Below are 122386 nucleotides of genomic sequence, written 5' to 3' on the forward strand. Positions count from 1 at the left end.
TTTTTCAATTTTTTTTCTTACAGCAACCATCAAACATCCGATCACAGAGCTTCAGATCCAGCAAACATCCAATCACAGAGCTTCAGATCCAGCAAACATCCAATCACAGAGCTTCAGATCCAGTCGTGTGCACATGGTCCTGAGTCGTGTGGCGTTCAGGAGCTCGATGGAAAACACGAGGAGAAACGCTTCAGCTCCGTCTTCTGAACTGATTCTTCATCAGTGAGAGCGGCTGACATTTCAGTCTCTGGTTATTTCTTCACCACATGTTCACGTAAACACACACGGCCTCAGAGGTCAGAGGTCAGAGGTCAGTCTACTGGTTGACTACTGTGACGTCTCTATGGTAACCAGGTCCCGGCGGGGTCACAGGTCAGCCGCTGATGGCTGCTCCACTCATCGGTCTCCTCTCGACGTCACCCCCTAATGGCAAGTCTATGTAAGTGCAGATTTGACTTCATTTTGATTGGCATCAGGTCCCTGTCCTCTGATTGGCCAGCCAACAGGGCACCTCTCCACACCTGGAAACAGTGAAGACCAGTTTGTTAATCTCTCTCTTTATTTGTTCGAGTGTCACATTTGTTATTTATCATCTAATGATTAGTAAGGTTTTGATACATAAATAAACAGGCAAATATTTAAACTGTTGAAACTGAGTAAAATACGTAATAAAAATATCATAGAAAGGCCAAAAAGTCATAAAATTAAAAAAAAAATACCAGGGTAGAACAAGTCATTGGAAATGTGTCACTATACGGTTTATGTCTATTTACTGTGTTGCTCTCTAGCCAATGTGGACCTCAGGTCTGGATCCTCCCACCTCGTGTGATTGGTTGGTGCAGCTGAGCCCCTGCAACCAATCAGCCCAGCAGGTTAGTCCACCTGAGTGTGTGATAGGTGTGTTTGACTTTGTGTGTCTGCACAGCGCTGACGTGACGTGATGCATGATGGGTAGGAACACAGCGGGAGCACTTGGAACCTCGGCTCTGATTGGCTGAAGGCTTCACCGACTCACACGACCTGTTATTAGTTTGATTCTAATTCAGATCTATTTATTTCTCTGCAGAGAGGACGAGATGTTCCTCCTCTTGTCAGTTCCATATTCATTTACACACTTTACACTGGAGATGTAATTTAGTTTAGTTCAGGAGTTTGTTCCTGAATCCGCAGGTTCACAAACTACAGATTTTATTTATATGATTAAATAAAATTTGTGTCAGTTCAGGATACTTTGCTCCCTCGTTCATACAGACGGTAAATATCACTGAACGTGTCACTATGACTGAGTCTAGCACGTTGTCTATGTGACAGTAAACGTTTAAATCAAATGTCTTAATATTCTAAATGATGAAGTGACAGATTGAACTTGATAACGCGTGTGTACCTTTCCCTGGGCGTCGGCTGGCTGCTCAGGAAACTGAGCTGCTGCTCCAGACGACAGACCCTGAAGGCCAGGTAGCAGGAGGACAGGACCAGCAGGAAGACACTGAGACACACAGGGAGGACACAGAGGTCAGAGGTCACAGAGGTCAGAGGACACTCCACCACAGAAAGTCACGTTACAGCAATATTGGAAAGAGAAGATGTCATATTAGGAGAACAAACGTTTCTTTGTGTTATTTATCTTCTATCTCATTGTTTCCTTTACAGATATTTAACAATCAGATTCAATTTTAAACGTATTTTTACTTGTTTGTATTATAAATATTTTTCAATTTTTCAGATAATATTCCGCTGCTGAAGCTTCGAACACTTAGGAATCTTCTGCTGAAGTACTGATGTACTTTCACTTTGAGTGAGGTATTTCAAGTTGTTGTATTAAATTGTATTGTCACATACTGAAGTAAAGAATCTGAACATTTCCACCACTGGAGTTTCTGCACCTGCATAAAAGTGAAACTGGTTTTCCACACTGATCTCTTTCCTCCGGCGCTGATCATCCGAACCTGGATAAAAAACCTTTGAGTGTCGAGAGGGAACAGAACGTGTTGAGATGAGTTTAGAGGCTGTGTGGACCTGCTGCAACCTGAACAACGACCTGCAGGGGGCAGCACTGACCAACAACACAATAAATAATAAACTGGAGTGACTCTGACTCGTAGCTCAGCGAACACTGACGTTCTGATTCAGGATCTGATCAGGACCGGTTGGATTCAGAGTGCGTGTCTGTGCCTCTACACATGAAGTGATATTGTGGGGCCGTGTTGTGTGTCTTCTGGAGGATCGTGGTGCGTTCAGGGACTCACAGCAGGATGAAGAGTTTGAGCAGCTGGTACTCCATGTGACCCAGTTCAGGTACCGGCTCTGTCAGCAGGATCTTCTCGGTCTCCAGGCTGCTGTCTACACAAACCAGAAGACAACACATCTCACTGTCTGCAACCCCTTCTGATTGACAGGTGGGCGGGCCTACCTACCGGTCAGCGTGTGCGTGCTGAAGGGCGTGTCGGCGGCGAGGCTGGGGGAGGAGCTTCCCAGCAGGTCTGGGAGGGACGAGGAGACGACGGGCAGCGACGGCTTCCTCCTCCACTTCAACACCTCTGGAAACTCGTCCTGACAGAGACACACACACTGACTCTCACTCACACATCATATGAGACGGCTGATCAGTGTGTGGGCGTCTCTAAAGAAGTGAAACGAGTCTGGACCAAAGAAATCGGTTCAAATTAAAGAGAAATGAAAAAACAAACAAATATTACTTTGCATTATATTATTTTGAAATGTAAATATTTATTCATCTTAATTAACAATTATGTTAAAGTCATTAAGTTAAAGTTACTTTTTAAATTCTTTCCCTCCTGCAGGTCTCCAGCTCTAGTTTGGGAACAGCTGGTTTCATGGATTGTTTCTGTGATGAAAGTTTATTAAATAATCTTTTATTATCTTCATTTCTAATTTCTAACGGTTTTGTGACTTTCTCAAATCTCAACTTTATCTGTAACTCATCACAGAACTCATTTGAGCTTAAAAAAGACTTGGTTAAAGCTGCTTCAAAATAAGTGATCAAATGTGTTTATGAATGAATATTGTTACCATTGATAGAGAAATGGGTTCCTCCAGGAACAGTTTCACACTCAGACTCTTCCCGTTCACCTGCAGACACACAAACACACAAAGAAACCAACACACACACACACAGAAAGAGACCAACACACCGTCAACAGTCATCAAACTGGAGTCATGAGGATGTTATGTAAATCATACATTAATAAAGAACACTGTGTGTACTGTGACGTAAGTCTGTACTGTGACGTAAGTCTGTACTGTGACGTAAGTCTGTAATGTGACATCTGTCTGTACCTTGATGTCTCTCTGTCTGTGTCTGTCTGTACTGAAAGTTTGATCCTTACTAACCTGCAGATGAGTGCAGATCCTCCGCAAGACGTCATACACACTGTCTCTGGACAGCAGGGACACAAACACATACTGTAGACAGACAGACAGACAGACAGAAGGACAGACAGACAGACAGACAGACAGACAACATGCAGGTCAGTGTACAGTTACTTTCTTACATTTATAAAATCAATCCTCAAACTTTAAAATCATAATCTCATCTCTGAGCCTCTTAATTCTATATCGAGAAGTTTTTCCATGCTTGTAATTCTTGGTTCTATCTAAACACTTTGTCTCATTTAGTATTCGCTGATATATAAATATGTAAATGAGCTCCTCTTGTGGCTCCACCCCCTCAGCTCTGGTAACGTTAGTTAATAACTCGTTTAGATCCTCTGACTCTTCGTGGGCGTGGCTCCTGTTACCTTCTGTCCAGTGTCCATGGTGATGGCCAGGCCGTTCGGCACCAGGCCGGCGGTCCTGTGTTTCTTCACCAGACGAACCAACACCACGGGGATACACACCTGAGGGAGCAGAGCACAACCCACTCTGACCCACTGACCTTTAACCTTTAACCTGAGTCCACAGGACGACTGAGTCAACAAATATCTGGACACACACGTACACACATGTACATGAACAGGACTCCTCTCAGTCCTGTATGTACAGGGATCACGTGTGTACGTGTGTGTACGTGTCCTGGTCAGTTACCCTCCCCTCTGGACTCATGATCTCAGAGCTGATAACTACTCGACTCGGACTTAAGGACGCGATCACATGAGACTTCATGAACCTGCTCAATAATTCAGCCAACACGGTTTCTACAGGAAATGTTTTTGTTCTTCTCTTCAGACGCTCTGATTGAATGTTTCCATGTTAGGTTTAGTTTTTGATAGTAAAAGTTTCTTTGTGTGATAAGTCTGTGATAAGAGCGACACATTTATCTGTTACACGTGTGTGTAGGTGGAACCCTTCTGAGGGTTGACCAATCACAAGAGAGAAGCTCATCTGACTGCGTGAGGACGAAGGACGAGAGACGAACTGAAATGTCTTCACTCACTTTGATGTCTTTACCAAACAGGTTCGCATAGAAACACAACCAGTTCCTGGAGATGTACAGACGGCCCTGCAACAGGATGTCCCTCAACAACGCACACGAGTACACTGCAGGAGGAGGAGGAGGAGGAGGAGGGGGAGGAGGAGGAGGAGGAGGAGGAGGTGGGGGAGGGGGAGGAGGGGGAGGAAGGGGAGGAGAAGGAGAAGGAGACAGGTTAGCTGGACTGAATCTTGATCAAGATGTTTTCATGGAGATCTGGAGACAGTTTGGACCTTTCATCAGGATCTCCTCTTGAGGAACAGTCTGGAACAGTTTGTGGTACTGAGAGTTGTATTTGCTGACCGTCTGTGGAATCAAACACAATCAATCATTTATGTTTCTGTAATCATGTGAGAACATGTGTAATAACATGTGTAATAACATGTATAATAACATGTGTAATAACATGTATAATAACATGAATCCAGACGTGTAGCACTTCTTGGTCTGTTACTGTTTTCATTACACTTCATTGTAATTTCAGTTTTATTTGTCCCAGCAGCCGAAGCAGCTCCAGACCTTTTGTTATTGTTTTCATTATTATTATTATTAACTGAGTTCATTCATCTATAAAAATAGTAACAGGTAAACTTTGACAGAATATTGATTTCCATTTTTTCCAACGCTGACACACTTCAGGACATTTACTTGCCTAAACAATGAAAACAGCTTATTTGTGATTAGGCCAATTAAAGCACATTAATCTAGTGATGTACTGATGGGAGTTGTATTCTTCTTCATGAGTTTGCTGACATGGTCGAGCAGTGTTTGACCGGCACAGGACGTCTCCGAGATGAGCCAAATGAAAATAATAACACACTGACAATAATAATAAGTAGAAAATTGCTTCTGCCTGCTTCTAGTATTTTATAATTATTGCTTCTTCACAATAAACTATAGAGCAGATCAGTCAGTGAATCAATGAATCAATTCAGAACTTTCTTCTGTTTCATTCAAGAGGTTTCATGTCACCTGAGCTCTGGAAAACTCTGACCAGCAGTTTGACAGTTTTCCTGGTTTTTAACACAAATCTAAGAAAAAAGATCTGATCCAGTAACAGCTGAAATCAAACTACGCAGCTTCTTCCTGAAGTTACATCATGAAACAAACTGTGCTACTGCACGTCTGCTCTCTGAGAACAGACGCTGACTTCCTGTTTCCTGTCTGAAGGAACAAAGACTCAACAGCAAGATATCAAAGAGATAAAGCTCATGAATGAATAATCCTATAATAATAAATAATGAAGGATAATAAAGTCATTTTAGTTTGACAGATGTGAACTAAAGCAGATTTTAAAAGACAATTACATGTTTTAATGAACTAAAATTGTCACATAAACAAAAGGTTTCCTCTAATGTTCCAAAGTTATTCTTAGAGACCGAAAGTAAACTGTCAATCACTCTGGTACTGATGGATTTACTGTTCTGTCTTAAACCTGGATTTGTTGTAGTCTATAACACACACACACACACACACACACACATATACACAGGTCACAGACAGGGAGACGTGTGTGACCTGTGTGTGTTAGTGTGACCTGTGTGTGTGTGTGTGTGTGTGTGTGTGTGACCTGTGTGACTCACTGATCCTCTGTAGCACTTCTTCACGTCTTCATACGTCAGGTCATCGATCAGCTGCAGCCTGTGGGACACATGACATCATCCTCAGCTGTACGTTGGTGTCATCAGGAGTCATGTGACAGGAAGTGACCACATGTCTTACACTGGAGCTGCAGCTTCACAGTCACTAACTAATGTTTGAGTTTTGAGTTGTTAATCAAAAGTTTAAATGTTGTAACAAGTTCATTTAAACTTTCATTAACTTTTGGACAATTTACAGCAACAAGGTGTTAATCCACTTCTAACGGGGTTTGAGATATTTGGTTTAACAAATCAAGTATACACACACACACAGACACACACACACAGACACACACACACACACACTCATGTAAATGGAGTCACGAGAGCAGGAGGCAAATCAACATGAAGTTCATGCAAAAATAAAAACAGCCGACAAATTCAGAAAGATTTACGATCAGTGACTGTATATAAAGATGATCAGTGACTGTATATAAAGAGGATCAGTGACTGTATATAAAGATGATCAGTGACTGTATATAAAGATGATCACTGACTGTATATAAAGAGGATCAGTGACTGTATATAAAGATGATCAGTGACTGTATATAAAGAGGATCAGTGACTGTATATAAAGATGATCAGTGACTGTATATAAAGATGATCAGTGACTGTATATAAAGAGGATCAGTGACTGTATATAAAGAGAAGTGACTGTATATAAAGATCCTCAGTGACTGTATATAAAGATGATCAGTGACGGTATATAAAGATGATCTGTATATAAAGATGATCAGTGACTGTATATGAAGATGATCACTGACTGTATATAAAGATGATCAGTGACTGTATATAAAGATGATCACTGACTGTATATAAAGATGATCAGTGACTGTATATAAAGATGATCACTGACTGTATATGAAGATGATCAGTGACTGTATATAAAGATGATCACTGACTGTATATAAAGATGATCACTGACTGTATATAAAGATGATCAGTGACTGTATATAAAGATGATCACTGACTGTATATGAAGATGATCAGTGACTGTATATAAAGATGATCACTGACTGTATATAAAGATGATCAGTGACTGTATATAAAGATGATCAGTGACTGTATATAAAGATGATCAGTGCCTGTATATAGAGATGATCAGTGACTGTATATAAAGATGATCACTGACTGTATATAAAGAGGATCAGTGACAGTATATAAAGATGATCTGTATATACAGATGATCAGTGACTGTATATAAAGATGATCAGTGACTGTATATAAAGATGATCAGTGACTTTATATAAAGATGATCACTGACTGTATATAAAGAGGATCAGTGACTGTATATAAAGATGATCTGTATATAAAGATGATCACTGACTGTATATAAAGATGATCAGTGACTGTATATAAAGATGATCAGTGACTGTATATAAAGATGATCACTGACTGTATATAAAGAGGATCAGTGATTAATAATATTTAAGTTTCCCCGACACAAAGTTGTGAAGTTATAGATGATGTTTGTCGTTGTATAAACAGTGAACGTTCCCACAGACACTGATTCAGTTTGGTTCACTGCATCATGGAGCTCAGGGAGTGTGTGAAAGGAGCGATTGTCTACAAGAGTGACACACACACACACACACACACACACACACACACACACACACACACACAATAAAGGACTAATTATTCAGTGTGAATAGGGAAAGTGGAGCAGAGCAACAAGCTGCGTTCACACATGAGTAAACTCTGGTGAGTCAGAGTTGAGGGTGAAATCAAATCAAAGTTTTACAAATACATTTTATTAAAAATAAATGGTCCACTGCTGCACTGCTCTACAAATGTTACTCTATTCATTTTAATGCAAGTTGTTTTTGATGTTGGACACTTTTCTGAGCTTTTATGAAACTCAGTCAAACTTAACTGTGAACTCCAGTCTGTGTGTGTCTGTGTGTCTGTATGTGTTTGTGCCTGTGTGTGTCTGTGTGATTCTGTGTGTGTCTGTGTGTCTGTATGTGTTTGTGCCTGTGTGTGTCTGTGTGATTCTGTGTGTGTCTGTGTGTCTGTATGTGTTTGTGCCTGTGTGCGTCTGTGTGTGTCTGTGTGATTCTGTGTGTGTGTCACAATTCTCTGTCAGGAAAAATGAATTTAGGCTTTAAACACACACACACACACGTTGTCCTTCTCACCAGCCTCTCTCTCTGAGCTCTGCTGCTTGGGAACGTGAGCAGAATGCACATGCTGCACACACAAACACACACACACACACACACACACACACACACACACAGACACACACACACAGCCTCTGATCCTCCAGCTTGGTTTGTACGTGACAGGAATAACAGAGCAGAGAGAGACACTGAGGCTTTTCCCTCTTTATGTATTGTCTCTGCTGCACGTGTCCTTTCATCTGCTGCCACACACTCACACACACACACACACACACACAAACACACACACACAGTAATGAGCAGCTGATCAGGAGGAGGTGGGATGTGGGGACCTGTCTCTGGTGGAAACAACAAAATTAATAACTCTTAAATCCTCTTTCTTTTCAGATGAGGATTTTAACGTCTGGACTTTATGTAAGAAAATACTGAAAAATACACAACAATCTAAACAACTGCTACACAACACACTGTTCAGGATAAAACAGCAACTTCGATAATTTGTATTTATTTATTTTTCTATGTTTCCATTTTGAAACTCAACGGAGACGAATCGCCTCAGTCGGATTCTTTAACCTTAAAGATGCAGTTACTCACCTGAAGGGCAGGGGGCAGTGTCCGTCCTCCTCCCGGGGGGGCTCCAGCTCATGGGGGGGGAGGACGTCTTCGCTCTGATCCAAGTTGTCCGACATCATCATCATCATCGGCCTGAAGAAACAAAGAGAAGGAAGAAACAAACCTGTCACCCCTAAAAAAATGGAATGGTTCATTCCATCAGCCTATCGAGTCGAGTCATGGAGGCGGGGACACCTGCTAAATACAACAAGTACTAGATTTGATACTTAAGTGTGTACTAGAATGAGTACTAGATACTAGAGTGTGTAGTACAGGGAGTTTGTAGATTTAAAACTGTGGGTCTGGTCTCTAGTACTCATTGAAGTGAATACTGTCCCACTGTACTGGTATTAGTGTAGTACTGGTATTAGTGTAGTTCTGGTATTAGTGTAGTACTGGAGGTATTTAGTGTCTTCTGTTACCACGGCAACGGTATGGAGAAGTGAAGACGGATCAGAGGCGTCGTCATGTGACCTGAGATCTGTCCTATGATTGGATCAATGTCCAGAGGGAGGCGGCTGTCTGTTCTATTTTTAGCGTCTTTATCATTTTTAATATTTATAGCATGTTATGATTATTGTGTTAGAAACTGAGACGTGTGCGTCTGCAGGTTCCGTGTGCGCAGACACGTGAGAGGAGTGAAACCCAGTTGCCATGGCGACAGGCATGATCCTCCCACACGTGTGCTCCAGTCCTACTGGTTTCCATGGCACCGAGAATCTCAGCCCACTGATTAAATCAAGAGACGCCTCAGGGACACACACACACACACACACTAACACACACATACACACACACACACACAGCTGAGGAGCACAGTGTGGAACCTTCTGCCACCAGGGGGCGCTCTCTGTCATGTGGTCATGTCCCTTCAGAAGAGCGCCCTCTGGAGGGGAGAGCTCTCTGCCGTTTGTCAGAAGAAGTAAATAAACGTTGATATTCATCTGCTTATTCCCCCCCGGCCGTTACGTCTCTCATGTGTTTACGCTACTCACGTGCTAGCGCGCTAAGTATTAGCTTCTGTGGCGTCACATGATCCAACGACTCCGAGTTTCAGTTTCACGTTTTCTTCACACAGCTGAAGATCGATCAGGGAATTATGATCATTCAGAGTCAAACCGACCATAAAGCACCGGATGTGTGTGTGTGGGGGGGGGGGGGGGGGGGGTACCACCGTGTGATTGATAGCTAATAGTGTCCAATGGGAGGAGGTGGGCGTGTCATTGAGCTCTCAGTCAGGCTCCACCTCTGCATCATCATCATCCAGAAGGAGCTGAACACGTGGAGAAGCTTCAGAGGAGCAGCTCACCGACCACCAGGGGGCGTCCTTCAGGACCGCTGAGCTGCACGTCGTCCATCTTGTTTCCCTCATTGGATAAAAAGTAACTTTTGACTTTGAGGGTGTGACGCCACCAACAGGCGACTGAACAGAACGCAGCTTCACCTTGATCTAAACTACAGATTTCTGTTGGATTGGAAAATATAAACTCAGATGATTTTAATGAGCTATTGAAGTAAAGTAACAGATTACTCCTAAAGGTACAGTAATCAAATAAATGTACTTAGTTACTGTCTTCGTACGAGCAGCATCTACTGTAAACTAGTAAATTAGCGGCATACACGTGTTTAGTACTGGGTTCGCTTCAGTTAAAACACAGTGCAGTAAAAGTGCAGTAGATGTATATATTACTATTACCCTATGTATTTTACATGTAAATATCATGAGAACTGATATGTGTTTTATGTCAGTTAAATGTACTGCAGTAAAAGTAAGAGGTATAATGAAGTACCTCAGTACTGCAGTAAATTCTTTCCTCTACTGATAATTATTGATACTATTACTATATTATACTATTATACTGAATTAGTACAACAGTGCTAATACCAATACTACTCATGCAAGTACCATTACTACCACCATCATCATCACACCCCCACACACTCACACTCACGCTCACACACACACAAACACACACTCTCTCTCTCTCACGCACACACACACTCTCTCTCCCTCTCACACACACACACACGCTCCCTCACACACACACACTCTCTCTCCCTCTCAAACACACACGCACACGCACACGCACACACACTCTCTCTCCCTCAAACACACACACACACACATACACGTACACACTCTCTCTCTCCCTCTCAAACACACACACACGCACACGCACACACACTCTCTCTCCCTCAAACACACACACACACACATACACATACACACTCTCTCTCTCCCTCTCAAACACACACACACGCACACTCACACATACTCTCTCTCCCTCACACACACACCCACCAACACTCTCCCTCACACACACACACACTCTCTCCCTCACACACACACACACACACACACACACACACTCTCCCCGACACACACACACACACACACACACACACACACACACACACACAGACACACACACACACACTCTCCCTCACACACACACACACACATACACATACACACACTCTCTCTCCCTCTCAAACACACACACACGCACACGCACACACACTCTCTCTCCCTCACACACACACACACACACACACAGACACACACACACACACTCTCCCTCACCCACACACACACACATACACACACTCTCTCTCCCTCACACACACACCCACCAACACTCTCCCTCACACACACGCACACACACACTCTTTCCCTCACACACACACACACACACACACACGCCCTCACACAGACACACTCACCTGTACGGGTCCTGCAGTCTTCTATCAGGTCCGCTCGGTGTGGCGCTGTCGTCAGTTCTGGAGCCGCAGAGTGAAGTTCACATTATTCCAACGACACAGTGGAGCGGAAACCGGAAGTGAGCTTCAAAGTAAAACCCTTATGCGAGTGGAAAGTTTCTTGTTGAGACGAAAATAAAAAGTCTCACATGTAAGAAAAATAAAAATATGAATGTTTTTAGTAGTTTCAAGAAATGACAAAACGTTTTCACTTCAGTAAAACAGATTTTTATTTGACAGTTTATGGCTAGTGATGGTTAGTTCTGGTTTTTGATGGTTAGTGATGGTTATTTCTTTTTAGTGACGGTTACTTCTTTTTAGTGACGTTAGTTGTGGTTAGTGATGGTTAGTGGTGGTTAGTGGTGGTTAGTGATGGTTTGTCAGATACTGAAGCAGTAACTAGGAGGATATCAGAGACATTTAATAAGAACTTGGTGTAAATGACCTCGAGTGAATATGAACGTGGGGCTTGTGGACACTTGATGACATCACAGGAGCAGGATGGATGATGCGATTCTTTTCTGTTGTTCTATGAAGTCAAACACTCCGCCCCCCCCCCTCCCTCCCTCATGGTGCTGAGGAGACATGAGGGAATGTCCATTTGAGGGAACTGTCCTTTTAACATGAAGAGATTGAAGCTCAGTGGGGAGAGGTGGTGGTCTAGTGGCAGAAACTATGGGCAGAGAAGGTCTCTGGTTCGTCTCTGGTTCGACTCCACGGAGAAAAAGCAAAAGACGAACCTGGATTGATCTGTCCAAAAATCCAAGAGTCTCCCTACCCTGTCTAGTGCCCCTGAGCAAGGCACCTTACTCCCCCAACATCTGCTCCCCGAGCGCCGTACATGGTCACTCACTGCTCTGTGTGTCCTGCACCAGATGGGTTAAAAGCAGAGGTTACATTTCCCTACCTGCATGAGTGTGCCTTTGCATGTCTGTGCATGTGTTTGGGACGAATAAATGGATCTTAATCTGGATCTTAATCAGTGAGAACTGATCCTCTGGTTCAGCAGCACTGCAGCGCCGCTCTGTGGTGGATCATCCACACTGCAGGCTCTGAGGAGATGCAGCAGGAGAACCTCACAACGAATCTGATCTCAAAGTTATTATTCTTGTTATGAAGCTTATCCCACAGCGGCCCCTGAATATAATATAAAATAATCCTACTGATGTTTACTCGTGCTCTAATCTAAATTGTAAGAATTGTTTTGTTTACTTTATATCTTAATACTTTATATTCACATCAGGAGCAGGTTCTCTCTTCTTTACAGTAGTACAACCTGAACAAGCTTAACCTTCTGAGTTTCTATGGAAACTGAAGCTGCCACAGGTTCTCGTTCATGATTGGAGAGGGGGGAGGGGGGGGGGCTATTCAGCTGCAACAAGCAACTTCACCACTAGATATCACTACAAAGTCCTACACACTCTAAGGGAGGAAATAAAATCTGAGATTTATAGAGCCCTCATAATGTAACAAATAAAATATGACAAGAATAAAAACTTATGGGAATTAAGTTGAAATATTGTGAAAATAAAGTTGAAGTATGACCCTTATACTCTGCCCCGTGTCTGTGATGTCAGTGGTTTTTAAGAGAAGATGTGATCAAGTTGTGGCCTCAGTCTCTGACTCTTGATTCTCTGTTTACTATTTGTCTTCTTCCGAAGGTTGAGTTGGATTCTTCAAGCATCAAAACGTTCAATCGTTGAGCACTTGGTCATTTTCTTTTTCCAACCCCCCCGGATGAGATGTGTCTTCAGGTGACATCCCACTTCTTACCTCCAGTCAACAGGTCCCAGATGTTTGATCGTTTGTGAAAGTTAAATCGTTAAACACACAAATTCACTCAAGTTAAAACTCAGATCATTGTTTTTTTTTTTAAGGAACCTGAAAACATCTTGTTTGTTTTCTCACAACAACCTTCTCCCAGAACCCCCCCCCGCTCTGTGTTCATTAAATATGTGCCAATGAATGAGGACGTGAGGTCGAGGGCGGTTCCACCAGCTACAGGTTTAATATCAGATCAACAACAGTAGAAAAACAGAGGATACAGACAAAAAGAAGAGTAGGAAACAGCATCAACAGGCTCTTTAAAATAATTCCTCTGTACAGTATTTACACACACACACACGCACACACACACACACAGAGTACAGTACAGCTACACACTGAGGAGGGGGGGGGGCAACTCCCCGTGAGTCTGAGGCTGCAGCTTCAGTCCAAATGCTGCTCTCTGATTGGTCCGTCCTCCTCCATCCACAGTGCTTTTGTGTTTTGTTTTTTAATTTTCGGGGGAGGTGGAGACACTTCCAGATGAAGGTGTGGCCACATCATGTGGGTGTGGCCACGCCCTGTGGGGTCCATGAGCTGAGAGGTCAGAGGTCACGCAGATAAAGACCGAGGGTCAGAAATATGAGGAGGATATAAAAACCTGCGAGTCGACTCGAAGGCTCAGCTCCCGCAGGACGCCATCGAGACTCTGAACTCCGCCCAGAACTGTGAGACCCCGCCTCCTTAACCAGATCAACTGCTCCTCTGTACGTCCCACACGACCTGCCGCACCATGTGTCTCCCCCCCACTGCGTCCACTCTGTCCTCAGTCTGAGTCCAATCCTCTGCTGCCCGAGCACCAATCACACCGTCTGAAACCAGCAGGACCAGTAGAACCATGGAACCTCTGGTCCAGGTCCAGTGAGGGGCAGAGCCACGGCTGGACGTCCAGCCAGAGAAATCAAACCAACGCTAACACCATTGAACTGATGTGTTTCCTCATGTGATCCAGTCACATGACTCCGGGCAGGGTGGAGGTCAGCCAATCAGGTGTGCCTGTTGAAGGTGAGAGGACATCATTGGTGAAAAGGACACACACAGACTCACAAGCCTATAGAGTGTGAGCACCCCCGATCTAAACGATGAGCAAAGGAGCTTCACTGCTTCCTAACTTAGCTCCTTCAGCAGAGGAAACACTGGACCATCCTATATGAAAGGAATTCATTGAATTATATTTAATTGAAAGCAACTAAATACAGAAGTAAAAATAAATATCATCATCACATCTAATTACTAAAATAAAAGTCCGTCAATCCCCTGATAGTAGAATAATCAAAATAATCTCCACTTAAATACATAAAGAGGTAAAAGCATTATGACAGAAGCTTCAATTAGTTGATGTCTGAATATTCAGACTCTGGGTGTTGATCTTTGTTTTTTTTATAAACATTTTTATTGCTCAACTTAATCTCTTATTCTCTCCATTCTCAGCCACTCAACCCCCACTGATGTAAACTGTTCACTGCAGGTCAGACCACTAGAGGGCAGTAGAGACTGCAACACGACAGGAATCCAGACGGGCTGAGGGTTCTACAGAGAAAGTGTAGGAACATGGAGTCTCTTACCGTTCTCACCTCCGTGCGGGGGGGTACATGGACGGGGCGGACGCCTGCTGACTGGCGACGATGGCAGAGGAGGAGAGACCTGGGAGAGAGAGGCACAGATCCACATGGTGGTCGTCACATGATCACAAGAGAATAACGCTCTGAAGTTTGAGTTTGAGAGACGTAGAGATCCCGCTGCATTGTGGGTAACGGACGACCCAGGGTTTGTGGAGTCAGGACGTTTAATTTAAAGAGTCCAAAAGAAAATATCTATATTTGAGTTTAATGTTTAAAGTCTCACCTGAGGCGTAGGACAGGTCGTACTGTCCCGACAGCAGAGGGTATCCCAGGTGATGGTGCGAGGGCAGGATGCGCTGGGACGGTGAAGATCGCGGTCGGTCGCCTTCTCTGTCTCGCTCTCTGTCTCTGTCTCGCTCTCTGTCTCTGTCTCGCTCTCTGTCTCTGTCTCGCTCTCTGTCTCGCTCTCTGTCTCGCTCTCTGTCTCGCTCTCGCTCGTGTGGCGTCTTGTTGTCCTGGATGGACGGCGATTTGCTCTTGTAATGGCTGGCGTGCTGCTGCAACAGGTCCAGAGCTTTGGCCTCACCGGACGGCTTCACCGTGGGACTGGACCTGGAGGGTTTCTCACCCTCTTCCCCCGCCCCCACCTTCCCCCCGTACGAGAAGGCGTAGCCGGCCGGCAGGTAGGAGCCTGAGGAGGAAGGTGTCCAAGAGTTAAGGTTCATTCACACATAGTCAGCAGGACCTCAGTAACAGAAGCTCCTGAATAAAAGTATTAACTATGAAACACCAGATTTGGAAGTGAGTCATTGTTCATGAGCTCAAACATGAGAAGAACTGAAACATGAACTGATCTACTGGTGATGGAGAAGAAGTCAGGTGGACCTGCTGTACGCTTAATAAACAAATACATGACCGTTCAAAGAGTTTTCTAAATTCTCCCTGTTCCACAAGTTCTCTATTCTCTAGTTGTTCCCTGTGTTCTCTCGCTGTTCCCTGTGTGTTCTCTTGTTGTTCCCTGTGTGTTCTCTCGTTGTTCCCTGTGTGTTCTCTTGTTGTTCCCTGTGTTCTCTTGTTGTTCCCTGTATGATCTCTCGTTGTTCCCTGTGTGTTCTCTTGTTGTTCCCTGTATGATCTCTCGTTGTTCCCTGTGTGTTCCCTGTGTATTCTCTCGTTGTTCCCTGTGTGTTCCCTGTGTGTTCTCTCGTTGTTCCCTGTGTGTTCCCTGTGTGTTCTCTCACTGTTCCCTGTGTGTTCTCTTGTTGTTCCCTGTGTGTTCCCTGTGTATTCTCTCGTTGTTCCCTGTATGATCTCTCGTTGTTCCCTGTGTGTTCTCTTGTTGTTCCCTGTATGATCTCTCGTTGTTCCCTGTGTGTTCCCTGTGTATTCTCTCGTTGTTCCCTGTGTGTTCCCTGTGTGTTCTCTCACTGTTCCCTGTGTGTTCTCTTGTTGTTCCCTGTGTTCTCTTGTTGTTCCCTGTATGATCTCTCGTTGTTCCCTGTGTGTTCTCTTGTTGTTCCCTGTATGATCTCTCGTTGTTCCCTGTGTGTTCTCTCGCTGTTCCCTGTGTGTTCTCTCGCTGTTCCCTGTGTGTTCCCTGTGTGTTCTCTTGTTGTTCCCTGTGTGTTCTCTCGCTGTTCCCTGTGTGTTCCCTGTGTATTCTCTCGTTGTTCCCTGTGTGTTCTCTTGTTGTTCCCTGTGTTCTCTTGTTGTTCCCTGTATGATCTCTCGTTGTTCCCTGTGTGTTCTCTTGTTGTTCCCTGTATGATCTCTCGTTGTTCCCTGTGTGTTCCCTGTGTATTCTCTCGTTGTTCCCTGTGTGTTCCCTGTGTGTTCTCTCACTGTTCCCTGTGTGTTCTCTTGTTGTTCCCTGTGTTCTCTTGTTGTTCCCTGTATGATCTCTCGTTGTTCCCTGTGTGTTCTCTCGTTGTTCCCTGTATGATCTCTCGTTGTTCCCTGTGTGTTCCCTGTGGGTTCTCTCACTGTTCCCTGTGTGTTCTCTTGTTGTTCCCTGTATGATCTCTCGTTGTTCCCTGTGTGTTCCCTGTGTATTCTCTCGTTGTTCCCTGTGTGTTCCCTGTGTGTTCTCTCACTGTTCCCTGTGTGTTCTCTTGTTGTTCCCTGTGTTCTCTTGTTGTTCCCTGTATGATCTCTCGTTGTTCCCTGTGTGTTCTCTCGTTGTTCCCTGTGTATTCTCTCGCTGTTCCCTGTGTGTTCTCTCGTTGTTCCCTGTGTGTTCTCTCGTTGTTCCCTGTGTATTCTCTTGTTGTTCCCTGTGTTCTCTCGTTGTTCCCTGTATGATCTCTCGTTGTTCCCTGTGTGTTCCCTGTGTTCTCTCGTTGTTCCCTGTGTATTCTCTTGTTGTTCCCTGTGTGTTCCCTGTGTGTTCCCTGTGTTCTCTTGTTGTTCCCTGTGTTCTCACCGGGGTAGTTCTGCATCATGACGGAGGGCATGCCTCTGTAGCCGGGGTGGCTGGGCTCGTAGCCCTGGCTGTAGGCGTAGGGTCCGTGCATGTAGGGCATGTAGCCCTGGTGCTGGGCCAGGGGGGAGGAGAACTGCATGTGTGGGGGGTGCTGTTCCTTCCCTCCCCCTCTGTGCTCCTCTGGAGGCAGCTGCGTCCTGCCCTCCGCCCCCTCCTTCACCTCCTCCTTTTGAAGGCCCTCCTTCGGCCGAGGCCTCTCCTCCTTCACCTTCCTGTCTCGCTCCCTCTCCCTCTCGTCCTTCCACCGGTCCTCCTCCTGTGGCTTGGGGGCCTCGGAGTACTTGTTGGGGTAGACGTAGGGCCACAGGCGGGAGTCTGGCTCCTGAGGACAACAGTTAGTTCAGTCACATGGAGATCTACAACAACTGAACAGTCATATACATCGTGCTACAAAACCACTGTGTGCGATGAAGGAAGTTAGTGTGTAGCACTTGTGTGATACACTTTTGTGATTGTGTGTGTTTGAAACAACCACTTGTGTGTGTGAACTGTGATCTGAGGGTTTGTGTATCTCATGGTAATGTCCCACACGGTGTTTTAGAGCTGCTCACTCATCTCTCAGGAAGCTGCTCTACAGATGGAGTTTGTCCTCTTACCTGTCTGTACCACATGGCGGGCTCTACGCCTGTCGGCCTGCCTGACTCCACCCCCGGCTTAGCTTCCTCCTTCCCATGATGCCCTGCTTCACTTAGCTTCATCTTCAGACCCTCAGGCTGGGCGGAGGGGGCTTTGGCGTCCTCTCCCTTCGCCATGATGACGGACTTGGCCTGTTCTGAAGTTGGGAGGGGCTCTTTAGACTTGGCCGGGTTCGGCCCCCCCTTGGCGCCCAGGTCAGTGAGGCTGGGGGCCCTGGACAGCGTGGGGGGCACAGAGGCCTTCTGCTTCCACTCGTCTTTCCCAGCAGCCTCCCGCTCTTTGCCCTCAGCCTTCTTGTCGACCTGCCGATGCCTCTCCTCGTACTGCTGGCGGTAGGCGGGGTTAGAGGCCAGCAGGTGGGCGTGGTAGGCCTGGTCGGCTGAGTAAGAGTAGGGGGGGACGTAGTACTGGTTGTAGTACAGAGGCTGGGTGTACATGTTGGGGCGCTGCTGGATGACTGAGGGCTGCTGGGGCCCTGGCTCCACCTTCCTCTCCTCCTGAGGCTCCACCTTCAGTTCGATCTCCTCCTCCACCTCTGGCTCCTCCTCCTTCTCCTTCTTCACCTTCACCTGAGCTCCCTCCACGTGAGGTGTTGCTGCCGGTGCTGCCCCTGGGCTGGGGTTGGGGTAAGTGGGTGAGTAGTAGGAGTCGTAGTTAGGGTAGTAGGGTGATTCCTTACTGGGCGGCTGGGGGGGGAACAGCGCCTTCTTGGCCCCTTCGCGAGGCCCCTGTTCAGGCTCTGACTTGACCTTCACCCCCTCCGCCCTCCCCTCCCCGTCGTCCCCTGCATCAGAGATGTCGGAGTAGGCGGGGCTGCTGGTTTTGACGGATGTGTTGTCGGCTCCGTTCTGGTTGAGGTGGGGGGGCGCGAGGCCGGCCTCCATCCGGCTGCTCACCCCGATGGACGGGCTGGGCGCGTTGTCCGAGAAGCTGTACACCTTGTCGGCTGCGGCCTTGATGCTGGCCAACCGGCTCTGCTGAGCTTCTGTGGAGCCGTTGAGCAAACAGTCATCAGAGTATGGGCTCTTCCCCTCCTCAGGCCTCCCCCCCTTACACATCGCTTTTGGACTGTCCCCCTCCTTCCCCCCCTCCCGCTTCTTCTTGTCCTTCTTCTTCTTGTCCTTGGTGGGGGCGGGGCTGGAGGCGGGGTCAACCGGTGGAGGTTTGGGTTGGATGTTCTTCAGTTGTGGGCTCTTGGGAACGGACTGTACCACAGAGCCCAGAGAGGGGGAGGACTCCTGCTGGGCATAGGGACAAGGGGCCCCAGGGGCAGCGGGGGCCCCAGGGCGGCCGGGCTTTGAGCCTTTCTGAGTCCCTCTATCAGGCGGTCTCTGCGTCTTCTTGGCCTTTCGGTCGTCCATCCCGTCGTTGCTGGCCTCGTCGGTCAAACAAGCCGCCTCCTCTCCACCGTCGGTCACCTCGGGCTCCGCCTCCCCGGCTTTCTTCTTTCCCTTTGACGTTAGCTTCCCTGGCGACGGGGAGGAGGCGTCAAAGCCTCGTCCTTTAGGTGTGGTGGAGCGGGCGGGGGAAGTGGCGGCCCCGTTGCAGGAGGCGAGGTCAGGATGGAGGGCCGGGTCGTCCCCGTACTCACTGTCCACGTCCTGGTCCAGACGGACGTCGGGGTCATTGTGGGCTCGAGCCTGGTGGTACCTCAACCCGTTTATGTGCTTGTACTTCTTGTTACAGTTGGGGTGGGGGCAGTCAATGAGCATAGGGGAGGGGCAGGTGCGGTCCAGCTGTGGGGGGGGCAGGGGATCCGTTGTACCTCCAGGGAGGGGGGGCGCAGCACCGGTGGAGTCTGTTCTGATGCGTTTGGAAGCCTTCGTGTCCTCGGAGCTGGAGGTGGGCTCCATGTCAGAGGCAGGTTTGGTCTTCCTCTTGGCGGAGGACGGGCTGGCCTTGGCGTCCTCGGTGGCGCCGCTGGTCTGGCTGCCCCGTCGCCCTTTGCTGCTCGCAGCAGCTCCACGAGTCTTACTGCTGCCGCTGCCTCTGTTGTCGGAGGAGTTGCTGTTGTCATTCAGCAGCGTGTTGCTGCTGGGACGCATCCGCTTCCCCCGACCACGACCGCTCCGCATCTCCACGTCACTGCTGGGCGACTCACAGAACCTGAAGCACCACAGCATGGGTTAGCAACGACCCGAGGAGAATCAGATCAGAATCAGATCAGAATCAGAATCAGATCAGAATCAGAATCAGAATCAGATCAGAATCAGATCAGAATCAGAATCAGAATCAGATCAGAATCAGATCAGAATCAGAATCAGATCAGAATCAGAAGTATTTTATTGCCAAGTAGGTTTACACCTACAAGGAATTTGCTCTGGTTATTGGTGCATACAATGAACATAGAAACATAAAACGCAATAAATACAACATACATAGGAAAAGCAATAAAAAAACAGTATATATTTACTCACTGTATACTTCTTATTTACTCACTTTTTTCCAATATTTATACAAAGTAGCATTTATTTTGACATAAACATTTCTGAATAAAAATATATGAAAGATAAAAGTTATAAGTAAAAGGTTTTTTTACTTCACTTCACAGGAGGGGAGGGGGGGGGCTGGATTAGCTCGATAGAAAAATGTATAAATAAAAAGTGAAATCTCTCTAAACCGAAATACTAACCGGTACTAAATCCACTCTACTCAAAGTTGACAGTTTTTCCCTCTCAATTGACAGCTCCATAGTTTCCCCCTCCCCCCAGGTAAAGAGTCTGGGTGTCATCGTCGACGGCTCACTCTCCTTCAAATCTCATATCAACATCACCACCCGCACCGCCTACTTCCATCTCCGTAACATCAATCGCCTCCGTCCCTCCCTCACCCCCCATACCACCTCTATTCTTGTACATAGCCTTGTCACCTCCCGTATCGACTACTGTAATTCTCTCCTCTTTGGTCTCCCCCAGAAATCCCTCCATAAGCTCCAACTGGTCCAGAACTCAGCTGCCCGTATCATCTCCCTCACCCCCTCTTTCCACCACATCACCCCCATCCTACAGCAACTCCACTGGCTTCCAATTCACTTCCGTATCAACTTTAAAATTCTTCTTCATACTTTTAAAGCCATCCACAACCTTGCCCCTCCTTACCTGTCTGACCTCCTTCACACTGCCACCTCCACCCGCTCCCTCAGATCCTCCTCTTCCATCCATCTAACTGTCCCCTCTGCCCGGCTTACCACCATGGAGAGCAGAGCTTTCAGCCGCTCTGCTCCCAAACTCTGGAACTCACTCCCACCTGACATCCGAAACATTGACTACGTCCCTCAGTTCAAATCCTCTCTCAAAACCAACTTTTTCAGGATTGCATTCACACTGTAGTTGCCATGCTGTTTTTACTTGCACTTTTAATTTTAATTGTTTTGTTATTTGTTTGCTCCTGTTTTAAATTGTAAAGCGTCCTTGAGTGACATGAAAGGCGCTGTGAAATAAAATGTATTATTATTATTATTATTATTAAGTCTCTCAAGAAGCATTCATCTAATCGGCTTCACAACCTTCTCAACTGATTAAGTGATGATCAAAGTTGTTGTTAGAGTTGTGCAGCCTGTGTGTACCTCGGTGGGGCCCAGTCATGTCTGGTGCAGTCCAGCAGAGTCCCCACATACGTCTTGTTCCTCCAGGTGACGTTCACAACCAGCATGCCTACACACACACACACACACACACACACACACACACACACACACACACACACACACACACACACACACACACACACACACACACACACACACACACACACACACACACACACACACACACACACACACACACACACACACACACACACACACACACACAATCAAAAAAACATAAAAAATGTATCATAAAAGACAGTCTTTGTAATTTGTGTGAATTCTCCTTCGTCAGGATGTTGATGTCTCAGATGTTGTCTCCCTTCTCTCTGTCTTCTATTTTCTTTAAGACATGTTTATTGCTGCTGTTTAGTAATTTTTTGTATCCACATAGAAAATATCTGAAACCAAACATGATAATTCCAGTGGGTTTGGAGAGAATATTAGTGGACCTGAGATCTCCACAGTTTGATTATCATTATGTAAATATAAATCTAGAAGAAACAAACAGAGCCTCTGTTCTGCGCCCTCAGCTGTGAGATGCTGTCAGATGATTGATCCTGGGTCTGTTTGAAGAGCGCTGGTCTCACCGTCCTCCGTCTCCTGCCACACGATCCCCTCCAGGTTCACACTGGTGCCCGGCTCACAGGGGCCCAGGCACTCGGGCTCTGTGGCCAGCGCGGCGTCCGCTGTGTTCACCGCCACGGAGCGCGTGCGGACCATGATCTGCTCACAGGGAGACGAGATGTCGCTGCTGGGGACGGGAGCGAGGAGGTGGAGAGGAGGAGGCGCAGGGGTGGAGACTGGAGACTCCATCTGGAGGAGGAGACAGAGGAAGTTTAGGTTAACACGCACAGAGGTGACGTACAGAGGCGACCACACAGGCGGAGGTTTGAACGACCCAGTTCTCATCACTGGTTTCCCACCAGCACAGTGGAGCCAGGTGCGATCGACAGGTTCTCACACTGTGACGCTCCAGCAGCAGGTGGAGGAGCCAGAGCTCCACATCAGGAGCTGCCATACACACACTTGCAGCTTCGCATCACTTGATCTGATACATTAACAAAGAATCGTTCACTCAAGCAAAAGCATAAAGTGATAAATAAAAGAAATGAAGACGAGTCATCAGGAGCAGATCAGGTGTCGGAGTGAATCCTTCACATTCACACGTTCACAGGGACCTCTCTCTTTCTGCTGCTTGTTTCGTCACGTTTTGAGGATTCAACAAATACTAAACCTTCATAGTTCAAATAAAACCTGTCTTCTTTGACTGAGGCTGCTTTCAGACACTGGGGAACATTTTCTGGAAGTCTTCCTGCCAGCCCCCTGGTAGAAGGTCTGGGAAAGAAAACGCTTCCTTCTTGAAGAAAATGTTACTTTCTTGATTCTTGTAGTTCTGGTTTGTTCCCTCATGGTTTGATTCACTTATTGTGAGTCACTTTGGATAAAAGGGTCGGCTCCATGAAATGTAATTTAAAAAACTTCAGTAACTTACTACAATATCGTTAAATAAGCCCATAATTCATTGATTTATAATTGAATAAAGTAGAATTGTAGATGTAACCGTAGAATTCTCACAGAGCTCCAGGAAACAGTTTCAGACCAACTATCCCAAACCACAGAATATTGAGTTTGATGTGTGAAATCCCCACATTTGATTTGATTGATCCATTACCTCATTGATTATGAAGTGAAAACTGAAAGTCTGATCTATTTCGTAACCTGCTTTTCTTATCGTCCGATTTCAGAGTTCATGATATAAATGAATCAAGCTCCTTTCAGACTAACACGTAATGGACGTATAACTGGAAGAACACAAACACCTCAAGATGAAGAAGAGGAGCCGGACCCGTAGAAGACGAAGACGTCAACTTGGAATCACAAGGAGATTCCAGATCTTCTGGTGATGAGGGCCGACTCTGGTGTGGACGAGCTGTAAACAACAACACTGATCTTTCCACAGCAGAGTTTATACGTCATGTCCGGCCTCCTGCTGCTCTACAGGCTCCGGCTCTGCTGCTCTACAGGCTCCGGCCCTCACCTGGATGTTCCCACATGTTCCTACGGGTCTAACCCAAACAATCTCCTGCTTCGTTCTTCGTGTGAAAGGAAAAACATGAACTCCAGAAAATTGGTTTCCAGACTTCATGTCAGAAACCAGCTCACTACAATGGAAAAACTGAATTTTTCCATTTTTCCAATATCAAAGGTTGCACTTCACTACCTGATTAACAAAACAGACCAACAACAGCCACAGAAACAAATCACACTCTCTCTCTCAAACCTCAGAACACCAGAAACCGTAGTCACTCCTCCTCCTCCTCCTCCTCCTCCTCCTCCTCCTCCTCGACACACAGAAACTTCTATAGCTCTATTAAAAGCTCATCTATGATTGTCTGGTCATTAAACTCCTAACTGAGCAAACACACCAGGAGGAAGTGAGCTGCAGCTTTTGTTACCTGAACGGACGTGTCATCATCTGAACCCTTCCTCCTGATCTGCAATGGAACAAAGAGAGAGGTTGGGGGGTGCAGAGAGACAGATCCCAGGGGGAGGGGTAACCAGGTAACAGCCAACAGCCGACACCTGATGCAGCCGTGTCCTGGGAGTTTGAACCCGTTTGCTTCAGCAACATACAGGCTGTCAATCACGTCAACCAGCCAATCAGCTGCCAGGCTGCTGCTGCTCTCAGTGTTCGAGGAACATGACGACTTCTCTGCTGATCAAACACTCAAATGAAACAGGACACTTGCAGGTTGTGCTGAAGTAAGAACAAGTTCTTTCTGAACTACAGTGTTGCATTATGGGTTGTCGGTAGCCCAATTGCCTTTCAGAGATAATCAGTGTTCAGTCCAGTTTGACCTGCAAGATTCTCTTGAGCTCTATAACGTCTCCTGATTCGTCAATGAAGAAACGAAGCAGAGCGCAAACAGACAAACAGTCAGTCGGTCGAAGATGATGAGGAACTCAGAGGAACTTAGAGAAAATACTACAGGTGTCACGTGTTCCTCACACAGACCTCAGGAACATGTCTCTGAGGTTCAGACACCTGTTCCTCACACAGACCTGAGGAACATGTCTCTGAGGTTCAGACACCTGTTCCTCACACAGACCTGAGGAACATGTCTCTGAGGTTCAGACACCTGTTCCTCACACAGACCTGAGGAACATGTCTCTGAGGTTCAGACACCTGTTCCTCGGACAGACCTGAGGAACACGTCTCTGGACCTCAGAGACATGTTCCTCACACAGACCTGAGGAACATGTCTCTGAGGTTCAGACACCTGTTCCTCGGACAGACCTGAGGAACATGTCTCTGAGGTTCAGACACCTGTTCCTCACACAGACCTGAGGAACATGTCTCTGAGGTTCAGACACCTGTTCCTCGGACAGACCTGAGGAACACGTCTCTGGACCTCAGAGACATGTTCCTCACACAGACCTGAGGAACATGTCTCTGAGGTTCAGACACCTGTTCCTCACACAGACCTGAGGAACATGTCTCTGGACCTCAGAGACATGTTCCTCACACAGACCTGAGGAACATGTCTCTGAGGTTCAGACACCTGTTCCTCGGACAGACCTGAGGAACATGTCTCTGAGGTTCAGACACCTGTTCCTCACACAGACCTGAGGAACATGTCTCTGAGGTTCAGACACCTGTTCCTCACACAGACCTGAGGAACATGTCTCTGGACCTCAGAGACATGTTCCTCACACAGACCTGAGGAACATGTCTCTGAGGTTCAGACACCTGTTCCTCGGACAGACCTGAGGAACACGTCTCTGGACCTCAGAGACATGTTCCTCACACAGACCTGAGGAACACGTCTCTGGATCTCAGAGACATGTTCCTCACACAGACCTGAGGAACATGTCTCTGGACCTCATCTACCTGCTGGTGCAGAGGGTTGTCTTGGTTACAGAAGAAACCAACCATCCAGCCAATCACTCGCCTCTTTCAGAATAAAGAAAACATGGCTGCCTGGAATGCTGGGAACCCCCCCCAAAGAGCAGAAAACCCACCAACCAGCTCTCGGACACACTTCCCCCCCCCACACACACACTATTGGCTGCCGAGTTCACACCAACAACACAGCCACAGCTCCGCCCGGCTCCTCCCCTCCATTCAGTCAGAGAAGCATTCATTACAACACGCCACATTCCTTTCAAGGTCGCTCGCTGGGAGAGATGAGAGACACTGGTCAGAACTTCACAAACACTGAGACGCCGACCAAGTGGATGTGATTCCCCAGGAAGCATCAGTCCACCTGCTGACACTCAGCTTCCAGATAAGAGTCCTCCTGGTTTATTCTTCTCTAACAAACTGGGGATAAAGGAAGATACACTGTCATAACTTCAGGAGGCGTCAACTACATGTCCCACAATGCACCCCAGTTAGAGGCTCCGTCCAAAGACGTGTTTTCCTTTCAAAACCAAAACCAACACCTGAAGACACCCGACCGTGCACGTACCCTGGTGATGTGGGGAACACAGGAAGTAGATGGTCTACTCTGCAGTAGGTTGCTCAAGCTGCTTTCAGATGAGCACTGAGCTCCACCTGGTCTCATGGTACCAGGCCTGGCCTCATGGTACCAGGCCTGGCCTCATGGTACCAGGTCTGTAGAGTCAAGAGCAGTGTGACCACAGCACAGGATCCTCCCCTGATTCACTGGGAGTGAGTGGGGGGGTGAAGAGCTTCTAACACGGGACACAAACATGAAGAAACTAAAAGAAAACAAAAATCTCCTGCTGGAAAAGTGGTGTCATAAAAGAAGAAGACACCAACGACGCTGTGAAGAGAGTTCGTGGTGAAACCATGTGTGTGTTCAAGAAGATCACATCTGTCTCCGTCTGCTGCACCCGGCTGGAAACCTGCTGCTGTGTTGTTCAGCTGCGAAACACAAACTCTGGAGGAACTCTTCAATTCTCTGGATTTGACCAACAGCTCATGTCTGAACCTACAGAGTGAAGACACAGGATCTGATCTTCAGTGACATGTGACAGAAATCCCAAATACTCCCTGACAGTGCAACAAAGACCTGAGGATGTTCTCCACAAGGCTCCACCGGTCAAATCAATTCAATCGTTCTTCTTGATGTCTCCTTGTTCTGAAGAAACCCAGTGGACGATACATGATCAAGTCCCAAGTCTTCAGTGTGCTCCTGGTTGAACTGGGTTCTCTTCTGAGCAGGAGGCCCTCGCTGCTCTCACACACACTCAGAATGTCAGAGATGAACCAACAGGTCCACAGTTATTTCTCCACCGGGTGTTTAAACATCATCTGGGTTAGAGGGAGACCGCCCACTCTCTCTGGACGGGGGCCCAGGAATCCTCTGGTTCTGAGAATGAAGGTGCCACGTGAGGACTTTATTGTTTAACACATTTTAAAGGACCTGAATTTAATCCCAAACTGCAGAGGTGAATTCTGCCTGTCCCGAGCGAGGACCCACCTCCTGCTGAGGAGTCCTGAGTGACGAGGAGCTGTCGCAGCGCTCCGACATGTGACCTGCTCCTCGTTTCCAGGAACCCCGGCTGCTGAGAGGAGGTGTCAGGGGCCCGTTGGCTTCTCAGGATGCTTCACTTTAATTTAACTTTTTCAGCCAAAGCTCTTTCCCTGCAGCCTGACTCCAGGTCTCATGCGTCGGTTTCCCTGAAAGCCGCTCTCTGCTGTGAGTTGTGGTCGAGAGCAGCCCTGGTCAGGAGCCACTTCTTCATACCTTCACACCTGAGGCTGTGGTCCTCAGTTGAAGGAAAGTGAAACAGCAATATAAATATATGAGGAGCTATGAAAAACAACAGGACTGAATTAAATCACGTGCACAGGCTCAGAACTACATGGCCAATATGTTCATATATTCCTATATTGGGTTTGGTGTCCACAGAAGAAACCCTTCACTCCAACAGTTGAGTTAAAGCTCAGTCAGGATGAACTGATAGTTTGCGTGAATGTAAGTCAACACAGTTTTTCAGACCCTGAAGGTGCAGCCGGTCTGAACCCTGAACATCTACTGAAGGTGCAGCCAGGTTCAATGAGATCTCTTTGTGAATGGCTCATTCACAGACGATGGTATTTTTAGCTGCACAGCGAAACTCATTTGTACGGCGGCGGTGTGCAGCCTGTGGCTTGTGACTGGTTGAATTCAAACGAGTCGCCTCAGTGTGACTGACAGTTACTGACGGGTCAAACACAGAGAGATCATCAGCCTGAGGACAGTTCTCCCCGGACAGTTGACCCTCACAAGTGCAAGGTGTCGTATGCAACTTAAAAAGACACACTACACAAAAGACTAAATATCCTGGGAACCATTGGGAGACTTGAGTTTGCTGTGAAGGGATTGGGTCATAAGGGCTCCGAGCCCATCGCATCCCTTCCAGAAGGTTTGAATGATTTACTTTTGGAGACAAATCCAAAACTCTATACAATATTGTGATCATTTCTCCATTTCTTCATGTTGAACAGTTACTGTTGTTGTTATGATTGTTTTTTGTTTCCCACTGTTAACCAACCAGAGGCTGTGTTCCTGACTTGTCGACCATTCAGAGGCTGTGTTTCTGACTGGGCATGTGTGAGGAAGCTCTGATCCAAACACACAGTGCAATTGAATAACATAATGAGATTGAACCCATCCTGGTAGACTAGTTGTGACGTGGCCGTCTCATTGCAGAGGAGCTGCTTTGTTTGATTTAATAAAATGTGAGTTGGTTAGAAGTTCCCTTTCCCTCCTGATCACCCAGACTTCGGGGAACAATTTTCAAAAGCCAAAAACTTTGTTCATTATTGTAGATTTTTGTGAGACCCAATTTCCATTTGATTTATTCTTCTGTCTTTATGGTGATATAACTATTTATAAATGCATTGGATGTCACTGCAGTAAGCATATGCTTTCTGGGGTTGAGGTCGTACAGGCATTATTACACCAGGTGACCAAAAACAGGAGAAGTGGCTTCGACTGCAGAGGTTGAAGTCTCCATGATATGAATGAGTCATGGTCCAGGTTGGATCCTGTGTCTCTGTCTTAAGTCTTCATGTCTCTCTTATTATAAAACTAACATCCAGGTATTGTGACATCTAAATCTGTCTTTTCTCTTCCTGTGAAACACCGTACGCTGCTTGATGACTCCTCCTTCACTCAGGGACCTTTACTCATTCTGCGTCCAATCAGAACGCTTGGCAGACTTTTGACTTACTGACTTCCTGTGACTATAAATACTGACACTTAGCAACCTGTGCTGCCCATCACTGGTTCAATCTGAAGTCCAAGCTGTGTGAAGTCATTCAGCCGGAGTCCTCCAGAGACAGGGTCACAGAGGGGCAGGGTTCACCACATCTACTGCAGCTAGCCAGCAGGGGCAATCCCTTCAGGCTTCATTAACATGTTTGTGTTTGGGACTAATAAATGCATCTTAATCTTATTCTTAATGTTTACACTTATGTATTTACTCAGACAAGCGCAGAGGAGATTTCAACCGAAACATTCAAGTGCAGACAACTGATGACTCCATTCACAATCTTCAATTCAAAATCTGCAGGAAACATAAAGCCTGGGAGCACGAGGTAGAAAGACGGGGGGGGGGGGCAGTCAAACTGGTCACATTACGGCTGAGCTGAAGTTTGAACAGGTCCTTCTCCTCAGACGTCTTCATGACCCGTCTCTAACAGAGGACCAGAGGGAGATCACAGAGACGGCTGATGAAGACAACATTCTGCAGGAAACTATGAAAACCCTGATGACCAGTGTGTCAAGGCAAAGAAGGAAACAAGCTGGTGACACTGAAGACTCTGTATGCATTCTGGTTTCTTTCCCTCTTTCAGTTGGTTGTATTGTTCTCATTGGTGACACCCCTGGTTTGGAGAAGTTGGGTCGACACATGCAATCACCATCAGGATGAATCCACAGACAGAAGACGGCTCAGTTCCCAGAGGGATAAGTCTTTGACACCGACATCAGTTTATTTAAAGCCCTGGTTGAAAAGGCAGCTCAGCCAGTACGTTCTATAACCAGCTGCTTTTCAAACAACAAACCTTTTATTAAGACAGAAGATAAACGCTCTGCTCCTCTTACCTTCTCACCACCTACGACTTTCTTCAGACTTCGGCATTCAACGCTGTCCAGCTCCTCCTGCTCGGCTGGCATGGCGTCGGGCTGACCCATCCCTAACGAGTCCAGGCCCATGTTCCCCAGCTGCTCGGCTGCAGCCAACTCGGGGATCTGTTGGCCCTCGAATGGGCCGCTGCGAGGGGCCCCCAATGGCACGATGGGGGCCAGGGTTTCCTTCTCAGTGTTAACCACTCCTGTGGCTACAACCTCCATTTTCTCCTTCTTGGTTTTCCCAGATATCCCATCCTTGTCCTTTTTCACCGCAGGGAGGGTTGTTCGGGAGAGTTTACTAGATTTGTCAGTTCCCTTGGGAGGGGTAGAGTTGGGGTTCTGTGCTGGGGGGTCCCCGGGGGCCCGGCCCTGAATCTCCTTCTTGGCTCCGTCCGAGACTGGGGCCTTAATACCGTCCTTAGAGTTTTTACTGCGCTTGGATTTTGATTTGGTGTCTTTGCCCTGCGTGGCGGCCACAGGACTAACGAACTTGATATTGTCAGGTAAAGCAGCCACAGAGCTGGGGGGGGCAGCCAAGCCCCCTCCCTCCTTACTGCTCGACATCTCTAGTTTATCCTTCTCCAGGTCAGCGTCCAGGTCGATTATCAGATTGCCAACACCAATGTCCCACTCGTCCCCACTGTCGTACGTGTCCACGGCGTTGGAGTCCACACCTTTCCCGCCTGCAGGGCCGCTGCTGAGGGACATCTTAGTAGGAGCGTCCCGGAGCGCCGCAGGAGGGCCACAGGGGGGCCGTGCTCCTCCCAGCCACAGGACGCCTCCTCAGGGCTGGTCCCCGCGCCTCCTCCCTGCTCCCCACATCGTCTCCTGCACAGAACACAGAGAACAGGTCAGAGAGAAGACAACCACACATAATGAAACCATCATAACCATCAATACTGTTGAATAATCACATCTGTATCGATGATGCTACACGATGTAGAAGACACAGACGAAGGTGTCAGGAGAGTTTGTTGTGATAAGACGATTGTGTTGTTGTGCTGTAAACACATCAACAGCATTTGTGAAAGGCAAACTGCAGATTAAGCCCGGACCCAATTCTCCAAAACCTTTTCCCCAAGTCATGTCTGGAAAGTCCTTTACAGATGTTCTGATACCATTTGTAACTTCGAAGGAAAGTGACAGCTGTATGCTACTAACCCTGTATGGAAGTGATGAGTGCTGCTACTGACACTTTGCAATAACCACTGATAGTAAAGTCATGTGACTGATAAGAACCAATCGGGGAGAGAACATGGTCTGTGTCATTGTTCATATCTCACATATAACACAACAAGGCCAGAAGCGTTTCCACAAGTCTCTGATTTAGAGGCTGGAGAAACGTGTCGAGTCGACAGCAGCAACAGAAATGAGATTTACAACTAACTCCATATTTACATCACATAAAAGGAAAACACGCTTAGTGGCACCATCACACTGACTCCAATCAAAATTCACCTTTTCTACAAACTAAACCACACAGCCCGATATTTCCACATTTGAGTTTCATGGTGTTATTCATGGTGTGATGGTGTGAAGCCCTGCTCTCATGTTTCACTCTATATTCAGACTGAGCTCCAAATATGTGAATTGAAAGTATCCTGGAAGCTTTCAGGGCTCAGAGAGCAGGTCCATCACTTCCTGGTGAAGTGGAAGGAGGAGCTTTATTGCGTGGACATAAAGGTCGTATTGACCAGAGATCACAGCCATTCACTGAGAAGCCATTTCCCGCCGGCACTCTGTGACAAGCTGCATGAGGGAGCAGACACATCCCTGCTCAGAGGCCTCCTTCACGACACTGATCATATGAAAGGACGCTGTGACCCCTGACCTCCTATGACGAGGCACGGCCATTGACATTAACAGCCTGACTGACTCAAAACTCTGGTTAACTCCACATCAAGCAAAGAGACGACAAGAAAAGTTCTAATTGAGAATGAACGCCAACCAAGAGCTTTCATCTGAGGCCGAGAAACCTTCAGCAGGCCCATCTGTAACGAAGGGGGGGGTGCAGGTCGCTCTAGGCCTGTCCCGATTATCATCTCATCGACTTCTCGTGCACTATATGGATATGAAAACCTGGATATTGCCTGTTTACTGTAGCGACCAGTGTTGGATCACGTCCCTGCCCAACGATCCCAGAGTTCACTCAGTCACACCCACAATCAGCCAATGATCCAATCACAGAGGAGGAAACATTCTCTACACAGATTGAACTCTGATCACTTCCACTGTCGGGCACGAAAAACTCTTAATATGACATCGCTATTATTTCTGTGTCAATATATCATTCAACTAAAAATATAATAAACAATATGGTGACAGGCCTAGATAGTGTCTATCAAGATTAAGACTATTTACATTCATATATTAGATGGAATCGAATGGAAACGTCATAACGATGACACCACGTCAGGACGAGAAGACACGTGTCTCTGTCCTCGTTCCAAACCCTCAGCTCCTGTCCAGACTCAAACAAGAGCAGAGGGTTCAAAGGTCAAGTCTCTGTTCAGGGCTGGAAATCTCAAACGATCATCTGAAGATGAATAAATCACGTTCTGTTACAGTTCTCTGTGGAGCCTCTTTCACACGCGCTCAGTGTTGATGCTCCCTTTGTGAGTCGCTCTGGATAAAAGCGTCAGCTCAATGAAATGTAAAGATCCAGAAGATCGTCTGAACATATCGTTACCTTGAGCTGAAATGAATTTGACAAGGGCACATTTGCTAGATTTTGAAGATTTAGATGGTTTCATATTTTTGTAGACCTATAGGCTGACCTTTGACCCCGTGTGGCAGGAGCGTCTCTTACTGCTCAGTGCACCCGACCAGACGCTGAAGTCTTCTCTACCTGCACCCAAGTAGCTGAGAAGACAGATGGTCAGCAGGAGGAGGGGGTCATTGCTAATCCTGCTCCTAATAACACAACATCTGAGGCTCCAACAAAACACACAGCAAACACACAACGTGTAGCAAACACTGAAAACCACACAGGAGGCTCCACCGAGACACAACCAGGTCCGATGAGAGAACACGCTTGAAAGGATGTGAATCTAATAATTAAACCTTCAGCAGTTTTCACTGATCGCCTCACAAACTGTCCAAAGAACTTATCTGGTAGATCCACCAGCTCATGGATCTGCAGTGAAACACTGAAGATCTGATCTAATGAGAAACCTTTTCTATCCTGATTTAATTATCAAGCTGTTTTCAGGCCTGCACTGATGTCCTGACATGTTCCTGACGTGTTCCTGACATGTCAGTGACAGTGATAGTGGTTCCAGATCTTCTGGTAATGAGGGCCGACGCCGGTGTGGACGAGCTGTAAACAACAACACTGATCTTTCCACAGAAGAGTTTACACGTCATGTCCCGCCCCCTGCTGCTCTACAGGCTCCGCCCCTCACCTGGATGTTCCCACATGTTCATGTATGAATGAGTCGGACACGACAACCTGCTGTTACAGATACTACTGTATTTCCCATTTTCTGTAGTTCATGTCTGCAAACCGCTTATATTTAGTAATTTTATTTATTCTATGCATTGTAAATTTCAAACAAACAGATGTCTGGTCAAAATTATTAGAGAATTATTTTCATGATCAGTTATTTTTCTGATTAATCATTTTCAGTAGAGAAGGACTAAGTAGAAAAATGCCCCAACATCTTTAACATCCTTAAAAGCAAAAAATAACATTAATGTATTCAAACATTCCAGAACCCAAATATTTTTCGTTTATTACAGAGACAGCCAACAAAGAGCAGCAAGCTCCCGTTGAAGGAGCTGGAGAATGATGTTTAGAAAGAGGAGGAGTTGGTGTCCATCACGGAGGAGGATCTCTAAATGGAAACGAGCCTGAGACTGTGCGGCCCCTCCGAGTGGAGGTGAGCTTCTACAAATGCAATAATCAGACTGAGTGACCCAGCAGGATACACAGTGTTTCTCCTGCTGGACATCTCTTCCAGCCGCTGTCAGGTTTCCAGTGAGCAGAGCCGTAGAAGATCCTAAACAGCTGGAGTGCTTTTCATCTAGGAGCTCCAACGGAAAGTAAAGAGGAGGATGAAGAGCGGCTTCAAATGTCTGCGGCGACAGAACTTTAAAAATGACTCCAGGGAGAGTGGAACATTTATCAGGAAACGTTGGTGATTTTCTGGTTCTCTGTGTTGCTGTGAATCAGACGCTCAGGTTGTTACCTCATGTTTGATGGTTTATTATACAAATAGACATTTTCAAGAGGAGTGAGCTTGACTCGGTTCCACCATCTCCAACAAGCTGTCACTTCAAAACTGGGTTTTAGCCCCGAGTTAGAAATAATCTCAATCCTTAATAAGAAATACAACTCCACCCTGATGGACAACACTTGTTGCTTTGTGGTGTGTGTCCTGAGAGGTAACTGTGACTGGCTGTTGTCGATATGACATCATGCTAGCCTCAGGCACGCCCACCATCAAGTGTTACAGCTGTGTGAAAAGAGCTTTTTTGTGTGTTCGTGGGTCAGTTCTCGACACTGGATATTAACTTAAAGAAAAGGTCCAGAACATTGGTCTGGACCTTAACAAGACTTTCCCACATGAAGAAACACAGCAGGAGAATCTCCAGAACCTTCAGTGGTTGTGTTCCTCTACCAGGGTCATCCAGGTGAAGTGTGGGATGATGTCATCCAGACGAGGGCACAGGGAGTGTGGTCAGACACAGACTGACACAACTCTGCTGTTCCACACTGAAGACGAGGACTGGTTACAACAATAAGAGCACAGAGAAGACGCTGCATCTTCCCATGAACTGAGCAGTTTGTGGTTGATGGATTTAAAGCTGCAGGACACAGTGAGGATCACTTATTTAAATGTTTCCCAACACGCAAACTACAAAAAAACACAGAAAGTAAAGAGGAACAGGGCTGGAGTAAAAATCAAAAAAAGAATAGCAACTTATTAATTATTGCATTATTCTTAAATCCCAGTAAAACTGTATTTGGTTGAATCTGTGTAGATCAACTGGTAACCATTGAGTTAAAATGCAGATGCTGTTTCCACCTTGGTGTTAGTGTCCCATAGAAGACGTTCTGAGAGGAAGACTTTCTAACACGTTCCTCCACCTCTTCATCATTCAGACTCAAGTCTTTCAGATGGAAGGTGTGTTTGAAACACTACTCGCACCATGACGCTTATCAAACAGCACCAGGTCACTCTGTCAGTCGTACTTCACACTCACCCGGTGAAGAGGCTGGTGATAACTTGACTCCATGGTTTAATATTCAAGGAAAGTTCTGCTCACTGTTTGAACGTGGAAGAACTTAAAGTTTCCAGGAAGAATAAGAGAAACACTCGGCACAGCGTTGGTATGTTTATCAGATTTAACACGATCACGTCGTAGTGAACTGAAACAACATTCAGCCCTAATAAGGAAGAAGCACTAAAGCCCCCCCCCCCAACCCTCAGCCCAACATGAACAGGAGATGAGCACATACTGCAACCGTAGAGCAGGATGTCAGTGGAGGTGCTGTGAAATCTGGATTATGTGTAATCGGACTAAAATTAACACAAAACAGAACTTTGTCTATAATAATGTTGTAGAATAACTTCCAGTTGTAGATTTGAGGCAGAGCAGCTCCAGTCTCTGACAGGTGCAACCCACAAAGTCCAGCAGCATCATAAGAACCTTTACAAAGGTCACAGTGACCTTTAACCTCCAAGTTCTGATGAGTTCATCCTAAAGTGCAACTGAACATTTGTTCCACATTTGAAGAACTTCCTCATCGTGTTCTCCCGAGCCCTCAGTAACATCACGACACGGGAGCGGTTCGATTCCATTGTAATCCTTTTTCATATGAAGTTTTAAATTGTTGCTCATCATATTGATTAATCTGTGACACCTCCAATGTTTTCAGCCGTGTCCGTTTGTCTGTAAAAATAATTTAAAAGAACGACTGGACTGATACGCGCTTCAGAGAGAAGTGGACATGACTCAGGAAACAAAGTAATTCAGCTGCAGATCGAGGAGGTTTTTCATCTTTCTTTAAACATTCTGAGATAGATTGACATTTTCACAGATATGTCATTGAATCAAAGGATGTGGAGCATCAAGCTCTCCGTCCATTACTGCTCCACAGTCATGAATTCTCCTCCATCTCCACACGGTGTCTAACATATGTTTGTGTATGTGCGTCTGTTTGTCTACATATCAGCGAGAGAGAGAAAGAGAGCGAGTGGCAGACTCGGTGTGTGAGTGTGTGTGTGCTATCAAGCTACAAGCTACACAATGCTTTTATCATAATCAACTGCTTATGGCGATGTATCTGGCCTGGGACCAACGTGATCACTATAAGCAGATTATTACAGATATTTGTATTAAGTTCCACGTCTGTTCCATGAAGGACACACTCCATCCGGCCCATTGGCTCGCGGTGAATCTCCTGCTGTGTTCACATTCTATTTGTTAACAAGGGCTCTGGGAGGAGAAAGTCCAGATCCTGACTCAGACGATTGAGGTCTCACATCCAGAACCTGGAGGTCTGATGCATGTCACAAACAACTTGAAAAATTATATATATAAATCAATTGACGTCAGTAGATTCATAATCAATATCAAGCAGGAGGAATGTATGTTATATATTCATTTTTTGTATGTCCTTGTCAGTCTGAGTATATCCTCAGAATACAAATGAGCGACTGACAGGAAACCTCCTCCTCTTCTGTAGTTTGCAGTTTCTTTGTATTTCCTCTCAGCTCCTGTCTTCTCATGCATTCCCACACTTACCCCCGACACTGGATGTATAGAAGAGGAGACACACGCTCTAACCCATTCAAGGACATTTCCAAAACCCAAGCTCATCATCATGTTCAGTCACTGTCAAGGCCACAAAGCAGTGATGCACAATATTTACAGACTCTGGCAGAAGTCCTCCAGCGGGGGTCACACCGGGTCAGCAGCCAGCGTCCTGCATCTCCACTGTCGGTCCTGGAGGAGGACACCCGCTGCATGTTTCAGACTCAACTTCCTCTTTGACAAAGCTTATAGGTAGAGCTGGTTCAGGTGCATCTTGGACCAGCTCTTAGTTCTGCTGTTCTGTCTCCTCATCACATCAACGTCTCAACGCAGGATACTGACTCGACTGTTTGCAGATCCACAATCCTGGTTGTATGAATACATGAAGTGCTACAAGGTGTTTGGTTTTATGAGCTTCTCTAGTCCTGATGTCCACTCAAAGCTCTCCACACAGCAGATACTCCAACACCTCTTCTATCACACAGGGATTCATGTTCGTTTCCTGTTAGAGATCAGAGGCACAGCTGTGATCTTCATGTGAACACAGAGGAAGACGTCAGAGACATGTAGGATAAAAACAGGGGGGGGGGGGGGGGCTTCTGGACACTGGGAGGACATCACAAGAGACGGACGGAGGATTCATCATGCTGGTAGAATCGTCTCCAGGTAGTTCAGCTGTATCAATGAGGGAACGTTCACTTTCCAGTGAACCATCTCAACAGTGCAATACTGGAATGTTAATGATGAAGTTCATCCACAGGAGAACAGCCACAGTGTCAGTGAACCAGCAGCAGGTTCAGAGGAGGCTGCACCTGGTGAAGATCTGTGAGAACAACTGACAGAGACCATGGACTCAGCAGATCACTGACCACAGGAGGTCTCCTGAGGTCAGAGGGCATCACAGGCTTCAGTCACTTTACCAACAGGAGTTCTGTCGTCACAGTAGTTAAGCTAGCACCTCACCGACATACTACACTAACTATGTTTTACTGACGGAGTGTCCCAGCTCCAGCATGTAGTTAGCATGTTAGCTCCGTCCCTCCCATCTGGGGACACAACCCGCTGCTAGGTGCTGATGGAGGACAGCTGGATCATCACACGCGTCATGTGCAGACAGTGAAGAGTGCTACCGACACAGCACAGACACGGAGCTAGCCTAGCTAGCCTGGCTAGCGTTAGCTGAATGAATCGGGGGTGAGGGGAGCAGCTAGCCGTTAGCCGTGGATCCCACTAACATCGCCCTCCACGCACTTCAGGTGGACGGTGACCGCTCCACACGGACACACAACGTCCGAACCCGGAGGCACAGCCCGGAGGACGTGCGGGGCCCGAGCTCCGTGAGCGCGGCGGGTCCGAGGCCCGCATCGGGGCTAGCGAGATCCATTATCGGACGCGTTGCTGCTTGTCTGGGGGAGCTGAGAGGTTCTCCGTGAAATCACCGACGGACGGCTCCACCGTAACCACCCCCGCGTCCACAGCCGGGGTCAAGCGGCTCAGCACAGACCCGAGCCCCGGCCCACAGACGCTTTCTGTGACCGTTGATCCAGCGTCCTATCCGCCGACTGGCGGACAATCGCCGATGCAGCGCTTTCAACCTCACTCGAGGTGCATCCATTATCGGACAGCCCTTGCACTGCTGCCTGCAGTTTGAGCTGGAACTTGCTCACACTGGGGTCCACAGCCCCAGTCCCAGTGGACAACCCAGACTCCCACATGGATCCACTGGTTCAGTCCCAGTGGACAACCCAGACTCCCACTGGGATCCACTGGTTCAGTCCCAGTGGACAACCCAGACTCCCACTGGGATCCACTGGGTCGACCTGACACCTGGCTGTACTGTCGCTGATAGGAGACATGAGCGAGCGTCACAGAGAAACATCATAAGTACATTTAATAAGAACAGTTAATGAAGTGTTGATGAACATGTGAGCGACGGGACTCGATGCGGAGGAGCGGGGTCCCACATGGAGCGGGTCAGGCGGGGACGTGTCCGACGATTGGCGCATATCCTTTAGCTCCCCGGTCTCTCCAGACAAAGACGGCAGCTAGCCTGCTGAGCTAACTCCGGAGCAGCTAGCAGGCTATCCCGCGTTTTACCCGAATAACAGGGTCCAGGTCCCCGCATGAGGAGCGACCCCACCACGTCCACTTACCCCGGTAGGAATCCTATCCGAGCCGGTTCATGTACACTCCATGGGGCCCGACACTCCCGGAGAAACAGCTACAAGATCCGGACCCGGAGGAGCGAGGAGGCGACCCCAGTCAACGTGCTCCCGGCTCAGCGCACCGCCACTCGGTCACATCCCGGAGAGAGGAGGCCTCCAGCGGAACACCGTCACATGAAGGAGCCGCGGCTCGGGGCTGGAGGAAATCAAACTGATCCCAGGTATTCCACGAGAGGAGGAAACACACAAACACAAACACACACAAACACACACAACAACCAGGGCCTCCAGGCTGCTAGCTACCACACAACCAAACCCCGGAGCCCCGGATCCAGCGACCCGGATCCCCGCATCACATCCAACCACGGACTGGATCCATGGATCTGGACTCATGACCGGAAGTGACTTCAATTGGATTCGACCTGTACATACAAAATATTCAAGATTCAAGAGTTTACAGTCATATACACAACAATAACATTAAGCAGTCGCTTGCAATGAAATGCTTGGGTCACTAATGGCAATGCTCAGAATATTAAAAAGAGACAAAAAAATAAAATAAGATAAAATAGAATATACAAATGGAAATAAATATATACATATCTAAAACATATATACACCTCACATGAAGGTGTTATATATAAATATATAAACACAACAACTGACTGTATATTAACATTCACCATATGATAAAAATCAGTGAATATAAACACAATCAAGGTCTGTATATATATATGATTATGTTTAACATGTTGCAGTGTTTGTACAGTAGCCCAGAATCATTAAGTTGTGTTTGTATGTAGGCCACCGTAGATTATCCTACATGATTGGAGGGGGGGGTTGTTCACACACGCACACACACACACACACACACACACACACATTCTATTTATGTCTCTGTGAGGACTTTAAAAAAAACATGATTCTACTCTGAACCTTAAAACCAGGTGTAAGCTGACAGGATGTCCTCACTTAGATAGTCATACAAGATCACACAAACACACAATGTAGGGATTCCAGGATGGTTACCCAGGCAACAAGGATATGATAATTTTGGCATGCCCCCCCCCCCTCCCCCCCACACACACACACACACACACTCACACACACACTAGTGTTACCTGTAGTGTGTGTGTTTTCCATCTGGTTGCACCTTTAATCCTTGTGTTCGTTAGAGGGAATGAGGCGAGAGGTGATTATAAGTGATGAAGAGATAATAAGGATCTAATGAGGAGTCATGTGACACATGTGCAGATTCTGTTCTTACATAAGAAGAAATCCCTGATAAGAAAACGTTGCTCAATATCAGAATCTTCGTTAAAGCGACATGAGTGGGTTTCTCCTGAGGAAGCTTCACTGAGGCTACGACTAACTGTGAAGTACATGACTGAGGTTTTAGCTTCACACCAGATGAACCTGCCAAGAAACACAACCCCCCCCCCCCCCCCGTCACGTTCACTGGAGCTGAGGGCCTCATAAAGCCAAGGAGCTGTTTGTCTGTGAGCTTGTCTGACGTCAGTATTTCCAGCTGTGGCCCCCAGGGGGCACCGTGTGGAGGAATCCCTTTGCACTCACCTCCTCAGATATCTGAGGTTCAGTTCTGGTCACATTTCATCTCACACACTTCATTTATCAAGGAGGCCAGGACACTTAGCGGCTGTCAGCCACTCAGGCTTGTTCCTGTGGGTCCGGGGGAGAACCTGCGGGGACATAAAGAAACAGGACATGTTGGACAGGATCGAGTTTGACAGAATAAAGACCTTGTTCTCACTGGAGCTGCTTCTGACATGAACTCAGATTTAAGATAAATAACTCACAAAGAAGCCCAGTCATCTGACTGAGCTCAGCGTTCGGTTTCTTTTATCACTCAAGTCTCACAAACACAAAGCAATACTGTTTTATATTTTTATGTCTGGACTCCAGATGACAGGTTGTTTAATCTCTATTAACAGCTATCTCTATATAAACGTTGATACATTACATTTCTGTCAATATGCTCTCCACCATATCTATATTTAACGATCAAAAAGATGTCAATGATGCATGTTCAGAGCTGCAAAATACATGGATTTAAGGTGTGTGTGCGTGTGTGTGTGTGTGTGTGTGTTAATGTGTGTGTGTGTGTCCTCACCATGGTTAAAAAGACCAGCTCAGCAATAATTAATAGGAACCTAATCTGTCTGTCATGATATAAAGAGGGGTACGTCTCCATGGTTACAACATCCTGACCTGCAAACACACACTCACCTCGTTCAGACCGACAAACATGCACCGGTCGTACCACATGTTCAAACCCGTCACCAACCGATACCTGCAGCAGCGATGGGACCAGAGCGACTACGACCACCACCGCAGGAAGGTAGGAGGACTGACACTGTATATAAAGAGGATCAGTGAGTGTATATAAAGAGAATAACTGACTGTATATAAAGAGAATCAGTGACTGTATATAAAGATGATCAGTGAGTGTATATAAAGATGATCAGTGACTGTATATAAAGAGAATCAGTGACTGTATATAAAGATGATCAGTGACTGTATATAAAGATGATCAGTGAGTGTATATAAAGAGGATCAGTGACTGTATATAAAGAGGATCAGTGACTGTATATAAAGAGGATCAGTGACTGTATATAAAGAGGATCAGTGACTGTATATAAAGATGATCAGTGACTGTATATAAAGATGATCAGTGACTGTATATAAAGAGGATCAGTGACTGTATATAAAGAGAATCAGTGACTGTATATAAAGAGAATCAGTGACTGTATATAAAGAGGATCAGTGAGTGTATATAAAGAGAATAACTGACTGTATATAAAGATAATCAGTGACTGTATATAAAGATGATCAGTGAGTGTATATAAAGATGATCAGTGACTGTATATAAAGAGAATCAGTGACTGTATATAAAGATGATCAGTGAGTGTATATAAAGAGGATCAGTGAGTGTATATAAAGAGGATCAGTGACTGTATATAAAGAGGATCAGTGACTGTATATAAAGATGATCAGTGACTGTATATAAAGATGATCAGTGACTGTATATAAAGATGATCAGTGAGTGTATATAAAGAGGATCAGTGAGTGTATATAAAGAGGATCAGTGACTGTATATAAAGAGGATCAGTGAGTGTATATAAAGATGATCAGTGAGTGTATATAAAGAGGATCAGTGAGTGTATATAAAGAGGATCAGTGACTGTATATAAAGAGGATCAGTGACTGTATATAAAGAGGATCAGGTTCTGGCCTCACTGAACTCACCTGTTTCTCGTAGGTAAGCTCCGCCCTCCCTCTAGTGGCCACCAGGGGCACCAGGACACCAGCTCACATCACACTCAAGCTGAAGAAGCTGCAGGTCAGAGGTCACACAAACAGAACTTTAGATCTTTAACTGCAGCTTTGAGACGATGTCCTGCTGGTTTCTGTGGTTCAGCTGCAGGACGAGCGTCTGTCCACCATCGACAGAGACAACCGCCTCCTGTCCTCCAGACTGGCCGACATCGTCTGCTCTAAAGGTCTCGTGGACCATCACAACCAGTACCACCTGAGGAGGTAATGTGACCAGTACTTGTAATAGAGTATTTCTACTGAGGTTTGGTTGTGGATAGGGTGAAGAACCAGTCAATTATTAATATATCTATCAAAGTTGCTTTTTATCAGGCGTCTTTTGGACCTGTCAATCATCCTCTCGGTCACAGAGCTCACATCAGACAGATTATTGTTTTCACCTCGTCTCCTTCAGTCTTAATGCTGACAAGAGGAGGGAGGAGCTTCTGCTGGTTAGTCGCCAGAATCAGGCCATCTACCAGCGAATCACGTCCCGCCAGTCGGAGTATCGCCGCCAGCTGTGGTTGGACGACTGGGAGAGGGCGGCGTGCCGGCACCAAAACATTTCCCAGTTCCCAAGAGGCCTCACAGAAAAACAGGTAGAAGAAAAAACGACATGTGTGTGATTGGTCCTGTGTGTGATTGGTCCTGTGTGTGATTGGTCCTGTGTGTGATTGGTCCTGTGTGTGATTGGTCCTGTGTGTGATTGGTCCTGTGTGTGATTGGTCCTGTGTGTGATTGGTCCTGTGTGTAATTGGTCCTGTGTGTGATTGTTCCTGTGTGTGATTGGTCCTGTGTATGATTGGTCCTGTGTGTGATTGGTCCTGTGTGTGATTGGTCTTGTGTGTGATTGGTCCCGTGTGTGATTGGTCCCGTGTGTGATTGGTCCCGTGTGTGATTGGTCCCGTGTGTGATTGGTCCTGTGTGTGATTGGTCTTGTGTGTGATTGGTCCCGTGTGTGATTGGTCCCGTGTGTGATTGGTCCCGTGTGTGATTGGTCCTGTGTGTAATTGGTCCTGTGTGTGATTGTTCCTGTGTGTGATTGGTCCTGTGTGTGATTGGTCCTGTGTGTGATTGGTCCTGTGTGTGATTGGTCCTGTGTGTGATTGTTCCTGTGTGTGATTGGTCCTGTGTATGATTGGTCCTGTGTGTGATTGGTCCCGTGTGTGATTGGTCCTGTGTGTGATTGGTCCTGTGTGTGATTGGTCTTGTGTGTGATTGGTCCCGTGTGTGATTGGTCCTGTGTGTGATTGGTCCTGTGTGTGATTGGTCTTGTGTGTGATTGGTCCCGTGTGTGATTGGTCCTGTGTGTGATTGGTCCTGTGTGTTTGTGATTCAGCAGAGGTCAAACAGAAAGGTCACGTTCACGGCCGTGCAGGACGGAGGACGATCAGCGGGCTGCAGCAAGGCCGACGCCCAGGAGCCTGAGGGAGGAGCCTGAAAGACAAACAAACTTGAGCAGACACACACACACACACACACACACACAGACACACACACACACACACACACACACACACACACACACACACACACATATCTGCATCAGAGCTTCACACCACGACCTTTCTGTTGAGTGATGATTTTAACGAGTTTAATCCAAAAGTCAAATCTTCTGATTCATTGATCATGAAACTGAACAGAGACGTCATCACATGTTTTATCTTCACACTGAGCAGATCAGCATGAGGTGAAACATGAGAGTACAGTGTTGTCCACTGGGGGGCAGTAAAGACATGTCTCACTGAGGGGCGGCAGCATTGACTCATCGGATGATTATTTCTTGTTTAATTCATTTCTCTTTTTTGAATTAATTGCTAAATAAAAGAAAGGGAGGAATCATACATTTTGTTTTCAGTAAAGTTGATGTTTTCAAATCGTTTACAAATATATGAACAGAAAAGAATCTTTGATTATCAAAATAAAGTTTGGGTTTTAATACGTTTGCAGAAATGATCAAAGGTGTGTTTTCACATTCTCATGGTGGATTATTAAAAGTAGAAAAATTTGACTTTGTGAAGCTGCTGTAGTTGTTGATTGATTTTCCGATCGATTGGTTGATAACATCTGGATTTGTTGCACATTTGCAGGTTTAGTATAATATTCAACAAATATATTAAACATTAGGTGAAGAAGCAGGAAACAAAGGAGGTTGGAATGAGTTGTGGAGATGGAGAACCATTTCAAAGACGAATCACGTTATCCTGGACAATGGAAAATTATATTTGTATAGTGACCCATGACCCCTACCACCTTTTCAAGCTAAGTGCGCTAAGCTAGCATTAAGTCTTTATAATTTCAAGAATTATCTATTTGTGAAGAGTTTTTAACAGTTTGATGAAAACCAGGAGACGACATTTATTATGAGAAGCAAAGTGAAGACAGGGCGTTGGACACTACACAGTTTTATTGAAGCTTTTTAGATGAAATGAAAGTTATTTGTGTTCACAATTATTTTCCATCATCCAGTAGAACAGGAAATGAAACTGTTCAGACTGTCTGTCCCCCAGTCCGTCCTCCAGTCCGTCCTCCAGTCCATCCTCCAGTCTGTTCTCCAGTCCTTCCTCCAACCTGTCCTCCAGTCCGTCCTCCAGTCCGTCCTCCAGTCCATCCTCCAGTCTGTTCTCCAGTCCTTCCTCCAGTCTGTCCTCCAGTCCGTCCTCAAGTCTGTCTGTCGGGACAGCAACAGGGTGTCTTGTTCCTTCAGTCTGTCCTCCAGTCTGTCCTCCAGTCTGTCTGTCCCTCAGCAGATATGTGGGACAGTAACAGGGTGTCTTGTTCCTTCAGTCTGTCCCTCGGGTTAATTTAATGGTTGATGTCTGTTTCACTTTAACTGGAGTTCTTTGACTCAGAGTTTCCTCTTGTTATTTCCAGCAGCGCTGAGAGAACGTGTTTTGATGATGTGTAATCAAACGTCTCCATGTTGTTGAGATGACGTCATTTAAAGTTGATATGATCGAACGTGATCGAACTTGTAACATCAAAGATTGGCGACTTCCTGTTATTTTTTGCGTTACTGTTGTTGTACTGTGCCTTGAGAAAAAAAAATGAAAAAAAATAATACTATATATATATAAACTACCATTCAAAAGTTTGGGGTCACTTAGAAATGTCCTTATTTTTCAAAAAAAAGTTCTGTTTTTCTCAATGAAAATAACATTAAATTAATCAGAAATACACTCTAGACATTGTTAATATGGTAAATGACTATTCTAGGTGGAAACGTCTGGTCTTTAATGAAATATCTACATAGGTGTGTAGAGGCCCATTTCCAGCAACTATCACTCCAGTGTTCTAATGGTACATTGTGTTTGCTAATCGCCGTAGAAGACTAATGGATGATTAGAAAACCCTTGAAAACCCTTGTGCAATTATGTTAGCACAGCTGAAGACTGTTTAGCTGGTGAGAGAAGCTATAAAACTTCCTTTGAGCTAGTTGAGTATCTGGAGCATCACATGTGTGGGTTCCATTATATACTCAAAATGGCCAGAAAAACAGAACTTTCATGTGAAACTCGCCATCCTCAAATATTAATATTATATAACATGAATAACATTCACGATCACTGAAGGACACCACGACGGTGATTTAAACAGCACGCTGTGGCCTGGTCTTCCGGATGGCAGCGTCATAGCAACCCTCATAGCAACGATAAAAACATTCGTGATAACTATTGAAATATTTATCATAAGCACGAACTGGCTGAAGACTGTGGAAGCAAAGAGCACATTTCTCGCTAGAAATGGTGTCAGAATGTATTTTTATGCCCAAACTAAGTTACAAAACTATATTTTTATCTGAGAAAACAAGGAATATCCGCCATGTTTTCCTCTCCGCAGACGGGAGCTTGTGATTCACGTGACGTGAGAACACGCCAATGCAAAACAATGGGTTGACAAAATGTTACCATCTCACACTCTGAGAGGCCAGATTGTGAGATGGTAACGTCGCTCCAAGTGGACCAACGTTGCCACTGAACGTTTTCTGATGAGACTGGGTTGCAATGAGAGAAATTGTGAAGAAACTGAAAATTTCCTACAGCGGTGTGAACTACTCCCTTCAGAGAACAGCACAGACAGGCTCTAACCAGAGTAGAAAGAGAAGTGGGAGGCCCCGGTTCACAACTCAGCAAGAAGACAACTATATTAGAGTCTCTAGTTTGAGAAATGACTCCTCACAGGTCCTCAACTGGCAGCTTCTTTAACTGGTACCTGCAAAACGCCAGTGTTAACGTCTACAGTGAAGAGGCGACTCCAGGATGCTGGCTTTCTAGGCAGAGTGGCAAAGAAAAATTCATATCTGAGACTGGCCAATAAAAAGAAAAGATTGATATGAGCAAAAGAACACAGACATTGGACAGAGGAAGATTGAAACAAAGTGTTATGGACAGACAAATCAAAGTTTGAGGTGTTTGGATCAAACAGAAGAACAGGTGAGACACAGAACAGGTGTAAAGATGCTGGAAGAGTCCTGACGCCATCTGTCCAGCATGGTGGAGGTCATGTGATGGTCTGTGGCTGCTTTAGTGCTGGTAATGTGGGAGATTTGTACAAGGTAAAAGGGATTTTAAATAAGGAAGGTTATCACTCCACTTTGCAACACCATGCCATACCCTGTGGACAGAGCTTGATTGGAGCCAATCTCCTCCTACAACAGGACAATGACCCAAAGCACACCTCCACATTATTAAAGGACTATTGAGGGAAGAAGCAGGCAGCTGATGAGCTGTCTGTAATGGAGTGGCCAGCGCAGTCACCAGATCTCAACCCCATTGATCTGTTGTGGGAGGAGCTTGACCGTATGGTACGCAAGAAGTGCCCATCAAGCCAATCCAACTGGTGGGAGGGGCTTCAGGAAGCGTGGGGTGAAATTTCTACAGATTACCTCAACAAATGAACAGCTAGAATGACAAAGGTCTGCAATGCTGTGATTACTGCAAATGGAGCATTCTTTGACGAAAGTAAAGTTTGAAGAACAAAATTAATATTTCAAATAAAAATCATTATTTCTAACCTTGTCAATGTCTTGACTATATTTTCTACTCATTTAGCAACTCATTCGATATATAAAAGTGTGACTTTTCATGGACAACACGAAATTGTCTGGGTGACCCCAAGCGTTTGAACGGTAGTGTATATATATTAAATACAATTATAGTAATTGATAATTCATAGATTGATTGCTCCTTCATTTCCCACTTTTGTCCACAGGGTGACAGTATTGTACCGCTCAGCTTGAGCTGATGTTGTGATCTGACCAGAATATTATTATTATGATGATGATGATGATGATGATGATGATTATTATAACCATGATTACCATTATTTGTATCTTATATAACTGTCACTCACTCTATCTATCTATCTATCTATCTTCCTAAATTGTTATCATGGTTCGGAGAAAAGATTAATTACAATTTTTACATATATGTATATTTGTCTTCGTTTCCAATATGTCATAAGATGGCATATATATTAAATATTTCAAGCAATTCTGCAGCTATAAACTAAGGCTACATTGAGTCAAATTTACAACTTGGATGCAATAATGTCTATTATCAAAAGCCAGGTTAAAGAGATTTATACTCAGGAACCTTCTCCTCAGGATTAATGGACAGATGTTCACATCTGGTCTTCAGTGCCACAGACACTAATGGAGGCATTTCCTGTTTGTGCACCGACTGAGACATTAAAGCTCCTGTTTTCCAGAGAGAAGGTGAAGTTAAAAGCTGAGTGTGTGTGTGTGTGTGTGTGTGTGTGTGTGTGTGTGTGTGTGTGTGTGTGTGTGTGAGAGGAGGAGGTGTGTTTGCCGTGCTCCTCCTCTCTCTCTCTCTCTCTCTCTCTCTCTCTCTCTCTCTCTCTCTCCTTCACACATCTGAGCCTGCAGGTTTCAGAATCAAACCTCCAACAATAACAACACACTCACCCTCTCTGCTCCACTGCCTCCTCTCCACACACTGACTCATGGATCATCACGTCCTCCTGCTGCTGTGGACCTGCAGCCTCCTGCCAGGTGAGTGAGCTCCATCCAACCAGAGAGACAGAGCAGAGGATGAGTGTTCATGTCTGACACACAGGTGGTGCACGCTGCTCCTGATGGACTCACTTCTTCATGTGAGTTTAATGTGTGTCAATCAGAGGTTCCACCTGATGGACCTGCAGGGATCCAAATCAAAATGTGCTGAGTCGTGGATATCTCTGTCAGAGAAGATTGATTCTTGAACCTCAGGCTGCAGAATACAACACAGCTTTAAACACACAAACTCCTCAGTTATGTTGGACTCTTTTCAAATGGTGTGAATATTGTTGTTTTGTTGATGTGCTCTGTTACACTCCCTCTCTCTGGTGGAGGGTTGAGAGGAGGCTGCACTTTGTTGAGATCTCTGGGTCAAACTGATATGTGATCAGATTGATTGACAGGTTGGATTGTGTTGAGTTGACAGCTTCACTAACAAGCCTTTGTTTGCAGACAGTGATGAGTCTGACCTCTGACATGTGGCTCTGCTCAAAGCAAACCTCAGGATTTATGAGTCTTCCAGTCTTTGTAGGAGGAGTTTCCAGTCTTTGTAGGAGGAGTTTATGGTCTTTGTAGGAGGAGTTTACAGTCTTTGTAGGAGGAGTTAACAGAACTCCGACCCAAGTCTTTGTCCCGACGCTGGAGGAGTCGGTGTCGCCTGCAGAGCGTGAGGTAAAGGTCACCAGGGGTCAGCACTCGGAATCTTTGGAATGAAATGTTTGGTGGATTGTTTCTTGGTGAACAGATGAACCGACCGACACCTCCCTCCTCCCAGTGGACGATCTCAGATCAGTTTCCTGTTTCCCTCCCAGTGGATTGTGTGTCTGTACATGGAGGCTGGAGTGTTGTGATCCCGCCGGCCTCTGAATTGAATCTGGGTGGAGTTTGGTGTGAGGGCTGGAGGTTGGGCCTGCCGGGCGGTGAGCTCCCGCTCCGAGGGGATGAGGGTGAAATGGTTTCTACAGCACGTTGTGGCTTTTAGGCCGATCGTTAAACCCACACAGCCTCTCATCAGTCACCATGTTGTTGTTGTTGTTGCTTGTCAGTTTGTGGTCAGTAACGCCACACAGGAAGGTGTCAGTTCCCTCCCATCATTGATCTGTGTAATCATAAATAAGTTTTAACAAACTTTTACGTCACTGAAACCATATGAACCTAAACGTGTACAGGTCCTGAAGGTCTCTTCAAACTGACACAATCTGGTAAATCAAATGACACCTGCTTGATGTAGGAGACAATACGTCATTACTGTTGTTAGATATTATCTGCACATGCTTTTAAAAAGGGTTCCAGCATTATAGACAACATGATGATGATATTCACGTGTTTGTGAGTGAACATGGCTTGTTAAAAGTGTCACTCAAAGAGGGGGGGGGGGGCTCCAATGTGTCGTGTCTCTTTCAACTATACCTTGAATAGATACAAAAAAAAAAAGCGTCAGCTAAATGATTCTACAAGTCTCTGATCTCATATTTGTCATACATTAATTAAAGAGACTGAATGGGTTCTCTCCGTTCACACACCACCTCCTTCCACCTCCTTGGTGCAGGAGCTAGAACGACTCAGAAGACCTCATACCTCCAAGGCCCTCTGTTCCAATCAAGCCACACGACTCACACTCATAGAGATCAGTTCTATCAACATGTCTGAGTTTCTTCATCAAGATCCTCGTCTTGTTCTCTGAATATCAGTGGAAATGAAAACACGTCTCTAAAAGGATTCCTGGACTTTCCCTTTAGTTCAGATCTGTGACAACATTTAATGGTTTCTCTCTGGTTCCATTACAGACACAACACCCCGGGGCCTTCATCATCATCACAGGTGACTTTAACCATGCTTCCCTCTCATCCACACTCCCAACCTTCTTCCAGTTTGTCAAATATGCCACCCGGGAAAATAAGACTTTGGACCTGCTGTATGCAAATGTTAAGGATGCATACAGCTCCACTGCCCTGCCACCACTGGGCAGGTCAGACCACAACCTAGTCCTGCTCTCACCATCATAAAAGCCTGTGATTCAGCAGCACCCAGTCACAGTGAGGACAGTGAGGAAATGGTCTCATGAGGCCATGGAAACACTGCGTGGGGCGCTGGAGGCCACAGACTGGGATGCTCTGTATGAGCCACATGGTGAGGACATTGATGGCCTGACTGACTGTGTCTCTGAGTACATTGGGTTCTGCATCGATAACACCATCCCCACTAAAGAGGTCCGCTGTCACCCAAATAACAAGCCGTGGGTAACAAGCGACTTGAAGGCCCTTCTCAACGAGAAGAAGAGGGTCTTCAGATCACGGGACAGAGCAGAACTCAAACGGGTTCAAAGGGAGCTCAAGCGCAGCATCAGGGAGAGCAAGGACAACTTCAGAAGAAAACTGGAGCACGTCTGGAGTGGGATGAAGGAGATCACTGGTTTCAAGAGGAGAGATGGGGGAGCAGCTGGGGATGAACGACACGTTCTTCAATAGGTTCAACTCCAACCCCCCCCACCCCAGCGGACCCTCCACTGCCTCTACGACCACCTCTACTGCTTCTCTGAGCAACAACCCCCCCCCTCCCCATCACCCCCTGCCCCCCACTACCCCCGTCACCACCTCCCCCCCCCCCCCCCCCCCCCCCCTGCTGGCTTTCACCACAGACCTTTTCACACCTCCCGGCCCCAGGACATCTTCACATGACCCACAGCCCCCCACCACCTCCTGCAACACACACATCTCTGCACCACCCTCATCACCTCCACCCTCAAACCCACCACTGACACCCCCCACCTCCCAGTCTGGACTCTACATCACAGCCGCCAGGTGAGGAGAGAGCTGGAGAGGCTCAAACCGAGGAAAGCTGCGGGGCCGGACCGCATCAGCCCTCGTGTGCTGAAAGCCTGTGCCAGCCAGCTCTGTGGAGTTCTCCAGCACCTCTTCAACCTGAGCCTACACCTTCAGAGAGTGCCAGTGCTCTGGAAAACATCCTGCCTGGTCCCAGTGCCCAAAAAAGGACATCCTGCTGCACTGGAGGACTACAGGCCGGTGGCACTGACCTCTCACATCATGAAGGTCATGGAAAGACTGGTCCTGGCCCACCTCAGACCGCTGGTGTGCCCATCACAAGACCCCCTGCAGTTTGCATATCTGCCCCATGTTGGGGTTGATGATGCAATCATCTACCTGCTGCAGAAGGCTTACTCCTCCCTGGACAGACCCAACACCTCAGTCCGGATCATGTTTTTCGACTTCTCCAGCGCCTTCAACACCATCCAGCCCAGACTGCTGAAGGCCAAACTGGAGGGCACGCAGGTGAGTGCTCCCCTCATCGCTTGGGTCGATGACTATCTGACGGGCAGACCGCAGTTTGTGAGATTACAGAACTGTGTGTCTGATCGTCTGATCAGTAACATCGGGGCCCCCCAGGGAACTGTGCTGTCCCCCTTCCTCTTCACCACATACACTGCTGACTTTAAGCACTGCACAGAGACGTGTCATCTGCAGAAGTTCTCTGATGACACGGCCATTGTGGGGTTTGTTGAGGGCGGAGGGGAGGCTGAGTACAGGGACCTGGTTGACAGCTTTGTGAAGTGGTGTGGGGAGAACCGCAAGCAGCTCAACGTGGCGAAGACGAGGGAGATGGTGGTGGATTTCAGGAGGAACAAGCCCCTTCCCTCTCCTGTCTGCATCGGTGGGACGGCTGTGGAGGTGGTCCCTGCATACAAGTACCTGGGTGTCACACTGGACAATAAACTGGACTGGTCCACCAACACAGAGGCCGTCTACAAGAAGGGCCTGAGCCGGCTTTATTTCCTGAGGAGGCTCAGGTCCTCTAACGTCTGCAACAAGATGCTGTAGATGTTCTATAAGTCTGTGGTGGCGAGCACCATCTTCTTTGCTGTGGTGTCCTGGGGTGCAGGCATCAAGGCTAAGGACGCCAACAAACTGAAAAAACTGATTAGGAAGGCAGAGTCTGTGGTTGGCTCTAAGCTTGTCACCCTGGAGGAGGTGGTGGAGGACAGGATGCTGGCAAAACTGCTGGCAATCATGGCCACGCCCTCTCCCCCCCTCCACAGAACACTGGACAAGCTAAGGAGCAGCTTCAGCCACAGACTCATTCAACCTGCTGCTCTAAGGAACGATACAGGAAGTCGTTCCTCCCAACCGCAATAAGACTGAACAACTCCTCTACCTCTGTCAGAGCCACCATCACACAACTGACCTAAACACACCTGTCTCCTTCACTGTGTACCCTGTACAACACTCCGCTCCATATACTGGAACACTTACTACACATCATATGTGACATGTGTTAATATAAACCATATTGATATTATATATCATTTTATACAATAATATTATATTAATAATAATATATTATATTTACTTTTATTATATATACTATTGCTACCATTACTACTATATACTGCTATTATATTGGTATAATTGCTATCATATATAAATATATATTACGTTATATTATATACTATATATACTGTACTATTTTTATATACTGTCTAACAATAACATCATCAGAATATCATCAGTACTATTACCATCATCTGCCACTGCACCTTATCTACCTATTTATCTTGTGTTTCTGTTTTTATTCTTTCTACCTACCTCAATATTTTCAATATACACTCATACTCACTCATCGTCATCCGCTTATCCGGGGTCGGGTCGCGGGGGGAGCAGCTCAAGCAGGGGGCCCCAGACTTCCCTTTCCCGGGCCACATTGACCAGCTCTGACGGGGGGATCCCGAGGCGTTCCCAGGCCAGTGTTGAGATAAAATCTCTCCACCTAGTCCTGGGTCTTCCCCGAGGTCTCCTCCCCACTGGACGTGCCAGAAAAACCTCCCAAGGAAGGCGCCCAGTGGGCATCCTTACCAGATGCCCGAACCACCTCAGCTGACTCCTTTCTAAGTAAAGGAGCAGCGGCTCTAATCCGAGTTCCTCACGGATGGCTGAGCTTCTCACCCTATCCCTAAGGGAGACGCCAGCCACCCTTCTGAGAAAACTCATCTCGGCCGCTTGTACCCGCGATCTCGTCCTTTCGGTCATCACCCAGCCCTCATGACCATAGGTGAGGATAGGAACGAAGATCGACCGGTAGATCGAGAGCTTTGCCTTGCGGCTCAGCTCTCTTTTCGTTACAACGGTGCGGTAAAGCGAACGCAATACCGCCCCCGCTGCTCCGATTCTCCGGCCAATCTCACGCTCCATAGTACCCTCACTCGCGAACAAGACCCTGAGGTACTTGAACTCCTTCACTTGAGCTAAGGACTCATTTCCTACCCGGAGTAAGCAATCCATCGGTTTCCTGCTAAGAGTCATGGCCTCAGATTTAGCGGTGCTGATCCTCATCCCAGCCGCTTCACACTCGCCGATGATCCAATGAGGACCACATCATCCGCAAAAAGCAGTGACGAGATCCTCAGACCACCGAACTGCAACCCCTCCCCACCACGACTACGCCTCGATATCCTGTCCATGTATATCACAAACAGGATTGGTGACAAGGCGCAGCCCTGGCGGAGACCAGCACCCACTGAGAACAAAACTGACTGGCTGCCGAGGACCCGAACACAGCTCTCGCTTTGGGAGTACAGAGATTGGATGGCCCTGAGGAGAGACCCCCTTACCCCATACTCCCGCAGCACCTCCCACAGTTTCTCCCGGGGGACCCGGTCATACGCCTTCTCCAGATCCACAAAACACAAGTGGACCGGATGGGCATACTCCCAGGCCCCCTCCAGGATCCTTGCGAGAGTGAAGAGCTGGTCCGTAGTTCCACGTCCGGGGCGAAAACCGCATTGTTCCTCTTCTCCTTTCCAGCACCTTGGAGTAGACTTTACCAGGGAGGCTGAGAAGTGTGATACCCCGGTAATTGGTACACACTCTCTGGTTCCCCCCCCCTTGAACAGGGGAACCACCCCCTTGGCACTGTACCCGACTCCCACGCGATGTTGAATAGGCGTGCCAACCATGACAGCCCCTCAACACCCAGAGCCTTTAGCATTTCTGGCTGGATCTCATCAATCCCTGGGGCTTTGCCACTGTGGAGATGTTTGACTACCTCAGTGACCTCCACCAGGGAAATTGACGATGAAACACCATCAACCTCGAGCTCTGCCTCCAACATAGAGGGCGTGTTATTCGGATTCAGGAGTTCCTCAAAGTGTTCCTTCCAACGTCCGACGACCTCCTCAGTTGAGGTCAACAGAGTCCCATCCTTACTGTACACAGCTTGGATGGTTCCCCGTTTCCCCCTCCTGAGGTGCCGGATAGTCTTCCAGAAACACTTTGGTGCCGACCGAAAGTCCTTCTCCGTGGCCTCTCCGAACTTCTCCCACACCCGCTGCTTAGCCTCCGACACGGCAGCAGCTGCAGCCCTTCGGGCCTGTCGGTACCCTGCAACCGAGTCCGGAGTCCTCCAGGACATCATATCCCGGAAGGCCTCCTTCTTCAATCGGACGGCTTCCCTGACCACCGGTGTCCACCATGGTGTCTGAGGGTTACCGCCCCTTGAGGAGCCTAAGACCCTGAGGCCACAGCTAGCCACCGCAGCTTCAGCAATGGAGGCTTTGAACACCGCCCACTCTGGCTCAATGCCCCCAACCTCCACAGGAATGCCAGAAAAACTCCGCCAGAGGTGTGAGTTGAAGATACCTAGAACGGGGGCCTCCTCCAGACGTTCCCAGTTCACCCACACTACTCGTTTGGGCTTACCAGGTCTATCCGGAAATTTCCCCCATTCCCTGATCCAACTCACAACCAGATGGTGGTCGGTTGACAGTTCCGCCCCTCTCTTTACCCGAGTGTCCAAAACATGCGACCTCAGATCAGATGACACAATCACAAAATCGATCATTGATCTTCGGCCTAGGGTACTCTGGTACCAGGTACACTTATGAGCACCCTTATGTTCGAACATGGTGTTTGTTATGGATAATCCATGACTAGCACAGAAGTCCAATAACAAACGACCGCTCGGGTTCAGATCAGGGAGACCGTTCCTCCCCAACACGCCTCTCCAGGTGTCTCCATCGTTGCCCACGTGGGTGTTGAAGTCACCCAGCAGAACTACGGAGTCCCCTACTGGAGCCCCATACAGGACTCCATTCAGGGTCTCCAAGAAGGCCGAGTACTCTGAGCTGCTGTTTGGTGCATACGCACAAACAACAGTCAGAGTTTTCCCCCCTACAACCCTTAGGCGCAGGGAGGCGACCCTCTCGTCTACCGGGGTAAACTCCAACACCGCGGCGCTCAGCCGGGGATTTATGAGTATCCCCACACCCGCCCGGCGCCTCACGCCCTCGGCAACTCCGGAGAAGAATAGAGTCCAACCCTTATCCAGGAGTACGGTACCAGAGCTGAGACTGTGCGTGGAGGTAAGCCCCACCAGATCTAACTGATAGCGCTCCACCTCCCTCACAAGCTCCGGTTCCTTTCCCCACAGCGAGGTGACGTTCCACGTCCCCAGAGCCAGCTTCTGGTTCTGGGGACGTGGTCCGTCGAGACCCCTGACCTTCGCTGCCACCCATGTGGCTGCGCACCCGACCCCAACGGGTCTTCCCACAGGTGGTGGGCCCATCGGATGAAGAGAGGGGGGGTGCCACGTAGTTTGTTCGGGCTATGCCCGACTGGGATCCGTGGCAAACCCGGCCACCAGGCGCTCGCCATCGAGCCCTCCGTCTGGGCCTAGCTCGAGACGGGGGCCCCGGGCTTCCTCCGGGCCGGGTCACATCTCCTCTCCTTCCGTTATTCATTGAGGTTTTTTGAACCATTCTTAGTCTGGCCCCTCACCTGAGACCACTCTGCCATGAGAGACCCTACCAGGAGCACAAGGCTCCAGACAACACAGCCCTCAGGTTCACAGGGACACGCAAACCTCTCCACCACGATAAGGTGACGGTTCCAGGAGAGGTATATTTTCAATGTATGTATATATATATATATGTATTTTTTTTTTTTTTTATTCTATTGTATTGTATTTTATTGTATTCAAATGTACCGGCTGCTAGGACGACTTAATTTCCATTCGGGGATGAATAAAGTAATCTATCTATCAGTGGGTGGATTAAAGTCCTGAGTGGAGACACACACATGAAATGGACCTTGATTGAAAATACCTGGTTTGTGCATCTTATCAGTTCTGCCATGTAACTAATAATTATTATTCACGACGATGTATATTAAAGAACTCTATTTTCTATGGTTTTCTTCCTTCATGTGTGCAAGTTTAGTATTTTTTGTTTCTACTTAAACAAACGTGTGTTTTTCTTTGAAGCAAATAAAAACATTTTTTTTCAACGTCATGATTCTCCAATAAGTTTTGAGATCAACTTGTTTTATACTGTATGTGAATAAAACACTAAATGACAACTTACAGGTCAGATTAGTCCAATGAAAAGATGATCAAGGCTTTGGTCAAGTTTTTGAAATACACAACGTTCAAATGATGCATCACAATGCAGCTGTATTTCTCTAGATCTATAAACCAACCCTGTGACTGGACTGTATGAATGTGACATGACGTGACATGACGGATCAGACCGATCTCAAGGAAACACGTCTTCATCGTGTTCACATGATGAAGACGTGTTTGACTCCAGAGTTTCTGAGGCTCATTTAAACATCATGATGAAGGCACATTGTACGGCTCAGTCCCAGTAGACGCTCCCAGTCAGGACTCAGTGTGAAAGTGAAGATCTGGATTCATGATCCCACACCGTCCATTATTAACTAAATACATGATCCTAAGTTTGTTATCTACATCATAACATCTCAATAAAACATGAACTTTGAACCAGTTCTTCACGGGTATGAACTGGACTTTGAACTGGCTGGTTTCAAGAGTGAACTGGTTCCACAGGGAAAAGGAGCCTGAGAACAGGGAGCGGTCAGACTCCATTTTCACCTGGACGAACAGAAGGAAGGAAAGTGAGCAGGTGAGTGTGAACACAACTTTCTGAAAGTTTCACTGTCTCACTCTCACACCTGCTGTTAACATCCGTCTGCTCATCACATGACTCTAAGTCTGTCAGTTCACACCTGGTGACAGACGTCATGTGATCGGATCCCAGAGACAGATGTGAACAGCAGGTCTGGATCAAAGAGCCTTCAAAGGACTAATTAACAGAGTTAACTCACAGTTTCACTTTTATCTTCATCTGTTCATCAAGTGTTTAATGACACAACGTGTTTTCACAATCACACGTTACAGCAGTGGTCACCAACCAGTCCAGAGTTTTCACTGTGGATCCCAGTAAAGATCTGGACTCACTGGCTGAGGAGTGAGGAACATCGACCTGCAGAACCAGGTACACACACACACACACACTTATACTCATGATGGTTTTGTGTGAGTTTTGAAGTGAATATAAAGTTGTTGCTTGTGTTTGACCTTCATTTGGGCACAAAGCCATAGAACTGAGTGGAGACACAGAGTGCTGCTTCAAGCTGTGACTGATGTGCTCTCAGTGTTACTGTCTATAAAGTTCTGTGATTCAAATCCAGCCTTTATGACGTGAACATGATTCTAGATGTTGAGTTTCCTTCTCTTAGTGGCCGGGGGTTTAAGGACACATGAACTTTTACAAGCTTGTATTAATTAACTTTAATGTAGTTGAGTTGTCTCAGTGTAGATCAGGAAATGCTCAAGAGAGAGAGAGAGAGAGACTCTTGTCCTTCCTGAGGTTTCTGATGTGATCACTGTATTTCCTTGTATATAAGTACTCCTGTGTACTCAAATAAATACCAGTACTTCAAACTATTAAGCTCTGCATCTATTTCACAATAAAACATTTAAAAATAATAAATTGACTCAGTCGACAGAAACGTTGGAGTGCTTTTATTTTGAAATGGGTCGGCTACAGGAAGTGTTGCAAATATTTGTGTTTGTGACGTTTTCAACAGATAAACATTGAAACTGGTGAAAGATCATTTCACTGTGTTCTGCTGTAAACTGAGCGCAGAACCAGAGGAAATAGACCAGACCTTGAATATCTAGAAGAGCAGCGTGGCCTGAACCACAACTGAGCCGCAGCCGGTGCAACATGGACGAGGACACTTCAGAGCAAGTTGGACCCTCACCCACAAAGTAAGAGACCTGCTACAAACATGTGAAGCTCCAAACTGAATCCTCAGAGAATGAACCAGTGAATGATGTGTTCTGAATAAAAACATGTTTGTGTTTGCAGAGGTCAGGACCACAGACTGAGAGCAGAGTCTCCAGGGTCCACCTGTCTGTCTCTGAAGAGTGACTGGTCCATGAGACCTCCTCCTCTATTCTTCAGTAAAGAACCTGGACCCTCACACACAGAGTAAGAGACCTGCTACAAACATGTGAAGCTCCAAACTGAATCCTCACAGAATGAACCAGTGAATGATGAGTTCTGAATAAAAACATGTTTGTGTTTGCAGAGGTCAGGACCACAGACTGAGAGCAGAGTCTCCAGGGTCCAGCTGTCTCTCTCTGAAGAGTGACCGGTCCATGAATCATCCTCTAGTCTTCAGTAATGAACCTGGACCCTCACACACAGAGTAAGAGACTGTTTCTACTGGGACCTGCTCTGAAGAGGATCTAGTTTCCTCTAGTGTGGCCCCTGCATTAGGACACAGCTTCATTGAAGTTGGTGACTAATCTCTCAGAATCACTCAAAGAGCTCAGACCTCCACCAAGAACCAACACGCTCCTTATGAAACCACTTAGAAATCCACTAGAGACTCATTTGGATTTGGATCTGCACCAAATTCCACACACTGGTAAACATCAGTCCTCTGAACATGTCTGTGAAAGAGGACCCCCCCCCCCCCCCCGATCTGGTTCACAGACCACAACCTTCCACCAGGTTTACTGGTAATCTGTTGTTTTTTATAATCCCACTAACGAACCAACCAACACACAAACATACTGGGTGAAAACAAAACCTCCTTGACAGAAGTGATGACAACCTGTGACTGTGACATGTGAGTTATCAGGACATGTCTTCACAGGGAGAGGAAGAGGAGTCATGTTTCTGAGGAGGAGCAGTCGTCCTGCTGTGCTTCGTGTCAGGAGGTCCTGAAGGATCCAGTCTCCACCAGCTGTGGACACTGGTTCTGCAGACAGTGCATCACCTCATACTGGGACCAGTCTGGCTCTTCAGGAGACTCCTCCTGTCCCCAGTGTGGACAAAGATCCAGACCAGGAGCTGGAGGTCAGACAGCCGGTCAGAGAGGCACTGTACATGTGTCTGCTGATGTCTTCACTTCTGACAACAGCACATGTGGTTTTATTTTGTTCCTTCATACAGCATCAACATTTAACATCGTTAGAAAAGCACAAAGTTAAAAAGCTTTTATTTTCTGTAGTTTTTCTGGATCTGATGAAAACAATCAGCAGATTCTCAGATTCTCTGTCTCTGACATTGTTTCTTGTCTTTCAGCAGATCGTGGTCTGCAGGAGGTTTCAGATGAACATAAGCTCAGTGTGAGGAGGAGATGTGAACATGTGACTGAAGGAACTGATGAAACAGGAAGTAGAACCCTCCTCAACAGGATCTACACTGAGCTCTACATCACAGAGGGACAGAGTGAAGAGGTTAATACTCAACATGAGGTGAGGCAGCTTGAGACGGCTTCCAAGCTGAAGATCCTCCAGGACACTCCCATCAAGGTCCAGGACATCTTTAAAGCCTCCACTGACCAGCAGAGCAGCATCAGAGTCGTCCTGACCAACGGCGTCGCTGGCGTTGGAAAAACCTTCTCGGTGCTGAAGTTCACTCTGGACTGGGCAGAGGGTTTAGAGAACCAGGATGTGGGTCTGCTGGCTGTGCTTTCGTTCAGGGAGCTGAACCTGGTGAAGGACCAGCAGCACAGTCTTCTCACGCTGCTCCATGTTTTCCATCCAGCGTTACAGAAGCTCACTGCAGAGACGCTCGCTGTCTGTAAACCTTTGTTCATCTTTGACGGCCTGGATGAAAGCAGACCTTCTCTGGACTTCAACCACAGGGAGCTTGTGTCTGAGGTCACACAGAGGTCATCAGTCAACGTGCTGCTGACAAACCTCATCCGGGGGAACCTGCTTCCCTCGGCTCTCGTCTGGATAACCTCCAGACCTGCGGCGGCCAATCAGATCCCTCCTGCATGTGTTGACAGGGTCACAGAAGTACGAGGCTTCACTGAGGCCCAGAAGGAGGAGTACTTCAGGAGGAGATTCAGTGATGAAGAGCTGTGCAGCAGAATCATCTCACACATCAAGACGTCCAGGAGCCTCCACATCATGTGTCAAATCCCAGTCTTCTGCTGGATCAGTGCTACAGTTCTGGAGCACATGTTGACCACAGACCAGAGAGGAGAGCTGCCCAAGACCCTGACTGACCTGTACTCACACTTCCTGCTGGTTCAGACAAAGATGAAGAACAACAAGTACGGTGAGGGACATGAGACGACTCCACAGCAGCTGACGGAGGCTGACAGGGACGTTCTCCTGAAGCTGGGGAGGCTGGCACTTAAACATCTGGAGGAAGGAAACATCATGTTCTACCAAGAAGACCTGGAGCAGTGTGATCTTAATGTCACAGAGGCCTCGGTGTACTCAGGAGTTTGTACTGAGATCTTCAGAAGAGAGTGTGAGATCTTCCAGAAATCAGTCTACTGCTTTGTTCATCTGAGCGTTCAGGAGTTTCTGGCTGCAGTCTACATGTTCCACTGTTACACCAAGAGGAACACAGAAGAACTCAACAACTTCTTGGGAACAATTGGGAACACAGACACCTTCTCCCTGGATGACCTCCTGAAGAGAACCATGGAGAAATCCCTCACCAGTACAAATGGTCATCTGGACCTGTTTGTTCGCTTCCTTCACGGCCTCAGTCTGAAGTCCAACCAGAGAGTCTTAGGAGGCCTGCTGGGTCGGACAGGGAACAATCCAAAGATCATCCAGAGAGTCTCAGGATGGCTGCTGGGTCAGAGAGAGAACAATCCAGAGATCATCCAGAGAGTCATCAACAACCTGAAGGAGATGAAGAGTGATGACATTTCTCCTGACAGAAGCATCAACATCTTCCACTGTCTGACTGAGATGAACTATCACTCAGTTCATCAGCAGATGAAACAGTTCCGGACGTCAGAGAACAGATCAAAGGAGAAACTCTCTGAGATCCACTGCTCAGCTCTGGCCTACATGCTGCAGATGTCAGAGGAGGTTCTGGATGAGTTGGACCTGAAGAAGTTCAACACATCAGACCAGGGTCGATGGAGACTGATCCCAGCTGTGAGGAACTGCAGGAAGGCTCGGTGAGTCCAGACATGATCAATAACATGTTCAAACAGTGGAGATGAGTCGTTCTTCAAATACACTCAGTGTGTGTGTGTGTGTGTTTGTGTCATAAACTTATTCTTATTACATATCTACATATACATTCTCATTGTTCTCATGTGCATATGAGAACAACTAGATCAGATGTGGAGAGTGAAATCCAATGTGATCACTGTGCTGGAGTTTGAGGGTTCAGACATACGACTATGTGGGGTCAATGGGAGGTATTTGTAAATACTGTGTATATAGATATAGATATAGATATAGATATAGATATAGATATAGATATCAATATCTTTATCTATATATATATGATCAAACAGCTAGCACAGAGTGATTCTCCTGAATCACTGACTGTTCCTTGAAACTGAAGAAGCAGGAAATATAGTTTATTCTTCTTTCTGGTCAAACCAGAGTTCCCACTCTGCGTTTGTCCTCCACCACCAACCAGTGCAGTGTCCGTCCCTCCAGGTTCCTGACATGTTGACTTCACAATAACATGAGATCACTGTGACCTTTGACCTTTGACCACTGAAATCTAATCAGTTTCTCTTTGAGTCCAAATGTGAAGAAATCCCCTGAAGACAGACTTGAAATATAATGTTCAAGAGGCCATGACCTTTGACCTCTGACCACCTGAATCTAATGAGTTCCTCTGTTAGTCTGAATGAACGCTTGAACCAAATCTGAAAGGATTCTCTTGAGGAGTTTTTAACAAAGAGGGGATTTACCAGGGTGAGGGTCACATGATCACGTTTTGTATGAATGTTGTGTTTTATGATTTAATTCTCACAGATTTCATATTTTCTTTAATTTCAGAGTCCGTCGTTGTGGACTCTCAGAGACTCACTGTGAAGTCGTGGCCTCAGCTCTGAAGTCAGACCCCTCACATCTGAGAGAACTGGAGCTGAGTCTTAACGAGCTGCAGGATTCAGGAGTGAAGCTGCTGTGTTCTGGACTGGAGAGTCCAAACTGTCGACTGGAGACTCTGAGGTCCTTAAATCCTTCTTCACTTTTCAGACTTTCTTTCTTATTGGGTCATTATTTATTTAAATTGTCTCAGTTCTGCTCTGCTCACTGTCCCTCAGTCATCTGTCACTCACCCAGCCTGTCAGTCACGTCCACCTCATCAACTCCATTCACCTGCACTCACCTGCTCCTGATCATTAAGAAAGTGTCAGTAAATAACATGTGGACTGAGGCCGAGCACTCTTCATCCTCAGGTTTTCAAAATAAGACACATTCTTATTGAAACACGTTGGACAGTTGATAAGTATAGAAACAAACAGGAAGTGACATCAGGAGCCATCCCTACTTTAAACAGTGTTTAATTACACAAACCTGCTCAGTGACCAACACACAGAGAAGAAGCTGATGAATGAAACAATGGTCCAACATGTCTGATCTGATATTTATCTTCAGGTCACAGACTGGACTGAGGTCAGCAGCATGTTGAGAGTCTGTGTTGACATGATGATGATCCACAACAACAGGGGGACACATTCTAATATTCATATTTCTTTATCCAGGTTGGAGGGCTGCAGTCTGTCAGAGATCAGCTGTTCTTCTCTGGCTTCAGCTCTGAGGTCAAACCCCTCTCATCTGAGAGAACTGGATCTGAGTGACAACAACAGCCTGCAGGACTCAGGAGTGAAGGAGCTGTGTGGTTTTCTACAGAGTCCAACCTGTCGACTGGAGACTCTCTGGTCAGTTCACTGACTGACTTTTGTAGATCTCATATCTATAAACAGCATTTATTCACAAATTATCTAATTTCATTCTAATTTAACATAATTCCTCTTCATACATAACATGAATCCATTCATTAATGAATCTGTGACATTTTAAATATTCAGCTACTTGTTAAAACACTGAGTTTAGTTCTGGATTTCCTAAACTGATCTGCAGGACAGAGACCGGGTCCAAATAATCTATTTGAACTGAATCAGGACTCGTTTTTAGTCCAACATGTCTGATTCATATTTATCTTCCATGTAATGAGTCTGTGCTCACATGAATATGTGTCTGTTATTTTCACACATGAACTCAGTTTAATTTACAGTTAAGTTTGATTCTTTATCCAGGTTGGATCACTGCAGTCTGTCAGAGATCAGCTGTTCTTCTCTGGCTTCAGCTCTGAGGTCAAACCCCTCTCATCTGAGAGAACTGGATCTGAGAGACAACGACCTGAAGGACTCAGAAGTGAAGGAGCTGCTTGATCTACAGCAGAGTCCAACCTGTCGACTGGAGACTCTGAGGTCAGTAGATGGTTGGAGTCAGTCCACGCTGCTTTCATCAGTATGTTACTAAACACAGTCAGGATCACAGATCCAGGGTCTGTGCTTCCAAGCAGGATTTGTGGTTATCAGGTTAACTTCAGGTTTAGTTTTTTCAGTTCTACGAAGCTCGTCCACTTCTTAACCAGGTCAATCACCATGGTAACTTCTGATGAACAGCTAACCTGCTCCAGGTTAAGTTGGAGATCAACCCATATAGAAGCTCCGCCCACTGACCACAGTGACTCTACACTGTTGTGTGGTGCACACTCTCCTTAAAGGGACGGATAAGAGAAGTTTAAATCAACGTCTGGTTGGTTCAGTTGATCTCTAACTCACCCAGAACATCTCAATGTCTCCAGACTCATCCTGTCCCCAAAACACCAGATGACCTCAGCTTCCTGGAGACAGGTCCATGTGTGTGTCCTCAGAGTCAGTGAGACAGTGTGTGTCCTCAGAGAGAGTGAGACAGTGTGTGTCCTCAGAGACAGTGTGTGTCATCAGAGACAGTGTGTGTCCTCAGAGAGAGTGAGACAGTGTGTGTCCTCAGAGACAGTGTCTGTCCTCAGAGTCAGTGAGACAGTGTGTGTCCTCAGAGACAGTGTGTGTCCTCAGAGACAGTGAGACAGTGTGTGTCCTCAGAGACAGTGTGTGTCCTCAGAGTCAGTGAGACAGTGTGTGTCCTCAGAGACAGTGTGTGTCCTCAGAGACAGTGAGACAGTGTGTGTCCTCAGAGACAGTGTGTGTCCTCAGAGTCAGTGAGACAGTGTGTGTCCTCAGAGACAGTGTGTGTCCTCAGAGACAGTGAGACAGTGTGTGTCCTCAGAGTCAGTGAGACTGTGTGTGTCTTCTTGTCTTCCACTCGTCTTGTTAGTAAACAACAGATTCAGATCTCGTGGTCTCGAGTTATTTATCTCGTTCACACGTTATTATGTCGTGGTCACGTAATATATTTTGACCAGATGCCACCAGGGGGCGTTGTAACTTACACAAGCTGGACCACAGCTGACAGCCTCACACGAGGGACAGAGACGGTGTCGTCTTCATCTGATCTGAGACAGTTTGTCCTCTCACTTCATCAGTGAAGAACTGATCAGGTGGATCTTTGTCACAGCTCTGAGATCAGTGGGACTGAAGCCTCTCCTCATCACATGGTAACCAGGAGCTCTTTATACAGAGCAGAACCTCTGCTGAGGTCCATCTGTCTCCTCTGGTCCCAGTTTGTCAGAAGCAGATGTTCATCAACACACAGTGAAACATGGCTTCACCTGTAACAGCAGTAAATCCACCTCTCAGGTGTCCACTCTGCACTTTGACATGCAGAGGACACACACTGAGCTCTTAGCGTGTTCATTCCAACACGTGAACATGAAGCAGAGAGGAAGCTGCTCCACCTCTGAACAGGACTGAAGTCCCTGCTGCTCTTTCTACTGGATGAGCTGCATCACTGACTCACAGCTGATGAGTGAGTCTCTGTGACACTGATGTCTTCTTCTCTCAACAGGTGGGATGGATCTGAGTTGGACTGGTTGTGAAGAGGACAGTGTGAAGAGGACAGTGTGTGTGGACGGAGGCTGAGCGGTGTCCTGAGGATCCAGAGGCTGAAGCAGCTGCAGCTTGTGTGTAGTCTCCAATCTACACAACCCCTAATCTGCATGTGTTTGTGAGATGAAGCCGGAGCACCTGGAGAAAACACGGGGAGAACATGCAGACTCCACACAGGAAGACCCCATCTGAACCGGATTCAAACCAGCAACCTTCCTGCCCCGATTGTGTTTATTCACATGAAGAATGTGTTTATTGAAATGACAACAGAAGCAGAATATATAAACCCTCTATAAAGAGTCGCATACAGTGTGTTTAAGTTTGTCTTTATTATTGTCCACCTTTGTCCCTCAGTGTGTCTCCATGTGTGTAGGACCCCATTCTGTGTATATGTTTGTTTATGATTGTGATGGCCGCACCAGCAACCACACACTGACATTCCAAAACATGATGCTAACTTCTTGATTTCTAATTTGCTTAGTTGTTTGTTTTTGCACACGCACCCACAAATAACTTGACACATTTTGATTTCATACAACATACTTTTATTTGTTAAATATTTTATTTCTGTGATAATTAATTAAGTTTTCTTTGAGTTACCAGTTCCTGGGGCTTGTTTCTGGAGTCATCTGGCCGTTCAGCAAACCACCTTAAATGGCTGTGAGTCCTAATTGGACTGCACCATGTCTATTGCCATCATGGGGAGGGACATGGTTGCCTTATCTCTATTTGTAATTGTTAAATCTTTAATTATTGCTTTCTATTTCTATTTGATTCATTTTCCTTAGTTAATATGATGTGGTCTAATACAGGGATGTTATGTTGTGGCGTTAGCATGTCTATGTGTATCCCCCTCTTTGTTTTGAGTGGCTTGAAAGGCCCCATATATGTTCCCATCTCTCAGTCGAGGGGGGCTGTTTTTTTTGTGCCGATGCTGTCAATTATCCTCAAGCTTGAGGATAATTTGCCTTTTACCGGTTGTGAGATTTTTCTTTTTACTTTTTTCTAAAGGAAACTGAATTAAAAACACACTTTTCGTTCAAAGAAACTCTGTGGCTCTCTGGTCTTCCTGCTGGGTCCCTCACAATGATCTTAAAGTTCCTGGATTCACGTCACAAATTGATTTAATTCAACACAAAGTTAAATATATTGAAATATATATCAGAGCTTCACACCACGACCTTTCTGTTGAGTGATGATCTTACATGTCTCACTGAGGGGCTGCAGCATCGATTCATCTGATGATTATGTTCTTGTTTAATTCATATTCTCTTTTTTTAATTAATAGCAATCAGAGAAATCATACATTTTGTTTTCAGTAAAATGTATGTCTTCAAATCTTTTACAAATATATAAACAGAAAAGAATCTTTGATTATCAAAATAAAGTTTTGGTTTTAATACGTTTACAGAAATGATCAAAGGACTGTTTTCACATTGTCATGGTGGATTATTAAACGTAGAATAATTACTTGTTGTGAAGCTGCTGTAGTTGTTGGTTGATTTTCCGATCGATTGGTTGATAACATCTGGATTTGTTGCAGATTTGCAGATTTAGTATAATATTCAACAAATATATTAAACATTACATGTTTAATATATGTAAAACATGTCCAGGTGGAAAAGCAGGTAACAAAGGAATGAGTTGTCGAGGTGGAGAACCATTTCAAAAATTATATTTGTATAGTGACCCATGACCCCTACTACCTTTCAAGCTAAGTGCGCTAAGCTAGCATTAAGTCTTTATAATTTAAAGAATTGTCTATTTGTGAAGAGTTTTTTAACAGTTTGATGAAAACCAGGAGACGACATTTAATATGAGAAGCAAAGTGAAGACAGGGCGTTGGACACTACACAGTTTTATTGAAGCTTTTTAAATGAAATGAAAGTTATTTGTGTTCACAATTATTTTCCATCATCCAGTAGAACAGGAAATGAAACTGTCCACACTGTCCAACCTCCAGTCCGTCCTCCAGTCTGTCCTCCAGTCTGTCCTCCAGTCCATACTCCAGTCTGTCCTCCAGTCCGTCCTCCAGTCTGTCCTCCAGTCTGTCCTCCAGTCTGTCTGTCCCTCAGCATATATGTGGGACAGTAACAGGGTGTCTTGTTCCTTCAGTCTGTCCTCCAGTCTGTCCTCCAGTCTGTCCTCCAGTCCATACTCCAGTCCTTCCTCCAGTCCGTCATCCGGTCCGTCCTCCAGTCTGTCTGTCCCTCAGCATATATGTGGGACAGTAACAGGGTGTCTTGTTCCTTCAGTCTGTCCTCCAATCTGTCCTCCAGTCTTTCCTCAGGTTAATTTAAAGGTTGATTTTGTCTGTTTCACTTTCACTGGAGTTCTTTGACTCAGAGTTTCCTCTTGTTATTTCCAGCAGAGTGACATTAGACTGCTTCTGTGTGTTTGTGTGTGTGTGTTAATGACACTTCTCTCCTAGCGTCAGATCTGAGCAGAAAGCACGAAGCTACAGCCAGCAGGGGGTTAGCCTAGCTTAGCATAAAGACTGGTTACATGGTGAAACAACTAGCTTAGCTTAGCATAAAGACTGGGGGCAGGGGGATATCATTCACTATAAATATAGATGCACGACATTACAACTCTCAAAAGTGAAGCCAAAAGTCCTCCTCCTCCATGTTAGCAGATGGGACATGGACCAAACCGTTAAATAAATATTTGTAAAGATGTTTCTGTCGTTCTTATCTCACTGACGTTTGTTCAAGTGTTTCTGATCAGTTTGGTTTGAATTAGTTATTTGATGATATGAACGGATGTAGACGTCATGATTGACAGCTGAAACTGACTCCTGATCGGTCGAGGGCCTGCATGGGCGGAGCCTTGTTATGACAGCTCCATCTGACTCTTATCGGAACATTTAAATACACTGAAATTTAAATAGAAAACATTCGATAAAACATCTTTTAAACGAAAAAAGTGATGTTAAGTTATTAAAGTGTAACAGATCATAGCTGACGATAAATGGAATAGGAAATATAGATGTAATAAAGTGAAGTGACAGTGAAGCCTCAGTCATACTCATCATACAACATACACACATGTTACGAGAGGCTAACAGAAAACTTCCCCGATGGCACAAAAAGGAGCTCGAATCATCACAACATGCACGGGAAACTAACTTCTACACAAAAAGTAACACAACTTGCTGACGTGATTGAGTGTAAATATTTGAGGAGCTGATCAGGGACCAGCTCCTGAAACTTCATGGGTCCATAGATTGTTCTTTTACATCATCTACATTCATATATGTTGGTAAGAGTAAAAAATGAAGCCACACTGCGTCACAACGTGTTTATAGACTGGAGACCTGTTACTGCCCAGGAACCTTCTCCTCAGGATTAATGGACAGATGTTCACATCTGGTCTTCAGTGCCACAGACACAAATGGAGGCATTTCCTGTTTGTGCACCGACTGAGACATTAAAGCTCCTGTTTTCCAGAGAGAAGGTAAAGTTAAAAGCTGAGTGTGTGTGTGTGTGTGTGTGTGTGAGAGAGGCAGGAGGAGGTGTGTTTGAGGTGCTCCTCCCCCCTCTCTCTCTCTCTCTCTCTCTCTCTCTCTCTCTCTCTCTCTCTCTCTCTCTCTCTCTCTCTCCTTCACACATCTGAGCAGCAGGTTTCAGAATCAAACCTCCAACAACAACAACACACTCACCCTCTCTGCTCCACTGCCTCCTCTCCACACACTGACTCATGGATCATCACGTCCTCCTGCTGCTGTGGACCTGCAGCCTCCTGCCAGGTGAGTGAGCTCCATCCAACCAGAGATCACAGAGCAGAGGATGAGTGTTCATGTCTGACACACAGGTGGTGCACGCTGCTCCTGATGGACTCACTTCTTCATGTGAGTTTAATGTGTGTCAATCAGAGGTTCCACCTGATGGACCTGCAGGGATCCAAATCAAAATGTGCTGAGTCGTGGATATCTCTGTCAGAGAAGATTGATTCTTGAACCTCAGGCTGCAGAATACAACACAGCTTTAAACACACAAACTCCTCAGTTATGTTGGACTCTTTTCAAATGGTGTGAATATTGTTTTGTTGATGTGCTCTGTTACACTCCCTCTCTCTGGTGGAGGGTTGAGAGGAGGCTGCACTTTGTTGAGATCTCTGGGTCAAACTGATATGTGATCAGATTGATTGACAGGTTGGATTGTGTTGAGTTGACAGCTTCACTAACAAGCCTTGGTTTGCAGACAGTGATGAGTCTGACCTCTGACATGTGGCTCTGCTCAAAGCAAACCTCAGGATTTATGAGTCTTCCAGTCTTTGTAGGAGGAGTTTATGGTCTTTGTAGGAGAAGTTTACAGTCTTTGTAGGAGGAGTTTCCAGTCTTTGTAGGAGGAGTTTACAGTCTTTGTAGGAGGAGTTTATGGTCTTTGTAGGAGAAGTTTACAGTCTTTGTAGGAGGAGTTTCCAGTCTTTGTAGGAGGAGTTTACAGTCTTTGTAGGAGGAGTTTCCGGTCTTTGTAGGAGGAGTTTCCAGTCTTTGTAGGAGGAGTTTACAGTCTTTGTAGGAGGAGTTTACAGTCTTTGTAAGAGGAGTTTCCATTCTTTGTAGGAGGAGTTTATAGTCTTTGTAGGAGGAGTTTACAGTCTTTGTAGGAGGAGTTTACAGTCTTTGTAGGAGGAGTTTCCAGTCTTTGTAGGAGGAGTTTACAGTCTTTGTAGGAGGAGTTTCCGGTCTTTGTAGGAGGAGTTTCCAGTCTTTGTAGGAGGAGTGTATAGTCTTTGTAGGAGGAGTTTACAGTCTTTGTAGGAGGAGTTTACAGTCTTTGTAAGAGGAGTTTCCAGTCTTTGTAGGAGGAGTTTACAGTCTTTGTAGGAGGAGTTTACAGTATTTGTAGGAGGAGTTTACACTCTTTGTAGGAGGAGTTTACAGAACTCCTACCCAAGTCTTTGTCCCGACGCTGGAGGAGTCGGTGTCGCCTGCAGAGCGGTGACGTGTGAGTGCTCGACTGAAAGCAGCTGGAGGAGATGAAGAGAAGCTTCAGAGTCACACAGGAGGAAGTTCACAAGTGATGTTCAGGCCACAGGGTTCAGTGTAGCTGTCAGTGTGATCTCTGTTTGAGCAGCAGGGGGCAGTAGAACCTCACATGCTTCTCATCGCTGATGACGACACTGATGACGAGTGTTCGGCCCAAGTGGAGCTCGAGCTGAGTATTGGTTCAACATCGGGTCGAGAACCAGGTTTCAGAGGAAAGTGGATCTTCTGACACGTAGAAACATGGTCAATGATTCCAACATGGAGAAGATGAATCCTCTGGGGAGCAGGAGTGAACACACTCACAATCTGTGAGTTCATCACTTCCATGTTCTCTCCAGGTGTGAATCTGATTTCACAGTTTGACAAAGACCTGAGGACCGTGAGGTAAAGGTCACCAGGGGTCAGCACTCGAAATCTTTGGAATGAAATGTTTGGTGGATTGTTTCTTGGTGAACAGATGAACCGACCGACACCTCCCTCCTCCCAGTGGACGATCTCAGATCAGTTTCCTGTTTCCCTCCCAGTGGATTGTGTGTCTGTACATGGAGGCTGGAGTGTTGTGATCCCGCCGGCCTCTGAATTGAATCTGGGTGGAGTTTGGTGTGAGGGCTGGAGGTTGGGCCTGCCGGGCGGTGAGCTCCCGCTCCGAGGGGATGAGGGTGAAATGGTTTCTACAGCACGTTGTGGCTTTTAGGCCGATCGTTAAACCCACACAGCCTCTCATCAGTCACCATGTTGTTGTTGTTGCTTGTCAGTTTGTGGTCAGTAACGCCACACAGGAAGGTGTCAGTTACCCCCCCACCTGCTCCCTGCACCCCGTCCGGTTCTGGTTTTCACTCTTTGAGCTGATTTAACCTCCTTCACGTCCCTGACAGGTGGAGTTAAACACATCTGGAAGGAGGTGGTCCCAGTAAAGTCTCTTTAGAAGGATTTGTGGAGACTTCATTACACAGTGTACTCTCTACGTTAACTCTCTGTTATTACAAAACAAACCGTACAGACATGTCCCTCTGCCGTCCTGCTGCAGACGTCTGGTCCCAGCAGCACTTCCCAGTAACCACACAAACGGGGGGAGGCTTGATGTTATTTGTAATGAAGCAGCAGCTCGGCCTCAGGGACAGAACATTCTGTAAAACTTGTCTGAAGCTGGAGAAAACTTTTATATAACTGAAGAAATGAAACGACTCCTTGATCCTTTCAGCCAGTGGAGTAACACTGTGTACGTCTATCATTGATCAGTGGAATCATAAATAAGCTTTAATAAACTTTTACGTCACTGAAACAAGTTGGAATTCAAAGCGACCTCTGTCACTGGATATTTACACCACAGCACTCGTGATACTCTGATAAACAACTGAGTGTGAATCTTTACAATAAATGGAGCCTGGCTGATGTCCATGCTGAAGTTAAGATTGTGGACAAAGGGTTTAAGAAATCTTCAGAACTGAATCTACGTGTCTACGTGTGTGGAGTGGGGGGGGGGGGAGTTCACTGGCTGTGTGGCTTCACTGCATCAGGCTGCAGTGAAGCCGAGCCAGCCCAGCCGTCGGCCCGCCTGATGCAGGACCTGACACGGACGCCGTTTGGCTGCTTCACAAGAGCTCGTTCACCAAATCAATCCCATCTTTGACTGGATTCTTTCCTGCGGCTGCATCTGATTTGAAAACTGGAGATTTTGCAAAAACAGCACAGACTTAGTTTCTCTTGAAACAGAAATATTCTCTGTGTGCCACAGTAGCTGCAGCCGGATACAACCTGTTTACGTTTATGAAAATATCTCCAATAATCACCTTGGTATGAACACATACATGTAGAAGAACCCACAACCTGCTTGGCTGTAGAAAGTGTTTGAAATGTGGATCATCTGCACAGAGCGTCCAGCGACTTTCAGACTTGGATATGGATCTTTCATCTCTTCTCTGCCAAGTCTCATTTTGTCTTTCGCCAACTGCTCCGATAAATCGAGTCGGTCTTTGGCTCGGATCAGACACGAGTGAATTCCTCTGCGCTGGGAGGAAACACACGACTTTCAGTCAGAGGAGAAGGTTCCATTATTAATCTCTCTTCTCGTGTCTGATGTTTGAACTCATCATGAGCAAACAAACCCAAACAGCTCATTCTCACAACTGGAGGAGACAAACCGGAGCTCACAGGAAAAACTTCAGCTCACAGGCAACAACCCTGAGGTCAAAGATCATGGTGGGGTCAAAGGTCAGACATCGGGAGGGGGTGGTACTGACTGAGGCTGGACAACCTTTGGTTTATGCTAAAATCATGAGATGAGATGATATAAATAAAGATTTCAATAGATCTCGACAGTTTGGTTCCTGAAGTAAAATCTCATTCATTTTCTAAATAGAGATTTTGATTATCAGCCATAATATTTGAACCATCCAAGTCGACTGACCTCTGTGACCACGGACTGTGACACAATGTTGTATTCTAATGTAGAAGACACAAGTCTGAATGACCTGTTGTAGGAAAAGTACTACACTACCCACAATCCTCAGTGGCTCTGTCTGACTGGTGCAGCTCCCTGTGACCGAGCGATGACGTCATCAGGACCATGTGGCTGATAACACAACATTACACTTCTACTTCACTTTATGAAACACTAGATAATAACATACAAGATACAAACTACATGACATTACAACACTATATCAACAAGGTTGAATTCAAAAGGAAGCAGCTGGAAGTCGATGGAAAGGATCTTTCACAATGCATTATGGGATGTTCAGTTCCTTCACTCTCTAATAATCATATGAATACTCTTTGACCGTTGACTTTTTTCTGCTTTTGCTTTGGATCAAATGTCTCAAGGTCACAATTCATCTCTGGTCGACCTGGTCCCAGGATTAGAACTCTTTCTATCAGCGATCATGGTCAGATCCACTTGGATTAGATTCATAAGAGGAAAGAAGATAAAGTTAAACTGAGGTTTACCTTGTACTACTGGAAGATGCATTCATCTGCAGATATGGAAACTGTGTCACTTCATACGCTGAGTGTGAATTCATCATCTCTGAAATGAGAGAAGCCTCTATTCCTCTGGAGTGGGACCCTGACACTTCTGATGATCTAGAAACAACACAAACAATGTGTAAAATAACAGCTGAGTTCAGATCCACCTCCTGAACACATGCAACAGATTATAATCTCAGAGACTTGTATGTTTCTGTGTTATATAAACTCTCCTCAGCTGCTCACACTGTGTCTGGAACCTGGCCTGAGCTGAATATTTGGAAGGTCACTGGATCTCTGAGCACAAAACCATGAGGAAGGAAAAGTGAAGAACCCACTCCTTCTATCAAAGTCTGGTTTTCAACTCCAGGCTTTGAGTAGCAAACACACAGTGATGATCCGATAGAGGAAGAATGTCCTGGACCCTCCTCAGCTGTGATCGATCATTCTTATCCTCGTTCCTTTGAAAGACGCATATTAAACTCAACCTGCTTCTGTTGAAGACATGAGTCATTTCTTCCCTTTCCACTTTCCTGTCGTGGAAAATAAAGTTGTACATTTTGGAGTGACGTCACTTTTATTATCTCAGTTTTTGTCGGGTGGCCAGGCCTCCAACCCCCCCCCCCCCCCCCCTCCTGTCCTCTGAGCCCCTGATGAACAGTTTCACTGAAAACTAGAGGCTGCAGAGACGGAGGGTGGGGGGGGGGGGGCTGTCAATCAAGGTGAAAGTTAGACTAAATGGTGATATTGATTTGAAGTCATGTCACACAGCCCCCCTGGTTCTACTGACTTTATTACATCAGTTATTGTGGTTTCATTCGTTGTGTGTTCTGGATTTTGACTCTTTGTTGGTTTGGATGTTTCTGGGTTCTTTTACGTCAGAAGATGTTTACGACATTTGTTCCTTCACATACGAGTGGAAGAACTAAGTATCAGGAGTTTAATATGTTCAGTCTTTTTCTGTGGGGAAGTGGAAAAGAACCTCAGGCCAGATGTGCTCGAAGGGAAAGTTTGAGTCCGGGAAATCTCTGAGTGACAAACTGAAGTTTACTTTAGCAGGTCGGCCATTTTCCTTCAGCTTTCTGTGTCCAGATCTTCAGTGAGAGACTTTGTACCTTTTGGAAATCCTCTAATGAAGAGACTCTATGTTGTGTAGGTTATTCAATCTAGAGCTGCTGGAAATCCAGAGACCGTTAAACTGGACAAAGATATGAAATGAACCAAAGTGCTGTGGGGAATGTGGAGTGTGGAAATAACCGTCTTCTCTCCGTTTCAGATATTCAGCTCTGTTTCAACTTTGACTCCAAGAACTTCAAGATCTTCTCTGGTTCTAAAGAAACCCAGTTTGGATACAGAGTCCAGCAGCATGAGGCCGGAGGACACCAGTGGTGAGCATCTCAGAACCAGTCTGTGTGGGTCAGGTCATCTGTACACAAACCAGTCCCTGCTGGTTTATTAACGTCCATAGAAACAGATGCATTGAATCTAACAACCTCTCATGACACTGTGACGTGTGTCCATCATTCATCAGCTCACTAACTAGTTTTAAATAACTACTTCTCTATTTGTAACAGTATCATGCTAACTACAGTTAGCTAGCTAACTAGTTAAAACAACTGAAACATTCTGCATCTCGCTATCGAGCTAACTAGATTCTAGATCGGTCTTCCTCCAACCAGAAGGTCGGCAGTTCGATTCCCAGTCTTGCCGAAGTGTCCTTGTGTAATTTTGGAAGCAGATCTCCGTAGCAAGGTCCAGCTGTCAATCATAACTTCTCTTTATATCAAATAACTGATTCAAACCAAACTGATCAGAAACACTTGAACAAACATCAGTGAGATGAGGACGACCTGAAAAAAAAGAAACATCTGGGACAAACATTTATTTTACATATTCATGGATGTGTCAGTTTGGTCCATGTCCCATCTGGTAACATGGAGGAGGTGTATGACCCACGCTGCAGCCGGCCCCCAGGGGGCGCTGGAGATGACTGAGCTGTATAATAAATGACGCTCTCTTCTATCCTAATGAGACGTCCCTGACAGCCTCAGTTGGTTCTATGAGTGCGTTTAGATGATGTCAGAAGCTACAGATAGTTTCTCTGTCTTGAAAAGAAAGGACCTGCTGAACGTCTGGATTCATGAGACTCTGTGGTCTTCACCAGCAGAGTCTCATGTTCTGGTGAAGAGAGCTGAAGGTTTGTGGAATGTTCTGAGGGAAGGTTGACGTGTCGGAGCCGTGACTCACGACACGTTCCCCTGACGTGATCAGAGAAACACGTCTGTGCAGCAGCAGCGTTTGATTGATGGTCCTTTTCTGCTGTAGATCAGGATTTCATAACGTGGATCTGATCCTATGTCCTCTTGGTCTCTCATGCAGACTCATACGCTCCTCTCCTCTTTCATGTCCATCTCATGAAATACCAGCAGATACTTTTACTATATTACTATTTCATTATATTATTATGAATGTGCTGCTGGAAGATGAGAGAAAGTTAGAGAGGATACAATATGAGATGAAGTCAGATTCTATAAAACTCCCATTAGAGAAAGATAAACACATGAAAGTGTAACGTGGGCTTCACTCAGTGTCTCATTGAAGAGTCTCTGATCTGCTCAGCCTCAGTGAAGTTGGACTGATTCATGGAACAGTCACTTATATATTCTATAAAACACTTGGCTGTCTTCGAACCTCTTCCTGTGTCGTCCTCTGCGTCTGTCTGCGGCTGCAGGTGAGATTCCCTCTTTCATCAGATCTGGAACCTTCAGCCGGGATGAATTCCTCACGAGTACAAAATCTCTGCGGCTTTGAAGTTTCAGGTAAATAAGTGGAAAGTATTTGCGTTTGTCTCGCGATTGGGTTCTCCTGCCCCCCCGAGGCTCAGCTGGATCTGGAAACTATGTGCTGCGGTCTGTTACCCCCCCCCCCCCCCCTCTGTCTGGGAAGCCCATCACTCCGCTGTGCGTGTTGTTTTAAGGGGGGGGGGGGGGGGTGTTTTTCCACGCTGCCTGGTGACATTTAGGTTTCAGGTGTTTGGCTGATGTAGATATCCAGACCCACTACGGGGGAATGATCCTCTACTGCCGCTCGGTTCAGGTTCACCATCTCAGTGCACAGCAACATGATTTATACCAGTGAACCTCAGGCCCATGTGACCTCTGACCCTTGACCTGCCATTTGAACCAGGAACCAATTCTCCACCAATTTTGTGTGGATCATCAGGGCCTCACGTTTATTTACATCGTCTGAGTCTCATTGAGACAATAAATAAACCGTCGAGGAGGTCGACCTCCATGTTTGTGTGTTTGTCTGGACGAGGACGCTGTTAGAGGTCAAACCCGATGACCTTTGTGGACCTCAGTCAAACCTGAGGTCAAACCTCCGGTGATACGTGTTGATGGAGCCGGCCTCCACTGTGTGAGCTGTGTGTGTGTGTGTGTGTGTGTGTGTGTGTGTGTGTGAGAGTGTGTGTGTGTGTGTGTGTGTGTGTGTGTGTGTGTGTGTGTGTGTGTGTGTGTGTGTGTGTGTGTGTGTGTGTGTGTGTGTGTGTGTGTGTGTGTGTGTGTGTGTGAGTGTGTGTGTGTGTGTGTGTGTCTGTGTGTGAGTGTGTGTGTGTGTGTGTGTGTGTGTGTGTGTGTGTGTGTGTGTGTGTGTGTGTCCTCCAGGACGTCAGAACCAGGATGTTTTTCCCTCAAACACAGAAACTAATGAAGAAGAATCTCCTCTTCTTCCCGTCACTGCTGAGTGATACAGATCTAGGGCTGCTGAAAGGCATTATGGGAAGAGCGGGAAATTAGTAGTTAAGTGACAAACAGCCCATTAAAGTGGAGGCAGGTATATTTGTGAGGTTTTACAGGAACCACCTGTTGAGGAGCTGAGCAGCGTGGTGCCCTCAGAGGAGCTGCCGGCTGTGGGATGTGGTTTGATGTGGTTTGATGTGGTTTGATGTGGACGGGGGGACGCATTAGCAGGTTGAGGGTTAGCGCTGAGCCTGTCCTCTGGTGTGTGACTCAGGCCTGTTCCCAGAACCGCTGCCGTCCAGGCCACATGAGGTGTGTGTTCACTCTGGTGTGTGTCTCCCAGCTGCTGGCTGTGCGACACCGGAGCACCGGACGGTTCAGTGTGGTCGCTGCTCGCTGCTCCAGCTGCTGAGCTCTGAGAGCGACAGCTCAATCAGGAGAGACTTGGTTTTTACTTTAACGAGTTTATTATTACAGTGCACAGAGAATGCGAATATTTATAGTCTTTGGCATTTTAGACCCCTGTGTGATGTCATCAGGATTAGAAGGGGGTGGAGCAGAACGTCTTACAGGAACACCCCCCCGGGGTCTAGACACTGGTGGTGGTTCATTGGTCAATCGTTTGTTTAGATGGTCCATATACGAGCATTGTCTTATTGGACTTCCTAAGTGTGACGTCCTCTGTCCTTAACCCTCACAAGAGGAAGGAAAAACTACCAAAAACCCTTCTTGAGGGAAAAACGTAGAAACCTCAGGAAGAGCCGCATGCGAGGGATCCCTCTTCCAGGATGGACAGGAGTGCAGTGGATGCCACGAGTAACAGTCTGTTGTCGGCAGTCAGCTGCCACCTTAGTCAGTGATAGGTTGTCATCGGGATCCGGAAGAGGTGATGAATGTTCTTCTCAGGACTGGAGGAGATTGGGGTGGAGGAGGGGTTGTGCGAGTCACTGCATTGACACTGAGGAAGAGAAGAGAAGGGATTTTTAAAGTTTGACAGCTGCTGTGTGACTGGCTGAAGGAACCAGCGCGGGCCTGATTAGATGATTGGGAACCACTACGATCACCTGACGCATACAGGTTAAGCCCTCCCATGGGCATTCCCGATATTTAGGACCGCCCGCAGTCAGCTGATCTGAATGGGTTTTAAGTCTTCCTTACTGAACTTACGCTGAGCTCCATCTCAACTGAACATCTGTCGTTTGATGGATCAGAGAAAAGAACAAACTGAACCTGCAGCGACCGTCTGGGACCCAGAGCCACTGAGAGACCTGATCTGCAGCTTTGACCTCAGCTGGTTGCACCTCTGTTCTGTCTCAGCTGCTCTGAAGCACTCTTATAATATCCCACCATGCATTGTGATGAGTAGCATTCAAACATCACCTGTGTATAAACATGGACGTGGACTCCAGGAGGCGCTGTGGGAGCACGAGTATGAAACTCTGACCCATCGTACATTCTGGAGACGTGATCAGATTATAAGTCCACTTATAAACCAGCAGTGATATTAGTGGTCACGTGACATCATTTTCCTTAAGAACATTCAATTATTAAATGAAACAAGTTAAAGTTAATTATGCTCAGATACCATAAAACAGCAGAGACGCAGAACTGGGTGATGAGTAGTTTTAACAAAGTGACATCACTGTGCATGAGACCACGTCAAGATATATCAACTGGGTTCATCTCCAAACTTCCATTTCCAAATATCATCCCAGAGCGGAGACACCACGCACCAGTTTGGTAAAGTGTCACCAGTTTAACTGCTCTACACATAAAGCTGTGAGGTGATGGATGCTCTGACTCATCAGACCATCTCCACTCAACATGGAATATGAAGTAAAATACCTGATTCAGATTTATTGATGAAGCTAAACCTTGATAAGATTCAATGTTTAACTTTGGCCGATGGGACAATGTTAGAAAACCTTTTGGGACTGAAGAGGAGGAGAATGTTCTTTATCCCATTTGGAGTCTGGAGGTGTTACTGTTAAAGTGTTAGAAGAGTAAAAACACACAAGTACAAGGGTGTGTGTGTGTGTCTGTGTGTGTGTGTGTGTGTGTGTGTGTGTGTGTGTGTGTGTCTGTGTGTGTGTCTGTGTGTGTTTGTGTGTGTGTCTGTGTGTGTGTGTGTGTGTCTGTGTGTGTGTCTGTGTGTGTGTGTGTGTGTGTGTGTCTGTGTGTGTGTGTGTGTGTGTGTGTGTGTTCCAGGCTGCTGGTGGGAGCTCCCTCTGAATCCACTGGGAGGCAGCAGACTGGGGACGTGTGGAGATGTCCTCTGGACACCAGCAGCTCAGTGAACTGCAGCCGACTGCAGCTGGGTGAGCTTCCCCCGAGTCTCCACAGTCCAATCAGCAGCTCCTCCATTTAAACACTTAGAGTAGAGAGTACTACTACCTCACCTGAGACTGAAGTGTGAAGCAGTGATACTCAGGATACTCAAGTACAAACACATCATTACAGTGTTGAAGTAAATGTACTCAGGTACTTTCCACCACTGCCTGTTAGAGTTTCTTCAGAGGCTGCCGCTCCGTCTTCTTCTTCTTCTTCTTTGTCATTGTTTCTTTTGTCTGATTCTACTCATCTTCTTCATCTTCTTCATCTTCTTCCTCTTCTTCATCTTCTTCATCTTCCTCATCTTCCTCATCTTCTTCAACTTCTTTTCCTCCTTCTTTGTGGTTGTCTTCTTCATCATCGTCTTTTCTTTGTTGTCTTCTTTTTTCTTTTCTGTCTTCTTCTTCTACTTCCTCCTTTTCCTCCTTTGTTGTTGTCTACCTTTTCATTGTTGCTTTCTTCTTTCTCGTCTTCTTCTTCTTCTCCTTCATCTTCTTTTAATGTTCTTTATTCACACAGACTTTGGTAAACACACAAAACTCAAGTACACAGTTTGCAGCGTTGCCCACTGAGGCTCTGGTTTCTCAAACTGGGAGTCTATCAGCAGGTTTCAAACCGTCCTCAGGGATGAACTGTGTTTATTTGTCTCCAGGGAAACTTTCTCTGGACAACGTGTCTGAGAGGAAGGACAAGATGAGGCTGGGCATGACGCTGACCTCCAACCCCCGAGACAGCAGCTTCGTGGTGCGTCCCACGACAGAGACACGTCCTCCAGCTCCATTTCTAACCACATCACTCAGTGCAGCTCCAACCTCCACCAGACCCAACACATGTTTCATTCAACCATTTGATTCAGATCAACATGATTATTGGTTCAAATTGTTGTTTAAAATGAATCTGTGTTGGATTTGTTTTGTGTTGTGTGTATTTGACTGGTGTGTGTCTGTGTGTCCTCAGACCTGTGGACCGCTCTGGTCTCATGAATGTGGAAGTTCTCTGTACAGCACTGGGATCTGCTCCAGAGTCGGTCGCAACTTCAGACTGTCCCACACCATCACCCCCGCCCTGCAGAGTGAGACATCCATCACTCATCCATCACCCATCCATCACTCATCCATCCATCACCCATCCATCACTCATCCATCCATCACCCATCCATCACTTATCAATCCATCCATCCATCCATCCATCCATCCATCATCCATCATCCATCATCCATCATCCATCATCCATCATCCATCATCCATCACTCACTCATCACTCATCCATCACTCACTCATCACTCATCCATCCATCACCCATCACCCATCCATCATCCATCCTCCATCCTCCATCCTCCATCATCCATCATCCATCATCACTCATCACTCATCCATCACTCACTCATCACTCATCACTCATCACTCATCACTCATCACTCATCACTCATCACTCATCCATCCATCACTCATCCATCACTCATCTATCCTCTAACATCTATCACTCATCCATCATCACTCATCACTCATCCATCATTCACTCATCACTCATCACTCATCCATCACTCACTCATCACTCATCACTCATCTATCCTCTAACATCTATCACTCATCACTCATCACTCATCACTCATCACTCATCCATCCATCCATCCATCCATCATCCATCACTCACTCATCCATCATCCATCATCCATCATCCATCATCCATCATCCATCATCCATCATCCATCATCCATCATCCATCACTCATCCATTACTCATCACTCATCCATCATCCATCATCCATCATCCATCATCCATCATCCATCATCCATCATCCATCATCCATCCTCCATCATCCATCATCCATCCTCCATCACTCATCCATCACTCATCCATCACTCATCCATCCATCCATCATCCATCATCCATCATCCATCCTCTATCATCCATCACTCATCCATCACTCATCCATCACTCATCACTCATCACTCATCATCCATCACTCATCATCCATCACTCATCCATCCTCCACCATCCATCACTCATCCATCATCCATCCCTCATCACTCATCTATCCTCTAACATCTATCACTCATCCATCATCACTCATCCATCATCACTCATCACTCATCACTCATCTATCACTCATCCATCATCCATCCATCATCACTCATCCATCATCACTCATCACTCATCTATCACTCATCCATCATCCATCCCTCATCACTCATCCATCTGGTTTTCTCTGTGTCTTCAGGGTGTGAGACGTTCATGGACATCGTGATTGTTCTGGATGGTTCTAACTCCATCTACCCGTGGTACGAGGTGCAGGACTTCCTCATCAACATCCTTCACAAGTTCTACATCGGCTCAGGTCAGACGCAGGTCGGTTCATCTCCAGAGAAAACACATTCAACACATTCAACCCTGAAGAGATCAATATATTAAACAGGTCAAACGCTGGTTTGTACTTTTCTTCTGTTTGTTGTTGATTTAGCTTTTATTGAATTAAGGATAATGATAACTGTTATAACCGGGTGGAGACTGAGCAGCGTTCCCTCTGCAGGTCGGTGTGGTTCAGTACGGCTCCGCAGTGGTCCATGAGTTCAGTCTGGGGGAGTACCAGACGGTGGAGGAGGTGGTGGAGGCCGCCAGAAGCATCGACCAGCGGGGCGGAGAGGAGACCAGGACGGCGCTGGGCATTAACGTGGCGAGGTTCGACTCCCATCCTTCTGTAAGGATCAGTCAGTGTCCTGCCGGGTTCCTCACACACCTTCATGTCTCTGCAGGTCAGAGGCGTTCAAACGTGGCGGCCGGCCCGGCGCTCAGAAGGTGATGATCGTGATCACAGACGGTGAATCTCATGACAGTCCTCATCTGGTTCAGGCCGTCGGCGACAGTGAGAGAGACAACATCACCATGTACGCCATCGCTGTGAGTCCATCGTTAACCTCTGTGACCTCAGGACTTCCTGTCTGGTGCTGGGTCCTACAGTTTAACCCCTGACCCCTCAGTCTTCACTCCTTCCATCCTTTCTACTGATATAAAAACCTTTGTGGTTCTCTGGAGGTAGAGGATTTGAACCCTCTCTCACTGAGCGTCTCCTGCAGGTTCTGGGTTATTACAACCGTCGGGGAATCAACCCTGAAGCCTTTCTGAAGGAAATCAAGTTCATCGCCAGCGACCCGGACGAGAAGCACTTCTTCAACGTGACGGACGAGTCGGCGCTGAAAGACATCGTGGACGCTCTGGGAGAAAGGATCTTCACTCTGGAAGGTCGGCTGACGTTAACACAAGTTAAACATGTTTCTTCATCGTGTCTGAAGCTAATTCACAGAAGAATGTTTAGTATTAATACAGGTCTACTGCAGCCGGTAGATTCTCAGTGTGATCAACATTACAGGATGTGATTGATGAAAACACACAAACAGATCTGGAATCAGCCTGTTGTGATGGTGTGCAGCTGATCCTCTGTGTGCTTCACAGGAACCAGCAGTCAGGGTCGGGGGTTCGGTCTCCAGATGGCTCAGGCTGGTTTCTCCTCTCATCTCGTTAGAGTGAGTCAGGTTCACGGTCACATTCTTGTACAGCTGCTGTGATTTCAGCCTCCAGATGTTTCAGAGATTCTGTTTGTGTCTGTAAATGTCTGAAAGTCCGACTTTCTGAATGAGAAACTTCTCTCTGGACTCTTCAGTTTGGACTTTTACGTCATTTGCCTCGGTTTAATTTGATTTCCACGTCCGAGGTCAAGGATGATTATAACTTTCCTGAATTCACTTCTGGAAAACATACCTGAGCTTCTTCTACTTGTAAAATTCAGGGACTTGGCAGATATGATATAATAAATTTGATTTGATTTGGGAACAGAACGTCACAGAGGCACTGTATTCGAATGGAACCTGATTCCAACAGAAACTCAGCAGACGAAAGAGGAAATTCTCAAATATTCTTGTAGGTCTCATCCTCAGTCGTCAGATTAAATATTTCTGTGGTTTCTTGTCCAGGAGAAAGTTGCATCAGACTGAAGTCCAAAGGGTTTGATGGAAACTTTCTTTGAGTAACACGTAGCAGATGGTTTTCCTGAAGGTGGAGCTGCCAACAAAACGCTCTCACACACACATCAACACATGAGGGAAGCAGGAGACCTGAACACACACGTGCACCTGAGCTCATTCACAACTATTTACTGCAACGTGTCTCCTGGTCCTGAGTTTGAGGATTAAGGGTAAGAATCACTCTGATGTGGAAACCATCATCCTCTCCTCACGCAGGATTAAAGAAGTGCATGTGCAGATCCAGAGTCAGTCCATGTGCTGCTCAGATGCTGCACATGGCCCTGAGAGACCAGCACTCAGCGTTTCAATAACTCTAATATCTGGAGTTTACAATCTCCAGAGTCCATCTTCCAGCTCCACTGGCTGTAAACAAGAGTCGAGAGATTCCAGAGCCACTGATCCTGTCCTCCTGCCATTGACACGATGTCTGAGCAGAGACAACAGGTCTGCAGCACCAAGGACACGCCGGGTTGCTCCTGACGTGTTCCTGACGTGTTCCTGAAGATCAGTGAAGAGCCCTCCTCCATCTGACTGCAGCTACAGTTCCCACTGGTCTCCAGACGTCTGATAGGTCTCCTCAGGTTAATTCTGAAGAAGACACAGTTCTTCTCAGCTTCACTTTACTGACGCTGAGAACTATGTGGTGGGAACTGAGGATTTGGGATCTGAGCTGTAACTCAAGCTGCATGATGGGATTTCCAGGTGACGAGGTTCAGACTGCAGGAGTGAGTCAATCCAGCAAACTCTCATGTTCCTCCTGCTGTTTCTCCCCCGTGGTTCCCTGGCTGGAGTCGGTCGTGCACATCCTCAGACATTAACACTACGCTGGACCATACGTGCAGTGTGGAGGTTGATAGAGGATGTGGTCCACCCGGCTTGTGAAGGAGGCTGTGTTATCGGCCTCATAGACTGTGAAGGCAGAAACTTTAACGTGACCAGCACCAGAAGCTCGTCCCACCCTGTTCTGTTGCCTCGCTGAAGAACTTCATTCAAACACAGTGAGAACGTTTTAATGCTACTTGGTTTAATGGGTTAAGTGTCATCAGCTGATCTCTTGACTTTAAGTATGATACTATTGGACGTTACCTATCGTGGGATGTGGGAGGATCCACCTGCTGGAGCCTTCCCTTCTCAGTTGCAATAGGATGAAGCTGCCACCTCCTCCAGTGAGGCCATGTTTGTTATTCACAGAATCTGGGAGTTTTAAAAGGTGTGAGTTCTGTGGTGCGCCCTCTAGTGGAACACTCCATGTGTGGTACATAGAAGTATGTGAGCTTGATGCATCTAGCTGTCTAGTGAATACGTGATCTCCACATCTTCCCTTCAGGACGGCGTTCTGCTCGGGGCGGTCGGCGCCTACGACTGGACCGGTGCCGTGCTGAAAGAAACGAAACACGGGAAAGTTGTTCCTCCGAAATCCTCGTACCGGGAGGAGTTTCCAGAGGAGCTGAAGAACCACGGAGCCTATCTGGGTACAACTACTGAGCTTCACTCACCTCTGGTGTTTCTACTCTACTGATTTAAACTGAAGAGTTCTCAGTTGAACTCCCTGCTGCTGCCCCCTAGAGGCTGCAGGGCTCCATACACACATCAGCACACCATGGTCAAATCCACACAGATGTTAAAGTCACGAAGGTTCATCCACCTCAGAGCATGAATGTCAGAGATGTTACTGTGAGGCTCACATTGGTCTCATGGTGGCGCCATCACACCATGAACATTCTGAACACCTGTTGAGATGATGGTGTGTAACGTGTGTTGCTTCCTGTCGGTCCGGTCCTGGCTCCAGGTTACTCAGTGGGGTCACTGGTTTCGGCTCGGGGCTCCCAGCTCTACGTGTCCGGAGCGCCAAGGTTCAACCACACCGGCAAGGTCATCATCTTCACGCTGAAGAACACGGGAAACCTGACCATCCTGCATGGCCTGCTGGGAGAGCAGGTCTCTCTCACACACACACACACACACACACACATAATATATGTACAAACGTGTAGCAGACTGACGCAAGATAGCATGATGAGTATCGTAATATGCAAATAGAGACATGTGTCGTCATATGTGGAACACGTCCCCATCTCCATGATGATTCCAGCTGTTCCCCTGGCTACAGGCTCCCAGTAAAACCAGGCCCATCCATCATCTGTAGTAGAGATCTGATCAGAAACACTTGAACAAACGTCAGTGAGATAAAACCTGAAATGACAGAAGCCATCGTCTTTAGTGTGGTCCATGTCCCATCTGCTAACATGGAGGAGGTGGGGTTATGACCTATACTGCAGCCAGCCACCAGGGGGCATTTAAGACGCTCTGGCTCCACCTCTGTGTGGTGTTCTCACCAGTGTTGTGTTCTCCTCAGATCGGGTCGTACTTCGGCAGCGAGTTGTTATCGATGGACGTAGATGCAGACGGACACACTGATGTCCTCCTGGTGGCAGCTCCCATGTACTACAGCCAGGGTTGGGAGAAAGGGAAGGTGTACATCTACTCTGTTACACCTCAGGTACAGACACTCAGCCTTTACTCTGATTGGCCGCCTGCTGTGTCAGTCACATGACAACACAGAGAATTAACCTAAACCTCCCCCCTGCAGACATCATTTGTCCTGAAGGGGGCGCTGGAGATAGCTGACTGCTCTCAGAACTCCCGTCTGGGTTCGGCGTTGGCCCAGATACCTGACATGAACGGAGACGGATTTAAGGAGCTGGTGGTCGGCGCTCCACTGGAGGACGACCACCAGGGGGCAGTCTACGTGTTCTACGGCCAGGACAAAAGCCTCCAGCGGCAGCACAGACAGGTAACAGACGATGAGCCGGGTCAGACAGATGAAGGGATTTGTGTCTGTAGCGTGACCTGTGTGCGTCTCTGCAGCGTCTCTCTGCAGCCGGACTCTCTGCCGGGCTGAGGTACTTCGGACAGAGTCTCCACGGGGTTCTGGACGTGAACGCAGACGGACTGGTCGACCTCGCGGTGGGAGCACTGGGAGCGGCCGTCATAATCTGGTCAGACCATCACACGATCTAGCATCTTGGCTTTATAATAACGTCAGTTTATAATATCTCAACATTCATGTTCCCCAGAGGATCAGTGGTGAACATTCAGCTCCTGGTCACTTCCAGTCTGTGTGAGATCTTCTTGTGGAGTGAACCTTTGTCAGCAGCATTATTTTCTTTGTTTCTCAAACCAAGCTAATCGTAACCCAAGAGTCTAAACCTGAAAACATCTTGGTTCATCCTCAGGAGAGGATCATTAACTCAAACTCCCCCCCCCCCCCCCCCCCCCTCCAGGTCTCGTGGTGTGATCAGGATTCAGGCCAAACTGACCTTTGAACCCGAGAAGGTGAACATCTTTAACAAGGACTGTCGTCGAGGAGGGAAGGAGGTGACCTGCATGTCTGTGAAGGTCTGTCTGAGTCTGGAGCCCCGGACCCAGACCAGCACCAGGACTGATGTCGGTGGGTGGATCTGAGATTCTCTTTTTAATGCAACTAAATGTTAATTTCACTTTATTTATCAAAAACATCTTCGTACGGAACAAGAAGCTCGAGAAGCATTCAGAGAATAAGCAGCTTCCCAGTCTTGTGTTCGGGGGACTGGTTCTCTCACAGTGGGTTTTAGATCTATATAAAAATCTAGATCTAATGAATGTAGATAATAATGAGAATGTGAGATGAATGAACTAAACCTAACACGTCCTCATAAACTGCCGACGTGCCTCTGAGCAGCGTCTGGTGCGAGCGGTTCCACCTGGTCTGGACATCAGCTGTGTGGACGTTTGTGAGGACAGCTTCAGAACCATCCAGATGTTTGTCAGTGTCGTGTCTCTCTCTGTAACCAGCTGCAGATGTGCTGCATGGAAACCTCACTACCATGCTAACAGCAGCCAGCTAACTGTGTCCCTGCTCCTCCTCCATCACTTCATACCGTCCTCCTCCTCACCCCCCCCACAGTCATCTGGATTGGATTACACACACACATTCACACACACAGACACACACACACACGGTGACAAGCTGCATGGCATCAAACAAACATGCTTCAGGCTTTCAGGAGCTGGAATCTTTGTCTGTGAGATTTGCTCCAGTTCGCTCGTCACTGTTCAGTCGAGGCATCGGGGACGTGAACCGGACTGAACCGGACTGAACCAGACTGAACCGGACGTGAACTGGACTGACCCGGGCTGAACCGGACTAAACCGGAATGAACCGGACTGAACCAGACTGAACCGGACTGAATCGAGCTGAACCAGACTGAACTGGACTGAACCGGGCTGAGCCAGACTGAACCGGACTAAACCGGAATGAACCGGACTGAACCAGACTGAACCGGGCTGAATCGAGCTGAACCAGACTGAACTGGACTGAACAGGGCTGAGCCAGACTGAACCGGACTTAACCGGCCTGAACCGGACTAAACCGGACAGAACCGGAGTAACCAGGACTGAACTGGACTTAACCGGACTGAACCAGACTGAACCAGGCTGAACCTGACGTGACCCGGACTGAACCGGACTGAACCGGACTGACCCGGGCTGAACCGGACGTGAACCGGACTGAACCGGGCTGAACCGGACTAAACCGGAATGAACCGGACTGAACCGGACTGAACCAGACTGAACCGGACTGAACACAACAGAATGAGAAGATAAGTTATGTTAGAAAGGTGAACCGCTTCCTCCTTTGGGAGAGTTTGTGGCTAAAGAGCAAATAGTTAATGAATCAGTCGAATTACCCGTCGTCCTCTCCTCTGATCTCCAGCTGATGTGACACTGGGAACACTGGTAGTTGTTTTCATCAGCAACTCTTCTGTCAGGGAAAGTGTTCTGAGAAGCTCCCAAAGAATCTGAGGAACAACGATTCTGCTGAGAGAGAAACTTCCTCCTGAACAAATGAACAGGAATTCAGAACGTTCTCGTGGACGGAACACGGACCTGAAACATCTCAGTGATTCATCAATGTATCATCTCATCAAGGATCTGGACTGGATGTGAGATGGGAACCAACTCTGGGTCAAACCATTTGTGTGGCCTGGTTCCCCAGGTCCCTCAAACACCTCCATGAACATCACCTGAAGGACATGGTCCCTGTTCACAGCTTCAGAGGAGCTGGACACAGCATTGGGTTGCCTCCTTTAACTCCTCTTCCTCCTCTTCCCCCTCCTCTTCCTCCTCCTCTTCCTCCTCCTCCTCCTCCTCTTCCTCCTCTTCCTCCTCTTCCTCCTCTTCCTCCTCCTCCTCCTCCCCTTCCTCCTCTCCCAGCTGTTTGGTTCAGCCTGGTCTTGGACGAGAGACGATTTCCTTCTCGAGTCGTTCTGGACGAATCGGACCGACCGCAGCCCAGGAGCCTCGTTCTCCAGAGCGGAGGTCAGAGCTGCCAACGCCTCGGCTTCTCCGTCCAGGTCAGAGTCACACACACACAGACACACACACACAGACACACACACACACACACACTCTCACACACACTCACTGTTCCTCTGCACAGGAAACAGCAGATTACGGTCGTCCCATTGCGGTGGTCCTGGAGACGGGGATGCAGAACCCAGACGAGGGGCCGGTGCTGGATCCTGATTGGCCGAGCGTCCTGAGGGCCGAGGTCTGTCCCTGTGATGTCAGAGTCTCCGGATTTGTTAGCAGTCACGATTTAGCTCGGACATTAGCATTAGCCTGTTTCCGTCAGAATTCGAATTCGTTCCCTGGTTGTGTTAAAATGTGGTTCAGACGTTCATGCTCCCTTCAGGATGAACCGTAGGGAGTCTAGCGCCACCATCAGGTTGTTGTGTGAGACACGTGATGATCCTCGTCTCTTCCTGTAGCTTCCTTTCTGGAACGGCTGTGAGCTGGAGGACACCTGCGTCCCAGACCTGGTGCTGCACAGCCACACTGACCTGCTGGACGCTCAGTGAGGGACACACACACACAGACACACACACAGACACACACACAGCCACACTGACCTGCTGGACGCTCAGTGAGGGACACACACACACAGACACACACACAGACACACACACAGCCACACTGACCTGCTGGACGCTCAGTGAGGGACACACACACACAGACACACACACAGACACACACACAGCCACACTGACCTGCTGGACGCTCAGTGAGGGACACACACACACAGACACACACACAGACACACACACAGCCACACTGACCTGCTGGACGCTCAGTGAGGGACACACACACACAGACACACACACAGACACACACACAGCCACACTGACCTGCTGGACGCTCAGTGAGGGACACACACACACAGACACACACACAGACACACACACAGCCACACTGACCTGCTGGACGCTCAGTGAGGGACACACACACAGACACACACAGAGACACACACACAGTCACACTGACCTGCTGGACGCTCAGTGAGGGACACACACACAGACACACACACAGAGACACACACACAGCCACACTGACCTGCTGGACGCTCAGTGAGGGACACACACACAGACACACACAGTCACACACACAGTCACACTGACCTGCTGGACGCTCAGTGAGGGACACACACACAGACACACACACAGACAGACACACAGTCACACTGACCTGCTGGACGCTCAGTGAGGGACACACACACACAGACACACACAGAGACACACACACAGCCACACTGACCTGCTGGACGCTCAGTGAGGGACACACACTCCCGGAGACACACACACACACACACACACACACACACACACACACACACACACACACACACACACACACACACACACACACACACAGCCTAACTCTTCCTGTGTCTCACCTGAAGGCAGTTCTGCAGCTCCAGGGAACGAGCAGCGTGGTCCCTCTGTGGCCTCCAGGGGGCGACAGCGGGGTCGGTGTTCGTGGTGGAGTCTGTGCGGAGGAGGATGCTGGTGTTCGCTCGATTGGAGAACCAGGGAGAGAACGCATACGGAGCCTCCATCCACATCTCCACCTCCTCCAACCTGCTCTTCTCCAGCCTCATCGTCAAGGTCTCCTTCTGCACTTTTCTCCATCAGTGAATTTCTGCTCCTCTGGGACGTGAACAAGCTGCAGATGAATCATGTTCATAACTCGCCCACAGGACCAATCAGACATTCAGATTGAGTGCCACACGGAGGACAGCCTGGCCAATCAGAGGTTCTGTAACGTCAGCGCTCCGTTCATGAAATCCATGTCCCAGGTAGGTGTTGGGTTCTAAGCCCCTCGACGACCAGAACACAACCATCACTGATAAACTGCTGATGTGTCTGATTCTGTTTGTGTTCCTCAATCCTCTGCTGGATGTTAACGCTTCATCCATCCTTCAGTGGAGCTCAGACCCCCCCCCCCCCCCCCCCACGTCTCCTCATGAAACCACAACACTTTCTGACTCTCAATGTTAAAGAAAGAGATCAGAACAGAATCCTTCCCTTTGTCCAGAATCACACCAGAATGTCTCTAGTTCTATCTTGTCCCATGTCTCCTGTGATGGTTTGTCCCCTTGGACACGTCCACCAGATGAGAACAATAATGTTGAAGTAGAACAAAGTCTCCAAAGTGAAATCACAACAACACCAACTGTATTTGTTTTACTTTGTTTCTATGATAAAAATACAAACTCAAAGTGATTCTTGTCTGCACTTATAAGCTGGAGGCTCATGTTGACTGTCAGAGGACTCGATGGATAGAAAAGTCATTTCACAGATGTGACAGATTAAAACTGTTGTTTTTCAGTCAAACTAATGATAGTGATTAAAGAGCAGGAGTATGTTTCCACTGAACTCCTTCATTAGCTTAATGAGCGTCCCTGTAAACATGATCACGCCCCCCCCCCCCCCCCCCGCACCGGGAGGCCCCTGAGGGCCCGTGTCCCTGATGCCTCTCTGAACCAGGCCCAGTTTATTGGTGCAGTCCGCGGTGAGGCTTCCTGTTAACGAGGCCTCGGCTGCTGGACGAGCGGAGACGAAGGGAAACACGAGGCCGAGCCTGTAACAAACATGGTGGAGGTCATGTGATGACCCCGTCAGGTCAAACCTCATTAGAAGGTGACGAGAGGTCACTCCATCTCCCTCTCATCCCTCCAGGTGTCTTTCCATCTGGAGTTCCAGCTCAGCCGCTCCGTCTTCCTGGACCATGTGAGGGTCGTGATGGAGACCACCAGGTGGGGCCACATCCACACCACTTCCTCTTTTCAAACTAAAACTCCACTAACACGCCTGACCACACAGATCACATGACGTCACATACACTGGTCCTGTGCGTGTCAGTTTGAACATGTTAACAAACGTCTGGGCTCCTCCACATGTTAGAAGGATTCATTAACAAACCCTCAGTTTGAGTTTGGTTGGTGAGGTTAGGGCTGAAGGGACCAATGAGGGATCAGCTGGGGTTTGGTCTGTAGTTTGGTCTGTAGTTTGGTCTGTAGTTTGGTCTGTAGTTTGGTCTGTAGTGAACGTGAGTAAAGACTCAAACTACTTATACCTAATTTGTCATGTGTTTGTGTTTTGTCAGTGATGGTCAGGAGGGAAATCCAGACGACAACACCAACCACATCTTCCTGCCTCTGAAATACCAGACGGATCTGCTCTTCACCAGGTCACATGTTGTTTCAGCTGCTGGCTCAAACTGATATGAAATCAAAATTCAAAATTCCCTTCAGAGATGTTTAAAGCTGCGGGACCCGGGGGGGGGCCTCGTTTCTTTCACATGTTAAACTTTGAAATCTCCTTTGATCTCTGACAGAGACCCTAACCCTCCTCGGTTTGAAATCAAATCCTCTTCCTCCTCTTCATCCTGGGATCAGCCGGACGGCAGCTCCTCCACCTTCAACCTCACTTACTACGTGAGTCACACAGGGAAGGTGAACTTTATAAATCCAACACAACCGTGAGCCGGCGGTGTGAAGTGGTGGGAGAATAATCTGAGAGGAATCGTACATATTGAAAATAGCAGTTGTCCAAGAATAGAGCCTTGAGGAACACCGGGGAGTTTCTATTGGAGAGCTCACGTGGTGGATGTAAGCAGTTTATTATTCCTCTGCTCTCAGATCCAGAACCTGGGAATCTTCTCCGTGAACAACGTCCTGTTCAGGGCGGAGATCTGGGCTGTGACCCTGAAGAGCAACCAGCTGGTGAACATCACCGACTACAGCATCAACCAGGTAACAGCCAACCTGCAGGTCAGGTGTACAGGGAGGAGATCTGAGGTCACTGTTCACACCTGGGTCTTAATCTGCTGCTGGACCACGTCAGTCTGGACCACGAGTCACATGGAGAAGCTCTGACACTAAGACTTTATAACAAGCGGTTATTGTTGAGAAACACAAACCATCATGTTTTCCTGATCTGTGCCTGAAAACTAAACATAATAATAATAATTAGAAAATGTCAGTAGGTCTAAAGATCTGTTTCTGACACATCCCCCCCCCCCACACACACACACACTCGCTCTGACCTCCTCCTTACACGTCATCAAACACGTGTAAAGTCCATGTATCTGCTGTGAAGTTGAAAAATGAAACAGCATCTACAGACGTGTGTAATGTTGCTGTGACCCAGAACATCAAGTCGCCCCATGGATGAGAGAAGATCACACTGTGTAGCTGCTGGTGGAAACCATCACACACCTTGAGCAGTTTTCTCTTGTGAATAAATATCACTGTGGTCTGGCCCCCTGCAGGTTCCAGGCTGTCACTGCACGCTGCCTCAGCTCAGGAACAACCAGGTCACAGCCGAGGACCTGTCTCCACTGTCACAGCTGGTAGGACGCGAGTTCGAGTCCCGGAAACCGACTCTGTTAAAGAAGCTTGTATTTCAACTGTGTGTGTGTGTGTGTGTGTGTGTGTGTGTGTGTGTGTGTAGAACCACAGTAACAGTGTGAACATGGTGGTCCAGTGTGGACTGAACCTGCCGACCTCCAGGGAGGTGAAGGTGACCCTCACAGGACGTCTCCAGCTTCCTGCTCTTCTCGCTGTGAGTCCACATGAAAACTCTCAACAGCTCACAGACCAATCTGTGAGTCGTTGTGTATATATATAAATATATATACACGTACAAAAGTATTAAAAGAATCTGGATAGTGCAGGTTTTACAGTCGTTTGGTCATTGACAGTATTTTTATCACCATTACAACCACTTGTCCTCCTCAGGTGAGCTTCAGGTCTCTGGAGCTGCTGACGTCTGCGTCGGTCCAGCTGGAGGCGTCCAGTCCCATGTTCCTCCAGGAGGACAGACCTGTGAGACAGGTACACGTCCCTGATGTCCGGCTCTTACTTCAAGTGTGTGATGAAGTTGATACTGCTCAGGTCAGACCAGAGGAAGCTTCTGACCGATCAGACAGTGACACCTGCTGGAGACAAACCCCCACTGCGCTTTGTGTTCACTGATGTGTCTCAGGTTTCATTTCAAAATAAATCACACACTAACAAACCAGTGATAGCTGGTCCACTTCATAGCGGCAGCTCCGCTGCCCCCTGCGGTCAGAGACCAGTATTACAGCCTGGTGAGCTTCATCACTGGAGAATTCATCTCCTTCACGTTTTCATCCTGGACGTTTGAAAGTTTGCTTGTTAGCAGAGTTCCACCAGAGCGACTCAACCCACCTCCATGAGATGATGCAGAACTGTAAAAGAAACAATTTAGTTTCTCTCTTCAACATTTTAAGATTTAATTTCCCTTGATTTATCAGAGAACAACCTGTTGAGAGGACGTGTGTGAGTTGGTGCAGTTTGATGAAATGAGTTCTGATGAGTTCAAGTTCTCTGACGTGTGTAGATTCTCCTGGAGCTGAGGAAGGAGGACGACTCCACCGTCCCTGTCTGGATCATCCTGGGGAGCTCACTGGGAGGCCTGCTGCTGCTGGCCCTACTGGTCCTGGCCCTGTGGAAGGTGTGTACACCCCCCCCCCCCACCCCCTACACACACACGATACTCACATGACCTTAAAATCAAGCAGGACGTGAAACCCAGTAAAATCTCCTCTCATCCATAAAAACAAGAAAAACAGAAAAATGTTTAATTCTATGAAATAACAAACTTGTAATGAAGTTTTAAAGTTTAAACTTTATAAGGTTAAAGTGTCTCTGGGGTTTTTCCTCAGCTCGGATTCTTCGACAGGCGGCGGCGACAGGAGGAGGAGGAGCAGCCGGTGGCCAATGGGAAGGCAGCAGAGGAGCTGTGAAGTGTGGGCGATGCAGCGTCCGGTCGATCCTCGTTCACTCAGAGAAGATGTGGATGAAACAATCGATCACCTGAACGCATCACGAGCCTCCACCTGTCACTCAGGGACCCTGATGCCCCCCATAGTTGTAAAAAATGAATCAGCCAATCAGCTGCGGCGGTTGATGTGGAGGAAGGAGTCGAGGTTAACTTGAGAGTTCAGTGGCCCTGACGCACAGCTCCACAGTTTGTGTGTTTGTTGTCGTGTGTGTTTTGTCTGTCGGGGCCGTAGTGTCGTGATGAGACGTTTGTGTGAGGATAGAATTATTTAAATTGAAATTTAAAACACAAATGATGTGAATCAGATTTTATTTACTTATTGCTCGTCAATCAATGAGACTTTTCACCCGTTCATCAGGAATTTGTAGATTAACAGATAAGTTTCAGTAGATAACCACAAAGTGGAGCTGCTGCTCTGTGGAGTTTCTCCTCTTCTGGACGAAGGTCTGGAACAATGTGAGAAACTCTGAATGTGACGAGAACGTTTCCTGAGGAGACACTTTGGTTCTTTTTAACAAAACTGAACAAGATGCTGCACATTGCTCATTTCAACACAGACAGACTGAACGTCTCATATTCACCATCTCACCCGACTCAGACTGAAGTTATCACTTTATTATAAACGCCCATAATAACCTAAACTCAGTGTGTCTCTGTCTCGTCTCTGATTGGCTGAGTCGAGCTGCTGCTAACGTCTGCTCAGCTCGATTCTCTGAAAACTTCAGATCCAGACGACGACAACTAAAATCCTTCATCTGCTAAAAAACAACAAGATCTAAAAAGAGTCAAGTTAAAGTGAGACTTCAAACTGGATAAAGTCACTTGACTCTCAGACACAAAGAGGATGTGACGCCACCAACAGGCCACTACATGAAACTTCACCTTGATGACATATCTGAAGGTTTGAAAATATAAACTACAGATAAAGGTCTGAAGACTTGAATGAGACTGAACCTTTAAACACAGGGAAACAGAATAAACTCAAATGAATAAATAAATTCATATGAATAAGAGTCAAACGTTTACTGATCTACCTACGACAGCTGAGTGTTTTTAACCTTCTTTAATACTAATGGAAAACGTAGTTCATGTTACGATCACGTATTGTATATTATTTCAAACTTTATAGCTGATGCACTTTTCTTGTATAAAGTGAGACTTGAAGTCTTTGTAAATAACCTGTGTTTGACTCATGAGATGAAGGATAGTGGCATTAGTGTTGGACTCGTTCATGTGTTTCACATACGTTCCATCTGTTTATCATCTGTTAAATAAAGAGATAAATGTTGAAGGTTGTGAGTTCTGTTGTGGTTCATACGTTAGAGATTTGTGTTGCAGTGATAACAATTCATTCAGCTTCTCAAGATAACTTCTGTTTGTCTGTGTCACACGTTTGAGAACTCAGATGTTTTTGCCCTTTGACCTTTGACAGATGAAACATGAGAGAAAACACTGCACAGATCTGTTGATAGTGGAACTCATGCTTTATGTCCCGAGACTCATTCACAGAAACAACAGCAGCTCCTGGATCAGCATCTGAAGCAAAGACGGGTTCCGAAATTATTATCAAGCATCGATCTCAGGTTTTAGACACGCAGACACAAAGAGCTTAGGCAGCGGACCAGGACACTGAGGGACCAGGACCCTGAGGGTTCAGGACACTGAGGGACCAGGACACTGAGGGACCAGGACACTGAGGGACCAGGACCCTGAGGGACCAGGACACTGAGGGACCAGGACACTGAGGGTTCAGGACACTGAGGGACCAGGACCCAGAGGGTTCAGGACACTGAGGGAACAGCACCCTGAGGGACCAGGACCCAGAGGGACCAGAACCCTGAGGGACCAGGACCCTGAGGGACCAGGACCATGAGGGACCAGGACCATGACCCAGACAAAAACCTCTATACATTTGATTTACAGAAAAGGTGAAGCGAGGCAAGCTGAGGATGAAGCTCCAGCAGAACAGGGACATGTAAACCAAGTGACTTCTACGACTTCAACGATAAATTAAAAAATAAAAACATCCCTCAGTTTACAAAGATCTTCAGAATAGACTAAATAAAGATGGACGACATGACAGCTCCCTAAAAGTGAAGCCAAATCCTCCTGATCAGCCCCTAGTGGCTGGCTGCAGTACTGGACACACACCCCCCGGTTTGAATCAGTTATTTGGAGACATCACCACAGGAGCGTTCAGGTCTTCCATCTTTATTCAAAGTCTTCGATCTACAGGCACAATGTTCTGGAAAGATCTGCTGCACAATTTATAATCACTGGGAATCGTATACGTTATGGCCAAAAGTATGTGGACATGAGCCCCGAGAAAAAACACTTCACCATGGGTTTGAAATCCAGTTTCTTCAAACCAGAGATTTAACCTTGAAGTCACAGGACAGAAGCTTTCACTGGCTTTGAGAACAAAACCAGTTTAAACTGGTCCAACAGGTCACATGATGATTAACAACACGTCAGATATTTGCAGATGATTTGAATCCAGACCGCCCTGAGCCTGGGGGGGGTACACATACTTTAGGCCACATAGATAATTTAAACAAACCAAGAAAGACAAATCTGTTTACCAACCCTTTAAAACAACCGTTTAAAGTATGACGAAGTAAAAACCTGATCAGTTTAATCCACGTGACAAAACTCTTCATATTAAAATCAATCAGGCGACAGGAAGCCGCTGAGGTCGTCTCCTCGGAAGTCAGCGTCGCCACGGAAATAAGGCAAAACCGGCGTGGCGCTGTCCCCGGCCCCCCCGCCCCAGGTCTGATCCTTCAGAGCGCCGCCGAGCCGCAGGCGGGACAAACTGTGGCTGCTGGTATTTAGCAATTAATACTTAAAATAGAAAAAACTACTTTTTTAATTTATAAAAATGCTCAAAGTCGTTTAGCACTGAGCCATCGTCCTCAGCACCGTTTGGATTCGTTAGAAAATTATAAACTCTTTAAAAAGCACAGAGCGTCTGCTGGGTTCAGTGGAACTCCACGAACTCCTCCAGCGTCTTGGGGATCTGGTTGCGGTACGTGATGTGGTGCCGCCGCACGGCGCGCGCCGCCAGGCACTTCAGGCTCATCTTCATCTGCGTCTTCAGCAGGATCTCCGAGACGCCCGTGGTGCTCTTGTCCAGCGGCGTCTTCTTCTGCTTGTTGGTCATGTCTGTGTGGGCGCCCGCCTCCACCAGGTTGATGATGATGGCGTGAAGCGTGAGGAAGTCGCTGATTGGCCGGTTGTACTGGACGATAACGTGGAGCGGGGTGTTGCCCTCGTGGTCGATGGCGTTGACCGGCGCGCCGCAGTCCAGCAGCAGCTTGGTGACCTGGGCGTTGGGGAAGCTGCAGACGTCGTTGGTGTGGAAGTCGTCCACGGGCGTGGTGGAGCTGATGGCGAGGTGCAGCAGCGAGGAGCCCTCCCGGGAGCGCGGGTCCAGCTGGATCAGGTTGTAGACGTGCTTGTTGACGAGGGCGCGCTCCTCCTCGCTGCAGCTGGTCTTGGTGGAGATGCACGCCAGGTACAGGAAGGTGAAGACGTTGGACTCGTAGTTGTCCAGGGCCTGAGGCAGCTCCGACTCGGCCGCCGCCTCCACCCGGCTCATGCTGCGCTGGATCTCCAACACGCTGCAGCTCAGCACCTGCTCCACCCCCGAGGCCGACACCTGCTCCTTCAGGTGCACCATCTGGGAGAAGACCTGGGCGAAGCGCAGCAGGTCCTTGTGCGTGTTGCGGTTTCCTTTCTGCCGCAGGCGCAGCGCGTGAAGCCACAGTTTGATGCACTGGTCGAACTCCATGTTGTCGGCGTACACAGCGCCGCGGTAGATGATCGGGTGGGACACGTCGATGTTGTCCGAGCCCAGGATTCGCTCCCGGATCATCAGCCCCTCCATGTGCAGGGCGTCCCGGTCCGCCCGGATGGTCTCCAGGTCTCGTGGCGTCTGGCACTCGCTCCGCCCCCCGTAGGCCTCGATGGGCGGCAGCAGCTCTTTGGCGATGACGTCTTCTGGGTCGTGGTACCGCCGCGTCATGGCGGCGTGCAGGTAGTGGTACGTCTTCTGGATGTCGTAGTTCTCCCTGTCGTTGGCGAAGGAGGCGCCCAGCAGCTCCAGGGCCTCGATGCGGCTGGGGGGGTCACAGTCGGCGTGCGCCAGCAGCAGCTCCACCACGTCGGCTTTGCAGCTTTCCGCGGCGACCTTCAGCGGCGTCATGCCATGTCCGTTCACCACCATGGCCGCCTGGCATCGAACCAGCTCCTTCACGATGTCCAAGTGTCCCGCCTCCGCTGCGAAGTGCAGGGCGGTGGCGCCGCAGTGCGCCTTGGCGTTGGGGTCGGCGCCCTGCTCCAGCAGGAAGTTGACCACGTCGGCGTGTCCTTTGTAGGAGGCGATCATCAGGCAGGTGTTGTTGTACTTGTTGGTGATGCTGATGTCCGCAGTGTGCTCCACCAGGTAGCGCACGATGTCCAGGCGGCCATCGAAGCAGGCGGCCCTCAGAGGGGTGGAGTTAGTGATGGTGGTGTGGTTGACGTTAGCCTGGTGAGTCACCAGCAAGCGCACAACATCGAAGTGTCCGGCGCCGGACGCACACCACAGAGCGGTGGCTCCATCGATGACGTAGCTGTGAGACAGACACAGAAGGTTAGGACAGAGCAGAGACACACACACGTCCACAGAGCAGAGACACACACACGTCCACAGAGCAGAGACACAACACACGTCCACAGAGCAGAGACACACACACGTCCACAGAGCAGAGACACAACACACGTCCACAGAGCAGAGACACAACACACGTCCACAGAGCAGAGACACACACACGTCCACAGAGCAGAGACACAACACACGTCCACAGAGCAGAGACACACACACGTCCACAGAGCAGAGACACACACACGTCCACAGAGCAGAGACACACACGTCCACAGAGCAGAGACACACACGTCCACAGAGCAGAGACACAAACGTCCACAGAGCAGAGACACACACACGTCCACAGAGCAGAGACACACACACGTCCACAGAGCAGAGACACACACGTCCACAGAGCAGAGACACACACACGTCCACAGAGCAGAGACACACACACGTCCACAGAGCAGAGACACACACACGTCCACAGAGCAGAGACACACACACGTCCACAGAGCAGAGACACACACACGTCCACAGAGCAGAGACACACACGTCCACAGAGCAGAGACACAAACGTCCACAGAGCAGAGACACACACACGTCCACAGAGCAGAGACACACACACGTCCACAGAGCAGAGACACACACACGTCCACAGAGCAGAGACACACACACGTCCACAGAGCAGAGACACACACACGTCCACAGAGCAGAGACACACACGTCCACAGAGCAGAGACACACACACGTCCACAGAGCAGAGACACAACACACGTCCACAGAGCAGAGACACAACACACGTCCACAGAGCAGAGACACACACACGTCCACAGAGCAGAGACACAACACACGTCCACAGAGCAGACACACACACGTCCACAGAGCAGAGACACACACACGTCCACAGAGCAGAGACACACACGTCCACAGAGCAGAGACACACACACGTCCACAGAGCAGAGACACACACACGTCCACAGAGCAGAGACACACACACGTCCACAGAGCAGAGACACACACACGTCCACAGAGCAGAGACACACACGTCCACAGAGCAGAGACACACACGTCCACAGAGCAGAGACACAAACGTCCACAGAGCAGAGACACACACACGTCCACAGAGCAGAGACACACACACGTCCACAGAGCAGAGACACACACGTCCACAGAGCAGAGACACACACACGTCCACAGAGCAGAGACACACACACGTCCACAGAGCAGAGACACACACACGTCCACAGAGCAGAGACACACACACGTCCACAGAGCAGAGACACACACGTCCACAGAGCAGAGACACAAACGTCCACAGAGCAGAGACACACACACGTCCACAGAGCAGAGACACACACACGTCCACAGAGCAGAGACACACACACGTCCACAGAGCAGAGACACACACATGTCCACAGAGCAGAGACACACACACGTCCACAGAGCAGAGACACACACACGTCCACAGAGCAGAGACACACACGTCCACAGAGCAGAGACACACACGTCCACAGAGCAGAGACACACACGTCCACAGAGCAGAGACACAAACGTCCACAGAGCAGAGACACACACACGTCCACAGAGCAGAGACACACACGTCCACAGAGCAGAGACACACACGTCCACAGAGCAGAGACACACACGTCCACAGAGCAGAGACACAAACGTCCACAGAGCAGAGACACACACACGTCCACAGAGCAGAGACACACACGTCCACAGAGCAGAGACACACACGTCCACAGAGCAGAGACACACACACGTCCACAGAGCAGAGACACACACACGTCCACAGAGCAGAGACACAACACACGTCCACAGAGCAGAGACACACACACGTCCACAGAGCAGAGACACAACACACGTCCACAGAGCAGAGACACACACACGTCCACAGAGCAGAGACACACACACGTCCACAGAGCAGAGACACACACACGTCCACAGAGCAGAGACACACACACGTCCACAGAGCAGAGACACACACACGTCCACAGAGCAGAGACACACACGTCCACAGAGCAGAGACACACACACGTCCACAGAGCAGAGACACACACACGTCCACAGAGCAGAGACACACACGTCCACAGAGCAGAGACACACACGTCCACAGAGCAGAGACACAAACGTCCACAGAGCAGAGACACACACACGTCCACAGAGCAGAGACACACACGTCCACAGAGCAGAGACACACACGTCCACAGAGCAGAGACACACACACGTCCACAGAGCAGAGACACACACACGTCCACAGAGCAGAGACACACACACGTCCAGAGAGCAGAGACACACACGTCCAGAGAGCAGAGACACACACACGTCCACAGAGCAGAGACACAACACACGTCCAGAGAGCAGAGACACACACACGTCCACAGAGCAGAGACACACACACGTCCACAGAGCAGAGACACACACACGTCCACAGAGCAGAGACACACACACGTCCACAGAGCAGAGACACACACGTCCACAGAGCAGAGACACACACGTCCACAGAGCAGAGACACACACACGTCCACAGAGCAGAGACACACACGTCCACAGAGCAGAGACACACACACGTCCACAGAGCAGAGACACACACACGTCCACAGAGCAGAGACACACACACGTCCACAGAGCAGAGACACACACGTCCACAGAGCAGAGACACAACACACGTCCAGAGAGCAGAGACACACACACGTCCACAGAGCAGAGACACACACACGTCCACAGAGCAGAGACACAACACACGTCCACAGAGCAGAGACACACACGTCCACAGAGCAGAGACACACACACGTCCACAGAGCAGAGACACAACACACGTCCAGTAGGCAGAGACACACACACGTCCACAGAGCAGAGACACACACGTCCACAGAGCAGAGACACACACGTCCACAGAGCAGAGACACAACACACGTCCACAGAGCAGAGACACACACACGTCCAGAGAGCAGACACACACACGTCCACAGAGCAGAGACACACACGTCCAGAGAGCAGAGACACACACGTCCAGAGAGCAGACACACACACGTCCACAGAGCAGAGACACAACACACGTCCAGAGAGCAGAGACACACACGTCCACAGAGCAGAGACACACACACGTCCACAGAGCAGAGACACACACACGTCCAGAGAGCAGACACACACACGTCCACAGAGCAGAGACACACACGTCCAGAGAGCAGAGACACACACGTCCAGAGAGCAGAGACACACACGTCCACAGAGCAGAGACACACACACGTCCACAGAGCAGAGACACAACACACGTCCAGAGAGCAGAGACACACACACGTCCACAGAGCAGAGACACAACACACGTCCACAGAGCAGAGACACACACGTCCACAGAGCAGAGACACACACGTCCACAGAGCAGAGACACAACACACGTCCAGAGAGCAGAGACACACACACGTCCACAGAGCAGAGACACACACACGTCCAGAGAGCAGACACACACACGTCCACAGAGCAGAGACACACACGTCCAGAGAGCAGAGACACACACGTCCACAGAGCAGAGACACACACGTCCACAGAGCAGAGACACACACGTCCACAGAGCAGAGACACAACACACGTCCAGAGAGCAGAGACACACACACGTCCACAGAGCAGAGACACAACACACGTCCACAGAGCAGAGACACAACACACGTCCAGAGAGCAGAGACACACACACGTCCACAGAGCAGAGACACAACACACATCCACAGAGCAGAGACACACACACGTCCACAGAGCAGAGACACACACACGTCCACAGAGCAGAGACACAACACACGTCCACAGAGCAGAGACACACACACGTCCACAGAGCAGAGACACACACGTCCACAGAGCAGAGACACACACACGTCCACAGAGCAGAGACACACACGTCCAGAGAGCAGACACACACGTCCACAGAGCAGAGACAAAACACACCTCCACAGAGCAGAGACACACACACGTCCACAGAGCAGAGACACACACGTCCACAGAGCAGAGACACACACACGTCCACAGAGCAGAGACACACACGTCCACAGAGCAGAGACACACACGTCCACAGAGCAGAGACACACACGTCCACAGAGCAGAGACACACACACGTCCACAGAGCAGAGACACGTTCCTCTTGTCTTGTTAAGATTATTCTGTCTTTTCACAGTCCACTAACCAACCGGGCTTCACTTCCGGTCCAGCAGGACACAGAGAAACCTCCACATCTGTTGATTGATCATTCTACTTCCTGATTGGCTGGTATATCACAATAAAAGCATTTGTGTTGGTTATAAATTAACGATCGGAACTCGTGCCGGCTCTTACCCGTCGAACCGAACCGTGCCGGTCTGTTCCGTGTCCACCCGGTAGTGGTCCAGGAGCAGCCGGACCACCTTGTCGTGTCCGTTCCGGGCCGCGATGATGAGGGGGGTGGATCTCTGCCCGGACACCTGGGTCACGTAGCCGAGCAGGAAGCGGGTCTCCGCCTCGGAGTGGTTGAGCAGCAGCGCGGCCAGGGTCAGGACTCGACCCTCGCTGGCTGCCTTGTACACGTAATCGGCCAGAGACTCCATGTGAGCGGGGCAGGGGGCCCGGACCCCCGCTGTCCTCGCAGCTGACGGCCGCTGTGTCCACTCCTCCAAAACAACCCGCCTCCCATTAAACTGTCGACACCGACCCGGGCTCACATGAAACGGGGATGTGCTGCCCAGACAGCCGCGAGAGAGACGCTGAGGAGCCGGCGGGTGGAGGGGGGACCTGCGGCGCTGAGTCCGGGTCCTGAGGTTCGGTCTCCGGACGCTGAGCACCAGCTGAACGGGCTAGCCGGTTAGCTCGATGCTAACGTTAGCACAGTAGCTTGATTAGAACGAACAGTTTCCCGCTGCGGGTGAAGTGAGAGCGAAGCATCGTGTCCGGCTCCGGAGACTCGACCTCTGCTCACGTGTCTCAGTGGAACGGCCCCACGACGCGAGACATTCAAACACGGACTCGAACACGAACACTTTCACCTTCCGCTAGCTCGTCATGCACCGGAAGCGCCGGTCCACCGAGAAAATACCTCCGAGTGCAACTGTGTGCCGCTTCAGTTCCGCCCCCTGGACCCGAGTCAGGGTTTCACCGGACAAACCTAAAAGAGCACAACACAACAATAAGAGAACAAATACACGCACGAACACAGGCATGTGTAGGGCTGCTGTGAAATAAACACAGAACTCTTCAGGCCTATTAGAGTCCTTCATTTGTGGGAAATGTGTAAAATAAGAACAAATAAATAAAACATGAAGCTGCAGATTGTTTTGGATTTATCCAGGGTTAGCTATCCTAGATCGGGGGTCGGAAACTCAAGATCAGTAACAGGATGTGACGCATATTTTAATTGACGAAATATTAAAACACAAAGTGAGAGCAGGTCCGACTGGAGGCGGACACAGAAACTGAAGCTCGGTAGAAACCAGCTGCAGCTTCTGCTCTGATCCAGAAGCTGCTGCGCTGATCTCTGATCAGCTGAGACCAGAGAAACTCTGTGTTTTCACTGTTTCCACCGATAAGAAGCTGCTTCACGTAAGATCTTCACTGTGTGAGATCTGTGAGCCGCAGGTCGCCGACCCCTGACCTAGGTCAACATGTTAGACTGCAACATTACACTCAGGGTTTTATTTTAAAATGAAAGAAGAAAGAGGAATCACAGTAAATCCTGGAAACTACATTCACCTTTATTTAATTTACTATTAAACACCATGATCCAGTTAGTGTGTACCAACATGTCTGAGTCAGAGTGTTTCCACTGTGGAGGAGGTGACCTCTGAGCTTCCTTTGAGAATCATCTCCACGTTAAATATTTAGAATCTATCATACAAAGACGATGTCAATAACATAAAACATAACCCCCCCCCCCCAGTACACACACACTGAGACACAGACCTTTACATGTCTGTAGGTGAGGGGACCAGTGACTCTACAGAGAAACTGTGGGATCTTATTTCCATTTGAACAGATCTGTACAAACTGTCACATGATCCCAGTCTCTCACTCGTTTCTCCTGTGACCCAGTTTCGGTTCCACCAAATGAAAACATGTTCTACAGGTATTCACCCGCAGCTGGAGCATAAGCTTCTAACTGGTTTAATCTGAAACCAGATGTGTCACAAAACAATGGGAGGAGGCTCACACGGATTATCAGATTATCTGATAAACCTTCAGATTAAATCATGATGAAATTATTCCAGTCGTGAGACGTCATCTTCACCGCTGGAAGGAAAAGTGGAGAACACATTATAAAATCAAAGAAAAGGATCAACATGAGCTGTGATGGATTTCCCAGAGGCATGGAGATACTGGGAGAGTTTTAATTAGTCCAGCAGCTGAAGACATGCAGCCGTCCGTCAGGAAGAGGCCGAGCTCCGGTCGGCCTGCAGCCATGTTCACCTGCAGGTTGGTGAAGTGAGATGTTCACAGTTAATCCACCTTTGATTGACTGCTGCAGTGAAACCTTCTGAAGCTCTGAGACCTTTGAAGGTTCCTCAGCTCGTTCACTTTGTCTCTCTGATCACCTATTGGCAAACAGCTGTAACTCTAAACATTTTCAGATCTCACACACAAAACAATCTAAGTTTCTGGAGCAAAGTTTTGAGAAGGGAATCCTAGGTGTTTTGTTCTCAGAATTTTGTTTTACATTTGATTTAATTTTGGAACATTCAGTGCATTTTCCGTGTTTCCTCGTCAATGCACAAATGTAGAATGTGACGTAGACGTTGATGTGGTCGTTGTGTTTAGTTGTGGTGATAGTAGGTTAGATTTGTTATATTTTATATGTTCTATGATATGTTGGATATGTTTGTCAGATGAGTCAGTGCTGAGTCCGCCTGCTGATTGGTCCGGAGCCTTATTTGCAGTTCTTCTCCGTTGCTTTGGCTCATTTCACGAAACAGAAATGACATTCTCAGAGCTCTCAGTGCAATTGGCACATTAGCCCATATGGTTCAGCACAACTACATAGATCACCTTCAAATGGTCATATCTCACTATACCAAATTCTAGTTTTGATCTGCTTATTGTTTGACAGTATATTCTGCTGTACACATTTTCTGTTACTGTAACCATGATGCATGGCAATTACTGTAACAATTCCCATGGCAGTATGAGTTCAATAAACATATTTTCTGTGAAACCTTGAATAAATCTTTTTTCTGTTTGATACACATACTATTCTGGAAAGAAAACATCTACTGGAACCATTCAGTGACCATTCAAGGACTGAGCCAAGATTGAAATGTGCACATGAGGGATATTTCTATGGTCCACTGCCATCCTGACAAAACATCTGAACATTTTGACCTGTAGTGTTTAAACAAGGCCAAAGGGACTTTTCGTTTTGGGGGCACTGACTACTGCTGTTTCTGGAGAGATATGACCTTTTGCAGGTGTGTCATGGAGATTTGCCGAACCATCTATGTTATTTTGGTAAATGTATTTAAAGCTTTGAGAATGTCCTTTTATTTCTGAGAGATGAGCCACAGCAATCGAGAAGGAAATTTTCATTTTGGGGGCACTGACTATTTATATGAGAAAATGATTTGGTTTTGAAGCTTGAGTTAACTGTTCTGGGTGAGATATGACCTTTTGAAGGTGATCTATGTGCTGAACCATATGGGCTACTTTCCCAATTGCACTGAGAGCTCTGAGAATTTCATTTCTGTGAAATGAGCCAAAGAAACGGAGAAGAACTGTAAAACACCCCGGGCGTTTCTTTGTGTTCTTCAGTCGCTCGGGGAGTTCTGCAGAGCCGGTTCTGCCGAGGCCTCGGTTCCATCTGGACCTGTGGCTCAGCTTCACCGTCCAGAACTGGGTCCTGGACATGGGCCGACCTGTTGTCACGGTAACAGGACGATGACAGGATCTCTCTGTTGTGATGATAATTCATAACTCAAGATGAAAACTTTTCTAGTTTGGTTAGTTTTGTTTTCTTTTGGCAGCTCGTCCTCCCAGCGAACCTGATTCCTCTGAACCGTCCTGGTGCAGCAGAACTTCTCCACCTTCTCTACAACGTCACTGCTCCGCTCATCCTGCTCAAAGTAACTGCATCAGAACACGTCCCACAGAACACGTGAGACAGAACACGTCCCACAGAACACATCACACAGAACACGTCCCACAGAACACGTCACACAGAACACGTCCCACAGAACACGTCACACAGAACACGTCACACAGAACACGTCCCACAGAACACGTCACACAGAACACGTCACACAGAACACATCACACAGAACACGTCACACAGAACACGTCCCACAGAACACGTGAGACAGAACACGCAACACAGAACACGTCACACAGAACACGTCCCACAGAACACGTCACACAGAACACGTCACACAGAACACGTCCCACAGAACACGTCACACAGAACACGTCACACAGAACATGTCTCACAGAACACGTCATACAGATCATGTCACACGTCACACGTTAACATGTTTCTCAGATCACCACCACAGCCTCTTGTCCCTCTCAGATGCTCGAGCGATGTCCCAGGTCTCTGTCCGTCCCGGTCGTCCACCTCGGCCTCATCTCCACCGTCATGGGAAGCAGCCTCCACCTGGTGGCCGACTCCATCACTCGCCGGCTCGTGTTGATTGGCTACGAGCTGCACCTGTCAGTCAGAGAGAACCCGGTCATGAAGGAGCTCCGACCCTCCTCATTGGTGGGTACCGGGTCAGACTCGATGATGTCATCAGGAAGAGCTTTGTTAACTTTTATCAAACGTCTTCTCCGTGGCAACATGGTGAATTTCAATGTTTCTCAACGAACAGGAAGTAGTTTGTTACTCACGTAGACGTAGCGCCACCTACTGGGAACATCTCAGTTTACATTACACGCCTGGAAACACATCACGTGTCCATTCACGTACACGCATGCACGTGCCGGGGCCAAAAGGAAGAGATGAAGATATAGATATGAAAAAAAGATGATTAAAACCCAGCGTGAGGTCACATCTGGAACATCTGTGTCTGGAGGCCGGCGGCCCGGCTCACGTGACAGAAGTCTTCTTCTTCTGCAGATTGACGTGTTCGAGCTGCTGTTTGGTTACGATGACACTCTGGGTCACCTGATGTGGTGAGAGAACTGAGATCCTTCTGAAGTTCACGTCACAGTTCATATTAAGTGTGAGGAGAAGTCCTAACAGTCTGTTCTCCAGGTATGTTCCTCTGTTCCTCGTCCTCCTGTTCTTCTTCAGTGGTTGTTTCTGCCACAGGACGCAGGCGGACAGGATGTCCCCAGCAGCCTGGACGCTGCTCGCTCCAAACACCACCTACTACTGGTCAGACTGCTGTACTGCTGCTAGTATAACAGGAGGCTGTCGGTTCTGTTCCATCAGGCAGCAAGAGCAGTATTATTATTATGATTATTATGATTATTATGATTATTATGATTATTATGATTATTATGATTATTACGATTAATTGTTTAAGCAGCCACAGATATTTTTCTGATTTCCCACTTGGCAGCTTTAAAGTTGAGCAGCAGCAGCTTCACAGCCTGAAGAGACAGATGTTGAATGAATGAATGATGAATAAATATCATCTGTAGTTTTTAAAAGTGAACGAGGAAAAGACAAACCTGTTCTGATCTCCAGCTTCCAGCAGGAAGTTGATTCATCACGACCTCAGACTGACCTCTGTGTTCCTGACAGGTTCCTGATGACTGAAGGTCAAACCTTCATCCTCTTCATCTTCACCTTCTTTGCAATGACCGCCACAGTGATGCACCAGAGGGGGCGGGGCCTGGTCCCTGACAGTAACGGCCTCTTCCTGCTCAACAGGTGAAGTCATGGGAACAGACATACAAACTGGTTTCAGTCTGAAACCAGGAGAAGCCCTCAGTCAGTAATGTAATTAGTCAGTAACACCTGAGAACGACCTCATCCATTATTACAGACACTCAGAGAGACACACACACACACACACACACACACAAACACACACACACACACAGAGAAGGTGGATCTCAGTCTGGAGAAGACATGATGAAAGCACCTGCATCAGATCAAAGACACTCCTCACCTCAACCACAGAAGAAAAGAGTTAGATCAGTCATTGAACACACAACAGGAATGTTTATGTATCTATTAAAAAGGAGGTGAAGCTGATTGGTTAACATTCTGTGGCTCCACAGTTTCTCTGCTGCTCTGGTCCTGGTGCTGATCTGGGTGCTGTGTCTCTGGGACGATGGCGTCCTGAGGAGGAGACACCCGGGGCTGATCTACGTCCCTCAGCCTTCTGCTGTCTATTCACTGCACCTCCACCTGGTCAACTCCACCCAGACATGAACTGCTCCTCTGACCGGTTCTCTGCTGGTGAGGGTCACATGTCATGAGAGTGGTCAGGATACAGTTCACAGTGAACCACAGATCAAACTAGGATCTCCTGCTGCTGGTCCACCAACCTGTGCAGAGTCACATGAGTTCACTGTGACCCTTCACCTTTGTCTTCTCACCTCTGGAATCCAATCAGCTCTACGTGGAGTCGATCCGGCTCCATGGAAAGACTCCTGCACCCTGAGGATCGAGTTCCTCTGAGTGAGCGTCTCTCCAGATGCTGAAGAACGAGTCTGGAAACATCTGGATCATGCAGATGTTTCCAGACTGAACCTCTGGAGAACTCTGTGTTCATCCTACCTGCTTCATCTGCACTCTACATTCTACTCATCAGATTAAACTGAATCATCTTTATCACTGTTCACGTGTGGTTTCTATAAGTTTCAATGTGATGAGATGAACAGTTTGTGAGAAAGATAGATATGTAGAGAGATAGATAGATAGATAGATAGATAGAGAGATAGAGAGATAGATAGAGAGATAGATAGACAGATAGATAGAGAGAGAGAGAGAGAGAGAGAGATAGATAGATAGATAGAGAGAGAGAGAGAGAGAGAGATAGATAGATAGATAGATAGATAGATAGATAGATAGATAGATAGATAGAGAGAGAGAGAGAGAGAGAGATAGATAGACAGATAGATAGAGAGAGAGAGAGAGAGAGAGATAGATAGATAGATAGATAGATAGATAGATAGATAGATAGATAGAGAGAGAGAGAGAGAGAGAGAGAGATAGAGAGAGAGATAGATAGACAGATAGATAGATAGTAGAGAGGGAGAGAGAGAGAGAGAGAGAGAGAGATAGATAGATAGATAGATAGATAGATATATAGATATATAGATATATAGATAGATAGATAGATAGATAGATAGATAGATAGATAGATAGAGAGAGAGATAGATAGAAAGATAGATAGATAGATAGAGATAGAGAGAGAGAGGTAGAGAGAGAGATAGATAGATAGATAGATAGATAGATAGATAGATAGATAGATAGATAGATAGATAGATAGAGAGAGAGATAGAGAGAGAGATAGATAGACAGATAGATAGAGAGAGAGAGAGAGAGAGAGATAGATAGATAGATAGATAGATAGATAGATAGATAGAGAGAGAGAGAGAGAGAGAGAGAGATAGAGAGAGAGATAGATAGACAGATAGATAGATAGTAGAGAGGGAGAGAGAGAGAGAGAGAGATAGATAGATAGATAGATAGATAGATATATAGATATATAGATATATAGATAGATAGATAGATAGATAGATAGATAGATAGATAGATAGATAGATAGAGAGAGAGATAGATAGAAAGATAGATAGATAGATAGAGATAGAGAGAGAGAGGTAGAGAGAGAGATAGATAGATAGATAGATAGATAGATAGATAGATAGATAGATAGATAGATAGATAGATCAGTTCAGTGTTGTAAATGAAAACAAAGCTGGTTTGATTTGAGATGATCCGGCCCTGACACATCGCCCTCCTCCTGCCCCCCCACCCTCAGTGGCTCCTCCGTCCATCTCCCTCCTCATCTTTCAGTGGGATCAGGTTCCTGAGCTGAAGAGCAGCCGTCAGAGCAGAGAGCGTCCTGATCCACGATGGTGAGGTTATTCCAGAGCTTTCATCCTGATTCCCCTCTACTCTCCTCTGCTCACGCTGTTCTCCCTCTTTCAGGCAAAGTTCCTGACCCAGGATCAGATCGACGGTAAGAGTGTCACAGTGAATCACTGCTGCCTGCGGGTCAGAGGATTGAGAGCTGTCACTCTTCAGACAGATGATGCGTCTCTTTTGTGAAAAGGGTCTTTAAGGATTCTGTGCTGGAGGTAGTTCTGATCAGGCACCAGAGCAGCCACCTCACAGACAGCAGAGCGTTCAGTTCTCCAGCCTCAGAACAGAGCAGCACTTGTTCCCTCAGGGATCATCTGCTGCTCTGCTGACCTGCTGTGGAACAAAGCCTCAGTTGGTCCCAGGACCCCGGCTCCCAGCGTCCGGACAGTTAACTGCAGGTTGATTCACTGGTTACTGGTTACTGGTTAAACTGGGTCTGGATCTGTTCAGGTGAGGTTATCCTTCTGATCAGATTCTTCCTTTAGTCCTTAAAGTTCTGAAAATGAAGAAAAGTCACAATATTTGTATACAACGAAAACAAAACCCAAAGATATTTAATGTCGAGGTCTGTGTGTAGTGAACCTGCAGCGCCTCCTGTTGGTGGAGTGTGAAGGTGCAGCGCCTCCTGTTGGTGGAGTGTGAAGGTGCAGCGCCTCCTGTTGGTGGAGTGTGAAGGTGCAGCGCCTCCTGTTGGTGGAGTGTGAACCTGCAGCGCCTCCTGTTGGTGCAGTGTGAACCTGCAGCGCCTCCTGTTGGTGGAGTTTAAACCTGCAGCACCTCCTGTTGGTGCAGTGTGAACCTGCAGCGCCTCCTGTTGGTGGAGTTTAACCCTGCAGCCCCTCCTGTTGGTGGAGTGTGAAGGTGCAGCGCCTCCTGTTGGTGGAGTGTGAACCTGCAGCGCCTCCTGTTGGTGGAGTTTAACCCTGCAGCCCCTCCTGTTGGTGGAGTGTGAACCTGCAGCGCCTCCTGTTGGTGGAGTTTAACCCTGCAGCGCCTCCTGTTGGTGCAGTGTGAACCTGCAGCTCTGTGATCAGTTTCTCTCTCTCATTGAACAAGTTGTTGTGTGCGTCTCTTGTTGTCGCTGCAGAGTTCAAAGAGTGTTTCTCTCTGTACGACTGCCAGCGGAGAGGAAAGGTCAAAGCTCAGGAGCTGATCACAGTGATGCGATGTCTCGGATCCAGCCCCACCCCCCCCGAGGTCCAACGGCACCTGCTGAGCCACAACATAGGTAAATCTGTCAGCTCACCACACTCACCAATAAGGTTTTTAAAACAGAGTAAATCAATAACCAAACCCTACATCATGTCCCTGCTCGTTCTTCAGCAGCAACAACTGGGATTGTCATGAACCCAAAGTTTGATGAGAGTTGACGTTAATATTTGTGTGTTTGTGGATTTGTTTGCTCGTCTCGTTATCTTTGTGTGATTCATGTTTAACAAGTTTCATTAACTGCTCAGTTTATTAACACGCTTTACAGCAGCTCCTCTCTTTACATTGTGTTTTATTGTTTTTCTGTTTGAAGAACTTATTTCATATGATAGTACACAACCCCCCCCCCCCCCCCCCCCCCCGTCTCTGAACGTCTCCTCCTGCTGTGACCTCGTTTCTCCGGCTTCGATCAACAAACATCTTCAGGTGAAACGCCTCATTCTCTGCAGGTCGGGGGGGGGAGCTGGACTTCTCCACCTTCCTGAGCATCATGCACCGGCAGCTTCAGCAGGAGGCGCCGGAGCAGGAGATCCTGGAGGCCCTGAAGATGGCCGACAAAGATCACAAAGGCTTCGTCCTCGCCACCGAGCTGCGAGCGACACTCACCGGGAGCGGAGAGAAACTGACCCACAGAGAAGGTGAGAGATGAATCTGCCTCTTCACTCAAAATGTCATCGCTCCACCATCGATGGTCTGTAAGCCTCTGGCTTCATGGACCTCAGAGGTTCATTGTTCTACTTTCTACTGAAGCCAGAATATTATCTTTCTTAAATAATTCTGTTCTGTTCATCATTTCTTCTCCAACGTCTACAGGATTTTTCAATATCAGAACATTTAATGAGATTTACTGACAAGTTATAAAAATACAATGAACACAACTTGTGTCCTCAACACAACATCATTATGTGTGAAAATGATGTCAAATTGTTTGATTTGAGTCTGAAGCTCTTCTTCAAAATCTGAACATGAAATCAATCAGTTCTCAAACTCACTTTGGAATAAAGAGGAAAAAAACCCCGACATGTTGTAGAATATAAAGTTTTGGTTTGAACGTTTGTTTTCAGGTCAAAACTTCGACTTGAACGTGTCACAGCTGTAGAAACAGAAATGTGCATCGTCGTCGTTTGTTTAGATAAATGTTCACTGCTTCATTAACCCCTTATTGCCTGAATTAATTTCCAATTATATAAAAAAATATTATTGGTGTTTTTGGCCAGTCATGCAAATTCCAAATTAAGTGGAGATTGTTAATTTCAATGTAGCATATACAATAGATATAAATTTAGGTATGAGGCAAATTAGCGACATTAGGAATAATGGGGCATAAACTTAATTTAACAAATTTTGGTATGTAGATTATTATATTGATGCTTTTGCTTGAAATTGAATAACAACATATGTTTTCTGTACAATCATTGCTGTTCCATCATAACAGTATTTCTAATACAGCTTTATACCTCAAAATAAGTTTTCTGCACAGTCCCAACGGGCTAGTATGTATTTTCCACTCCGACCACTAGATGGAGGCAGAGTGTTTCCAATACCTTCCTTGGTATGTGTAGTATTTGCACCATCAGGCACAATCGTCACCTCGGTGTTATTAAGACTTGAATGGGGTTTGAGGCAAATTTGCGACATTCGTCTACAAGGGTTTAAAGCAGATGTTGATTGACAGCTGTGTCTGTGTTTCCAGTGGACGAGCTGCTGAAGGAGGCGGGTGTTGGGCCAGATGGGCGGGTCCACTGTGAACACTTTGCTCAAGCGGTGACGCGCTCGTCTGCAAAACGATAAGGTCGCCGCCCACGTCATCGCTGCGGTGACGACCTTCTCCTCTTAGAGGTCACCTGTCATCAGACGATCATCTGCTGCACGAGGATCCATCGAGTCAACGGTTTTAGTTTCTTCAGTTTGTTCGATCGTGCTCAATGTCAGCTGAGAGTGAGCGCCCCCTCCTGGATCACAAGGCAAAGTTTACACTTGTAGAGGTATATTTTTAATTTGAACAAATATCTGTTGTTTTGATGAATTAATAAAAGGGAGCTCCCCAGGTGTAATGTCTGTAATGACCTGAAGAGTCGTCGTCCTTCTCTTGAGGTGAAACGTTTCCCTCTGCTCACACAGTCAGGAACATGAAGGAGGATTCAAACCATCCTGTCGTTTCCTGTTAGCACAGCTTCATGCATGGAGCCGCTGGGCCGTGCTGGGAACACTGGAACCTCCTGCTGTAATTCACTGGGACATCTGTCTCTGCTCTCATGTCAGCGCTCAGAGAGAAAGTGGATTCACGTCTAATATTTCTGTTTGAACCTGTTTCTGAAGGACGTTCCGAAGAGGAGGCTGATCTCTTCTTCATGTGGAATCTGCTGCTTTAAGCCTCAGGATGAATCTCATGGTCCTGAGGAGGCGGCTCAGAGCCTCAGTGAAGATCAGTCTCCGGCTTCAACTCTCAGATCCCTGAGGAGCTTATTCACACCTTCAGTGGAAAACCCAGATTCTGAGGTTAAACAATGAGGCACAGCCGAGTCTTTACACCTGTCTCATCAAACTACAGGAAGTATCTACTGAGGGCGGAGTCTGTCTCCATGAAACTCTGAACCCAGACGTCATCTGCTGCAGATGAAGTGAGAGACGATGAGTTTCACTGGTTAATGAACGAGTGAGGGAGTTGCTGTTTGTGGATCAACCACGTTAAGATCAGGAGCTGCAGCAGGAGGTTTCTACCCAGGATGCACTGCTGCAGCTCAGCCTCTCAGAGCCTCTCATCACTCCACAGCCTGTAAGAGGCTGGAGTCAAGAGACAAGGCCCGGAGGTCCAGCGTCCACCTGAGTCTGTGTCTCACTCCCAGGCTGAGGTCATGACCTGAGGGAACAAACACAGCAGCAGGGGGCGCTCTCACAGAAGAGAAACACATTTCAACAGTAGATGAAGATTCTGTTCAGGAACATTAAGAACAACCGAGACACAAAAGACAACTTTTCAAAATCAGAAAGGTTGAAACCACTTCAGGATTAATAAGAGTTATTAAAATGAGAAGGATAAACGAGGTGTGTGTGAGAGAGAGAGAGAGAGATAGAGAGAGAGAGAGAGAGAGAGAGAGAGAGAGAGAGAGAGAGCGAGTGACTGACTGAGAGAGTTTGAGTGAGAAAGAGAGAATGTGAGTGTGTGTTAGAGAGACAGAGAGAGAGAGTGAGAGAAAGAGAGTGTGAGTGAGCGATAGAGAGTGTGAGTGAGAGATAGAGAGAGTGTGAGTGAGTGAGAGAGAGCGAGAGAGAGAGGGAGGGGGACAGAGAGAGAGAGAGAGTGTGAGTGTGAGTGTGTGTGAGAAAGACAGAGTGAGTGAGAGAGAGAGAATGTATGTGTGTATTCGTGTATATGAGTGTGAGTGTGTTTATATGAGTGTGTGTATCTGAGTGTGTGTGTGTCTGTGTATCTGTGTATATGAGTGTGTGTGTGTGTGTATCTGTGTATATGTGTGTGTGCATCTGTGTATATGTGTGTGTGTATCTGTATATATGAGTGTGTGTGTGTATCTGTGTATATGAGTGTGTGTATCTGTGTATATGAGTGTGTGTGTGTGTGTATCTGTGTATATGTGTGTGTGCATCTGTGTATATGTGTGTGTGTGTATCTGTGAATATGAGTGTGTGTGTGTATTTGTGTATATGAGTATGTGTGTGTGTGTGTATTTGTGTATATGAGTGTGTGTATCTGTGTATATGAGTGTGTATCTGTGTATATGAGTGTGTGTGTATCTGTGTATATGAGTGTGTGTGTGTGTGTGTGTGTATCTGTGTATATGAGTGTGTGTGGGTGTGTATCTGTGTATATGAGTGTGTGTATCTGTATATGTGTGTGTGCATCTGTGTGTATGAATGTGTGTTTGTGGGTGTGTGTGGGTGTGTATTTGTGTATATGTGTGTTTATCTGTATGAGGTGGCCAGCTGGATCTAACTTTAATGTGCTGAGCGAGTGACGGAGCTGCGTCTCAGGTCCAAGTCCCCGTGTGAGTTCACAGACGTTCTGCTGTCATGAGAAGAAGCTGCTCTGGATCATGTGAAGAAGCTGCTCTGGATCATGTGAAGAAGCTGCTCTTGATCATGTAAAGAAGCTGCTCTGGATCATGTAAAGAAGCTGCTCTGGATCATGTGAAGAAGCTTCTCTGGATCATGTGAAGGAGCTTCTCTGGATCATGTAAAGAAGCTGCTCTGGATCATGTGAAGAAGCTGCTCTTGATCATGTAAAGAAGCTTCTCTGGATCATGTGAAGGAGCTTCTCTGGATCATGTGAAGAAGCTTCTCTGGATCATGTGAAGGAGCTTCTCTGGATCATGTAAAGAAGCTGCTCTGGATCATGTGAAGGAGCTGCTCTGGATCAGGGTTCATGTTCTGATCCGGACCCTTCAACCCTTCGAGCTCATCAGAGTCACAGAGACCTAGAAAAACGTCCTCCGACGCTCACATCTCCCCCCCCCCCCCTCCTATTTTGTAACTGGATGAAATTTGGAAATAAATAAAAATCATCATCGCTACACAAATATTGTTGTTATATCTCTGCTCCAAAATGTTTCTCTATTTCACAGCGAAGAACTCAACGTCTCTAAGTCTGAAAATCCACAGCAGGAGTTAAAACTTTTTGCTGTAATTCAGATCGAGTTTCTCATTAATGGAATGACTGTTTCATTCAATTACTTCCAATGAATTATAAATGAATATGTAAAGTAAATGATCATTTAGTTTTGTTTAACTGCATTTTGACCAATAACTGATATAATTCTAAAACATGTTCCTGCTTCATGTTGACTGTGAGAACATGTTCTTGAAGGAGGCCTCGTGTTCTTGAGGTTTTATTTCAGGGAAGTGTTTTGGTAACATTCTCTTTAACACTAATTATCGTGACAAGTTGTGAGACTTGAAATAAAGTCGGGAAATGTCCGAAAAGACGTCAGGACACTGGTGTTGCTGATTGGTTGACAGCAGCGTCTGACTTGAAACCATTGGATGAGTTTTCTCTTCAGATGCTGCTGGAAGGATTTGAACGAAGCAGAAGAAGGTGCAGCAGAGAGGAGGAGAAACTTTTCATTTTAATCTAAACTTCTCAAACGAGATGAAACCTTTAAAGATTCTAAACGACTTGGAGACTTTGACTTCTCCGCTTCTCCTCCATCTCTTCATCAGTGAGAGATGAACCCTCAGGAGAAAGAACCTGTCACTCCACGCACACGGGAATCCACGTCGACACAAATTAAACATTTTATTCGACATAAGAAGAAGGTGCAGCAGAGAGGAGGAGAAACTTTTCATTTTAATCTAAACTTCTCAAACGAGATGAAACCTTTAAAGATTCTAAACGACTTGGAGACTTTGACTTCTCTGCTTCTCCTCCATCTCTTCATCAGTGAGAGATGAACCCTCAGGAGAAAGAACCTGTCACTCCACGCACACGGGAATCCACGTCGACACAAATTAAACATTTTATTCGACATACATTGACTTTAAGGTCGCATCGGCAGTTTTTTTTTTTTACATTCAGTTACTCAAGCTTGTACATTTAACACATCAGCCACAACGAACGTCAATAAACTCCACAGACAGATGTTTGAAGCAGCAGCCGGATCCTCCTGTCGGAGCGGACTGGGGCTCCTCTGCTCTTAAACAGGAAATACAGCAGCAGTTAGAAATACTTTGTTTCCCCCAAAACCCCAAATCTTCTCCAGCATCGGGTTCACGTCAGAGCGCAGTCAGACGCGGGGGAAGCGCAACGCAGCTGCTGGAGGATTTTACGCAACTGCGCCTTTTACGCGCCTTTTACGCACAGTCGTGGATTATCCCCGTTATTGTTTCACATCTTTAAATTGTGATAAAAACATATTAAAATCCAGGACAGTCGCAGAGTGAAAGAGTTGAGTCCCTGTTAGTCGTCAGTGGCTCAGAAAGTGAGACCAGTTCCCTCTGAAGCTCTGTTCACCGCTGCAGCGCGTCCGTGTCGCACTGGTCCGTGACCACCGACAGTCTGCAGTTGTCCGTCTCCACGTTGTTCAGCGGGATGACGATCTGCGTGTCGTCCGGCTCCGCTCTCACGGTCCCGGAGAACGGTCGCATGTGACACGTGTTGGTCCCGGTGGGCGACGAAATCCTCCAGAACAGATCCTTCATCTTCTTCCTGAACTCCCGGCGCATCAGGCAGTACAGCACCGGGTTCAGGCAGCTGTTGGTGTGCGCCAGGCACACGGTCACCGGGTGCACGTACGTGTGCACCATGTAGTACGTCCGGTCCCAGTTGACCAGGTTGAACTTGACCAGCACGCCCCACAGGGTGATGGCGTGGTTGGGCATCCAGCAGATGAAGAAGGAGAGGACGACGATAGTGACGGAGCGCGTGACCCGGGACCTGCGCTTCACCTGGTTGTTGTTCATGCTGCGCAGGCGGACGAAGCGCAGCAGCAGCAGGTAGCACACGGTGACGATGAGCATGGGGAACACGAAGGCCACCAGGATCTTCTGCAGGTGGTACAGCGCCAGCCACGCCTGGCCGTCCGGGAAGCCCAGGAGGCACAGCCGCTCTCCGGCCACGCTCTTCACCGTGGAGAAGATCGCTGTGGGCAAGGAGGCCACGCTGGCGGAGACCCAGAGCCCGAAGATCACCCAGCGCACCGGGCACACCCGCCGACGCGTCCGGTCCTTCAGCGCCGAGGCCACCGACCAGTAGCGGGTGACGCTCATGGCGGTGAGGAAGAACACGCTGGCGTACATGTTCATCACGGTCACGGACAGGATGATCTTGCACATGGCGTTTCCAAAGGGCCAGCTGAAGTCCAGGGCCGTGTCCACAGCCCAGAAGGGCAGAGTGAGCACGAACTGGAAGTCCGTCACCGCCAGGTTGAGGATGAACAGGTTGATGCTGGAGCGCTTCTTCCGGCCCCGGCGCACCTTCATCAGGAAGAGCACCAGCAGGTTCCCGACCAGCCCGGCCGCGCACACCACTGAGTACACGATGGAGATGAGGATACGCAGGGTCGGGGACCCGTCCGCCGGCAGGTCGATGTCATCCAGGCTGCTGAAGCGGGTCTGTCCCGCGGCGGAGCGGTTCCAGGAGGACGAGGAGTTTAGGTTCAGCAGCTCCGCCATCGTGTCCGCTGAACGAGCCGCGTCCCGCAGGGCGCATCACCTGCTCCCGGAGAGAAGAGGCTTCCAGCGCGGGCTCATGCCCCCCCACTGGGTCCGTCTCTCTGCTCGCACCGGGCGCGCGGGTCCAACCGGAGCTGCGCGCTGCTGCGGGTCACTGATGAGCCCGGCGCGCGCATGGCTCACTTTATACTCTGCTGGTGCTCGAGGAGGCGCGTGCCCGACAGAGGAGGAAGCAGCAGGGCCACACAAAGAGATTCAAGGGCCCTAGAAAGTTCAGCCCCCCCCCCCCGCCCCTCTACACACACAGTTTGAATTAGCGAGGCAAACTGCTCAGAGACAGAATCACTCATCCGGCATCAGTATTTGTTCTGTTTTCACGAACGTGTTTTTCAGAAACATTTTGACTTTTGAAAAACATACGACTGTTAACTGTTGTGATGACAACTGATCCAAATGTTTTAATTTGTCTTCCTCTCGTTGCATCTTTGACAAACACGTTTCTATTCAGTGACGATGAGCGTGGACTCTAGGGTGTGAAGAGTTTGCGTGTGTTTGAGTGTGTGTGGTTGTGTGTGAGTGAGTGTATTTGTGTTTGTGTTTGTGTCTGTGTGTGTGTGTGTGTGTGTGTGTGTATTTGTGTTTGTGTGTGGTTGTGTGTGAGTGAGTGTATTTGTGTTTGTGTTTGTGTGTGTGTGTGTGTGTGTGTGTGTATTTGTGTTTGTGTGTGTGTGAGTGAGTGTGTTTGTGTTTGTGTGTGTGTGTGTGTGTATTTGTGTTTGTGTTTGTGTGTGTTCGAGTGAGTGTAGTTGTGTTTGTGTGTGCCTTTCAGCACAGACACAGAGGAAGAGAGTCGGGGGTTTGAATAAAAGATCGAATGCTCAGCTCTGAATAAAGATTTGATTCTTGATGTGATGATTCAATTCAGTTTTATTTGTGAAGTTCCAAATTATTTGATCCATTATCTGAAGAAACCACCAGTTCCCACCATGAGAGAGAATCATCTCCTCTTTAACTGGAGGAAATCCGTCACTTCCACAGATCAGTGTTTAAACTGCTGCAGGTCAGAGACGTGTTGGTGTGAGAGAGAATCTATCACTGAATGAAAAGACACAATTTAATATAAAATATAATAACTGTTCCTGTTTGTAGTTGAGGCGTTGATATGTCCACAGTCACGTTATGATGATGTCATGTGACATGTCTCTAAAGTGACTTCAGAACATGGCTCGAGCTGATGCTAACGTTTGTTTCTCTGAAAACTTCAGATCCAGAAAACTAGAATCCTTCATACAGTTAATAACCACCAACATCTAAAAAGAGCATCATTAAAAAGTCCCTTTGACTCTTCAAACACATGTGACGCCCCCTACAGGCCACCTCGTGACACGCTTTTGAAAATATAAAGTAAGAGCTACTCACTGTTTATTATAAGGATCCTGTTTTTTATTATCTCACAGGTTGTTCACACTGAAGTCGTCTTTTCTAACATTCACTGTGGTTTAGTTCAGATTTCCTCATTTAAAGCTTTATACTGAGGATTTAATATGTTCAATGTCCAACGTCCAGGTCATTTGTTGCTTTACTGACCCGCTGCTCCCTGAAGGGACCATTAAAGTCCTTCTTTATCTTATCTCCCATCACGCTGCTTCAGTCTGAGTCTCATTTAAAACCAGTGTCTCCACGGATCCACCGCAGAAGGTTTGAACATTCTGACTCAGTCTCTTCTCCTCCGGTGTGAAGGCGGCAGATTAAAGACGGCGGCTTCACTTCTCTTCTCCGCTCTTGTAGAATCGTGTCTCTGTGCAGTTTGTGGGTTTCCTCTACCCTACAACCCTTTCTATAAACTTCTATAGAAACTACCAGTGGAGTCGCCCCCTGCTGGTCATTCCTATTGAAGAAACCAAAACACCTGGATGCCCTCTGGTGGCTGGCTGCAGTATAAATCATAAACCTCCTCCATGTTAGCAGAATACTCTTCATCCTGTTGTTTTGTTCGGGCCGAGGCTGGAACCCTCTTTATTCCAGATCCCAGAGGAACCTCAGGTCTTATGTGAGGAGAAGCTTCCTGAAGGACTCGAACAGGAAGTGACCTCCTGCAGCCGCCGCAGGGACGAGGACGCTGCTGCTTCTGTCTGTGGCAGAGTGTCACAGACTGGTCTCTGAGGGACTGAAGACAGTTCAAGGACGTTTATCACACATTCAACGAGACAGAACTGCCGACTGTGAGTAAAGAGGACGACCCCATCTGCTAACATGGAGGAGGCCGCGCCCTCAGGACACGCTGGCCTCACTTTCAGGAGCTGTCACGTCTACTGAAAAACAGATTTTTCCCAAACTAGGAAAACTAAATAGCACTCAGTGCTGAGAGGTTTCCTCCTGTTAACGTGTCTGTACAGAATATGATCAGGTCCCGACATTAATCTGTTAATTGCCTCCAGAGAAAGTTCTGATTTGACGCCAAACAAATAAAACTAAAGAGATTGAAGCGTTCAGGGCCAAAGCTGTGAGGAGCTTCACAGGTGTTTACACACAGGTCAATTAAATTGGTTTGAATTAGTTACTGTACAGACTCGTTTGCTAATGACGTCATCGCCACAAGATGGCAGCGTGTGTGTCGTCGTCTGTGATTCAGTCTGTGATTCAGTCTGTGATTCAGTCTCAGGAAGATCAGCCTGAACTCTCTGCGTCATAACTTTGAATCATTTGTTCGAAACTCGTTTACAGAGCAAACCAAGTGTTCAGAAGTTTCTGCTGAGTCACCTTTAACACACAGATCTCCGAGGATCCGGGTTCATGAGTCCGGTCTTTTTCATCCGTCAGGACTCAGCTCGTTACCCAGAATCCCCGGCTGCTGTGCTCTCCTGTGGAAACTAACAGGCTCATAATGTTTAGTGCTCCCATAACAAGTCATTCATGAAGTTTAGTAACAAAACTTCCAGTTTCTTTGTGTGTTGTTGTTGTTGTGAGGCAGTTTATCCTCTGAACACAAACACTTCATCAAATCTTCCACCATTTGTCCAATAACGTTAATGTAAAGTTTCATCTGTCGTGTGATTGGTTCAACTTTGAC

At 47.3% G+C, this 122386-nt stretch overlaps 9 protein-coding genes and 1 long non-coding RNA gene across 13 annotated transcripts in view; 6 read left to right on the forward strand and 4 right to left on the reverse strand.

Moving 5' to 3' along the window:
* LOC133954709 (GRAM domain-containing protein 2A) overlaps nt 1-11606 on the reverse strand; it is an 11925-nt gene extending 319 nt beyond the window's left edge. The window contains exons 1-12 of one of the 3 annotated variants that reach the window (XM_062389179.1): nt 11532-11606; nt 8790-8900; nt 6013-6070; nt 4663-4735; nt 4394-4497; nt 3759-3857; nt 3352-3423; nt 3031-3090; nt 2415-2550; nt 2247-2340; nt 1385-1486; nt 1-521 (exon numbers count right to left, since the gene is read on the reverse strand). The exon at nt 1-521 is cut by the window's left edge and continues 319 nt beyond it. In XM_062389179.1, the coding sequence (XP_062245163.1) occupies nt 473-521; nt 1385-1486; nt 2247-2340; nt 2415-2550; nt 3031-3090; nt 3352-3423; nt 3759-3857; nt 4394-4497; nt 4663-4735; nt 6013-6070; nt 8790-8896 (954 nt within the window). In that variant the 5' untranslated portion in view covers nt 8897-8900; nt 11532-11606 and the 3' untranslated portion in view covers nt 1-472. Of the gene's footprint in view, nt 522-1384; nt 1487-2246; nt 2341-2414; nt 2551-3030; nt 3091-3351; nt 3424-3758; nt 3858-4393; nt 4498-4662; nt 4736-6012; nt 6071-8789; nt 9902-9981; nt 10601-11531 lie in introns of those variants that run through there. The other 2 variants (XM_062389178.1, XM_062389177.1) reach the window with 2 other exon arrangements.
* Nucleotides 1411-2515, forward strand: LOC133954740 (uncharacterized). The gene is made up of 3 exons (XR_009920813.1): nt 1411-1528; nt 1724-2295; nt 2397-2515. It is a non-coding gene; the product is annotated as an uncharacterized LOC133954740 (long non-coding RNA).
* Nucleotides 11607-13552: 1946 nt separating the features above from the next.
* On the reverse strand, nt 13553-39014 carry znf609a (zinc finger protein 609a). The gene is made up of 9 exons (XM_062389064.1): nt 38666-39014; nt 29724-30578; nt 22248-22473; nt 21637-21724; nt 18032-20177; nt 17376-17757; nt 15237-15644; nt 14957-15035; nt 13553-14387 (listed from the first exon to the last, which is right to left on the reverse strand). Exons 2-8 carry the CDS (start codon nt 30456-30458, stop codon nt 14962-14964), a joined length of 4059 nt encoding a protein of 1352 aa, XP_062245048.1. The 5' UTR covers nt 30459-30578; nt 38666-39014; the 3' UTR covers nt 13553-14387; nt 14957-14961.
* A 1853-nt stretch (nt 39015-40867) lies between these two features.
* On the forward strand, nt 40868-44918 carry si:ch211-284k5.2 (uncharacterized protein CFAP97D2). 2 transcript variants are annotated; one of them, XM_062389201.1, is made up of 5 exons: nt 40868-41036; nt 41958-42038; nt 42117-42235; nt 42426-42609; nt 43350-44918. In XM_062389201.1, exons 1-5 carry the CDS (start codon nt 40944-40946, stop codon nt 43449-43451), a joined length of 579 nt encoding a protein of 192 aa, XP_062245185.1. In that variant the 5' UTR covers nt 40868-40943; the 3' UTR covers nt 43452-44918. The 2 variants fall into 2 exon arrangements, with proteins under 2 accessions (XP_062245185.1, XP_062245186.1); XM_062389202.1 differs by having other exon boundaries at nt 43353-44918.
* Nucleotides 44919-57015: 12097 nt separating this feature from the next.
* Nucleotides 57016-66374, forward strand: LOC133954652 (NLR family CARD domain-containing protein 3-like). Its single transcript, XM_062389078.1, has 10 exons — nt 57016-57330; nt 57926-58109; nt 58210-58332; nt 58433-58552; nt 59006-59208; nt 59437-61288; nt 62130-62303; nt 62840-63016; nt 63395-63568; nt 65091-66374. The coding sequence occupies exons 2-10, from the start codon at nt 58066-58068 to the stop codon at nt 65119-65121; spliced, it is 2898 nt and encodes a 965-aa protein (XP_062245062.1). The 5' UTR covers nt 57016-57330; nt 57926-58065; the 3' UTR covers nt 65122-66374.
* Nucleotides 66375-68731: 2357 nt separating this feature from the next.
* On the forward strand, nt 68732-95651 carry LOC133954645 (integrin alpha-11-like). The gene is made up of 30 exons (XM_062389069.1): nt 68732-68879; nt 74365-74476; nt 79037-79146; nt 79812-79903; nt 80117-80231; nt 81380-81507; nt 81689-81837; nt 81912-82056; nt 82233-82398; nt 82609-82679; nt 84505-84649; nt 84967-85115; nt 85534-85677; nt 85768-85971; nt 86046-86176; nt 86462-86628; nt 88431-88570; nt 88657-88767; nt 88988-89073; nt 89956-90160; nt 90253-90351; nt 91235-91311; nt 91662-91745; nt 91893-91992; nt 92197-92310; nt 92829-92909; nt 93011-93121; nt 93298-93393; nt 93923-94036; nt 94248-95651. The coding sequence occupies exons 1-30, from the start codon at nt 68831-68833 to the stop codon at nt 94326-94328; spliced, it is 3576 nt and encodes a 1191-aa protein (XP_062245053.1). The 5' UTR covers nt 68732-68830; the 3' UTR covers nt 94329-95651.
* A 180-nt stretch (nt 95652-95831) lies between these two features.
* On the reverse strand, nt 95832-104043 carry fem1b (fem-1 homolog b). Its single transcript, XM_062389108.1, has 2 exons — nt 103320-104043; nt 95832-98982 (listed from the first exon to the last, which is right to left on the reverse strand). The coding sequence occupies exons 1-2, from the start codon at nt 103565-103567 to the stop codon at nt 97347-97349; spliced, it is 1884 nt and encodes a 627-aa protein (XP_062245092.1). The 5' UTR covers nt 103568-104043; the 3' UTR covers nt 95832-97346.
* Nucleotides 104044-104892: 849 nt separating this feature from the next.
* cln6b (CLN6 transmembrane ER protein b) lies at nt 104893-109587 on the forward strand. Its single transcript, XM_062389217.1, has 9 exons — nt 104893-105425; nt 106755-106869; nt 106967-107065; nt 107163-107237; nt 107479-107697; nt 108055-108110; nt 108193-108315; nt 108688-108816; nt 109170-109587. Exons 1-9 carry the CDS (start codon nt 105364-105366, stop codon nt 109321-109323), a joined length of 1032 nt encoding a protein of 343 aa, XP_062245201.1. The 5' UTR covers nt 104893-105363; the 3' UTR covers nt 109324-109587.
* Nucleotides 109588-110891: 1304 nt separating this feature from the next.
* Nucleotides 110892-114160, forward strand: calml4b (calmodulin-like 4b). Its single transcript, XM_062389206.1, has 5 exons — nt 110892-110975; nt 111049-111079; nt 112070-112210; nt 112641-112829; nt 113885-114160. The coding sequence occupies exons 1-5, from the start codon at nt 110973-110975 to the stop codon at nt 113980-113982; spliced, it is 462 nt and encodes a 153-aa protein (XP_062245190.1). The 5' UTR covers nt 110892-110972; the 3' UTR covers nt 113983-114160.
* Nucleotides 114161-117644: 3484 nt separating this feature from the next.
* On the reverse strand, nt 117645-119459 carry rxfp3.3b (relaxin family peptide receptor 3.3b). The gene has a single exon (XM_062389165.1). It carries the CDS (start codon nt 119314-119316, stop codon nt 118153-118155), a length of 1164 nt encoding a protein of 387 aa, XP_062245149.1. The 5' UTR covers nt 119317-119459; the 3' UTR covers nt 117645-118152.
* Nucleotides 119460-122386: the final 2927 nt, after the last annotated feature.

The sequence above is a fragment of the Platichthys flesus genome, chromosome 6 (genome assembly GCF_949316205.1).
Source record: "Platichthys flesus chromosome 6, fPlaFle2.1, whole genome shotgun sequence".
NCBI lineage: Eukaryota > Metazoa > Chordata > Actinopteri > Pleuronectiformes > Pleuronectidae > Platichthys > Platichthys flesus.

What these genes read in the sequence shown, in the direction of transcription:
- znf609a (XM_062389064.1), bottom strand. Translation starts at nt 30,458, where the DNA reads ATGTCCCTCAGCAGCGGCCCTGCAGGCGGGAAAGGTGTGGACTCCAAC. An exon ending in GTGGCAGGAGACGGAGGACG is followed by an intron (nt 21,725 to 22,247) that starts GTGAGACCAGCG and finishes GTGTGTGTGTAG; the next exon opens with GCATGCTGGTTGTGAACGTC. An exon ending in CGACCTGTCCTACGCCTCAG is followed by an intron (nt 15,036 to 15,236) that starts GTGAGACTTTAA and finishes TCTCTCTCCCAG; the next exon opens with GTCTCTCCTCCTCTGCCATC.
- cln6b (XM_062389217.1), top strand. Translation starts at nt 105,364, where the DNA reads ATGCAGCCGTCCGTCAGGAAGAGGCCGAGCTCCGGTCGGCCTGCAGCC. An exon ending in ACTCTGGGTCACCTGATGTG is followed by an intron (nt 108,111 to 108,192) that starts GTGAGAGAACTG and finishes TCTGTTCTCCAG; the next exon opens with GTATGTTCCTCTGTTCCTCG. An exon ending in GGCCTCTTCCTGCTCAACAG is followed by an intron (nt 108,817 to 109,169) that starts GTGAAGTCATGG and finishes GTGGCTCCACAG; the next exon opens with TTTCTCTGCTGCTCTGGTCC.
- calml4b (XM_062389206.1), top strand. An exon ending in GACCCAGGATCAGATCGACG is followed by an intron (nt 111,080 to 112,069) that starts GTAAGAGTGTCA and finishes TTGTCGCTGCAG; the next exon opens with AGTTCAAAGAGTGTTTCTCT. An exon ending in GAAACTGACCCACAGAGAAG is followed by an intron (nt 112,830 to 113,884) that starts GTGAGAGATGAA and finishes CTGTGTTTCCAG; the next exon opens with TGGACGAGCTGCTGAAGGAG.
- fem1b (XM_062389108.1), bottom strand. Translation starts at nt 103,567, where the DNA reads ATGGAGTCTCTGGCCGATTACGTGTACAAGGCAGCCAGCGAGGGTCGA. An exon ending in GGCACGGTTCGGTTCGACGG is followed by an intron (nt 98,983 to 103,319) that starts GTAAGAGCCGGC and finishes TCTGTCTCACAG; the next exon opens with CTACGTCATCGATGGAGCCA.
- LOC133954645 (XM_062389069.1), top strand. Translation starts at nt 68,831, where the DNA reads ATGGATCATCACGTCCTCCTGCTGCTGTGGACCTGCAGCCTCCTGCCA. An exon ending in ACGGATCTGCTCTTCACCAG is followed by an intron (nt 91,746 to 91,892) that starts GTCACATGTTGT and finishes GATCTCTGACAG; the next exon opens with AGACCCTAACCCTCCTCGGT. An exon ending in TGGTCCTGGCCCTGTGGAAG is followed by an intron (nt 94,037 to 94,247) that starts GTGTGTACACCC and finishes GTTTTTCCTCAG; the next exon opens with CTCGGATTCTTCGACAGGCG.
- si:ch211-284k5.2 (XM_062389201.1), top strand. Translation starts at nt 40,944, where the DNA reads ATGCACCGGTCGTACCACATGTTCAAACCCGTCACCAACCGATACCTG. An exon ending in ACGACCACCACCGCAGGAAG is followed by an intron (nt 41,037 to 41,957) that starts GTAGGAGGACTG and finishes TGTTTCTCGTAG; the next exon opens with GTAAGCTCCGCCCTCCCTCT. An exon ending in AACCAGTACCACCTGAGGAG is followed by an intron (nt 42,236 to 42,425) that starts GTAATGTGACCA and finishes CGTCTCCTTCAG; the next exon opens with TCTTAATGCTGACAAGAGGA.
- rxfp3.3b (XM_062389165.1), bottom strand. Translation starts at nt 119,316, where the DNA reads ATGGCGGAGCTGCTGAACCTAAACTCCTCGTCCTCCTGGAACCGCTCC.
- LOC133954652 (XM_062389078.1), top strand. Translation starts at nt 58,066, where the DNA reads ATGGACGAGGACACTTCAGAGCAAGTTGGACCCTCACCCACAAA. An exon ending in AGGAACTGCAGGAAGGCTCG is followed by an intron (nt 61,289 to 62,129) that starts GTGAGTCCAGAC and finishes CTTTAATTTCAG; the next exon opens with AGTCCGTCGTTGTGGACTCT. An exon ending in TGTCGACTGGAGACTCTGAG is followed by an intron (nt 63,569 to 65,090) that starts GTCAGTAGATGG and finishes TTCTCTCAACAG; the next exon opens with GTGGGATGGATCTGAGTTGG.